The sequence below is a fragment of the Pecten maximus genome, chromosome 8 (genome assembly GCF_902652985.1).
Source record: "Pecten maximus chromosome 8, xPecMax1.1, whole genome shotgun sequence".
Lineage (NCBI taxonomy): Eukaryota > Metazoa > Mollusca > Bivalvia > Pectinida > Pectinidae > Pecten > Pecten maximus.
In genome coordinates, this window is record NC_047022.1 from 1,350,643 (window position 1) to 1,494,821 (window position 144,179).

Genomic DNA, 144,179 nt, shown 5'->3' on the forward strand with positions numbered 1-144,179 from the left:
GATAATTTACAGATAACAACACAACATGCAGTTAAAGCTAGTAAGTGAATACAGCATTTCCCATTGGTTAATTGCAATTTTACAGCTGTGCATGTACATTTTTTGTTTCAAATATCATTTCTTCAATACAGTGCATGGTACACGTATTCTTATTATCTATTGCGAAGACACAGTTTTAATGAGGGAAAATTGTTGTTTAATACCAGAAGCCATATTATTATCATCAGATTCATGAACTGGTCCAGGTTACATTTACATCGTGTTTATATAAACAGTAATTTTCTATCTGTATACACAATGAAAATGTTATGAAATTCAAAAGATGTCATTCAAATAGTATGTACATGTATTATATTTTTGTCTGCTAACTTCCTTTGGTTTTGCCTTTTAAGTCTTCAAATAGTTGATCCGGTTATTGATGGTCTGCACATCCTTAAAATGCAACATTTTACCTATATAATGTTATTTTTAGAATTTTTGTTAAATTGACATCTACATGTATTTTCACAGAAAAACATATTTTTTGAAGAGATAGTTCTTAGAGTGTAATGTATTTGTTGATTATTATGATAATCTGCCTCCAAGAAATTGAACATTTAAAGTTTCTGATACACTTACAATGTTTCAACAAATCAAAATCGTGTGAATGGCAGTGTATGATGATATGTTTCACCTTACTTTAAATATATATTTAATGGATATGTCCTTTATTAGGTTCTCCATATGTAAACATCAGTCATAGCCAGTTCACTGTTCCCGTCGGGAAAACGGCAATCATCCAAACGTACGTCATCAGCTCATCAGAAGTTACATCAATTCAGTGGTTTAAAAAAGAAGACGATGAAGACATTCCAATAGCATTTGACAACAAACAGTACTTTGGAGGCTCAATTCTTTCTCCAACATTAATTATCCGTAAAACAACCATCAGCGATCACGGACAGTACCTGTGTACAGCTACCAACTGTAACGGAACAGGTTTGAGTAACATGACGGTCCTGTCTCTACAATCAGGTAAATATTATCTTATTTCAAATGGTGAACAAAAATTCATCTCTTCATCATATGATCTGCCTTTTTATCTAAGGATTACCACAAATGTATTTAGAGACAAATATGCCCAGTGGGCACACAACGTCTGGAGAACGTTGCAGTTACGTCAGGATGCAACGTTGCATTTAGGTTATAGTAAGGTTGCAAATGAAAATTTGGGGAACGTTTTCAAACAACGTTCCCACAACGTTACTGTGTTACGATGTGGCAACGTTTTATTTACGTTGTATAGACGTTGTCACAACGTCGTATTATTTTATTTTCTACTATTGCTGCCTATGTACAACAAAAACTCAAGTTGTTTTATACAGTATTTTAATGTCTTTATTTCCATGTGTCCATGTGCTTGCACTCCTCCCATCACTCCTATCTGATGTCTCCGATTACCTCGGTGCATCCAGTTATCTCCATTAAATCTGTAAATAGAAAAACAACCAAAACAATAATTATTGATATACCGTAAACTTTTTGGCAATATATCATAACGTATGTGTTCGGTTAACAAATATGCGTGAAACTAAACTTATGCCCGGTGATACCAAAAACGTACATCCGTTGTACGTACGTACGTGAAGATAAATTATAACATGCCCGCGATCTATTTGTAAATAAACACAAGTCAAAATCAAACTCCGTATAATAGAAAATACGAATCATATAGAACTTACCTTGAATTACTTATCTGTATTCGGGAAGAAAGCTGATTCCATACGTTATTTTGAAAGCAAATACATAATCCAGTACAGCAAGTCAACAGTCCGATTGAAATGTGTGTGTGTTGGGCCCACGTGTGTTTGCAGAACAAAGAACCGGAAGTTAAAATTACCGCGCAAATATTAATACCCTTTTTTCTTCTCTCTGTCTATTTCTTTTCCCGAAAAAAAATCGCAACAGTTTCAACCAAAACATGATATTTTCATGCAGTTTAAACTGAAATTAAGTCGTTTAAAAAAATGTTTTTGAAACGAATGTGAATGTTTGTATTGCCCCCTGGCGGATATATATTGCAACATAAAGGGAGGTAACACCGATTTGTTATCGTAACCTCGGAAGTTCGAGTTTGATCACATTTATTGGTATAAAAGGAGGTCTAACAGCAAAATAGGACCAGGAAAGGATCAATGATCGATATATGTTATTAGGGCACATTATAAGCGACGTAGGTTGCTTTTAAAATAATCTAAACAGATTCATTATTGACAAATAAAATTTCGAGCCAATTAGATAATTAAATTTATCATGAAATTTTATGTTTTCGTTCGGTATGTCTTTGGCATTTGTGTAAACTTGCAACCCGTTTAAAATTAACAACACATATACAAAGTTTGCATTAAAACCTTGTGACAACGTTGTTACAACGTCACAAGCTAACGTTGTACTAACGTTTGACATGAAACGTTCTCACAACGTTGTAGGAAAGTCCCGGACGTTGTGACCTGAATAGGACGTTTTCCGGACGTTCTCCGAACGTTTTGTGTCCACTGGGTGAGTTATGTGAATACCATCAATATTTTATGCAGCATAATGAAATCACATGGATGGTGTTATGTTTTAAATTATTTGAGTTATAATTACGGTTTCGTTATCAGCGACAAGGGTTATGTATGGTGGCAGTTTATTGAGTTAGGTCAAGGGTCATAGGTCAAGGGGTCATGATCACGGTCATGACAGGTCAGGTCAAGATATGGCGGAAGCAGTTTGTGGTGGCGGGTCAGATATGCTGGCAGACAGTTTATGGTGGTGTTCAGAGTTTGGTGACAAGGCAGTTTGACAGTGATTATAGGTATTTATATCCCCCGTACAACAGTTTAAAAGGAATTATCAAGTGGGCAAAAACTTATTGTATTTAAACACTTATGAATAGCGTCACGTAATGTTTAGAAAGGTCCCTTCTTATCATGATCAACGGTAATCCAATCAGCCGAAAACAACAAGACAGACAAACGTTCATATATCCCTATATAATACGCTCTCCTCAAGAGCATCCAAGAGGATCAGATCAAAGGATCGAGTTCCCCTGTAAGGTAGGAAAAGGGGCTACCTTCTTTTACGTTTAGCTATAACATTCCCCTAGAATTGTACAGCTGATTCAATTACATCAGAACTATTATAGGCCAAATTTTTTTGTGCTAATGTTTCATTCATTCCAGGTTTATCATTTAACTGTAAACAAGAAAGATAAAAAGGAAATTTAAAAAATAAAACGACACAAAAGAAAATGGTTTATTAGTTGGTTCAGTTACCACAAAAAATGCTCTTGGTAAATCACTTTTTGCGGCACAGATGGAAGGATAAACATCGATCAAAATGAAACACAGATGAAATGTATGTATTAAATCATATTCTCGAGCTCATTTACTCCGGCATGAAAAAAGATAAACATTGGAACCATTTTGCCGGTGTGCTTCCGTTCAAACAGTCCACACCATGAGAACAAGTACCAAAATAAGTCGCTAGTGTTTCCGCATAAAGAGCAACAGGTATCTCAATGGAACATTTACGACAAACATTTCTGGACCGACTGTGGGAAAAAGTTTTTAGTCAAGATGCTCCTTCAACACTGCACAGAATTTACTTCCACCACAGTGAATCATATGGCTTTATAAAAGATGGCAGCCTCTGTGTGATATTATCAATACAACTGTTTCACCAGAAGTAGAGTTCATACAAGGAACTCATATATATATATATATAGCATTATATTTGTGTAACTGTTCCATGTTCTATGTCTATATGTGATCGTATGTAATTTACCTGTGTCTTGATAAAGGGGCAGATTGCCTCGAAAATTTGACAATTTACTTGTCTGTACTGTCGTTATTACTACTTGATATATATATATAAGGGTCAAAGAAGTAATATGAACAGTATAATCCAGATAACGCTGGATCCTCACATAAATGTATGGAAGATACGAATTCCTTGTAATGATTATATGGGGCAAAGAAGTAATTCAAACAGTGTAAACAATAAGGTTTGTTAAATTTTCGAGGCAATCCGCCCCTTTATCAAAACACAGAAAATTACAAATACAATCACATAATATATATAAGAAGTACTGGAAATACAATAAAATACAATAAGAATAATGTTTTAGTAATAAGAGAAACCACAATGAACCCTTCGGCAAACGTGGGCCGAAGGCGGATAGTTAGCGTGACTGCATCATGTTCATCACTAGAACGCTATGCGACCAACGGTAGAGATATTTTGAATTCCCCCGCACGTGAAAGTATATCGAAGAGATAACATGTGTTATCGTGTTGCTGGACGACAACACGATATGCCAGTGTTTCTGGAAGATTGTTGACAATGCGGGCATGCCCGGATGAAAGGTTACCACACAAGGTACTCTTCCAGTTTTCGGCCTGTCTTTGTATTCCAGTGTACTCGCCCTGTCCAAGTCTTTCACCCTATCAATTTCACGATCTATTAGGGCTGCGCCATATCCTCTATCCCATCTTCTCAATAGAGGATATAGCGCAGCCCTAATAGATCACGCCGTCAATAACCTTCTTATCCTTCATCAACTTCCTATCCACTGCTTTACATAGTGCTGCCTTCTTACTATCGTTACCATAACGTTTCTGTTTCCCACTATCTGCTGTATTGATCTTCCCATCTGATAGATGATCTCGTGCAATGTGGCCTTCTCCATTACAAATGAAGCATCGTCTGGTTTACTTAGCACTAGCCTTCATACTGTCATCAGCTGGTTTCTGATTGTCATAATAAGGAGTCCTGACATGGTTTGGTCTAGCCTTGTTGTCATGTGGGGTCTTTATATTCTTTGTAATACCTCCACCATGGGCTTCCATATACTGCTCGGCCAAGCGTGTCATTTCCTTAACATCCTTTGGAAGTCTTTCCCTCAGAAACACAGCCATCTCTGCTGAACATGTTTCAATAAACTGTTCTCTGACTAGTAAATCCTTCAACCCTTCATAGCTCTCCTCAATCTCTGCCATATCTGTCCATCTCTCCAAGTATCTGTTGAGTCGGGCTATAAACTGGAAAGCTGTTTCTCCTTTCTCTGGTTTACTTACTCTGAATTTCAGCCGAAATCCCTCCTCTGTGAGTTCGTAACGCCTAAGTAATACTTTCCTTAATTCACCATAGTTATCTATCAGTGGGGGTGGCATGCTCGAGTATACCTGTAGACCTTTTCCTGTGAGTAAAGGACTGAGACTTACTGCCCAATTTTCTTCTGGTCAACCTTGTGATGTAGCAAACTTTTCCAACCTTTTTACAAAAGCATCTATGTCATCTTTCTGCTCATCAAACTTTGGGAATCTAGGCTTTAGTGACTTAGACCTGGAGTCTTCAGTATTAGTTCTGGCTAATTCATTTCTGACTTGCTCTGCCTGAAGTTTGGCCATCTCCACCTCGGTCTGCATCTTAAGTTTCTCCATCTCAAACTGTCGTGCAGCCTCATCCCTCGCTTCAGATCTTTCACGAGCTCTCTCTTCTCTCGCTAGGTACTCTTGTTCCTTTGCCGCTACAAATTTTTGCAACTGCTCGTCTTTAAAGCCTAATCTTTCCCCATAATATAACCACTTTTCATAATCCATGATTATATTTCCAGTTGCTTATGTCGCATAAGAATGGACAAAAAAAAAATCAATGGTGCTATACTGTTAAGTAACCTAAAATATTACAATGTCTGTTTTACTTAAAAACACTAGTAGCTATATCTGGTGTACTTATCCAGTAGTAGCTATATCTGGTGTACTCTTCTAGTACAATTAAATAACAATGTGATCCCTGTCAAATAATCTTAACTACACACTGTTATTTCCTCGAATAGTCTCAAACTATTTCTCGATGTATAGTTAAAGAGACAAAATTCTAAAATAGTACCTTACTATTTTTTCTCAGAAAAAAAATAACACTTTGTGACTGCGGCCAACTCAACACACTCTGTTTTAACCAACAGTGGCACAAAAAATCACAAATCTATCTGATATCTCAAAATCCTCAAATATATTGTTCGACCTCTGCAATAGATCCTAGAACAATATGCGAATAGTATTTTCCTGACAGGATAATGTAGATATTGTTGAAACGACCAAACTAATGTATTGTGTAGAATAACAGTCTATATTTAACAATAGTGCCCGACCTATTCCTTCACAAATGTATGGAATAACAGCAACTATAAACATAAGACTCAACCTATTCTGATACACCTAGTATACCTGGGTTCTACTCTACAATATTTGTCTACACTATACTGACCACATATGTATTACGGTCACCCTGCATAATACCTTAGGAGTTTCTCTCAATAGCATGTGTTTTATGCACGTCTGCCCCTACGTGTACACACGGAACTACAAGCCTCTGCTACACACACGACTCGGCGTTTTACCCAGTCGAAATTTGTTCAAAACAATAAAATCATCCGGGACGAGCCCCCAAATTCTCAGACATTAGAAATGTGACAAATTATATTTATGTTTTACGGGATCTTTTCTGTGGTAGCTTTGCTTTCACCGAGTCGGGAACAACAGAGGCTTCAGTAGGTTTCAACAAATTTATACAAATAAAACATGTGTTACAACAATGGACATAATAGATGACATACAATCTGCTCAACAACAAAAGTTCACATAGATAAATCAAGTCAACATTACGTGTGTGGCACTCGTACCCAGTTCGTCACCACGTATCCTCCTGGCCGCGTCTCGCGATCGCGCACACGTACAATGTACCTTAAAGCAGCTTCCATAATAACATTGTCACTTTAAACAAGTCTTCGCCATTGTTTTCCACTATGGGACCCTTTCTCCACCGCCTCCATCGCGCGTGCTATCCAAGCCCAACTGTCTTATAGTTCAGTATTCATACACAACCAGAAACCATGCCGATACTGCCGATTTTCGCAAGATTTAAACAAAAATGCTGGACTTTAAATGTTGTCGTGTCTAGTATTTCTGACAATTCGACAACGAGCCCCTGTGTGACGACAGTGACAATTTGATTACTTCCTTTAGATTAGGTATAGAGCTTATAATAATTTTGTGTCGAGTCGGTCGACTTCATTTGTTCTATTATTAAATTTTACTCTCATAACTTGCGTTGCTTTTTTGTGGTGGTTTATGTAGATAAATGCTAGCATTCGAAATCTCTCCTGGCCGAATGTAACTGGGAATCATTGTTTTGACCAGCAACACCTGGGGCTGTATCCCTACTCTCACTGTAAATTGTAGTACATGTATACAGTCTCATGAATACAATTTGGTTTACTTACGACATATAGGCAAATGCAACACAGAATGTAAATATATTGAAATATACGCACTTCAACGCTTAGTAAGATAGCAGAGTACGTTTCGCTGGATTCTGAAAAATAAGTGGTAAATCTTACAGATGTATATATGATAGGGTAACTGTTACGATAGACTCAATGTACTCATTTATGTATATTCAGAAACAACATCAAAGTCGCGATTGTTAAAAAATGTTAAAAAAACATACAATGACATACAACATTGATGCAATACAATGACAAACAACATTGATAAAATGACATACAATATTGATACAATACAACGTCATACAATATTGATACAATGATAGACAACATTGATACAATACAATGACCTACAACATTGATACAATGACATACAACATTGATAAAATGACCTAAAACATTGATACAATGACATACAACATTGATACAATGACCTACAACATTGATACAATGACATACAACATTGATACAATGACATACAATATTGATACAATACAACGTCATACAATATTGATACAATGCCATACAACATTGATACAATACAATGACATACACCATTGATACAATACAATGACCGACAACATTGATACAATACAATGACATACAACAATGATACAATTACATGCAAGATTGATAAAAATGACCTAAAACATTGATATATGACCTACAACATTGATACAATACAATGACATACAACATTGATACAATGACATACAACATTGATACAATGACCTACAACATTGATACAATGACTTACAACATTGATACAATGACATACAACATTGATACAATACAATGACATACAACATTGATACAATGACATACAACATTGATACAATACAATGACATAAAACATTGGAAATATATTTTTCCTTGAGACAAGTTTTGCAAATTGTTTGACAGCGAAACAAGTAAATGAATGCATGAACTTTCACCACAATATTTACAAGACGCATAGGTTCCCTTTGCTGACTATTATGTTGACAAGTAATAATTTCTCCGACAAACTAGACTTTTAATCCCACAAATATACTGAACAAACAACGACTTTGGCATTTTCTTTATAACTAAGTTCTAAATGTCTGTTACATAGAGATAAAATCACTGATATTAATTCTGTTTCAATTGTCATAATTGTGGTTGAAAGAAGGGCAAATACTATTCTTACTCATCTTAAAAATAACTGTAGTGACTGAAAGTTTGACCATGATTACATAATTAATAAGCCATGGTGTACCTGTTTAGACTGATTGAGGACAGGAGAGATTGGAGATTTCCCAAGTTTGCAATGATTTGAAGAATAAGTTTTATCACTCTCTCAGAAAATATTCCTTTGACCGTAATAGCAGTATTGATAGTTTTACATGGTTGGCCCAAGACAGATGATTTATAATATTTATATTAGATATTTAAATATAAAGATAATTTTAAATTGATTTTTTGCAAGATCAAGAAAACCATTATATTCACAAAAATAGGATTTCTATTTTTTATGAAGATGTATGAATCCAATTGAACTTTTATTATTAAAACAGATATATCTTTACACTGTATATCGTTTTTCTAACACATCTTGAAAGGTGTACGTTCATGTATTTTTGATATTATATATAAAATGAAATAGTATATTAAATAACAATAGAAGATAATGAAATATACAATAAATCACTGTACACAGTTTGTATGTATGTGACCTGTGTAGTATTTTGTTAGTCCCGTTTCTTCGTAAAATTATCTTTGAGGGAAACGATAGGATCTGTTGGTGTAAATATTGTCGTATCAAAACAAATAAACTTCCCAACCAAGGTCCACCTATTGTTTATAATATAAAGCAATTTCCGAGACATCTTTGGACAGACTGTACATCATCTATTCCTCATTTTCATCGGCGTTTCCTTCCAGTCAGCTTTATTTTGATAACCTGGAATCGGACAGCCTATATCGCTGAATTTAATTGATATATATAACGGTAATGTATAGTGGTACTAGGACATTGGTCACAAATGTTATTTCACACGTCTTCATAACATGTCTGACGTCAGCGCGTAGTTATTTTCTAGTTCTTCTTCGTAAGGAATGACAACATTATTCTCCTCTTTTGTAACAACTTTTGATCATGTCTCCTCACGCCTGGCATTTAAGTTGCGTGTTAGTTCCTGAGATGAAAGTTCCCTCCTTAACGTTACCATAAACTTTCCCTGGCCGAGACATACCACAGTCCTAAAAATGGTACGTCCTATTATCTGCTTAGCAGTAGCCTCAAGGATACCCACGCATATAACACATGCGTTCGCTGGGTATATACAGGGGTCGCCCTTAGATGTAAATGACCATTGGTCGGACGTCTGAATAAAACCGAAACCCAAACTTGTTATCTGAAAGTTAATGTTTAATATCAATTAACCTCTTTTGCGTTTTATTGACAAGATATCAATATTCCACGTAGGATTGTGACTGTGTGTGTGATTTATGTATTGAAACAAAGAGAAACTCTAACCAAGTACATTGAATGAATATCATACATATCATAAGGCATATCATACCGTTGTTTAACATAACAGTCGACAGCTGATAGTGGCGATCCCGTTCTTCTTCAAATAAACGTATCTTTAGCTTTTAGCTTGGAATCCACCTTTGAAATGTTTGAATAAGTTTTCACCGAACCAGTCCATATGATCATATATCATCCTGGAGTGCTTATCAATGTGTTAGTGTGATTACATGACAACTCTTTATCAGTTTACTGGCACGAGACAAATGGATTTTCACTTTTTTGAGATTGGGATATAAATTTGCAAAACGGGTGTTAATTATATGCAGTTTAGTTTTGTTAACGACAGTAGTCGTACTGAGTGACACTTCCAAGGAAAGGGAGACTCTAGGCTTAGGCATATGTTAGATGTCACGACCATTTCATTCATATGACAACTATTAGGGAAAGTAACTCTACCATTGTGTCGTAGATCTGTGATTTCGTTTGATGATTCATGGCTTTCGGGGCCCAATACTTATTTAAGAATCAAGGACAGGGAGATGATCAGTTTTCGTTTGCGATGATCAATGCAATAACTTGCTTTCGTGCATATTTGACATTTGCTATCATCAAATTTTATTTATACAACTCAAACCCCTGATTATTCTATCTTTTCTTGAGGACACCCCTCTCACCCAGTTAGACCAATGTTGACCGTCGGAATTCCAGAAATCGTGTCCATGTTTATGGTTTTGAATGAATTGTAAAACGGATGTAGTTATGGGTAATTAGAAATATTTGATAATGCTACTGGTTTTGTTGTTGTTTTTTTGTGTGTGTGGAAACGACGCCTAAATAGTGAAAAAAAAAATTGTAAAATAAACAAAAACATAAGCACTTCTGTAATTTCTATTCTGTAAACAACAGACGCCGACATCACTGCTATCCGGGAGGGCAACCTGGTCAAAGTTAAAGAGCTGGCTGAATCTGGTTTTCCATTTGACAAACAAAATGAATTCGGGAAGACACCACTGATGGGCAGCATTGAGTACGGTCATCGAAATATAGCAGAGTATCTAACAGATAAGGTATCACGTCAATCCCTGTTGGTGATGAATCGTGAACAGCATTGGAATGCTTTGCATCTAATCGCAAACTATGGGCGTCACTGGCCTGACATATGGTCGAACATTGTGCAAAAAGCGCCGGTATGCTTAAATCATGTCGACTCAGAAGGCCGAACACCAGAGCAGCTACTTGAGCAATTGTCTACAAGCAGTGAGAGGCATGCGAAACTTGCTAAAATGTTGAAAGCAGGTATGTTTCTTATATAACTTTATTCGGTAAAAGCATTGCCGAAATAGTTTATTGGACAAAGAATCAATGCTTGAGAGTTTTGTGAACATACCAACTTCGCCTTTGGTATGCTTTATGTTTGTTTTAAGGCATGTGTTAAACACAATACATAGTCCACAGCGATGAACCCTTTGTCTTTCGGGCTTTTTGTATTTTTAATATTCGAAGACATTATTTAATCTAAGCCATAATTCTGTTAGATTATTTGTAAAAACAGTAGTCCTTTTTATTGATTATTGATTTGTACTGATCAAAATAATATAAAACCCTTCTTCCAAGTTTTGCCTTACGGGTTTTCAATACTTAATTTACAGAGCTTCCATCCTTCGTCAAGGAATTAGACGAGGAGTCCATATCAAATTATTTAACTGGATTAGACGAGCATGCAGAGGAAACACGAAACATCAAAATTATGCTCATTGGACATGAAATGGTCGGGAAAACTTGTCTGGTAAAGCAGCTGTTCGGGGAACATATTGATTTGCAGAGTCATCACTCAACCAATGTTGCGGAACTTCATCTCCGAAGACTTTTGTTGGACATGCGGACACTGGAGAGAATATCAGGCACTTCAGCGAAGGACATTGTACTTGAGCGACTTCGTATGGTTATCAGTGAAATCAAAGACGGTAACCCGAATGATTGAAACAGAATCAAACATGACCAGAAAAGGTGAACCGATACCTATAATACATATCACAGTATAATATCTGACACAACAGACGCATTTTGGTGTGAATTACAATATCCCTTATGACAATAAATGCTTACTTTTGTCTGATTATATAATGAATGATATGGTTTACACATACATATTTAGGTGCTATGTATTCAGTTCTTATTTATGTATTAATTATATGTCTCGTTACAATTCTGGTATTTATTTTGTTTCAGACGCTACGACAGAACACCTCCTATTGTCTGGACACTCCGAAGGTAATGTTCAGTATATTAAGCCCTCGTTGCAAACACAGTAACACAAAATTATGACTCGACAACAAGGATTTTATACGGGAAAAAGTATAAGATTGGTTACACAATATACAATAGTCTAAATCAGCCCGTGCTGACAATGCTATTAGGTCGGGTGGTTCGTAATCTCAGCTACTTAAGAACATAAAGTGATTAAACCAGTAGTTCAGAGAGATAAATAATGATTCTTTAACTGGAACGGCCATGCATATTATAAATATCTAATCAATCAATATTGATCACTCACAGGTACTAATGTTGAAGAATTTTCCATATTGACCGGGGGTACAGGAATTGAAAAAACAGGTAAGATTCTTATTTTCATAGTAGAATATTTATTACAAAATAAATCAATGTTAATTGGTATTTTTAAAAGATTAAGATGATTCCCCAATGCAATACATTATCTTTGTATCATATGATATTGTACAGTAGGGTACATACATTATTTATACTATGTACCATATGATATTGTACAGTAGGATACATACATTTTCATACTATGTACCATTTGAAATGATACAGTAGGGTACATACATTATTTATACTATGTACCATATGAAATGGTACAGTAGGGTACATACATTATATATACTATGTACCATATGATATTGTACAGTAGGATACATACATTTTCATACTATGTACCATATGATACTGTACAGTAGGGTACATACATTATATATACTATGTACCATATGATATTGTACAGTAGGATACATACATTTTCATACTATGTACCATATGATACTGTACAGTAGGGTACATACATTATATATACTATGTACCATATGATATTGTACAGTAGGGTTCATACATTATTTATACTATGTACAATAAGATATTGTACAGTAGGGTACATACATTATATATACTATGTACCATATGATATTGTACAGTAGGGTACATACATTATTTATACTATGTACCATATGATATTGTACAGTAGGGTACATACATTATATATACTATGTACAATAAGATATTGTACAGTAGGGTACATACATTTTCATACTATATACCATATGAAATGGTACAATAGGGTACATACATTATTTATACTATGTACCATATGAAATGGTACAGTAGGATACATACAATTTCATACTATGTACCATATGATACTGTACAGTAGGGTACATACATTATTTAAACTATGTACCATATGATACTGTACAGTAGGGAAAAAGTATAAGATTGGTTACACAACATACAATAGTCTAAATCAGCCCGTGCTGACAATGCTATTAGGTCGGGTGGTTCGTAATCTCAGCTACTTAAGAACATAAAGTGATTAAACCAGTAGTTCAGAGAGATAAATAATGATTCTTTAACTGAAACGGCCATGCATATTATAAATATCTAATCAATCAATATTGATCACTCACAGGTACTAATGTTGAAGAATTTTCCATATTGACCGGGGGTACAGGAATTGAAAAAACAGGTAAGATTCTTATTTTCATAGTAGAATATTTATTACAAAATAAATCAATGTTAATTGGTATTTTTAAAAGATTAAGATGATTCCCCAATGCAATACATTATCTTTGTATCATATGATATTGTACAGTAGGGTACATACATTATTTATACTATGTACCATATGATATTGTACAGTAGGGTACATATATTTTCATACTATGTACCATTTGAAATGGTACAGTAGGGTACATACATTATTTATACTATGTACCATATGAAATGGTACAGTAGGGTACATACATTATTTATACTATGTACCATATGATACTGTACAGTAGGGTACATACATTATATATACTATGTACCATATGATATTGTACAGTAGGATACATACATTATATATACTATGTACCATAGAATATTGTACAGTAGGGTACATACATTATTTATACTATGTACCATATGAAATGGTACAGTAGGGTACATACATTATTTATACTATGTACCATATGATATTGTACAGTAGGGTACATACATTATTTATACTATGTACCATAGGATATTGTACAGTAGGGTACATACATTATATATACTTTGTACCATATGATATTGTACAGCTGAGAATACGCATTTTACTTCAGTTTGATTTATGTCATTTCAAGGAGTTTAACTTACTTGTCCGTTCCTATAGATTTTTTTTTCACTTAAATAGACAGGTAAACGTTGTTTTGACGTAGTTTGCTTGCGCTTTCGTTATCATATTCAAACCCACACGATGTTTACGTTTAGACACCGATTTCGTTTATAACCGGGGAGATGACGTACAGAGATCTGATACTGCAAATCTCACCAAACAACAAAGAGAGTTTGTCGATCTGGTGCTGCGCAAGGATCCAAATTCTCTGTACGAGTCAAAGGCATTCGTCACAATGTATGACTTTGGAGGAGAAGAAGTCTTCTACAATACCCATCACTCTCTCATGACAAGTGATAGTATCTACCTGCTGGTGTTCGACGCTGCCATGTGTCTCAACGAAAAGAAAGAACAAGGAGGTCTAGGTATGTTACGTATATATTTTACGGGGGCGACCATTACAAAGAAATCCCATAAAATCTCGCCGACATCACTCATAAATTTAAGAACAGGACTTAAAGAAGCAGAAATATTGTGACAAAGCGTTTGAAGGATTACACTGAGCTTAATAAACGTTGTATTTACGAAAACACGTTCCGAACCGCTATAAGCAGAGTGCTTACTGAGCACGAAGCAGATTTCAAATTTTTTTTTTTTGAATTTTTTTATTTTTCAAGATTTTTTTCATAAATACAAAACATTTGAAACATATATGCACACACATTCTCACTCTTACACCCACAGTAACTATACTCATGATTCAATAACATCATCATAATCATCATCATTATCATCATAATCATCATCATCATCATCATCATATCAGCATCATCATCTTCATCATCATCTTACTCCTCCTCATCATCATCGGTTCATCATCACCACCATCATCACCATCATCATCATCATCATCATCATCATCCTCATCACCATCATCATCACCCTCATCACCATCCATTCATCATCATCATCATCATCATCATCATCATCATCATCAAAAGAATCACACTTAATCATCATCATCATCTATCATGATATCATTATCCATACAAAAATTATTATCATTTTTTTCATCACAATAAAACATCATCATCCTTATCATTACACAAAAAATCATCTTCATCACGATTATTTTAAGCTTGAACCACAAGCCTCACATCTACTTACATCATTTACATATTGATTAACATACATACATAACCTAACCTAAATTTATACAGAATGAGAAAGAAGCAGACAGACATACCAGCACACAGACAAGACAGACAGATAGACACAGACAGACGCATCATTACACAGACCTACACACACACACACACACACACACTTCGACACCGACAGACACACACATAGACGCACCATCACACAAGACAAAACAGACACACGCACAGACAGACGCATAACCGGACACACCATCACACATAGAACACACACACACAAAGACAGACAAAAATAAACATGACTGAAGCATGGGAGACAATTTCTTTAAATGGTAAAAATAAAAAGTAATGGAAAGGAGCTAGAAAAGGAGATGTCAGTCTTTGGGGACCTAAAGCTATATATGCAAAGAGGAACTATCTTTTTCAGATGACTATAAATCTAGAGCAGGTTTCCATTTCTTCCAATTGAGTTCAAATTGCCTTTTAATTTTCTCACTTTTACCGTAATTAATGTATTGTTGAATAGAAAAATGATCTTTGATGACATTAATAAGCGCATTAAGATTTAAAGAGTTGCTGAGACATCTAGTTTTATAAATATAATGCTTGATAAGAATTAAAATTTCGTTATCAACATTACTGCAGTACTGTGATACTATACCAAACAGGAAGGATTCTTTATTGTAAGCAAACGGAATTAAAAGTATATCAAGTAGTGCTTCAAATCTCTGTAATAGTGACTGAACCTCTTGGCATTCCCATAAGCAATGCACTATTGTTTCACGCTCCATACAACATAAGTTACATAAAATACTAGGACTTAAGTTTATTTTAAAAAGGAAAGTGTTTGTTACTAAAATATGGTGTATAATTCTCACTTGGAACCACTGTAATTTAGAACTTTTGGTAACTATAAAAGGAAGTTTGAATATTTTAGCCCATTTATTTTGATCAATAATGAATTCTTGGTTCCATTTTCTTGTTCCAGTAGGTATGGATATTGGCGTAATAAGGCATTTGTAAAAATCTTTTGAACCCTTTTCACTCTTAAAAATATGTCAAATAGAAAAGGTATAAAAGGCTGTTGAGGTCTTTGAATCAGGTAATCAATTTTTTTCAAAAAGCGCTTGATAGCTGAAACTAGTCCATGGTATTGGAGAAAATTTGTGTTTATAGTTCGAAAATTATGTCTGAACTCTTCAAAATAAGAAAAGCTAAATCATCTGAATCTTTAATTAAATCATTTATTGTTGATATGCCCACATCAAACCAGTTTTGATAAAAAGCATACTTGTTGTTTACCCTGATATCATTATTATACCAGATGGGTGATTTTAAAATTGAATCTGGTTTTGGAAGCCTAATAGAATCTGAATTATTAAGCCTATTTAATGATTTAAACACATCCCTCCAAAAAAAGTTTTTACAATTGGATCTACACAAATCAATATATTCCTTTCCACAGTTACATAGTTTTCTAAAATTAACATATATATTTAAAATTAATTTCCACTTACCAGATGAGTGAAATAATCTTCTTACCCAACCTAACTTTAGAGAGTCAATACAAGAATGAACCCCCATCAATATAGTCTTGAATAACAACATCTTTTTTTTATTTTATGACATTTACTATTCCATAAAAAAATCCAGAATCAGAGAATTTAACTGGGCAATCATCTTTTCTGAAGGGTTTGGCAAAGTAATGAACAAATAGTTAAGTTGTGAAATCAACAGAGATTTAATAATATTAATCTTACCTAATGGTGTCAAATTCCTTCTTTTCCATAAGTTAATAACAGATTTAAGTTTTACAATTTTTTTGTCAAAATTCATTTTAGGAATTTTATCCAGATCAACAGAAAATTCTATCCCTAAGAAAGTGAAATTGTGTTGTCCCCACAACAGATTTACTTCAGGCAAAAATGTTTCTTCACTATACTTCCTACTTCCTATCCATATCACCTGAGATTTATTAGAATTAATTCTTAGACCAGATATCTAGTTAGTTCAAAAATAGATTCTCTCAGCGACTCTTTAGATCCATCCAATATCAGACCTGTATCATCTGCATACTGTACATTTAGAATAGGAGAATTTTCAATATTAATTCCCTTATGAGATTATTATTTTTAATTTTTGCAGCTAAAACTTCGGCACAGAGAATAAAAATGTATGGTGCAATTGGATCGCCTTGTCGACATCCACGTTGAATCTTAATATGTTTTGATATGTTTCCACCTTGATTGATAGATGCACTTGCATTATTATGAAGAGTATTTATCCATTTCCTTATATCTTTCCCAAAGTTAAAATAGCCTAGAACCTTATCTATGAACGCCCATGAAACCGAATCGAAAGCTTTTTCGAAATCTACCATCAATAACATTCCTGGTATGTTGTGTTCCTCTGCATACTGCATTACATCATAGACCGTGCGAATATTTTCCCCTATATATCTACCTGATAAAAACCCTGTCTGATCCTCATTAATAATTTTACCCAAAACTGCTCTTATACGATGTGAGATTACCCCAGAAGCTATTTTATAAGTTATATTTAACAGTGTGATGGGTCTCCATTTTTTTAAAAAATGTCGAGGTTTATCTCCCTTGGGAATACAAGTAATTATACCCTGTCTTTGAGTTACTGAACATTGACTGACTGAAAACCCATAATTTAATGATCGAACAACAAAATGACCTAAATACTTCCAAAATACTTTAAACAACTCAGATGTGAAACCATCAGACCCTGGACTTTTATTATTTTTCATCTCTTTTAGTGTTTTCCCAGCTTCATCAAATGTTATAATACCCTCTAGACTGTCAGAATCATGATTACTTAACTTTGACATGTTACAATTTTGGAGATGTGCTTCTAAATCTATATTTCCACTTCCCTATATCTATATAAATTTTCATAAAATGACTGTACCTTTGATAAAATGTCTTCTTGTTTCGTTATAAAATGATCATGTTCTGTCTGTATTTTTGGAATAATTTTGGAAGTATAATTTCTGTTTTCAAGATTAAAAAAGTAAGAAGTAGGTTTTTCTCCCTCCTCTATCCATTTTGCCCTAGATCTAATGATACTACCTCTAACCTTTTTCAAACGAATAGACTCTAATTCTTTTCTTTTCTCATCTAATTGTGTATGATCAGGATTTGTTTCAGCCTCAGTAATTGCTATGAATTTCTTAATATTTTCCTCTCTGAGATTTAACAGCTTTTTCCTGTAAGAAGAATATGAAATAGATTTACCCATTATTTCCATTAATAAAGTTTCTAAAAAAAATTGATCATTTATGAGAAATTGAATATCACAATCAGGAATAAGATTTAGAGAATCAGGGTTATAAACAGGTAGACAATATTGTAATTTAATACTGTCAATACATTTTTTTACCAAATCAAGATAGTCTGATTCATATAATAAAGAGTTGTTAAATTTCCAAATCCCTTTCCCTTTCTTAAATTTGTTAAAAGTTATAGTTAATAGAGGGGTAGAGTGATCAGACCTATAACCTGGTTCTATTGATGACTTATTTACACTTGACAAGAGAGATTCGGAGACAAGAAAAAAATCTAGTCTGGCCTGCTTTAATGGATTAACACGCCTCCAAGTATAGCGCCTAGTATCAGGGTGGTGTTCCCTATAAATGTCAATTAGATTAGTATTTTCAATAATTTCCAATACCTTTTCCCTCGCAGTACTATTATTTACAAATCTATAATTATTATCATAATCTAATGATGGTTTTAAAACTAAGTTAAAATCCCCACATATAATAATGTTCTCATTTCCAAAACTATCCACTATTTCAGTTACTTGATTGTAAAAATCTGGGGTATCCTGATTTGCACCATATACGGAAATAAGAGTTGTCCTAGACCCATCAATATCAATATCAAGCGCGTGAAAATTACCCTGTAAATCGCACTTTTCTCTATGTACCTTGGCCTCGAAATTATTGTTTAAAAGGATTGCCACCCCACGTGAATTGGATTTAAAAGAACTAAAATAACATTGATATCCCCATTCATTTCTTATAATATTTTCCTGGTCAAACGAGAAATGGGTGTCTTGGAGACAGTAAATACTGTACCGTTTATCTCTTAAATTGGAGAATACGTCTTTTCTTTTAATTTTATCCCCCAAGCCCTGACAGTTCGCCGATAGCACAGTGATACTCATGTCATATCGAAAATAGAGGCCTCAAAAGTTAATTTTAAATCTCCCATGAAACAGTTGGAAAAAGAAAAGAGAGACAGAAACAGGAAAAGACATAAAAACATATTTCAAGATCATAAACAAAACATGACTACTGTCAAACACTTACATACACACACCCGCTGCACTATTCAGGACACTGGCAATACAAGACCGGAAACTCATGGTGAAATCTAAATGCGCGCACTTGCTTAAACGAAGGGATCATATATCTGGAAACATAAACTGTTATCGTTAACGTACGACTCAATACCATAAAACGAACTTGTATTGTTCAGGATTTTCCTAAGCACACTTCCGTTCTCTTACAGTATAGTAGGTCTATACCACAAACATTCAACATTTGGAGAGGGACCGTGGAACCTACGAAAACATACAGGTTGTGTCTACCGGAAGTAAATTGGTAATTCTAGAAACCAAACTCAATGAGCGACGGATTTCCGGAAAACGATATTAAGTTAATATTTTTTAAAAGCAAGCACAGCCAAACGACAAATTACAACTATATATGAATGCTTCTATTGAGAGGCACTGGTAAGATCTAAATAATAAACATATTTGATACAAATATTTAATAAAAGAAAGCGAGATCATTGAAGCATACATATATCACTATTTTTTTTTCAATATCGGCCTATATCAGTATATCAGTGTGCGCTAGTGTGGAACACTTACCTGTATGTTAGGATCCTTAGTCCAAATATACACTCCAATTGGAATCGACTTTCACAACACAAAAAGAAAACACACACTCAGTAGGAAACATACATGATTATAACTCATAAAAACGACACACACGTTACACAGTATTTTGAATTGATCGGTAAGTCAGTAACGATACTGACCAAATGTCACCACCGATCTTTACTTAATCCAGTCACTTCCTATAGCGAAAGTTGGTGTCATTCATGAGAAAGTTCTCTTCAAGTGGGGTTTCAAACGACAGTCTGCGCTTCTTTCCATTATTAAGCACCACGAACAACTTCCCGTCGATACTATAAGAGTTCTTGACACAATCAAGGTGATAAGCATCTCTAAGTCTCTGTTGGTTGTAACGGGTTAAGTCCTCAAAGATAACAAATCCCGTTCCCCTTAGGTTCCTACGCGCATGGATAATCTCTTGCTTCTTGCGTCTATGGGTGAACTTAACGATAATGTTCCTTGGTTTAGCACTATCAAAACGTCCCAGTCTGTGGGCGATATCGATGTCTTTACCATCAATCGGTACCTTCAAAGTGTCCCGTACAAATGTCACGATACCCTGAACACACTGCTCCACTGATTCTCTCTCGGTGTCCTTTAGTCCAGATATACGTAATGAATTCTTCCGGCCGTGTTGTTCGAGGTCGTTCTGTTTTCCCGCCATTTCCGATACCCGGCTATTCACATTTACAATTTGATCTTCTAATTTGGAGACTGTAAGTTTTAAGTCCTCATTCTCCTGCTCTAAATCACCAACTCGGTCCTCAAGAGCCTCAATACGCTCGGCGTGCTCTAGTTGAATGTCTATACGCAACTTTTCTAATTTCTTCTCCAATACCTCCTCTGTAACTAGGGACTTTAGAATGGTATAAATCTCGTCCAGTCTATCGTCAGTAGTTTTCGCACCAATACCACTTGTCCTGCTAGTGGTCACACTCTGTACCCGCTGAGGTTTATTGCTAGCTGGCATGATTCTCAAGTCTAGTCCGTATGTAGTGGCCAATATACCTATATAGTACGCAGGTATATGCAGGTAAATGCTGAACAGTAGTCACTCGCGACACTCAATCCATGTCTAGTCCAAAAGACACATTTACACTCAAAATGTCAGAAATGATTAGCCTCGTTCTGAATGTTGAGGTAGCAAACTAATCCATATCAAAAAATTAAGATTCAAAATCCCTTATAGATAAGGGAAAATAACGTTTTTGTAGGAGCCCGATGAAAGTGGACTGGCTACGGCCGCGCCTCGTTCTCGATTTCAAATTTATCTTTTTGCAATATAGAAACAAAAGGATGATGCAGAAATCTAAAGATATCTTTTGAATGTACATAGAATTGTAACTTTTTTGAAATTATTAAATTTTAATAGTTCCAATTAAAAGTTTGTTGGCGTAAAATATTAAATTGAGAAACGCCAATCGTATGAAAATAAAAATGTGGCTTAACTGTAAATAATGCAACACTTTACACTTTTATTATCAGACTAATAACCATTTTCTGCAAAATTGAATGGCAAATGTTTGTAAGTACTTGACTTATTTATTCCTGTGTTTAGTTCCGTGTTTAGTTCCGTGTCTTAGTATTTCCTTGTCACATGTCATTGCATATTACCCTGGATGTTGATATCACCTTGACACATGTCCTTACATATTACCCTGGATGTTGATATCACCTTGACACATGTCCTTACATATTACCCTGGATGTTGATATCACCTTGACACATGTCCTTACATATTACCCTGGATGTTGATATCACCTTGACACATGTCCTTACATATTACCCTGGATGTTGGGATCACCTTGACATGTCCTTACATATTACCCTGGATGTTGGTATCACCTTGACACATGTCATTATATTACCCTGGATGTTGGTATCACCTTGACACATGTCCTTACATATTACCCTGGATGTTGATATCACCTTGACACATGTCCTTACATATTACCCTGGATGTTGATATCACCCTGACACATGTCCTTACATATTACCATGGATGTTGGTATCACCTTGACACATGTCCTTACATATTACCCTGGATGTTGATATCACCTTGACACATGTCCTTACATATTACCCTGGATGTTGATATCACCTTGACACTTGTCCTTACATATTACCCTGGATGTTGGTATCACCATGACACATGTCCTTACATATTACCCTGGATGTTGATATCACCTTGACACATGTCCTTACATATTACCCTGGATGTTGGTATCACCCTGACACATGTCCTTACATATTACCCTGGATGTTGGTATCACCCTGACACATGTCCTTGCATATTACCCTGGATGTTGATATCACCCTGACACATGTCCTTACATATTATCCTGGATGTTGATATTACCTTGACACATGTCCTTACATATTACCCTGGATGTTGATATCACCCTGACACATGTCCTTACATATTACCCTGGATGTTGATATCACCTTGACACATGTCCTTACATATTACCCTGGATGTTGGTATCACCCCTGACACATGTCCTTACATATTACCCTGGATGTTGGTATCACCCTGACACATGTCCTTACATATTACCCTGGATGTTGGGATCACCTTGACACATGTCCTTACATATTACCCTGGATGTTGGTATCACCTTGACACATGTCCTTACATATTACCCTGGATGTTGATATCACCTTGACACATGTCCTTACATATTACCCTGGATGTTGGTATCACCCTGACACATGTCCTTACATATTACCCTGGATGTTGGTATCACCTTGACACATGTCCTTACATATTACCCTGGATGTTGATATCACCTTGACACATGTCCTTACATATTACCCTGGATGTTGGTATCACCTTGACACATGTCCTTACATATTACCCTGGATGTTGATATCACCCTGACACATGTCCTTACATATTACCCTGGATGTTGATATCACCTTGACACATGTCCTTACATATTACCCTGGATGTTGGTATCACCCTGACACATGTCCTTACATATTACCCTGGATGTTGGTATCACCCTGACACATGTCCTTACATATTACCCTGGATGTTGATATCACCCTGACACATGTCCTTACATATTACCCTGGATGTTGATATCACCTTGACACATTGTCCTTACATATTACCATGGATGTTGGTATCACCATGACACATGTCCTTACATATTACCCTGGATGTTGATATCACCTTGACACATGTCCTTACATATTACCCTGGATGTTGGTATCACCTTGACATGTCCTTACATATTACCCTGGATGTTGGTATCACCTTGACACATGTCCTTACATATTACCCTGGATGTTGGTATCACCTTGACACATGTCCTTACATATTACCCTGGATGTTGGTATCACCTTGACACATGTCCTTACATATACCCTGGATGTTGTATCACCTGACATGTCCTTACATATTACCCTGGATGTTGGTATCACCTTGACACATGTCCTTACATATTACCCTGGATGTTGGGATCACCTTGACACATGTCCTTACATATTACCCTGGATGTTGGTATCACCTTGACACATGTCCTTACATATTACCCTGGATGTTGGTATCACCCTGACACATGTCTTACATATTACCCTGGATGTTGGTATCACCTTGACACATGTCCTTACATATTACCCTGGATGTTGATATCACCTTGACACATGTCCTTACATATTACCCTGGATGTTGGTATCACCTTGACACATGTCCTTACATATTACCCTGGATGTTGGTATCACCTTGACACATGTCCTTACATATTACCCTGGATGTTGATATCACCTTGACACATGTCCTTACATATTACCCTGGATGTTGGTATCACCTTGACACATGTCCTTACATATTACCCTGGATGTTGGTATCACCCTGACACATGTCCTTACATATTACCCTGGATGTTGGATATCACCTTGACACATGTCCTTACATATTACCCTGGATGTTGATATCACCTTGACACAGTGTCTACATATTACCCTGGATGTTGGTATCACCTTGACACATGTCCTTACATATTACCCTGGATGTTGGTATCACCATGACACATGTCCTTACATATTACCCTGGATGTTGATATCACCTTGACACATGTCCTTACATATTACCCTGGATGTTGGTATCACCTTGACACATGTCCTTACATATTACCCTGGATGTTGGTATCACCTTGACACATGTCCTTACATATTACCCTGGATGTTGGTATCACCTTGACACATGTCCTTACATATTACCCTGGATGTTGGTATCACCTTGACACATGTCCTTACATATTACCCTGGATGTTGGTATCACCTTGACACATGTCCTTACATATTACCCTGGATGTTGGTATCACCTTGACACATGTCCTTACATATTACCCTGGATGTTGGTATCACCTTGACACATGTCCTTACATATTACCCTGGATGTTGGTATCACCTTGACACATGTCCTTACATATTACCCTGGATGTTGGTATCACCTTGACACATGTCCTTACATATTACCCTGGATGTTGGTATCACCTTGACACATGTCCTTACATATTACCCTGGATGTTGGTATCACCTTGACACATGTCCTTACATATTACCCTGGATGTTGGTATCACCTTGACACATGTCCTTACATATTACCCTGGATGTTGGTATCACCCTGACACATGTCCTTACATATTACCCTGGATGTTGGTATCACCTATGACACATGTCCTTAATATTACCCTGGATGTTGGTATCTCCGTGACATATGTCCTTACATATTACCCTGGATGTTGGTATCACCTTGACACATGTCCTTACATATTACCCTGGATGTTGGTATCACCTTGACACATGTCCTTACATATTACCCTGGATGTTGGTATCACCTTGACAGATGTCCTTACATATTACCCTGGATGTTGGTATCACCTTGACACATGTCCTTACATATTACCCTGGATGTTGATATCACATTGACACATGTCCTTACATATTACCCTGGATGTTGATATCACCTTGACACATGTCCTTACATATTACCCTGGATGTTGGTATCACCTTGACACATGTCCTTACATATTACCCTGGATGTTGATATCACCTTGACACATGTCCTTACATATTACCCTGGATGTTGATATCACCTTGACACATGTCCTTAAATATTACCCTGGATGTTGATATCACCTTGACACATGTCCTTACATATTACCCTGGATGTTGGTATCACCTTGACACATGTCCTTACATATTACCCTGGATGTTGATATCACCTTGACACATGTCCTTACATATTACCCTGGATGTTGGTATCACCTTGACATGTCCTTACATATTACCCTGGATGTTGGTATCACCTTGACATGTCCTTACATATTACCCTGGATGTTGGTATCACCCTGACACATGTCCTTACATATTACCCTGGATGTTGGTATCACCCTGACACATGTCCTTACATATTACCCTGGATGTTGGTATCACCCTGACACATGTCCTTACATATTACCCTGGATGTTGATATCACCTTGACACATGTCCTTACATATTACCCTGGATGTTGGTATCACCTTGACACATGTCCTTACATATTACCCTGGATGTTGATATCACCTTGACACATGTCCTTACATATTACCCTGGATGTTGGTATCACCTTGACACATGTCATTATGTATTACCCTTGATGTTGGTATCTCCGTGACATATGTCCTTACATATTACCCTGGATGTTGGTATCACCTTGACACATGTCCTTACATATTACCCTGGATGTTGATATCACCTTGACACATGTCCTTACATATTACCCTGGATGTTGGTATCTCCGTGACACATGTCATTATATTTACACTGGATGTTGGTATCTCCGTGACACATGTCCTTACATATTACCCTGGATGTTGGTATCTCCTTGACATATGTCCTTACATATTACCCTGGATGTTGGTATCTACCTTGACATATGTCCTTACATATTACCCTGGATGTTGGTATCTCCGTGACACATGTCATTATGTATTACCCTTGATATTGGTATCTCCGTGACATATGTCCTCATATTTGTTCCGAGGACGTGGGCCCCCTAGTTAGGTCGACTTCTTCTCAGAAATCCCTGAAACAGTTTTTATGATATCGATGGCAAAGGTTCAATTCAAACTATGTAATCATATGGTCCTTATCCCTTAGATGACTAAGTGAGGGTGAGGCCAATGGTGTCTATTTGATTGAAATTTCAATATGATTGACCGATATGTATAGCTATAGAAAATTATCATGTGTTGAATTTCCATTGGAATTTATTCCTACATGATAAGAGTTATACGTTAGGATGACAGTTTTATCCTGTGCACCTGTTGGCCCTGACTTACCTTCAGGGTTTGATGGGATGGACCTAAAAAGGTCAAATTGACAGAAATATTTCAGAACTAATGTGACCGTTAAGCCCATGGACCTCTTGTTTTGACAAGGTCTTACTATATCATGTCTGACATACTTTGTTTCTGTTCACAGAAAGTATAGTCAAGTGGTTACAGTCGGTAGCGACATACGCAGTGGATATCGAGGAGAGCCAGAAAGGAACACCGCCAGTGTTGTTGATTGGTTCCCATATGGATCTTGTAGACGGGACGGTAAGTTTACAATTGTTCTAAGTCATAATCCAAGGAATGTTATTTCAAATACAACAAGACCAATGACAATGTGTATTATAACATATGCTCTTCAACCATCATGTATCGTTAATACTTTAAAACATATATTTATTTCGAAAACACAGACAGTATTTTTTAAAATGATGATATATCAGTGAAAAACTAGATTAATATATCATTTAAAGAATTAGTAAACAATAGACCAGGGTTACTTTAATTTATAGTTTTTCAAAAGATTTGATTCGATGTCACAATTGTTTTGTCATGGATTAAAACATTGGGCAATGTCACACTACTATTGCTATTCTTTTACCATTAGTTAAGGAGACCCTTAATCACAATGTTTATTCCTTTTAGTTTCAGAAATATGTACTCACATACTCTCGTAGTTCACAAACTACACTTTATTCAATCTAGATAGATCTCTGAACTAATTTAATTAGGATCGGTAGTAAAAAATAGTCTATAATCATTATTGATGAAATTAAAAGTTACTTTTTGGGGAATAGACTTTTCAGTCAATCTTGATGGAATGATTTTGAATTATAATAAATCCACTTAATTTATTGACACTCTTTAATTACTCAGTGGTCAAAGCTAATTCTGACACTAATAAGTAAAAAAATGTTGTATTAATTCCTATCGTAGTTCAAGTTGCCCTGTGTCTGAGATTCGTCGTGTGTCCGAGGTAGATTTCCCTTGGTCCGTAGTTGTGCCCATTTTAATATCAGTCTGATCAGGCGGCCATGTTGAATTTTGACATGCAAAAAACATATATTTCTTGAAGTACTAAGCGATCTTTTGCAAACTTCACAATTAGGTTCCAATTGTCTCTAGTGTACCCATTCTATTCTAGGTCGTATCGAGAAATAAAATTGCCACATAACGAGGACTTGCTGACCTTTCAGTGATTTAGTTTTAGTTTGAGTCTGATCCCCCCCAAAAAAAACATGATGCATAGTTGAAGTTTAGTATTACGATATATAATCAACAAAATGTTCGTCTTAGACAAATCTTAGATTTTAAAAGAAGGCTCCCTGCATCTGCTGGCGTTGTAGGTCGATAGATTAGCCCGAGGCTAACAAAACGATAAACTGCTCAGTGACGCAAGCATTAAATGGTGGGTCTCGAAAACTTTATGGTGATTCCAAAACTGAACGATGTGCCGAAAACTGAACGATTGGACGCGAGAACTGAATGATTTCGTAAGACTGAACACTCCAATCCAAAATTTAGCGGTAGACCTGCAAACAGAACAGAATCCGCAAGGTATACACAGTTCCTTCACACGAGAACGCTGTCCGTGAAAAATAGATACTTTCTGAATACTGAACGGTACAACTCGAAGAATGATCGGTAGAATGTTAGCTGAACAGTGTACCGGGAGGGGTGATCACTTATTTGAAGAATTAACAGTAGATTGCTAGATTGAACGGCAGACGCATACTGTGAACGGTAAATTGTCGTAAATTAACGATTTTCTAAAACAGAATATTTTTTTAACGTAATTGAACGGCTTAGGGACCCTCAGTGCTGGTTATTAGATTATTGAAGTAGATAAAAGTTCACATATACAACAAAAAAGATATTCAATGGTGTTTGCCAAGATCCCTCTTGGAGGTCTTGTGGTTCGTTTTTATCCCTAACTAATGCTGATATAGAAAACACCATATGTTGGACAACAATTCTTTCATTTTGTCTGTCAGTCACCAATGGATAAATAGAGGTTGTCTGTCAGTCACCAATGGATGAATAGAGGTGACACAACGAGTGGTTGTTGTTTATGGTATTTCTTTCACTCGAGTTAATTATTTGCCAATTTGTACACAATAGCAATTTCAACATGCACCGGATTGTTGTTCACACGACTGGTTTGTAAATAGGTAAATACAGACATGACTAAACGCAAACGATAGTGATATTTGCACATATCACTGCATCTGTATGGATGAGTCCCTGCTTGAGTAAAACAAAACTCATGTATGCGTTCATTCATAACTAGTCAGACCACGATAAAAAAAAATACTTGATATCGCTTCGGCTTGACTTACTCATTTGCACATGTGCTTATGATGTGATTGCAGATTATTTCACATTTTAAAATTGCATAAAAAATATCAATAAAATTTCTGTTGACAGGAAGACCAAAAAAAAGAAAAACTAGACAAGGTCATGGTCAAGCTCAGATCTTATCCTGGCCTAGAGGAAATCATGAAAAGGCACGTGAAAAAAGTCTTGTCCATCGCTTGCCTAAACGACAGCAGCAAAAATAAAGATGTCTTCGCTGAGATGTGGAAAATGATTGCAGAGATTGCGCCACTGCAGTCACAATGGAAGAAACGAATTCCAGGCAAATGGATTGCCCTTGAGTTTGAATTACTGCAAAAGAAGGAGTCGGGCGAGAAAGTCATGACGATTGAAGAGCTGGAGGAATTGAACAACGCATTGAAGCTACCACTAGATGGCATCAGAAGTTTGAAGTTATTTTTGAGGTAAATATTTTTGTATTCCGTAGTTCTGTCCCACCGTTGATATTTTCAGTCTTCTTAAAAAGGGATTTTCATAACGCAAGTTACAAACGGACAATTACAGTGTTAAGTGTACAAATAGAGACAAAAGGTGACAAGCATATCTGAAAATACAACAAAGAATATCGACATGATAACGAAACCTTAAAACGAGGGAAAATATTGATAAAATATAGATTTTCATAAAGACAGATGAAAAAAAAGTACAGAGAATATAAGACCATGTATACCGTAAGAGTAAGCGTCTTTATCATCCGCCGCGAGAGTTGTGTGTTGATTCGTGGGTTCTGTGCGGTCTAACAGGACAGTTCAGTCAATGAATTCATAACCACATGTGGAGGTCAATCGTATTTATTACACGGATAATTATGGAATGGTGGGTTACAAAATATATTTTGATGTCGACCATAAAAGTTTTCATCAACCTGCATCTCTTGAAATATACTGTTGTTCATTTTCTCTTCAGTAGTCGAGGTTTTTCGTGGAAATCGTGATAATGTGAACAAGTCTTTGACTTTTGAATCAACTGCGACATGTAAACACCTTAGGTGGGGGAAAGACGGCGATTGATATTTAGAAAGGGCAAATTAACAATTGGAAATTATAAATCATCAAGGTTATACAATTCAATTCTAAGCTATAATAGGAAAAGACGATGTATGATATTAGGTGTACAAAGAAGACCCCTGTACGGTTACAAATATATATTTAATGTGCAAAAACAGGTAACAGGTTAATGTGTCAGGTGTACAAAGACCATAAACGTGGCAGACATGGCAATGTAAAATGCCAATTATACAGTGTACAACGAGGGATCAGAGATCGTGTTAGATTAGTTTCAATAACTCAACAAGAAACCGAATCTCGACCATCTGGCATTCTTGTCTTACGCTGACCCGATGGAGCTAAAAAGAATAGCCGAGAGGTATTTGCAACTAGTATTTTCCAGGAATATATTCTCCTCTCCAGGGAGGAACTCGTCTTTGAGTTTCATCGATGCTAATGAAAATAAATCTAAACTATAATTCTCGAGTCCCTACATACGAACCAGTGTAACAGAGGTCATTATGAATTATATTAACTTCAAGGATTGGAACCAGTGCAAATGCTGGTGCCTATTTCTTTAGTTCTTCTAGATGAACAGCAAAAGTATGTCAAGTATAAAATCTAATATCCTGATTTTAGCTCCAGAAGGCGTCTGGCGAACAACACTAGTTATACGACATTTCCTGCTAAATTATTAACTTAAACAATACCACGTCATTACTTCTTACCACACATGCATCTTTTTGTTTCATCAATACAGGTATCTCCATCTGACCGGATTCATGCTTTGCTTTGATCTAGAAAGTGACAATCCCATCATTGTTCTGAACCCTCAGTGGGTGATTGACGCCTTCAAATGCCTGATAACTACGATCAAATTTGTTAGCGGACTTACCGATACCGAGACAAAACTTTGGGAAGATTATGTTGAAACAGGTCGACTGCCAGTGGAGGTTTTGAAGATACTGTGGGGAAAACACCCTGACAACAAATTCCTGGATCATTTTCCTGTTCTAGTCGCAGCAATGGAGAGACTGGGACTTCTGGTGAAGCCGCTGCCGAGTGACAAGGATGACAAGGTGAATTACTACCTTGTCCCAAGCATGTTGAAGAAGGCTGGAGATATGGAAATAGACATGATGACACACATTTTGTTCGGACCTACAGCAGTCAAATCTTGCACACTTTGTGTTAAGTTTCAAAACCGGTTTATTCCTCAAGCCATATACGATAAATTCATCGCAGCTTGCATCCACAGATTCCAGCCTTTTGCAGTTCCTGGAAAACCACGTTTTGGTCACTGTCATAGAGGTCTCGTCGTCTTAGCCATTGATTTAGTTTGGAATGTACTGATACACTGCAGTGGCAATGTGATGAAGCTCACGCTATTCAAGTTGCAGAGTGATAGTGCAGTTAGCCCGGGAACAGGTTATGCCATCCGGCTCGTGTTAGCTGATGTCCTCCAACAAATACTGACCATGAACCAACAGGGACACTTGAAGTTTGACTACTACCTACATTGTCATCCGATAGTTAGGCCGACTGACGAGGCAGTAGAGGCGAAACGACTTCTTCAGACTTCACCACTGCCTTGTGTACATAAGGATGCCGGTGCCCAGAAGACGGAGCCCACATTTGTTTATATAGACAAGCGACACTATGATGTCTGGTTTCAGTCCCCTGCAGAGGTAAGTTTCCGGAACAGGGTATATATTGTAAACAATTATAGTTTATTATTGGCCTTCTCTAAAAAGTAATACTAAATATGATACGATACGTGTATAATAACACCATTTTAGGTCAAAGGTCGTTCATGACGTCACAATAAATGTATGACGTCACACGCTTGTCTCTGTAGAGAAAAAACATAATGTCAGAAGAGAGTCCAGCGTTACCTGTCTCACATCGAGATTAATTAAAATGTGTTTACTAACACTCATAAATATGAGCAATGTGATGAACAGAATTTTACTCACGCTCAATACAGAATTTAATCATCACATGCAATAGCTCGGCAGTACATTCGCCTAAGATATCGTGCCATTTCAAATTAGTGAAGTCGTTTATTAAATTACTTAATGGCAAAGTCAATCAAGTAACACATACGCACACATCTTTCGGCTTTCAATAACTTGGTTCTTCAGGTATTCCAACATTGGTGGTGTCACAATGTAGATATCTTCGCAAAGCAGCACACACAATATGGCCATTTTTTCTGCTTAACGCTTTTTCAGCGTTTTAACTCTTACCTGATTAGTATGTTGTCAAATGAGGTCTTTATAAAAACAAACTGCAAATAGTATTGCATCTGATTTTCTATTGATAGTGTTGTAACTGAACTTAAACTATCAAACTCTGTTATTTTTTTATATGTTTTCAGAATCCTGTCCGAGATATACAAGGTGAGTTGAACGTTGATTTTCCTATTTACGAAACATAGATAAAACATAATCAATTAGGAGAGTAAAGTCGCAACGCGCTTTTGTGATTTCTGAGAAACGACTAGCTTTTTAGCTGGTTAGCCAAGCCGCCTAGGGTATCATGTCTGGTGAAAGGCCTTGTGAGTAGGATGAATAAAAAATCAAAGGCTCTGTTTGTCTTCATCTTTTCTAAATCTTGTCGCGTATGGATAAGACAGATCTCTATTGTTCTTGAGTTTTGAGTGATAAATGGTTTATCTTTAAATGATTTATTTTCGATTTTGTCCTCATCACATAAGACCCATAATAATTTATCTATATCATAATGTGCCCTTTGACTAAATTCAACCGGTTGATCCTAATCACTTGCACCCCCCCCCCCCCCCCCCCCCCCCCCCCCCCCCCCCCCCCTGTCATGTTTAAGTAGATTATGAAAAGAATGGCGGCCGAGAAGGCAGTCTCCTGTGAATCGCAACTTTTCCTCGGATTATTTGGCAATATCTGTGAACGACTGTCACTTTAAGTCATTTTTTTGTTTGTTTATTTGTTTGTTTGTTCCTTTTTTAATTTATCACTCAAACCTCAAAAAGCAATAGCTACCTGTCTTTTTCATACACGTCAAGAATTGGAAAAGTTGGACCTAGATGATATAAGGAACTTTTTTTCATCTCGTCCATTCTTAAATATATTATAATCATGACATAAAAGCCCACCAGCGATGTGGCCATTGGTCTCTTGTTATGAATATGTGTACATTATCTGATTATATAAATAGGTGTCAATTTACAAAGATGTCCGACATACAGGGAACAAGGCCGTATCGCGAAGTCCCTCACTGATATTTATCACATGGTATTCACACAACTTGGACTTAAGGATAAAGACATCATACGGATCCGACAAACCTATGGCCATCTGTCCCTCCGGTCACAGATCACTAACCTCTTCCTCTTCTGGAGTAATCCCCGTCTGGATGCTAGTTTACAGCAGATTATTACGGCAATGGAAAAGCACGGACAGGATACAACTGATGTGATGACGGAACTTAAACACATCGATGACGAGGATGATGCTCTCATACAAGGTAGTTAATCATGTTTGCAACATTATCGAAGTTTCTTTGTAATCTGCTGAATTAAGGACATACTGTTATACTTACCCTTAATATTATAAACAGTGTTTAGTAATTGTACGAAATATGTGGTATCTATTGTTACTCAGAATTTGAAGTATTTCTTTTTCATATCAAATTCCAAACTCGATCTTTTATTCTAAAGATAAAGCAACAAAATACATGACGGGTAGCCGCACAAATATATCAGCATGTTGGCCATTAGATCGTTTAAAATAGTATAGGTCGATTTTTTTTTTATTTTTCCTCATATTTACATATAAATATTTAACTCTAGAGTAGTAAATGTGTCTATTTATGACTTAAGGATCAAGGATTCCCGAGAGTCATTTACGAAGAATACCAGAGGCAAAGGAAATCGAAACCATCGCAGTAAATGCGGATGCATCATATTTTGACTTATTTGTAGAACTTGGATTGAAGCCAAGTACAATTAACCAGCAGGAAATACGTCACAAGAATCATTTCTGCGTGAAAACCTTATCTTTCGATCTGCTGAATACCTGGATAAATGAATTCGGAGACAACGCAACACTATACAAAGTATTGGCAGCAATGAAAGAGTGTAATATGAGTATACGCCCATGTGATACAGGAACTGTCTGAAGGACAACCTTCAGAAGAAAACACGCACTTGTGATAGCTTTTCTGTATGACTATATACCCAGGCGGGACTTTTATATATCACATCTTCAAGTTTCGATTTTATGAAGACTCATATTCCGTCGATGGTTTATCTGCGATACTATCGCAAAATGATTCTGATCTATACCAGTTATACTGTTCACTAATTATAGCTGATCTCAACCATGATGCGTAGTCACGTTGTGGGTGCAAACGCAACCACACGGAATGGTCGAGATCAGCCACCATAGTTAAAACTGATGTTAGTTTACTGTTTAAGTTATGCCTGATGGTGACTAAATTTTGGCAGTTAATGGGATATGAAACTCTCATCAAATGCTATCTCGAGTGAAAAATATTTCCAATCGAACGTTAGACCTACGTTTCAGAGCAACGTGTTATTCTCTCTGTGAGCGCTGATAGATATCATATATAGACAGGAGATATGTTGCACTGCTGGACTTTGACACGAGGAAAATGACAGATAAAATATATATGGGACAAAGCTCCCTTTTGTATGATAATTTTATTATTATTATTATTTCGATTCCATGTTAAGGTCATGTTTTTTCTTTATTTTGCCATGGTCCAATCTTTTTCATAATCTATCATGACAAGAAATTGTATATGCTTTCTATGTTTTGGACGCGTAAAAATGCATCCGAAAGAAAAGTTTCTCAACCAAAGTAGGGTGCTCTCTGTAACCCCTTACAGAGCATTTTCGCATAGTTTTATTCTTATTTTGAAATAAGCGCTTTCAAAAAAATAAATGCATGCAGATATCTAAACCCATTGATTTTTAATGATAATAATGTTATTGTTTGTAGTGATTTTATTCCTGTCTTATAACCTGAGTTTTATAAAAGCTTTAATAACCCTGAGGCTAGAAACAAGGTTTGATAACTTTAAGTTGATACTTTTCAGATACCATCACGCGGAAACTTACACATAGATGAAAAGTAATCCCATTTGAAGCACTCGTCTTAATTTGCTTTATTTCAGAAATCTACTTTCTAGTGCCAGTTTTCAAGTGAAGACTCTGGTGTTCGATTAACCATATATTCCCTATGACATAAATTAATTTCAAAGAGGAATGAGTTTATGGAGAATAGTTGTTACACGATATAGCGTACTGAAATAATATTAATAATTGTATAAATGTTACAGGGGATTGTTTAAATAGCATCACACATGTCTTGTTGTCTTGAGTCGTTTCTATTGCCCCGAGTGTCACGTAGATGTAGCGATATTATGGTCGGGTCTTGGCGTAATGACAATAATTGTCACAGGAGCCAATCTTCACATACTGGTTTGTTAGAGTTGTAAAATCTAGACAAATTCCTTACAACAAACAAGGCAAGATGTCAACAAAAACCACGAGGCCGTGCAATTTCGTTGTTAACATAAGTGTCCTCTCTATTACATACCTATCCGATTTTCCCTCTAAAATTTGACACTTACCACGCAGAAAAAAAATAACCTATGTAAAGGATATGCGTTGAAATCGGCATTGTCGTGTGTATACATGTACCTGAGTATAAGAGAAATCTCAACATTTGGAACATCCCTGGTATCTTTTACTCATAGATGAGCTAATACCGTATCATATGTATTTGTCAGTTGAAGGTTTTAGCAGTTAATTATTTGGTTTCTGAACAACCATGTCAAGAGTCGAGTCAAGGGGAAATATCTATCCATCGTTTCGCGACAAACACTGATCATATCTGTATAAAGCACATTTTCATGCGAATTTACACTCTTGGTCACCCGCCAATGCATATTAAACCATCAATTTAAAGTCGGCTCTTTGGGTTCTGGGATATCACCGATGCACAATTAATTCAATTTTCATTCTGCTGAAAATAAATTACTTAGGATTTCCCCTGAAAACTGGGATTCATTTGTACGCATGAATATCGTAGATCGAGTGATTTAAATAACTACAGGTGTACAATAACCTACATATTTGTTTATTAATCACCGCATGTGTACAATAACCTACATATTTGTTTATTAATTACTACAGGTGATCAATTACCTACATATTTGTTTAATAATCACTACATCTGTACAATAACCTACGTTTTTAGGTCACCTGACACAAAGTCTCAAGTGACCTATTCTTATCCCCTTTTGTCCGCCGTCGTGCGTCGTGCGTCGTCCGTCGTCCGTCAGTAAACAATTTACATTTCCGACTTCTTCTCCAAAACCCCTAAACCAAATTCATTGAAATTTGGCTGGAAGCTGCTATGGCTAAAGGTCAACCAAAATTCTGAATTATATGGTCCCCAACCCCCATGGGCCTGAGGGGCGGGGCTAAAATGGGTCAAATTGACTAAAATTTCAAAAATCTTCTTCTCTACTCTCAGATATGGTGGAATCAAATACTCTTCATAGATGGAAGGGTCTTAAGGTGCTTTATCAAAATGGTGAATTTCATGGCCCAGGGGTCTCACGTTTGCCCCTGGGGAGGGGGTAAAATTTACTATAGTTTATATAGGGAAATCACATTTTTGACTATAATTTGTTTGATTTCGATTGGAATTTATTCTAACTTGGTTAACATTATCAGCATGGGATGACAGTTTGATGGCATGGACATATTGGCCCTGACTGACCCCAGGGGCTGATGGGCGGGGCTAAAATGGGTCAAATTGACTGAAATTTCAAAAATCTTCTTCTCTACTCTCAGATATGGTGGAATCAAATACTCTTCATAGATGGAAGGGTCTTAAGGTGCTTTACCAAAATTGTGAATTTCATGACTCAGGGGTCTCACGTTTGCCCCTGGGGAGGGGGGGGGTAAAATTTACTATAGTTTCTATAAGGAAATCACATTTTTGACTATAATTTGTTTGATTACAATTTGAATTCATTCTCACTTGGTTAACATTATCAGCATATTATGACAGTTTGATGGCATGCACATGTTGGCCCTGACTGACCCCAAGGGGCTAATGGGCAGGGCTAAAATGGGTCAAATTGACTGAAATTTCAAAAATCTTCTTCTCTACTCTCAGATATGGCGGAATCAAATACTCTTCATAAATAAAAAGGGTCTTAAGGTGATTTACCAAAATTGTGAATTTTATGACCCAGGGGTCTCACGTTTGCCCCTGGGGAGGGGGTAAACTTTACTATAGTTTATATAAGGAAATCACATTTTTGACTATAATTTGTTTGATTACAATTGGAATTCATTCTCACTTGGTTAACATTATCAGCATATGATGACAGTTTGATGGCATGCACATGTTGGCCCTGACTGACTCCAAGGGGCTGATGGGCAGGGCTAAAATGGGTCAAATTGATTAAAATTTCAAAAATCTTCTTCTCTACTCTCAGATATAATGGAATCAAAAATACTCTTCATAGATGGAAGGGTCTTAAGGTACGTTACCAAAATTGTGAATTTTATGAACCAGGGGTCTCACGTTCGCCCTGGGGAGGGGGTAAAATTTACTATACAAATGTAGTTTTTATAGGGAAATCACATTTTTGACTCTAATTTGTTTGATTTCGATTGGAATTCATTCTAACTTGGTTAACATTATCAGCATGGGATGACAGTTTGATGGCATGCACATGTTGGCCCTGACTGACCCCTAGGGGCTGATGGGAGGGGCCAAAAAGAGTAAATTAAATTAACTGAAATATTTCAAATCTCAGGTGACCGTTATGGCCCATGGGCCTCTTGTTGTTTATTAATTACTACAGGTGTACAATAACCTACGTATTTGTTTATTAACTACTACAGGTGTACAATAACCTACGTATTTGTTTATTAATTACTACATGTGTATAATAACCCATGTTTTTGTTTATTAACTACTACAGGTGTACAATAACCTACGTATTTGTTTATTAATTACTACATGTGTATCATAACCCATGTTTTTGTTTATTAGTTACTACAGGTGTACAATAACCTACGTATTTGTTGATTAATTACTACAGATGAACAAAAACCTACATATTTGTTGATTAATCACTACAGGTGTACAATACCCTACGAGTGTTTCAATTAATTACTAAAGGTTTACAATCACCTACGTATTTGTGTATTTATCACTACAGGTGTACAATACCCTACAAGTTTTTTTATTAATTACTTCAGGTGTACACAAACCTACCTATTTGTTTATATGTTTTGTTACTGCTCACATAATGTATACGATGCCAGGATGTGAAAGTCACATGACCTTTGAAAGGTAATAAGATATGTGTAGGAATGATGACATACATGTAAGATGACATGCGGTAATGAACGATTCTGGTGAGTTTGTTATATAACCTTGTATATTTGTATATGATAATAACTGTTAGGATGAGAAATCATATGGATGATGATGATGATGATGATGATGATCAGAAACTTATTCAAAACAAACATATGAATGTTGGTAATACCTATTTTTTTAATTTATATGTAAATGTACTTGCTTAAGCTTATTATTGTGGAAGAACGGTTATATAAGTAAAAGAGAGAGAAAAATATCAATGAAACAAAATGAATAGAAATGCTTGCATACATGTAGCATGTAGTTATGAAACTAGAAAATTGTCAGCAGATCTGGAAATCAAGAAGTCTTACATTTAAGGGTTAAGTGCTGATTATTAAATCACTCATTATATTTACAATTGGATATGAAATAGAAGCAAGAGGAATACCAGAAAAAATACCTGAAAGATATAAGTATATTCATTTGGGGTTTTATATGGGATGAGAAATCTCATCAAATAAACAGAAAATTATGTTGTTATAGAACAGAAAATGAGGCATTGGAATGGTTGATGTTGAGATTTTTGTTCAAAGTAAACAAATAAAAACCATTAATAAAATATTAAACTCTAAATCAGTAAACTGGATCCCAATAGGTAGATTTTTCCGCACTAAATTAAACAAGAAATATGCAGCTAAATGCAATTAAAATAGATTACTTCCTTAATTTTACTTAAACTATTTAAATTCATGGTCAAAGTTTCTAAGCCAGAAACATGTACAAAATAAAAAAAAAAAGAGAAATTGAAAATCGGAAATATCCGCATCCAATTTAAAAAACAAATCCCTATTTATACAATAATTCCTGAAAAGCGGCCTTATTAAAGTATGTTAAAGATATTTGGGGTGAAGAAAACGGAATTACAAAAGACATTTTAGAGGCGATGTAACTGCAACAAATAATAAAATAAAACAATTAAACTTGGAAATATGTACATAGAATAATATATACTGAGCACAGACTCAGTCTTATGAACAGATCAGATGGGAACTGTAATATGTGTATTAATAACCATAGATAAACTGAAAGACACATTTTACATATGCTAAGCAAATTATAGTTAGTGAGAAATGATATATCGACATAATTTCCAAAGAAAGATCTTGATGAAGAAAATATTGTATTAGGCCAAAGACTAAATCAGGATAATACTCCACTTACAAATACCATAATCTTTACGGTCGAATGGACCATATGGAAAATCAGAAATGTTGTAAAATACCAAGATAAAAGACCGACGCCGACCTCTACTATAATTATGTTTGAGAACATTTTAGTGTATAATATTCGGTTGTATCATAGGGTTACAACAACAAAAGATAAAAATTCGACTAGGATAAATAATTAAGGAAATTACGCTCTTTTATCAAATAATATAAACTGGAAAGTATAAATTATGTACTGTCGATGTTCTGGAACAAATAATTCACATTTTAGCCGATTAGAAAATGATCAGGCTAATAAAATATCTAACATACACGTAACATTAACCAATATAATTGTAGTCATCAAGTGAATTTACAATATTTACCATATTTTTAATACCACATAATCAATAAACAGGAAACGGACTATGCCATGTAATTATCAAGAAAGTGAGTCGAAAGTGGTGAAAAAAATCCGGAACTCTGTGATGAAATCTCTTGCATTTTTTATTTTTATTTTTTTATCGCACATACAAGAAAAATACAAAGAAAAAATACAATATATGAATGGAATGTTGTATGTTGAATACATTTCCTCCTGCGCAAGGACACCAATTTTACGTATTCCATTAACAAAAGTATTTTGAATCTGAAAAAATGACTAGACTTTATATTTTTGAAATAAACTGAAAAACCTCTTGTAAATTTCCTACAAAGGTAAATTAGCGAACGCAGCACTTGCAGTAAATAAGTATTATTTGGAATCTATTTTGAGTATACGTTTGTTGAGTCAAGTTACCATAACATAAGTTCAATGTGTATATTCGTTTATTAATATAATATCTTACTACATGTATTGCATTTTATCTTCATCATGCTGTACATCATTATTTTTGCAAATATACTTTTTCTGTTCTCATCGGTAATTGTAATTGATTTGGTTGATAATGGAAATTATTTCAATACTAGCCATATGAAACACAATCGATTGTTTGTTGTACAGTTCCCCTCATTTATTTTTATGTTTGAATGTAAATATTAACTCTTTTTAGCTCACCTGGTCCGAAGGACCAAGGTGAGCTTATGCCATACCGTTGCGTCCGTCGTCCGTCCGTCCGTCCGTCCGTCGTCTGTCGTCCGTCGTCCGTCGTCCGTCCGTCAACAATTGACTTCTTCTTTATAACCACTGATCAGAATTTGACGAAATTTTGTCAGAAGCATCCCTATGGGGTGTGGACTCCAAATTGTACAAATGGTGGGACTGACCCCCAGGGGTCTGAGGGGCGGGGCCAAAAGGGGTCAATTTGGCTATATTAATATAAATTACTTCTTCTCTTAAACCAAACAAAGGATATCGCTCCTATTTGCCTGGTAGCATCACTATGGAGTGAGGATTCAAAATTGTACAAATGGTGGGGCTGACCCCCTGGGGGCCTGAGGGCGGGGCCAAAATGGGTCAATATACCTATATTTATATCAACGACTTCTTCTCTGAAACCAAGCAATGGATATCAATCATATTTGCCTGGTACAACCCCCGGGGTAGGGATTCAAAACTGTATAAATGACAGAGCTGACCCCCAGGGAGCTAAGAGGCGGGGCCAAAAGGGGTCATTTTGGCAGAATTGATATAAACAACTTCTTCTCTGAAACTAAGCAATGGATATCACTCACATTTGTATGGTAGCATGGTCATGGGGTGGGGATTCAAAATTGTACAAATTTTGGGGTTGACCTCCCCAGGAGACTTAGGGGTGGGGCCAAAAAGGGTCAATTTGGCTAAATTGATATGAACAACTTCTTCTATGAAAAAGCTCATATTTGACTGGTAGCATCCTTTTGATTAGGGATTCAAAATTTTATAACGGAAGGAACTGACCCTGTGTGGTACCATCTGGGGTTGTGCCAAAAGTCAATTTCATTTCATGGATTAATGCATTTTTGGCATAAAAACCTCACGTACCCATATAAAATGCCTATGATATATTGACATAGCAATACCAGTGACAAATATACTTAATCATCATTCTTGTTTCATATCTCATGAAATCCAGGTGAGCGATACAGGCCCTCTGGGCCTCTTGTTTAAACTATCTTTATTCTAACATAGATTGGTAATTAATGAACCAGAACCAAGATTTTTTACTGAAGATGGTGGGCTATTCAAATTTCTTTTCCCCCGTGATCCGTCCGTACACAATATCGTTACTGCTATTTCTCAGAAAGAACATTTAGGATTTTCTCAAATTGTATATGCAGGTTCCCTTGGTCTCTGGTTGTGCATACTATTTGAGACTGATTAAAAAACAAAATTGCCGATTGGAAGCCATATTGAATTTTGACAGTTAAAAATTATTATCGTTAATTCTCATAAACTTCATCATGGATATTTCTCAATTTTCACATAAAGGTTCACTTTGATCCCAATTAGTGCACGTTTCATAGCTCGGCTGATCAGAAAAAAAGAGGGACGACAGGCCGCCATTTTGAATTTTGAAAGTTGAAGTTTGTTATCGCTATTTTTAAGAAAGTCCTTCATTGCTATATGTCTCGAATTTCATTTAGTCTTATTAGGTTTAGTTTGTGCTAGTTAAGTTTGTTAACATTATTTCTCAGTTATTGATGGATGTTTCTCAGATTTGATAATTAAGAGAAATACAGAAACAAAAGAAAAGAGATCAGATCAGTCTTACAGAGATCATATAAAGGTCATTCGTTGGCGGGCGTGACGATCCCTCTGTTACCAGATTTCGACTGAAGGAACACATTTATAAGGGAGTTATTAATAAAACACTTAATTACTACATGTATGTCAGTACTCCATTTATATAATTTTAGGGGTTAATTTGATTGTTGATCTGATCGCTTTGCATCACATTTTCTTTGAGATGTCCTATTGGTGTGAGTATGATATCTGATAATTTGATAGTTATGTATATTGCACATGATAATGAAAATAAAAAATACAAAAGAAAAATGTTTTGTTGGTCAATGGTTGTGAATGTAAGGTCAAATGTCACACGTATTTCAAATTTGCCCCCGTATGCTAACGCGCTTCAGACCCTTATACTTTATCAACTTTCCATTGAATTTGTCCAAGTATATCAGAAAACTTAAATTAATATCTAGGGATTTAAAGATAAAGTATTATTGTCCAGGCGTTGTGAAATAGCGTGAAGTGGGAAACATGTAGTTAAGATGTCTTGATGTCGTCCAATGTTATATAAAACATGTAGTTTGATATCATACATTTTTTATAAAGACAACTTTACCTTTCGACTGATTGTTTCTTCTTCGCTTTAAAATTAAAGAGTTGACAAGTATGTAACAGTAGAACAACGCTTTAGTAAGTGGTGTGTTAAAATTTAAATGTGATTGTTGGAGGTAACAAGAACACCGACATCGGATATGTTATATCCTCAATAATCATGATATAATCAGCAGGGTTTGGGGTAGAATGGCAGCATATTTGACATCCGGTCACTACAATCCCTGTGAGATCCCATAAATACTTCTTTATAATTATAAAGCTTATTTTAGAGGCCGAAGTGGCCGAGTGGTTAAGGTGTCCCGGCACTTTATCACTAGCCCACCACTTCTGGGATGAGAGTTCGAAACCTACGCGGGGCAGTTAACTGGTACTGACCGTAGGCCGGTTGTTTTTCTCCGGGTACTCAGGCTTTCCTCCACCTCCAAAACCTGGCGAATCCTTAAATGACCCTAGCTGTTAATAGGACGTTAAACAAATGAAAACAAAAGCTTATTGTTAACTACTTTGGTGATTTCAGACATCAAAAGTTGATCAAGTGTAATTTTGATATTTGTTTCAGTAATACGGGGAGTATTCGTCGTATGCTTTTGGTGTAAAATACTTGATGTTATGGATAAAACAATTAAGATATTAAAGGGGAACAGATCTTCTTTTAGTTTACAATTAATGATACAATATAAAGTGAAATGTTTGTAAATATTTATTCGAAGTTATTCGGAGTGTACATCGATGCATAACATCCACACACAACCAATACAAAACGTTTCGGGTTATACAGTACTTGCATCAATTATAACAATACAATGTTTGCAAGGACTTTTGTGTAAACTGAAATATTGTGTAATAGAATAGGAACATACACAATAAATTTGGGAAAAAATGAATGGATTAGCCATGACTAACATCTTTCAAAATCCAAGATCCCCGCCTATCAGCAACGTTCAGTCTCAAATTAAGCATACACAATAGGGTCCAAGGGGACCCTAAACCAGAAATGTCTTTATTGTACAAATGCTTAGAACCAATTTAATTATATTAATAAAACAATTACGATATCTGTTTTGGTACCCTTTCCGGGAACACACCCTTATTGTACAAATGATACCATCTAATGGAATTATTTTTACTGATAAATGTGGGGACTCCCGACGAAATAACTGATCGCTCACAGTCCAAGGGCGATAATCCTCTATCTACCTCTTTGAGGAAAATAAATTCTGAATGAAAGGAGAGAAAGGTTTGAAAAATAGCGGTTCCAAAGGGCTTCTTCTCTTCCGACCAAAGTTTCTTGCCATGTCCGATTGGGTTGATAACGTCCCGGTAGGATTGGGATAAAATCCCTTTATCGGATGGCCAAATAGACACATCGCTGGGGAGAGCTTGTGGTCACGGTCGGGCGTATTCCTGTACTGGAGGATTGCACGTTGAAACATATCAGTGTCCAGATCACCGTTGGGAGAACTGCTGTCAGCAATGAGGCGTTTCATTGTTTTTAACCCAACCGCAGGACGACAATTGCTGTGAGGAAAAGTGACGGAAGACAATCGATGATGGACACCCCGATCTTGTAAAAACCTTGTCCTTCCTTGACACGGTTGCTTTGAACTCTGGGCCTCCATCGGATGCGAGCCCGTCAGGTATGCCATATGTTGCAAACGTTCTTTGAAGGCATGTGAGCAGTCCAGCTGCACCTCAATAAGCCCTTTCTATTACCTTTCATGTGTGAAGTTGTCGGCGTTGATGCACTGAAAAGAGTAGTCTGGTGACATAGGGTATTTAGGGCCATTTTGATTCGATAGTGCAATAAGATGTAATGGTTACAGACCAGTCTTGTGAATTACGCGAGTAATGCCAGGCCTACAGACTGATCAGCTCTTGAAATCACCATAGAAACTCCTTGATGTGTGGAGTGAAGTATTGCAAGTAACTCGTCCCAGAGAGAAGGAGGAACTACGACGCGGTCCTTGTAAAGGACTAAACCATCAAGTAAGTGGACATCTGACTGAAACTGGTAAAAGGAACGCAAGTTTGGTGGAAGCGCGTGGCGTGATTCTGGGAGACTATCCCCAATCATATCCAGGAGCTGCGATATAGAGTAATCACTTGCTGTCGCGATCTGAACCCAATCCCACGTGACAGCCCGTGAGCGGAGTTGGGAGAAAGGGGACTCTGCTTCAGTTACTTAAGCATCATCTAAGTCGTTGGGAGCCTCAAACGTCCGTATCGCATTAAGATCTTCCGGAACAACAACTACGGCTCACCACAGGGTTGTCTAGATAGGCAATCTGACCCGCTGCGTTTTACACCAGGTATGTCAACTACACGGAACTAGTAACGCAGCGTTTTTTCCTTTCAGTTCCGCAGTTTGCAGTTTGGAATGTTCTCTAATGCTCTAATGATAGGTCACCTAGGATACGGAGAAGTGGTTTGTGGTCGACAAAAATAATGAGGTCTTCACAGCCTAGTATGAAATAGCGTGCCTTGTCCAGCCTTGTCCACTGCTTGTGCTCCTCTTTCAATGGGGACATAGCGAGATTCAGCGGAGTGTGTGAACCTGCTTCCGACTGATGTCACATTCCATCCGGATTTGCAGCAAAATGGGCTGGACTTTTGACAACTGCAATGCTTCTGAAACAACTAAAGGCACAAACCTGATTTGGACCAATTAGTAGCCAATCATTTCGGTTTCTTGCGGTCAAAGATCCTAACACCGTTTTTAATATACTGGATGATGTTAGTCTTTTAGGTTTGGAATAACCTATCCAGTTCATCAGTCCATTGGAAAGGTGTTCCCCGTTGAAGGAGTTTACGAAATGGGAGTATCTGCTCTGCCATACTAAATGCATATGATACTTGGTTCATACGGCCAAACCAGGATCTGATATCTGTGATGTTGGAGAGAGTAGAGAAATTCTGAATGGCTTCCAGATATTCCGAGCATGGACGGACACTGTTAGACGTGATTTCAATACCGGCGAACTTCCCACGCTGTCCTGACCAAAGACGAACATCTCTGGGTAAAGTGCAATGCAATTCTCTCCAAAAATACCTAGCCATTCCACTGTTTGAAAGAAGCTTGTCAGCCCAAAGAAGGCCGTCGCCAACGCATTTGGTCTTATTCTGGATGTCAGCATCAAATACATCAAAGCGTCTCGTGTGATATATCCCTATGGGACAGTCCTGTATCTATACCTGCCCAATGTGGTAAGGTGTCTGTCATCTGGGTGAATGGGTACGCTGTGGTAACCGTTCCACGCATCCATGACTGTCTTTGTTACCCCGTGTGGCACCAGCCTAGCCTGATGGAAAGGAGACAGTATTTGATGGGTCTTTCGTAGCATGAGCATTCAGAGCTTGAAAGTCTACAGTACGACGAGGGGTGTGTGGTGTGCAATAGGCTCAGCCGCTGGGTCCACTAGAAGTCTAAGTGGGGGTCTGACATCAGAGGGGGGCTGATGATAACAGACATTGAACGTACTTGTATTATAATAGCCAAGGAGAAAGTCTTTGTGCTTCAAGCAGCAGTCACCGTCCAATGGCACAGGTAATGTGGATGGTGATAGAGGTGGTAGCTCCCATTTTAGGCAGGAACATGCTGTAGGTTCTATTTCAAGCCTAGAACAAGTCTCTATGGTCTCGCCAAGGACATCTACATGTTGATCTTTATTGTGTTCACCTAATGAAGGAAATTTTGGGGAAATAATACCGAGGGATAAGTACAGACTTCCCTACATAAGAATAACTTGTCAGATGCATCTGTGATGTATGTCATCTGTCGTGTCTCAATGCATCTCCCCTGTGCGTTTGTTCCCGTAATCTGAATGATTGTAAGCTCCGAGGATATTAATTCCTTTGTTATTGGCTGCATGTGTCTTCATAGTGACTGGTATGAGATCTGATCTGGTGAGTCCAAGACGATGTATCAGCTTCATCCCATCTAGACGGCTTCGCCACCCTGTGTCAGCCATGGCAGCGATTATTGTAGCTCTCGAACATAGTCTTCTGCTAGCACCTTAATAGAAAGGTTAATATATCGTTGTGGTTTTGAACAACCTCGAACCCATCTATCAGAGAGGTGATTAGAAAGGTGATGATCAAGACCAATGCTTTTCTATCGGTTACCCTGAGATGACACATAGATTATGAAATAGTTGATCCGAGCAACAGGCACTGGCAGGACGTATTCGTTGTCACCTTCGAGCGACATACATACCAATAGTGGTGTTCCTTGTTACACTGAGCGCACCTGTGTCCGTAGGCAGTACAGAGCAATTGTCTTTTCTGATCGTGGAAGATGGATGTCTCGCTTGCTTATACGAAATTGAGGCGTCGACGGAATGCGTATTTAATAAATGTGACCCAGAGTGTTCACCAGACTCTTTGGTTTCAACATACTGAAAATCGTCCTCCAGTAAGTCAAGCTGAATATCTGGGTCACTGAGACCTCTGGACAAAATGTCGCGCACTATGGCATCCGTGTAGTGGACATCAATCTGACACGAGGTGCATTTAATAACAAAATTACAAACACCAGTTTGACCACGGAGTCGAGCACTGAAGTTCCGTATGGGTTCGTCTCGGTCCTGCCTCATATTGTGTAAAGCCACTCTGCCTACCATATTATTTTCCCGTCGTACAGCTAACTTCTTTATAGCCTCAAGGACCTCCACAGCTGGTTTGTCTGACAGCGTGTCTGACGTTGACCGGGTAAGGTCTTTTCTGATTACCTCGTCACAACATTCTAATAGCTGTATAGTTTTATCTCTGCCAGTTATTTTTGTCGCCGCCACATATTCTGCCCAGTGCGAAATGAAGTAAGCCCACTCCTCGTGTGTACCTGCTGCAGATATAGTTGACCTTTTCACTTTCTCAGTTTACATTGCTGGTCGTAGGGTACTCGTATGAACGGTGTTAAGTGCCGGAGGTAGAGCAGCTATGATGGCGGCATCCTAATCCTCAGTTTGGTATGAACAGAACTGTATGGGCCACTTGTAAGTTGGCATGATGCTGTAGATCCAGGAGACCTTTTCACGAAAGTTCGTAAGTTTTACACTTAGGGTTATTCTTACGAGTCTTCACTCCACTACTTCCGAAAATAAAACTCAAAAGCAAATATAAATTTGCCGTACTAGCGTGCCCGTGTAATAGCAGTCGGCGTTTAATCAAAATTATGCATGTTTAATGTATATACACCGAAATTTTTGTACAAATATTCAGTACTCAAACGATATCGCTCCTCTGAAACAACATGATACATATGTACATGAAACTTGGAAAACTGTTTGAATAGTAAAACACCATATCCCCGTCATCAGTATGCACCTGGCGCCCAGTAAAAACTGGAGATAGCCCCCGGAAACCTGTATCCGCGGTGGCGGGAAAACGATTATACTCTTACAGGTGTACCTAGGGGTAACGCTGGACCTGCGTTATCAAGGAAATATATACAATTGATATTTGCATTACATGTACACTACATATTTGCCAAAAAACAGAAAAATTTAAATGAAAAATTTAGCTGTGTCCGCCCTGCTGAGATGGCAGCTAGAAAGTGACCTCACGACCACGTGTACCCGGGTATGTACACGTATACCCGCTCCTGCGGAGCGTGCGCCTAGCACGAGTAATACGATGTCGTTAAAGACAAATTATTCCCGCTATACTGACGAAACGCGGGAATATCTAATTATCGTAAGTGAAATCTTAAGTGGTTTTCGCGAAAGCACTCGTAAGATTATTGCTACTCTTACGATAATTCTTAAGATTTACACTTACGAACTATCGTGAAAAGGTCTCCAGTTCTGTTTGTCTGACGTTTATGACTTTTTATTTCATTACCACGTGACAATGATATAACCAGAGTCATCTGTAAATAAACACAGGTACAGTTACTAAGGTCGACAATCAATAGACATTGATGTAGTTACCATTTAAAGTTCGATATGAACACATAATCCAACAACGTTGAGGTATTTATAACTTACTTACGAGTCTATCGGAACAAACCGGAAGTTATCTGACATCGCCTAGTCCTGGACACAACAGTAAATGAAATGCTGTCTCTATATATATTTATTTATTTATTATATAATTATTGCAATAGAATGCGATCGGTAATTTCTGAATTTTACCGATGATTATAACTTATTAGTAACAAATGTTCGTCGCAATAGTTCCAGTGGTCTGTTTGTATTTATGCTAATTATATATATTTAAATGAAATGCTCTCATATAGTTTTAACTTTGGATAAATTAGAATAGCCTTTATATGTTATCGGATCTATGAAATGTATTCGTGATGCTATTTTAAATTACGCGCTATTGTTGTACAGTTTGGACGTCGGTCTCGATACAATATTGAATGTAACTATTTATTTGTTTTATGGATTTCATATAGACCTTATCTTATTAAGCCGGTATGTGAAGAGTAAATCCTGTGTTCGTTATCATACGCCAACACCCACCCCTAATCCGACTAGGTTACATTAACATTACTGAAATCTTATTCTGCTTCATAAAAATAATACAATACCACCAGACATCTCTCAGGAATTTGTGGGGTGGCATCCATTTTAAAGGACAGGTTTCACGTTTATCTTCACCTGTTCTCGTTTTTTGCGTTTTGCATGATTTCTAAAATAAATCCCAATCAACTTCAGTTACCTTTCAACAGAGTATCTCCCTAACACATTGCGAAATGCTCGGTAGAACCACCCCTCATTCCAAACGGATTTTGGATTGTTTTTCCGAACACTTTCATGGAATATGGAGTTTCTTTTTCATCGTTAAATATTGGTGAAGCTCTATACGGCTTTGACTCCTTCCCTTGTGATTTTAAGTCACGCTTTAGAGCATTTCTAGTTTTGCTGACGTTCCGTGGCCCTTTTTTACGTAAAAGTTTGACGTAAATGTCCTTAAACAAATTTACATGTGAAGCAGTCTTCCTCAACATATTGTGGCGGGATTGAATTTTATTGATTGTTTGTGTTTAGTTGTGTACAGTTATATTAACGGTATGTCCAGTATAGAGGTCAAGTCTAAGAGTGTGACGTCAGTATATATGTGATATTTGTTTTATTATTATATCTGACTGTCAGTATCGTTTATGTTTACAGATCTCAATTCTAATATATAGAATTGTATGAGCTGGTCATTAAGTAAAGCCCTTCTGCCACACAGAGGTCATTATTATTTATATACATAGTTCGCCATGTCTATGTACATGCTGAATATCCTATTTTAATGTGTACGTGTGTGAATGGGTTTAACCATTCACACGTTTCAGTACGATAAAAGTAATGATATCCTTGTAAAGGTAATTTGTTATATATATTGTAATTGATAGATAAGGAAATACAGAATCTTTTATTTCCAATTAATCATTTGTTATTATATTATTCACGGTTAAATGTACGTATCTTATAGTTAAGTGTTAAGTGTCAGACTACAACCGCATCTTTAAATGTGTATCGATAATGTAATGTGTGAGAGTAGTAAGTCTTTGTTTTGTATCATTTCAGGGTAAAAAATTACTATGATAAATCACTGGTCCCGAAAAACTACCTCGAGCTGGGTTATAATTTCCACCCTCTATACATCCATTCGGTATGGCTACTAACATAAAAATAACCATCTGTACAGTTAATTAAAGGAAGGTAACTCTGACAGTGTTATATCCATCTGTACAGTTGATTAAAGGAAGGTAACTCTGACAGTGTTATATCCATCTGTACAGTTAATTAAAGGGAGGTAACTCTGACAGTGTTATATCCATCTGTACAGTTGATTGGAGGAAGGTAACTCTGACAGTGTTATAACCATCTGTACAGTTGATTAAAGGGAGGTAACTCTGACAGTGTTATATCCATCTGTACAGTTGATTAAAGGAAGGCATCTCTGACAGTGTTATATCCATCTGTACAGTTGATTAAAGGGAGGTAACTCTGACAGTGTTATATCCATCTGTACAGTTGATTAAAGGGAGGTAACTCTGACAGTGTTATATCCATCTGTACAGTTGATTAAGGGAGGTAACTCTGACAGTGTTATAGCCATCTGTTTGGCCTCAGACCACAATTAATTTCCCTCTTTGTTCTACCAAAGAAAAATCGAAATTAAAATATTTCAGAAGTTTGCAAAAAATCTGGCTTTCACATCACGCGTAGAACTATTCAAGCTGAACATACAGTGAGCTGGAAAGTACCCCATGACCGGCATTTAACAAAGTTATTAATATTTAAGTGTAACCACTAACCTACTAACCTACTACTCAAGCCTTATAACTCCCCGTGTCCTGCCTCACAAACAAACATGGAAATGGTGTCAAAACAAAATTCTGCCACTAGATTAAATATTGCACTATAAATCTATGCTAAAATTATGTCCATATCTGTAACAGCTAAGTCAGGAAAAAATATTTAGCAACAGTCCTGAAATTTCAATATGTACTACATTCGTGTACAACGACCCGGAAGTGATTAAAGGAAGGTAACTCTGACAGTGTTATATCCATCTGTACAGTTGATTGGAGGAAGGTAACTCTGACAGTGTTATAACCATCTGTACAGTTGATTAAAGGAAGGTAACTCTGACAGTGTTATAGCCAGTATGAAGGTCTCGTACTTAATTCAGACAATGAGGTGGTGTTTCACCTGAACCAAATTATCAGATTTTCATTAATACAATTATTTTGAACCTGAAAAGTGTATATGGTATTATACCAGATGTAACTGGAGACGTCCTCGATATCCTGGACGAGATTAAGATTCCCACTCCGATTCCAACTCCAATTTCCCCTCCGATTCCAATTTTGTTTTCCACTTCTATTCCCACACCAATCTCCTCATTTTTACCTATTTATTTTCGTTAGATTCTGATAAAAGGTCCTCACTTTGCTTTTATCTCTGTACTCTCTATCAGTTTCTGACAAACGCTGACTTGTTTCTATCAATTTAGCGGGAAAGATGGGAAAAACTGAACATTTTTCATACGAAGTTGAAGTATAATTGTAGTCCTTAAAATTATCATCTTTTAAAAAGTAAACCTTACTGAAAATTGTCAATGCATTTGTAGAAATGTCTTCCATCGATGAATTTTTAAATCCGAGTATTGCTGCCGACAAAGATTCTTTTATATGTGTGTATGTAGGTTTGGGGGTCGCGTTGGCAGAGCGGTCAAGACACTGTATCACTAGCCTTCCACCTCTGGGTTGCGAGTGCGAAACCTAAGTGGGGCAGTTGCCAGGTACTGGCCACAGGCCAGTGTTTTTTTCTCTGTGTACTCCGGCTTTCCTCCACCTCCAAACCCTGGCATGTCCTTAAATGACACTGGCTGTTAATAGGACGTTAAACAAAAACAAACATACAAAGTGTATGTATGAAAGGGGTGTTCCGCTCGAGGGTCACAAATGAAAGAGTCTTATATTCACTCAAATACTTAATAACTAATTTCTTTTTTTTTAGTTTATTTATTTCAATATTTTTATACAAAATGTCTGTCATACAGTGTTCTGTTAATTATTCAGACATTGAGAGAAAACTTCAGGCTATCAGGGACATGATTGTCGGTCATTTTTTGCACGAGAGATTTTCGGACACTTGTATTTTTTAAACGTTCACAACAATGAAGCAGGTTTGCTTGTTTCGTCATAAATCTCATCATGTTTAACTTTCCCCACAGGGGCGTGCAAATACCACCCATTACTAAACCAATGGATCATTGACATTAATAAAGTCATGTTTGCTTCATAGAAACAATACAATGTGATATTCTCTCAGGAGTTTGTGGGGTGGCATTCTTAAAGGACGGGTTTAACGTATATCATCACCCTGGTCTCGTTTTTACTGTGCTCATGATTTCCAAAATAAATCCCAATCAAAGTCAGTCACGTCCAACTTTTTAAAACTGGACTGTTTGCTGATAGTTGACATTACGATGACAATAGAAGTAGACGACTCTATATGAGTTACCTCCCCTTGACCACAGATTTACTCCGACCGTTCACACATTGGCAAACTATCTAACTTGGCGACATATCAGAGAAATACTACTCTTCAGACACGACAGACTGACGTAAGTATCAAACATTTGGATTATTACAAACATGCAGAAATAATTTCAATTTAGACCTCGGTAAACCAAAATTGCTTATACTTCCATTCGGGTGGCTACTTTGACAACTACCTGATAGAGTTTGGGGTGGAGAGGTAACTCTGGCAGGGATATAGCCAGTATGAATTAGTAATTCCCGAACTTTTTCATTTATACTCAAACAAGTAATAAACAAACAACTTATTAGTATACTTCAACATGTTTATTGAGAATAAAAACACACAAAAACAACATACGAGTAAACGTTTTACTCAAAAAAATCAATTAGATTCTTTTCAAGAAATGCAAATTATATCATGACACATTAAACAGTGCCCCGACATTAAGGATGAGCTATGGCTAAATGTCCAGCTGACATCAAGAATCAACCCCGACAATGTCTGACTGACGTCTAGTATCAACCCCGGGCAATGTCTGACTGACGTCTAGGATCAACCACCGAAAATGTCTGACTGAAGTCTAGGATCAACCCCGGACAATGTCTGACTGAAGTCTAGGATCAACCACCGAAAATGTCTGACTGACGTCTAGGATCAACCTCGGACAATGTCTGTCTGACGTCTAGTATCAACCCCGGACAATGTCTGACTGAAGTCTAGGATCAACCACCGAAAATGTCTGACTGACGTCTAGGATCAACCTCGGACAATGTCTGTCTGACGTCTAGAATCAACCTCGGACAATGTCTGACTGACGTCTAGGGTCAGACCCCGGACAATGTCTGTCTGACGTCTAGGATCAACCTCGGACAATGTCTGACTGACGTCTAGGATCAACCCCGACAATGTCTGTCTGACGTCTAGGATCAACCTCGGTCAATGTCTGACTGACGTCTAGGATCAGCCCCGGACAATGTCTGTCTGACGTCTAGGATCAGCCCCGGACAATGTCTGTCTGACGTCTAGGATCAACCACCGAAAATGTCTGTCTGACGTCTAGGATCAACCTCGGACAATGTCTGACTGACGTCTAGGATCAGCCCCGGACAATGTCTGTCTGACGTCTAGGGTCAGACCCCGGACAATGTCTAACTGACGTCTAGGATCAGACCCCGGACAATGTCCGACGGAAACAGAGAGGATAAACGTGTGAGTCAATTATTCAGAGAAAATAATTTTCGCACGTAAACATTTTCTTGGGATCTAAATCTTACGGGGATTTATAATCTTCTCAATACAAGGATTGTGTTATATTACATTATCAAATATCTCGCTTATTTCTATTCCGTCACGCTCCAATGCACGAGTAAATTACACAACAAAGACTGAAGTCTTGTAACAATGGAATGTTTGGTTTTGTTTGGTTTTAATTGTTTGTTTTATTAACAGCAATGTGCGAGCTGCGCGTGTGTAGTTCTTGTGTGTGGGTGGTAGGTGGTGGGTGTAGATGTGGTTTGTGTGGGTGTGGTTTGTGTATGCGTTGTTGGGGTATGTGTGGGTGTGTTTCTGTGTGTATTTGTGGGTGGTATGTGTGGGTGTGAATGTGAGGGTGTTGATGTGAGGGTGTGGGTGTGTTTCTGTGTGTATTTGTGGGTGGTATGTGTGGGTGTGAATGTGAGGGTGTTGATGTGAGGGTGTGGGTGTGTTTCTGTGTGTATTTGTGGGTGGTATGTGTGGGTGTGAATGTGAGGGTGTTGATGTGAGGGTTAGGGTGTGTTTTTGTTTGTATTTGCGGGTTGAAGATGTGAGCGTGTTGGTGTGTTTTTTGTGTGTATTTGTGGGTGGTATGTAAGGGTGAGAGGGTGTTGATATAAGAGTGTGTGTGTTTTTTGTGTGTATTTGTGGGTTTGTATGTGAGTGTGTGTATGAGAGGGTGTTTATGTGAGCGTGTGGGTGTGGTTTTTGTGTGTATTTGTAGGTGGGGTGTGAATGTGAGGGTATTATGTGAGGGTGTGTATGTGAGGTTGTGTATGAGAGGGTGTGTATGTGAGGGTGTGTTTGAGAGGGTGTGTATGTGAGGGTGTGTATGTGGGGGTGTGTATGTGAGGGTGTGTATGTGAGGGTGTGTATGAGAGGGTGTGTATGTGAGGGTGTGTATGTGAGGGTGTGTATGTGAGGGTGTGTATGTGAGGGTGTGTATGTGGGGGTGTGTATGTGGGTGTGTATGTGAGGGTGTGTATGTGAGGGGTGTGTATGTGAGGGTGTGTATGTGAGAGTGTGTATGAGAGGGTGTGTATGTGAGGGTGTGTATGAGAGGGTGTGTATGAGAGGGTGTGGGTGTATTTGCCTGCTAAGATTTCCCCGAGATAAATGGAATTTATACAATTCCTTCAAAGATTGTCAAGTGTACCATACTTGTCGCCATTATACCAAGCATTAGAGAGATAATGATCCACGTCAATGATTTTAAATATTTTACTAAAAATGTTACACACGTTTATTTTTAGTGACGTATATAATAAGCAGTTCAAATGTTAGCGTTTCAAAGCTAGCCGCTAAATCAGCCGAAATTACGCCTCGTTACAATGACCATTTCTACGGTATATATCAATATTCATATAATAGCTTTGATTGGTTAATTCGTAAATGTCTCTAATTTAGAATGAACCACATGTATGTATCTGTATAACAAAGATACAATCTTAAAACTAATCAGAACCAAATATTTGAATATGTGAAGAAATGTAAAACTTATTTCAGATAATGCATTTTATAATGTAAGGTTTCAAACAAACAAAAATGTTGATTAAAACCGATAGGATCGTCAATAAAATCGGTTAAGTAATACGGCTATGTCTTCTGTAGGGGAGACAAACCTCAGGAGTCGATATAAAGGTAAAACAATAGATTTGTACACGAGTGTTAGAAACGCTAAGTGAAAAATTACAATAACAATAGATATTTATCTAATCTTCACAGTAGTTTACATGTCCTGTTAGGCATGATGACGTCATATGAAATAAATACAAATGATACAGTTATCTCCCCTTACCAGTCTAAATTAACCGATAATTTCCATTATGTACATCTACGCACTCAGCCGCCTGAAAATTGGAAGGAGGTAATTACAGTCCGCCTTCCTCAAGACGAGACACCATGGCCGGGCGGCCGACTTAATATAACATCAAAATCACATAATGTGTAACAAAGAAATGACTGATATATAGTACAACTTTAAAATAATTTGAGACATCAAGAAACATAGATCTATATCACATCGTGTCCTGATACTAACATCACTAGAACAGTTTAGTATCACGCACCCTAGTAACAATATATGTTAAAGATGCTACAGCGCCGAAAAAAAATTATTATGATCGATTTAATGCCCGCATAAATTGTTACATATTTTTATATAAAACCCAATGTTGAATAATTTATGTATTACCACCACCCTCCATAAGTTTCAGCTTCTAATTGTATATTTAAAATTAAAATGGAAAAAAAATTAATTGCATCCATAACAAATTGTATTGTGCCACGCCTCTTCCAACTTGTCGGGGTAACCTTTTCGTGGAATACGTAAATCAAAATGGACTATCTCATTTATGTCATGGAGTAATTGGATATGATATTTCAAACAAGCGATTTGGGAAGACAACAGCGAACAATGACAGTCTTTAATATACAATGACTTTAAGCGTACTGAGCATAGTCCCTTTGTCACACTCGCGGAATGCTTATAAACAAATAGATCAATATAAAGTAAAATAAAGACAAAAAAAAAGAGAAAAAAGATGGAGTCGTTGAAATGTAAACAAGTATATACAATAATTTGAATATGTTGAATGATACTGATTAGTTCAGTTTTTAAAACGCTATTAAGTTTGAAAAATCTAATGCTGTTTGTCAATTGAACGTTGTCTGTGTCTGTCAATACTCGAGCAACTCACTTGGGCCGCAAGGATGACGGCGACAATGGAAAGTCAAATTTAAAACAGGAAAAAGAAAAAAGAAAAAATGAGAAAGGGAAACAAATAAAACAAATACACACACAAAACTTTACATATGTTAAAAAACACACCAACAACAAAAGAAAAAAAATAATGCTAGTTACACTTATATATGTACCAAGTTTTCACGAGAATTTGTCAATGTAAAAAGTATCGGACATCTATGCAATAACCTATTTTCACTTCATGAATTTCGGCTCATCTGCCAATTAAAGGTCAACATGACAGCTAACTCGGACTATACAGGTCATACAAACGATTATTTTTTCGGCATAGCCGTATAATATTCTTTTGGCCCCGGATATGACGCGACAGGTGGCGTTACTGGTCAAGATGAATGATGTGATTGGTCAATGTAGCGGTAAATGCAAAATGCAGATTTGCATTTAAAAACGAAACAAAGTTAAGGTTGAATGTAAGCTGAATAAGTGGATGTATCTTTTCAAATGACACATCAATGAAATTATATTCCTGACTCAAATGCAGTCTTATTATCACAAAAAAATGATTCAAACTGATATAATTTTGTTATCAGTGCTAAAACGCATTAGTTCGTTAATTAATTTACCGGTAGTTTGACATTATAACCACTAGCATTAAAACTATGCTATTTATTTTTTTTAAAGATATTTCTTGTTTCTTCTTAATTTGTTGGTGTCAATGAGATAGTTTGTATACCGTGGGTGTCATATGTTGTTGTTAATTAGTTAGTTTTTATACCGTGGATTTAATTTGTTTGTGTTAATTAGATAGGTATATACCACGGATGAAATATTAAGCATTCTTTGAATGCAAATTGTGTGAATTTAAAAGAATAAATAGTTTGGTTTTGGATTTAAAACTTTTTTTCTGTTTGGAAATTTAGATCTTTCTATAGAGCTAAACTCTCTTGTTTTTCGACATGTGCAAAACTACATCGAATCCAGCAATAGATTTTGATATGTTTTCTTGTAGTGTTTCTTGCAAACAGCTGTGTTTATGTAAAATAATATATATATCTGATTTATGTTCATGCCAATGATGCTATCTCAATGATTTCATTTAAGATTTTGTATGTTGGGAGAGGGCGTCCATAAGTTGAAAAAAAAACAACGTGTGACTAATCCTTGGTCACAATTAAATTGGCAATAAATATGTTTAAAGTCAAAGTCAAGCATCCTTGTGTTAGCTAATATGTCGGAACTGTAGCATCTTCAACCGAGTGCAATAATTAACAGACTATAAACACAAACCGGTCACCAGAAAATCCGGATTTGCAGTTGAATCTGTTTTGATGGGTTAACATAGGAATGAATACATTCTGAACACAATAGATTTTTACAACAATACATTCTTACCACATACAGTACACAGCAGATGTTAATATGAGTTGTTACACGGTTATATACTTTATATTTACAAGTGGGGAAAAAAGTTAAACAAATCAGAAAATTTAGCAAAATGAACACAAATACATCGTTCGTTTCTTAAGCAACTTGTTTTTGGCAACATGCTCTCACGCTGATGACAGTTAATAACACGACATTCGGTAATCCCGACTTGTACACGGGACCCCGCCCTAATCCAATGGAAAATATGAATAATAAATATGGTATCTATCTTATATAGTGACTAGTAATGTACATTGCGACTCTTTGAGCCATTGTCAACGAATATAACACAGTCTCTATAAACAGCACAGCATTTGAAGGTGAAAATTGGACCGTTTGTAAAATCAGCAGCAATCAGAGTAATGTCCCTTTGAACAGACCACGTCCGCGGAGTTGAAAACCACCTACACAACTTCCATAACAATTTTATCAAAATGTTCAAGAAAAAATATATGTTCTATTTATTTTTGACTACAAGGCTATACAATGGAAGTTCAGCTTTTCTCCGCGGCTTTCTTATTTTAAACATTTCTTTAGCGTTCCTCGCTATTTACGATTTTAAGAAAAGCATGACGTCATCATCGCGCGTTGTATCCATACACCCGACTAAATAACTGTGGGTGAGATTTTTTCTCTTACAAGTAGTCGGTGCGACACGGAGCCATGCGGCCTTCTGAAAGCACTTGCGGAAGTCTCGTGAGACTATGCGAGATTTGTCCCCGTCAGTAGCGACAGGATGATGAGAACTGTAAATAGTCCGCTAGCGTGAGGTGCCCTGGATGGGGCGGAGTTGGTGTTAGCATGTTGACTCTGTATGTTAGTTTGGTGTGGGGGAGTGTCGATGTAATACGGCCGGCGCGTGGACAGCTCGTCATATGTCACCGGTACTTCCTCTTTGTTTGTCAGACTGCTCTTAGGAATGTAGCGTTCCTCCACATCTGGAGGCGGACAAGTTCCGGGCGCCGAGTCCACCACATCAAATTTTCCTTCGGGCGTCAAAAGACCTTCTAGAACCTTTTCCACGGACAGCATGTTGCAGTCGGCTGCCTTGAGGACAATGATCTTACGTTTTGAGCCGTCTAAAGTGAATACCCAACAATAAAACTTGGTCATGCGGCCCTCGCGATCTGGTTTCGTCCCTGTCACCACACCTCTAGTGTTGGGGCCGAGTTCCAGTGTGGCCAGACACAAGTACTGGATGTGGCTGGCTGCTTCTTCACAGTTTATAGTTAGAATGTCAATCTTGTCTGGCCTGGTCGCCGGATCATATATCAGGCAACCGTTGCATCGATCGCCCTCCTTGAAGAACAGAGAGTTAGCGTTAAAGCCAAGATCAGGCAGCTTACAGCTTGTACTGTAGTGTACCTTGGTTTCCAGCAAGACTTGAGTAGGAATGCTCACTTTTACCTTCGAATCTCCCATTTCAATGAATGTTTTGAATTTGTTGTCTTTACAGGTGAATCGTTCCGCTTCATCTATCGGCCAGTAAGGCCAATTGACTCTGTTACTGAGGCGGAACTGCCGTACTGAAGTGGCAGGCTGGTACATTTCGAGACAGGCGAATCGCGGGAAGCAGCCGTTATCAAAGACGTGTAGCAGGGCAGTGCGACTGTCGTTTTCCGAAACATTTCTGGCTAAACAATGGAATCGTCCAAATTTAGGTACGAAAAGCTTGTACGATGATATATTCATAAATTGAGGCCCGTCCCTGGTATCCAGTAACCAGGATCCCCGGATACTCTCCTGGAACGTACACGGTTTGGTTTCCGGTTCACATCGGCTACACGACAAGTGACAAAACTCGACCACCTCGTTATCACAAAAACGGCGGTCATTACAGCCCTCGAACTCATTAGCACAGACAGACGGGATCGTGATTTTCTGAAGTGTAATGGACAAATAGTTATCCGTTTCCGTGATTTGTCCGTGGCCATTTCCTGTTCCGGGATCACATACGGGATCCATGAACAGGTGAATCTGTGTCACCTCACCAACGCTGTCCCGCGTGATCCGGAGACACCAAGCCTCAAATTCGTCCGTATCCGGACGCAGAATCACAAACGTGTATTTACCATACTCCCATGACGTCACACATTTCACGTTCTGTTGTATACGCATTTTTAAATTAGGATGTAAACATTCGGCATACCGGAAGTTGAATCGTATGCCGTCACCGTCCTCACACTCGCTTTCCATGCGGGGAAGTACTAGTTTTCCTGGACAGATGTCACCTTCCGGTCCGAGTATCCGCATATTATATCCACCCACTATGGGGCACGTGATAGGCGCACTCTTCATCATAGTTGGCGATAGTATAGGCCAATGGTCTAAATTTAAATTTTCCTCGGAACAAAAGTCTGGATTCTGATAATTAAGTTTTGCGGATGATTTAAACTGTACAATATAATCGGACCTCCTTACAAACTGCATACACATGAACTCAGGATGGGCGTTAAAGCTTTCTCGGCCCTTGGGCTGATGTTTGACCAAGTATTTCCCCGTCTCGACTTCCTGGATACAAATCCTCTCGTACTTGATGCACGGCTGATCGGGTGATGGACAATACATGGCGTCGATCATGTTTCTTTTAAAGTAGAGCGTGAGAAAGCCCTTATTTCTGTAGGTAGCTGTCCAAACTACGCCCGGGGGTAGGTAGGAGGGGAAATCACAGTTAGATAACACAGGGGCCGTGCACCAGGCCAGAATGAGGAGTATGCACCACATAGGCCAGGCCATATCACCCCTCCGGCTGAGAGCGGCCTCACACATCTGTAAAATGTAAATAAAAGATGTTCATTACCACTATTAAATTATACGGAGATTCAATCATACATTAAATATGTAAGTCAACGATCCGTCATTAAATAACAAAAACAAAAGTTATAGGAACACTTGGCTAGCGAAGATGTCTTCGGTTAAATGTCCATTGTCATTTCTGCATGTGTATACAAATAGTCTTTTTAGAAAATATATGTTTATATAAAATATAGATAACGTCCTTAAATGACCCTGGCTGTTAATAGGGCGTTAAACAAAACAAAATAAACCAAATAGACAAAGTCGGGTTTGATATAAAAATCAAGTCATTTCTATATATAGACCAAGTCATTTCTATATATAGACCAAGTCATTTCTATATATAGACCAAGTCATTTCTTTATTTAGACCAAGTCACTGTGTATAGACCTAAATAAACCAAGTCGTTTCTTTATATGGCCGAATTAATGATATAATGTAGAAGTTACAAATTATATATGGATTTATATACAAACCAAGTCATTTTCTATGTACAGATAAATTCATATGTATATAATTATTTAACTAATATATGGTAGATACATTTGTATACCTACTTACATGTATATAAACCAAGAGACATATAGTCTATGGCCCCTGATAAACCATATATCAATACAATATGTATTATAGTCTATACACATCCCTGATAAACCATATATCTATACAATATGTATTTACATATATAGTCTATATACGTCCCTGATAAACCATATATCTATACAATATGTATTTACATATATAGTCTATACACGTCCCTGATAAACCATATATCTATACAATATGTATTTACATATATAGTCTATATACGTCCCTGATAAACCATATATCTATACAATATGTATTTACATATATAGTCTATACACATCCCTGATAAACCATATATCTATACAATATGTATTTACATATATAGTCTATACACATCCCTGATAAACCATATATCTATACAATATGTATTTACATATATAGTCTATATACGTCCCTGATAAACCATATATCTATACAATATGTATTTACATTTATAGTCTATATACGTCCCTGAAAAACCATATATCTATACAATATGTATTTACATATATAGTCTGTATACGTCCCTGATAAACCATATATCTATACAATATGTATTTACATATATAGTCTATACACCAATACAATATGTATTTACATATATAGTCTATATACGTTCCTGATAATACATATACAGTTAGTGTATGTTGGAAGTCATCTTTATATAATTGTCCATCCGTCTAGAAGTTCGATGCCGTGTCAACCTTCTGCTGTTTTAACCATAACTTCGACACGGCGTTCACAGCCACACACGACAGTGGCGAGGTTAAATAAAGCTGATATTTATCCCGGAGGCGGCGAGAGCCTTGCACACATCAATGAGACAATTGACACTGATTACAGTCAATTTGTCACACTTTACCCACACAGCTCTGATATACGCGTCTCTCTGATAGTTCACTCTGTAACACTACAGATTATGGTTACTGACGTTTCTGCTGGAAAATGTTACATTCAAAATATGTGTTTAAATCTAGCTGTTTAAAAAACACACCATGGTCAATGGATGACATCACATTATAAAAGTGCCATGGTTTATGTCACCATAATGTCCACTTGATACATCATCTATACCAACGTGATATTCCACTAATACGCACGTGATATTCCACTAATACGCAAGTGATATTCCACTAATACACACGTGATATTCCACTAATACGCAAGTGATATTCCACTAATACACACGTGATATTCCACTAATACGCACGTGATATTCCACTAATACACACGTGATATTCCACTAATACGCACGTGATATTCCACTAATACACACGTGATATTCCACTAATACGCACGTGATATTCCACTAATACACACGTGATATTCCACTAATACGCAAGTGATATTCCACTAATACACACGTGATATTCCACTAATACGCAAGTGATATTCCACTAATACGCAAGTGATATTCCACTAATACCCACGTGATATTCCACTAATACGCAAGTGATATTCCACTAATACACACGTGATATTCCACTAATACACACGTGATATTCCACTAATACGCACGTGATATTCCATTAATACCCACATGATATTCCATTAATACCCACATCATATTCCACTAATACCCACGTGATATTCCATTAATACCCACATCATATTCCACTAATACCCACGTGATATTCCATTAATACCCACATCATATTCCACTAATACCCACGTGATATTCCATTAATACCCACATCATATTCCACTAATACCCACGTGATATTCCATTAATACCCACATCATATTCCACTAATACCCACGTGATATTCCATTAATACCCACATCATATTCCACTAATACGCACGTGATATTCCACTAATACCAACGTGATATTCCATTAATACCCACATCATATTCCACTAATACCCACGTGATATTCCATTAATACCCACGTGATATTCCACTAATACCCACGTGATATTCCACTAATACCCACGTGATATTCTACTGAAACCCACATGATATTCCACTTATATCCACGTTATATTCTACTAATACGCACGTGATATTCCACTAACACCCACGTGATATTCAACTAACACCCAGGTGATATTCCATTGATACCCACTTGATATTATACTAACACCCACTTGATATTCCACTAATACCCACGTGATATTCTACTAACACCCACTTGATATTCCACTTATACCCACGTGATATTCCACTAATACGCACGTGATATTCCACTAATACGCTTAGTCAATATTCGACGTGTATTTTTGTACAGCAGTGTTGAACAACTGTATTGTTCTGAGATCATTGTACGTGTCAGTGAATGAACTAGAGCATCATCAGAAGTATCAATAACCGGTCGGCTAGGGTTTATAAATGTAGCCAGATTATACCGCCTCACAACACTGCCGTCCGATCTCTATTAGTGTCACTTAGATTACAGTAGAAAGCCACCACTCCAGCAATCAGCGCGAGCGTCCTCCCCTCTCCTAGTCTGGAGAGACGGTATTATAACTGATGATGAACGCTTTACAGGGATTTCACGCTCCGACACTCATAGTGATTCCGTAAACGTTTTTTTTACATGACAATATACCGAAACATCTCTCGCAATTGATTTCTAATCATCCTGTCACTGCCGTAGTAATTATGGACCTCCTACATTTCACAGGGAGACAAACATCAGTCTTCAGAAACACGGGTCACATACACCCCACCACAGGGAGACACACACAAGCCTTCAGAGACACGGGTCAAATACACCCCACCACAGATGACACACACAAGTCTTCAGAGACACGGGTCAAATACACCCCACCACAGATGACACACACAAGTCTTCAGTGACACGGGTCAAATACACCCCACCACAGATGACACACACAAGCCTTCAGAGACACGGGTCAAATACACCCCACCACAGATGACACACACAAGTCTTCAGTGACACGGGTCAAATACACCCCACCACAGATGACACACACAAGCCTTCAGAGACACGGGTCAAATACACCCCACCACAGATGACACACACAAGCCTTCAGAGACACGGGTCAAATACACCCCACCACAGATGACACACACAAGCCTTCAGAGACACGGGTCAAATACACCCCACCACAGATGACACACACAAGCCTTCAGAGACACGGGTCAAATACACCCCACCACAGGAAGAGACACACACAAGCCTTCAGAGACACGGGTCAAATACACCCCACCACAGGGAGACATACACAAGCCTTCAGAGACACGGGTCAAATACACCCCACCACAGGGAGACACACACAAGCCTTCAGAGACACGGGTCAAATACACCCCACCACAGGGAGACACACACAAGCCTTCAGAGACACGGGCGAAATACACCCCACCACTATTTCTCAGGAAGACAAGCCTTCAAAGGCACGGTTCATGAAATGCAAAATTAATAGAAATATACTGCTAAGGCAAACTTTTCAAAAAACGTACTTTTATCATGAATCTTATATCCAAACTCTGTATATCACAAATTATTTTTTATGCTTTAAGCTTGCCATAAAAATTACATCAATGTACATGTAAACTTTATAACGTAAGCAAACATTATACGAAATATTGAATGTATATCTCAAAGAACAATTATACTGTTGTTGTTTTAAAAACGGAATTTAAATCAATAAATTCAGGTAGAGGCCAACGCTTCTGTTCCAGAAAACACAAAAACATTTTAGCTGTGTTGAGGAAAGCCATATGTGTATTAGATTTATTTCATTTTGAAATGATACATAATTATATTTTAGAAAACTAACAGTTTTAACCAAGACAGCATGGTTATCGGATCCTGGTCCCCCGTGAGTCACATATTAGAGTGATGTGTCAGAGAACCGGTTGAATTGTATCCAAGCCCATTTGACATGGATTGGTGTGATGCAGGGGTCGTTTCCGTGTGATAGGGGTGGGGAAATATGTCTCCGCCGAATCCCTCGTCTCAGAGACCGCCACATTTTCTGTCTTCACTCGGTACCCAAGGAGGAGATAAACAGACGATATTGTAAAACAATAATGGAGGCTATAACTGCCATATAACACCTTATAGCTCCATTCGTGATAAAATGCATCTGCCACAAAATATATAAAACGCTGCCATATTTAATTGACAGATGAATCTACGTGTATATTATGGCCTTAGAGCCGACCAAATCGCCAACGGAGCTCGTAAAAACAACGGAAGACGAGCAACTAAAGACAGCACATTTTGGAGAGTTTCAGGGAATTATCAACAATAGAGGGCGCTTTGGTAGCTGTTACCTGGCCCTGTTGTTCTCCCACTTTTGCACATTGAGCGAGACGGTCGCCGTGAGAGCCAAATGGATCAAAATCCATTCAGTTGTTCAAGACTAATAGCAAGTTATAGAATTTACCCATCAGGCCCCCAACTTCTCCGGTCCCAGGGAAGCCACACCCTCTAATACAACAGTGGATTCCCTTCACCCAAGGATTTTCTAGGCCAAATTTGATCAAAGTCTAGTCAGTTGTTCAGGACAAGTAGCGATTTTTAAAAAGCCGTGAACAAACGACAGACGTTGTGGCAGGACATTGGTTGACAGGTCGTTTCGACCAGGTAAACTAAACGTAAAATTTTAAAAATATATAATCTTATAACATATCAATTTTAAACAAATCTTAATCAACCGAGCTCATCGCTTATGTACAGAACCATACATTGCATTCACTGCCCATGCGTAAGTTGAAAGATTAGAATAATACTAATACCTGGTTAACAAGATTTCAATCCGTGTTTAAAACCCAGTCCGCATTTGGTAACGACTTCAATCTAAATCTTAAACCCAATCCACCATATTTTGTAACTATTTTAACCTGTATCTAAAACCCAACTTGCGTTTTGTGACGATTTCGATCCATATTTTAAACCCAGTTCGCGTCTTATAACGATTTCTTTCCGCATCTAAACAGCAATCCGCATTTTGTATATACGATAACCTTCCGTGGTTCATATGATGCTTAGTTACTCCCAAAACGATGTAGCACGGCTGTACCGAAAACGACTATATATATTCGATGTTATTTACCGAAAATAAGATGTCGAAAATCTGATTTCCTTAAACAATGTGCCGTAAATTTTACGGTAGTTACGATTAGAGATAAACCGAACAACACAATCAAAGTAATACGATTAGAGGTAAACCGAACAATACCGTCGAAGTAATACGATTAGAGGTAAACCGAATAATACCATAAACATTTCCTTCGTCAGCGAACACAAAGTCTCTATGTTTTGGTACTCTAATGATGTTTTGTCCCAAAGCCATCATCGTAAAAGCACATTGTTCTGGGTTGTGAAACAGATTGGAGCCCGAGACGTAGCGCTGCTCTATGTTTACATCCTTGCCTCAGCAACCAGCACGTGAGCACGTGACCGTCGACTGGGGCCTCCCAAAGGACCTGCTGGAGAATGCTCACACTCTCAGAGAAGGCGCTAGTATACAGGGATACGTGGACCAGATCGCTTGGTGATACGGTATGAAATGAACACCGCCAATAATAATAAATTGGTCTCGACGGAGCAATTTGGCTTCAATCTCTCAACTATTATTTAAATACAACATCAAAGAGTTTCTCAACGTAATTTACAAAACAATATGTGCTTCATGTGCCTCTATTGAATAAATCATACTCAACTTCCTTTGAAATAAAGGAAAATGTAATATTTGACAGCGGGTTTTACAAAGTCAACTTGCATTATTTCAGTTTGGAGTGTTGTGATTCAGGCCTAACCGATCTCACAAATATTGACTTTTTATTTCAAATAAATTATTAGTTGTGTGTAGACTACTGGCCGGGTTTACAACAGCGGTTTGGGTACGGAATGAACGTCTCCTCGTTAACTTTACATAAATGGCTAGTTTGGTTTATTTTGTTTAACGTCCTATTAACAGCCAGGGTCATTTAAGGACGTGCCAGGTTTGGAGGTGTAGGAAGCCGGAGTACCCGTAGAAAAACCACCGGCCTACGGTCAGTACCCGGTAACTGCCCTACGTAGGTTTCGAACGCGCAACCCAGAGGTGGAGGGCTAGCGTTAAAGTGTCGGTACACCTTAAACACTCGGCCACCGCGGCCCCAACATAGATGTACTCATCAACGAACGAGGTTTAAGTTGAGACCAAGTCACATCATCAGTTTGACTAACCTGTATTTTAGCGACTTCGGGCCGAAGACCAAACCATCAACATGGAAAAAATCCATGCCTGCAAATCCACATGTCAAAATATTAAGTAATTTGAAACGTAAGGCCTCAAGTTGTTTCAGTATCAAGTTGATTATCCATGAAAATGAGACTTCCTCCAGATTTAGGACAATACACGTGTACATACTTATACGATTGTGTCAGGCGACACTTTGGTGTACATCAGATTATATGGCAGTCTCTGGTAATCTTAACAAAGCATGTACTAGTATTGTGATCTTTAGTATTGTGATCTTTAGTATTGTAATCTTTAGTATTGTATTGTATGTAATCTTTAGTATTGTAATCTTTAGTATTGTAATCTTTAGTATTGTATTGTATGTAATCTTTAGTATTGTAATCTTTAGTATTGTGATCTTTAGTATTGTGATCTTTAGTATTGTAATCTTTATAGTATTGTGATCTTTAGTATTGTAATCTTTAGTATTGTGATCTTTAGTATTGTAATCTTTAGTATTGTAATCTTTAGTATTGTAATCTTTAGTATTGTGATCTTTAGTATTGTGATCTTTAGTATTGTGATCTTTAGTATTGTAATCTTTAGTATTGTAATCTTTAGTATTGTGATCTTTAGTATTGTGATCTTTAGTATTGTAATCTTTAGTATTGTAATCTTTAGTATTGTAATCTTTAGTATTGTGATCTTTAGTATTGTAATCTTTAGTATTGTAATCTTTAGTATTGTATTGTAATCTTTAGTATTGTAATCTTTAGTATTGTGATCTTTAGTATTGTAATCTTTAGTATTGTAATCTTTAGTATTGTAATCTTTAGTATTGTGATCTTTAGTATTGTGATCTTTAGTATTGTAATCTTTAGTATTGTAATCTTGAGAACATTACATTGGTTACACCACGTCTTATGATTTTAATATTTGATTTCATATTCCGTTAATCCGGACACCTGTTCGAACAGGTTTTTCCGGAAATAGAATATTGTCTGTGACCAGTATTACTATCAGGTAGGTAGCGTAAATACAATACTTGTACTCTCTTTCTGTGAATAAAGGACTAATTTACGATCGATATCACTATCATCTATGATCGAGTATTATATGTGTATACGTAACAGTTCGTGGTGCTAGTTATTTATCCGTTATGACTGAACACGGCTGTATATGACTGCATATGGCTGAATATGGCTGTAAACTGCTGTAAATGGCTGTTTATGACTGTATATGGCTGTTTATGACTGTATATGGCTGTTTATGACTATATGAATGTATATGGCTGTATATGGCTGTATATGACTATATATGACTTTATCCATGCAGCAACTGCCACCGCATTGTTGGAATACACCCACCATAATATATATTTTTTGCTGTATACGGCAGTGACGGAAAACAGCTGTATTTTGGAATATTAGCACGTGCGTCAATTCGACTGACCTACTTCCAATCGAAACAACGTTTAAAAGGGCGAACATATTTGGATCATTGTTGATACATGGTCAAGGCTCGCCACTTTTGTCTTTCTTTACCCTCGCCAAGATAAAGCTTATATTTTAAGACACTGACCATGTATTCTCTATTTATATGACTGTATATGACTGTATATGGCTGTATTGTACGATTCTCAATTTTTCTTATTTAAATACCACCCCCCCCCCCCCCCCCCCCCCTCCCTATTATAACGTTTGATGTTTGTCTATAGCTGTCAAAATTACGTTATTGAGTTACATCCTCATCTGTTTCCTTTTTTCTTCATATTGATTGTTAGAGTATTTCCGTTACCATTACTGTGACGTCGTTGTTTGCCTGTAGCTGTTATACAACCTGATTGGTTATATATTTTACCAGATTTAATTAACCTATTTGCGGCTTTTTTTTTTCAGAACCCATTTCCCGAAGGTACAAATGCCAATATATATATATTCTTAAATTCTGATATTCTGAATAACATCAAAAGACAATTATGTGAAAATTCTACCAATGATTTTCCGAGCACAAACACTCTCAAAGAAAATATGATGCGATCGGGTTGGGACACGGGAACCACCAGATTGTATTCCAATAGTAAATCTGAAGAAGGTCTGCCATTGTTTTCCTAGGCTTGCTAAGATATTTTCGACTTATCTAATTCGCTTCTGAATTCTAGAGATTCTTTAAGGTGAATCAGAACAAATTCAGTTCTAAAACACTAAACTATCAATGGCCAAAATGTCAGAGAAGAAGAAGAAGAAGAAGAAGAAGAAGAAGAAGAAGAAGAAGAAGAATTTCAATTTCAATATATTTTTAGTGACTTTTGTTATTTCAATATAGGATTGGACATCAGGCAGAGCCTAAAAAAGTCATCTCCTTACATAAAACAGGTAAACAAACTTAAACATATTTACATACAACCAATATGGATTATACAATACGAAGGGAGGTATCTTTATAGATTGTTCTGATTTTTGCATGATTAGAAGAAAATAACTTCTTAAAAGATGACGATAAAATAGGTATGCCTATTTGGTCAAGTGAGTTTATTCCCCCAACAGTTACAGGCAAATAAGAAGAAGAAGACCAACAAAGCCTCAAAGCTTTACATCGCACAAGGCAAACAGACAATTTCCCGATAAGATCACGAGGCTGGAAATAAACTGTCATATAGTCTTCATCAGCCTTGAGCTTTAGGAACCTCGGTTTTTTTTAGAAGTTATAATTACAGACCGAGATATGTAACTGTAGGTCTGAAGTGTCCCTGAATTTTAGACCTCTACAGTTTATACCATTGTGGTATTTAAATCCGTCTTGGTATCAAAAGAAACGCGTCACAGATTTACAGGTGTAAATGAGGACACGGTGAGTCGTGTTAAGGTAGAATCTGACCCTGATGGCACACAGTATCCTGTACTTTGTCTAGAGAGCCACAGCCACACCAGGAATCCTACCCAGGACACCCCATATCCTAACCGGAACCTCCCAATCTTACACAGAACCTCCAAATCTTACCTACGACCCCCAAATTCTACCCAGAATCTCCCAATCTTACCGGCGACCTCCAAATCCTACCCGGAACCTTCCCGATCATTCCCAGGTTTATCGAATCCTATCAGGGGCCTCCCAATCCTACCCAAACCTCCTAATCCTACCCGGAACCTCCCGATCCTACCCAGTACCTCCCGACTATACCCCAAACCTCCCGATCCTACCCAGTACCTCCCGACCCTATTTAGGGCCTCCAAATTCTATCCGGAACCTCACAATCCTACCCGGAGCCAAGGAATCCTACCCGGGACCTTCCAATTCCACACTTGCGTAATTAAGACAAGTCTAACTAGCAGAGCTGTCAAGTCACAGATATATTCCAGATCAACTCAAATATGTTGAATCGCAGAAGCCTGTGTGACCTTAGTTTTTATAGCATGCTACTAAATTTAGATAAATGTGTTATACATTCGAATCATGCCTATTGTTTTCCGGAATTATTTGGAATCAACGAGAGTTGACCTACATTCCAATCCACGACAATTGCTTTTGTGTTTTTTGTTTACGAACATTTGTTCTAAAAGATACATGTATCATTAAATAGTGGTGTAACTTCATCTGATAGTCCGAGCTTTTATTCACCAACAACTCGTACATTTTAAATACAAGGCTAAATATGGACGACTCGTAGTCAGACAAGCGCTTATAGGGGAGACATTTAAACCGGGAACAGTGCCAAGACGAACAAAATAATAAACATGTATAATTAGATTGGGGTGCACTTGTCTCCGGTAACTGCAGAAAGCCCCGGAGAATCCCGGTTTCTGGTCTATGAACGCTTTATTCACCGAACACACGTGGTTTCTATAGAAGTGATACTGTACAGTCCACACGTCAGTAAACACTAACAACACACGCCGATATCCGATTCCTGTTCGACCGTATCCACATTTTATTTTCCTCATTGATTTATCGTCATTCGTTACACATCTTTTCTGAATTTGGTAAAAATGTCTTCATTTTAAATTAATTTGTTCCACTGAAAGTTGAGAAGAGGAAGACTGCGGGGAATTTTAATGAATCCTTTTTCCAACATCTTGAGGAATAAAGCAGAAACAGTGTATGTTGTGTCACAGAATGGCATTATGTCACAGAATGGCGGTTGACTGAAACATTTGACGGATTTCTTTGTTTGTCGCCAGATTCCTTTAGTCGAGCGATGAACCTGTTAATGTGATTCGTCACTAAAACAAAGGGAATCACTTACGCCGTTTTATGAGTACTGCATCATGTAAAATCGAACATTTCTTAACTCTATGTTACTGTTTAACTCGGTATAACTGTATAACTAGGTATTACTGTATAACTCGGTATAACTCGGTATAACGGTATAACTCGGTATAACTCGGTATAACTGTATCACTCGGTATAACTCGGTATAACTGTATCACTCGGTATAACTGTATAACTCGGTATAACTCGGTGTAACTCGGTATAACACGGTATAACTCGGTATAACTCGGTATTACTGTATAACTCGGTATAACTGTATCACTCTGTATAACTGTATAACTCGGTATTACTGTATAACTCGGTATAACTGTATAACTCGGTATAACTCGGTATAACTCGTTATAACTGTATCACTCGGTATTACTGTATAACACGGTATAACTGTATAACTCGGTATAACTGTATCACTCGGTATAACTCGGTGTAACTCGGTATAACACGGTATAACTCGGTATAACTGTATAACTCGGGTATTACTGTATAACTCGGTATAACTGTATAACTCGGTATTACTGTATATAAAACTCGGTAAACTGTATAACTCGTATACTACTGTATAACTCGGTAGTATCGGTATAACTCGGTATAACTCGGTATAACTGATATACGTCGGTATAACTGTATAACTGTATTAACTCGTATAACTCGGTATAACTCGGCATAACTGTATAACTCGGTATAACTCGGTATAACTGTATAACTCGTATACTCAGTATTACTGTATAACTCGGTATTACTGTATAACTCGATATAACTGTATAACTCGGTATAACTGTATAACTGTATAACTCTGTATAACTGTATAACTCGGTATAACTGTATAACTCGGTATAACTGTATCACTCGGTATAACTATATAACTCGGTATAACTGTATAACTCGGTATAATTCGGTTTAACTGTATAACTCGGTATAACTGTATAACTCGGTATAACTGTATAACTCGGTATAATTTGGTTTAACTGTATAACTCGGTATAACTATATAACTCGGTATAACTGTATAACTCGGTATAATTCGGTTTAACTGTATAACTCGGTATAACTGTATAACTCTGTTTTACTGCATAAGTCGGTATTGCTCTGTTTGCTTGCGTTTAAGTCAATGCACTTATATATTTATTTATTTATTTATTTTATTTCCTTGTTTGTTTAAGATTTGCCTCAACCTGACCCATTACTCCTTGGCTAGCATATAGTAAGTCGGATATTAAAACTGAACCTATTAGCATCCGACATCGACGAGGGTTCGGCCTAAACTCTACCAAGGGGAATTCCCTCCTGTATCATATACAGTACAATCAATATCAAAACGATGGATGATTACAGTCCCCAGTCAGTGACGAGATTTTAATGCTCTGTTTATTTCTAGAGGTGTTACACATATGCGAATGACTTTGGATGGTCCCTGATCGACTAACTAAGTAACAGTAAGCGGGTAGGTCCTAAATCGGTGTGTATGGTTCCCTCCTCTAAGTACCATTTCTGTTTCGTGTTGGCTGAAGAGTTCCACAGGGGAGATAATAAAGTGTCAACTTCGCACATACTTTGTAAGTCGTTATCAGCTTAGACAGAAAACAACTCCCAGAAACGTTTAGATTGTCCCGATATGACATTTACAGTCGAAATGAATGCCACTGCTGGTACAGTTGGCATTTTTTACATTTACATTTTCGTCATTATTTACTTATGTACAGATTACGTACTACTTATATACTCGTCATGGACTTACTATATACTCGTCATGGACTTACTATATACTCGTCATGGACTTACTATATACTCGTCATGGACTTACTATATACTCGTCATGGACTTACTATATACTCGTCATGGACTTACTATATACTCGTCATGGACTTACTACATACTCGTCATGGACTTACTACATACTCGTCATGGACTTACTATATACTCGTCATGGACTTACTATATACTCGTCATGGACTTACTATATACTCGTCATGGACTTACTATATACTCGTCATGGACTTACTATATACTCGTCATGGACTTACTATATACTCGTCATGGACTTACTATATACTCGTCATGGACTTACTATATACTCGTCATGGACTTACTATATACTCGTCATGGACTTACATACTCGTCATGGACTTACTATATACTCGTCATGGACTTACTATATACTCGTCATGGACTTACTATATACTCGTCATGGACTTACTATATACTCGTCATGGACTTACTATATACTCGTCATGGACTTACTATATACTCGTCATGGACTTACTATATACTCGTCATGGACTTACTATATACTCGTCATGGACTTACTATATACTCGTCATGGACTTACTATATACTCGTCATGGACTTACTATATACTCGTCATGGACTTACTATATACTCGTCATGGACTTACTATATACTCGTCATGGACTTACTATATACTCGTCATGGACTTACTATATACTCGTCATGGACTTACTATATACTCGTCATGGACTTACTATATACTCGTCATGGACTTACTATATACTCGTCATGGACTTACTATATACTCGTCATGGACTTACTATATACTCGTCATGGACTTACTACATACTCGTCATGGACTTACTATATACTCGTCATGGACTTACTATATACTCGTCATGGACTTACTATATACTCGTCATGGACTTACTATATACTCGTCATGGACTTACTATATACTCGTCATGGACTTACTATATACTCGTCATGGACTTACTATATACTCGTCATGGACTTACTATATACTCGTCATGGACTTACATACTCGTCATGGACTTACTATATACTCGTCATGGACTTACTATATACTCGTCATGGACTTACTATATACTCGTCATGGACTTCCTATGTACTCGTTATAGACTTATATATGTACAGTACTCAGTATAAACTTACATATTCACCCATAAGCTACTTCTACAATAGGTACCACTCCCTCACCAGGATGCTTCGTTAAACAATTGATGGGTTGACACTCGTCAACATAAAAAAAATAATTTTGATGTTGGACGAGGATGTCAAATCTTATCAATGCCCCCTCGGGTTCCAGCTACAGCTGGACACATTTGTCATCAACTCCAAAAAGGGAGGACGCGAGCAGATGTCCAATATTATGGCAGTCCAAGAGATCATCCAAAAAACGACGAAATGCTTGACGTTAAGATTCATCATAGGTCATTATTTTTTACCTCAACGTACATCACTGTTATCTATATACACGTACATCACTGTTATCTACATACACGTACATCACTGTTATCTATATACATCACTGTTATCTATATACACGTACATCACTGTTATCTACATACACGTACATCACTGTTATCTATATACATCACTGTTATCTATATACATCACTGTTATCTATATACATCACTGTTATCTATATACACGTACATCACTGTTATCTACATACATCACTGTTATCTATATACACGTACATCACTGTTATCTACATACACGTACATCACTGTTATCTACATACACGTACATCACTGTTATCTATATACATCACTGTTATCTATATACACGTACATCACTGTTATCTATATACATCACTGTTATCTATATACACGTACATCACTGTTATCTATATACATCACTGTTATCTATATACACGTACATCACTGTTATCTATATACATCACTGTTATCTATATACACGTACATCACTGTTATCTATATACACGTACATCACTGTTATCTATATACATGTACATCACTGTTATCTATATACACGTACATCACTGTTATCTATATACATCACTGTTATCTATATACACGTACATCACTGTTATCTACATACATCACTGTTATCTATATACACGTACATCACTGTTATCTACATACATCACTGTTATCTATATACACGTACATCACTGTTACCTACATACACGTACATCACTGTTATCTATATACATCACTGTTATCTATATACACGTACATCACTGTTATCTATATACATCACTGTTATCTATATACACGTACATCACTGTTATCTACATACATCACTGTTATCTATATACACGTACATCACTGTTATCTACATACATCACTGTTATCTATATACACGTACATCACTGTTATCTACATACACGTACATCACTGTTATCTATATACATCACTGTTATCTATATACACGTACATCACTGTTATCTATATACATCACTGTTATCTATATACACGTACATCACTGTTATCTATATACACGTACATCACTGTTATCTATATACATCACTGTTATCTTTATACACGTACATCACTGTTATCTATATACATCACTGTTATCTATATACATCACTGTTATCTATATACACGTACATCACTGTTATCTATATACACATACATCACTGTTATCTATATACACGTACATCACTGTTATCTATATACATCACTGTTATCTATATACATCACTGTTATCTATATACATCACTGTTATCTATATACATCACTGTTATCTATATACATCACTGTTATCTATATACATCACTGTTATCTATATACACGTACATCACTGTTATCTATATACACGTACATCATTGTTATCTATATACATCACTGTTATCTATATACACGTACATCACTGTTATCTATATACACGTACATCACTGTTATCTATATACACGTACATCACTGTTATCTATATACATTACTGTTATCTATATACACGTACATCACTATTATCTATATACACGTACATCACTGTTATCTATATACACGTACATCACTGTTATCTATATACACGTACATCACTGTTATCTATATACATCACTGTTATCTATATACACGTACATCACTCTTATCTATATACACGTACATCACTGTTATCTATATACATCATTGTTATCTATATACATCACTGTTATCTATATACATCACTGTTATCTATATACATCACTGTTATCTACATACACGTACATCACTGTTATCTATATACACGTACATCACATACACGTACATCACTGTTATCTATATACACGTACATCACTGTTATCTATATACATCATTGTAATCTATATACACGTACATCACTGTTATCTATATACACGTACACCACTGTTATCTATATACATCACTGTTATCTATATACATCACTGTTATCTATATACACGTACATCACTGTTATCTATATACACGTACATCACTGTTATCTATATACATCACTGTTATCTATATACATCACTGTTATCTATATACATCACTGTTATCTATATACACTACATCACTGTTATCTATATACATGTACATCACTGTTATCTATATACACGTACATCACTGTTATCTATATACATCACTGTTATCTATATACACGTACATCACTGTTATCTATATACATCACTGTTATCTATATACATGTACATCACTGTTATCTATATACACGTACATCACTGTTATCTATATACACGTACATCACTGTTATCTATATACATCACTGTTATCTATATACACGTACATCACTGTTATCTATATACATCACTGTTATCTATATACACGTACATCACTGTTATCTATATACATCACTGTTATCTACATACATCACTGTTATCTATATACATCACTGTTATCTATATACATCACTGTTATCTATATACATCACTGTTATCTATATACACGTACATCACTGTTATCTATATACACGTACATCACTGTTATCTATATACATCACTGTTATCTATATACATCACTGTTATCTATATACACGTACATCACTGTTATCTATACATGTACATCACTGTTATCTATATACACGTACATCACTGTTATCTATATACATCACTGTTATCTATATACATCACTGTTATATATATACACGTACATCACTGTTATCTATATACATCACTGTTATCTATATACACGTACATCACTGTTATCTATATACACGTACATCACTGTTATCTATATACATCACTGTTATCTATATACATCACTGTTATCTATATACATCAATGTTATCTATATACACGTACATCACTGTTATCTATATACACGTACATCACTGTTATCTATATACATCACTGTTATCTATATACATCACTGTTATCTATATACACGTACATCACTGTTATCTATATACACGTACATCACTGTTATCTATATACATCACTGTTATCTATATACACGTACATCACTGTTATCTACATACACGTACATCACTGTTATCTATATACATCACTGTTATCTATATACACGTACATCACTGTTATCTATAAACACGTACATCACTGTTATCTATATACATCACTGTTATCTATATACATCACTGTTATCTATATACATCACTGTTATCTATATACACGTACATCACTGTTATCTATATACACGTACATCACTGTTATCTATATACATCACTGTTATCTATATACACGTACATCACTGTTATCTATATACACGTACATCACTGTTATCTATATACATCACTGTTATCTATATACACGTACATCACTGTTATCTATATACACGTACATCACTGTTATCTATATACACGTACATCACTGTTATCTATATACATCACTGTTATCTATATACATGTACATCACTGTTATCTATATACATCACTGTTATCTATATACACGTACATCACTGTTATCTATATACATCACTGTTATCTATATACATGTACATCACTGTTATCTATATACACGTACATCACTGTTATCTATATACACGTACATCACTGTTATCTATATACATCACTGTTATCTATATACACGTACATCACTGTTATCTATATACACGTACATCACTGTTATCTATATACATCACTGTTATCTATATACACGTACATCACTGTTATCTATATACACGTACATCACTGTTATCTATATACATCACTGTTATCTATATACATGTACATCACTGTTATCTATATACACGTACATCACTGTTATCTATATACATCACTGTTATCTATATACATGTACATCACTGTTATCTATATACATCACTGTTATCTATATACACGTACATCACTGTTATCTATATACATCACTGTTATCTATATACACCACTGTTATCTATATACACGTACATCACTGTTATCTATATACACGTACATCACTGTTATCTATATACACGTACATCACTGTTATCTATATACATCACTGTTATCTATATACATCACTGTTATCTATATACACGTACATCACTGTTATCTATATGCATGTACATCACTGTTATCTATATACACGTACATCACTGTTATCTATATACATCACTGTTATCTATATACATCACTGTTATATATATACACGTACATCACTGTTATCTATATACATCACTGTTATCTATATACACGTACATCACTGTTATCTATATACACGTACATCACTGTTATCTATATACATCACTGTTATCTATATACATCACTGTTATCTATATACATCAATGTTATCTATATACACGTACATCACTGTTATCTATATACACGTACATCACTGTTATCTATATACATCACTGTTATCTATATACATCACTGTTATCTATATACACGTACATCACTGTTATCTATATACACGTACATCACTGTTATCTATATACATCACTGTTATCTATATACACGTACATCACTGTTATCTACATACACGTACATCACTGTTATCTATATACATCACTGTTATCTATATACATCACTGTTATCTATATACATCACTGTTATCTATATACATCACTGTTATCTATATACACGTACATCACTGTTATCTACATACACGTACATCACTGTTATCTATATACATCACTGTTATCTATATACATCACTGTTATCTATATACATCACTGTTATCTATATACATCACTGTTATCTATATACACGTACATCACTGTTATCTATATACACGTACATCACTGTTATCTATAAACACGTACATCACTGTTATCTATATACATCACTGTTATCTATATACATCACTGTTATCTATATACATCACTGTTATCTATATACACGTACATCACTGTTATCTATATACACGTACATCACTGTTATCTATATACATCACTGTTATCTATATACATCACTGTTATCTATATACACGTACATCACTGTTATCTATATACACGTACATCACTGTTATCTATATACATCACTGTTATCTATATACACGTACATCACTGTTATCTATATACACGTACATCACTGTTATCTATATACATGTACATCACTGTTATCTATATACATCACTGTTATCTATATACATGTACATCACTGTTATCTATATACATCACTGTTATCTATATACACGTACATCACTGTTATCTATATACATCACTGTTATCTATATACATGTACATCACTGTTATCTATATACACGTACATCACTGTTATCTATATACACGTACATCACTGTTATCTATATACATCACTGTTATCTATATACACGTACATCACTGTTATCTATATACACGTACATCACTGTTATCTATATACATCACTGTTATCTATACACGTACATCACTGTTATCTATATACACGTACATCACTGTTATCTATATACATCACTGTTATCTATATACATGTACATCACTGTTATCTATATACACGTACATCACTGTTATCTATATACATCACTGTTATCTATATACATGTACATCACTGTTATCTATATACATCACTGTTATCTATATACACGTACATCACTGTTATCTATATACATCACTGTTATCTATATACATCACTGTTACCTATATACACGTACATCACTGTTATCTATATACACGTACATCACTAGTATCTTCATACACGTACCTCGCCCAGCCAGTTTTTTGTCACTGCTCTCTGCACATTCGTCCCTACGACCACTATGCCACACCTATACCATATAGATTATCATTATATATATAACACAGTAAGTAATGATGTTCATGGGGAACAAAGGGGCGTGTTGACTGGCGCCATGACATCAACGTCATCTGGATCATACAGATACATATCCCGTTTATTAAATGATACTGTCCTATAGTTCCAGGTATACAGACATGTACGTGGATATCTGTATTGTATGCATATTCAACACGACTTTCAAGTGAAATTTATTTCATAAAATATCTTGTAAAAAGATAAACTATCTTTAAAGGGAAATATTTAAAATGCGGTAAAATCTTAAATAAACTTTTGTCTTTCATTTAATGGTTCATTTATATGTTTAAATAATATTTATTTAAACTAAATATATGCAAATAAAAAATCTAAAAATGTATGATCGGAGAAAATATCTGTGATAATTTATCTGAGAGAAAGTCTGAATACATTGTGTAAATCCTGTAACAATGTTGTCAGCCTGTTAGGAACCGTTTAGTACTATACCGACTTCACACTGATCAATTATGTATTGTCGGGTGGATCGGACAAACAACAAGCCGCCCGTCGGTTCTTCCCTATACATTATATATAGGCAGTATTGTTACCGCGAGGGTAATTGATCCCGTGTTCAGTTATTTATGCATGACAAATACGTAGATCTAGTAGATTATGTTTGTTGAATTATTATTAACTAACAGTGAAGATTTGCAGCAGATGAAAACTGCCAGGGGGCCCGCGAAGCATGATAACATTTACATTGTTTGTACGATAACCATCTGTTTACGCATAGAGCATGAATCGCTATTAATTAGCAGTAAACAAATTAGCGACATCTTGTTTTTATGTGACGTGTTTTTAACGTGTTTGGTTGACAGGTGGTGTTTTACCGGTAACAGTCACGCCCGCCGGCATCATACAAAGGGCGCCCGTCTCGGGGTAGACGGGATTATGTCCAGTCGTGGGGACCTACCCCTACAAATGCCCAGGGGTAGGGCCAGTGTTGGACAGGTACACTACATTAGATATGTCTGTCTCTGAGCTGTATCCACGCCCGCCCGACAAATGTACTTATGTAATACATAATTCAGAGGCCAGACTGAAAATATTAGGACAGTGAAAGCAATTTTGCATATATCCGGCCATTAAGGTGCCAATTTCCCATATCAACGTTATTAGATATTGTATACCGGCTCTATACACTTTTCCATCAACGCTAAAACTATACAAATCGTCAAAAAACCATGAAACTTATTATAAACCTGTAAAATTGTCACAAGTAATAAACAACACTAATCAAAATCCAATTTAAAAAAAAAATACAAGTAAATATAACCAACCTGTTCAGCTTAAGATTCTGCCCATTGATTCTATAATTCCATGAGAATGTCGCCTGTTACGGCAAGTCGCTTGCGGAGTATCACAGAGGGCGTTCAACACACACACACGTCGATGTCGATACTACTGTATAGCTACGGATATATAGCTTCATATAAAATTCACTGTCCCCAGATATTTCTACATCTCTCTACAAAGCGATGAGAGTTGAAAATGACGGGATTTGACCACCATTATCGCGTCCCCTGATCTTTCATCACACAGCCACGTCGCCAATCGTCTTTCGGAATCGATATTAATTTGATAAAGCCGGGCTTCCAGCAACATTTATATAAAATAGATATAAAAACCAAAGGAATTCTTCCTCTTAGTTTAGTGTTGGATACGCATGCGTGGTCTTAAATCCTGACAGTACACACTTCTGTCAAATAATCCATCATAAAGTCGATAGCGTTTATAATGCTTAAACTATCATAGTAAAGCCGTGGTATATCTATCCGTGATTAATGTCCAGTCAGTAATTAAACAAAACTAACTAGTTAAATAAACATCCACACACACACACACGCATGGGCAATTAGAAACATCCGGAATTCACTTTTACAGGTAGTAAAACCGCCACGATGGAAATCATAATCATCCGTGATAATAGGATAAAGATTGCAATCCAGCTAAATTACTAATGGTCTTTGAAGGGTGTTCATCTGATCACTAACACACATATATGTGTCATTAATCGACTGAGAAAGCACAGAAAACAAGATCGGAGCAGCAAGGGGCTGGACATGCGCACGAGTTCGACAGCAGCCTCGTTATCAATGCGATCGACTCTTCGCTGTTGATACTAAGCGGTCTGCCGCGCCCTTGCAATCCCATGGGTACAGCACGCACAATATCATAGTTCTCTAATCTCAGTCATAACTAATATATCGCCTTTATACAAGTTTGAACTTCTACGCAATACACCCATTCATCTTTGTTAGAGGGTCTTAATTAAAGGATTAAAGAGCGCTCTTTTCATATAATGTCTACTTAATACGCAATGTATCTATTCATTTCTCAGTAATGCGATTTTCGTATGTGAAGGAATTTCCGAACACGAAATTCGTTTTTGACGTGTCGAATGTCACTGATTGCTACATGACGGGATTGTATAGGGGCTTGATGACGGCGCATGCGTGATGTCACACATCACAATTTAAGCATTGAACAGATATTAAAACCACGCACACACCGGCCCTTCCATTCGTACAAGTTCCATCAGTGAATGAATTCTATCCAATATTTTCTACAGGAATCTATCAGAGCATTCGATATACGCTTGATCAAGATAGATGATGTTCTTTCCCATTTATTACTGTATACATACATATGTACAGCAATATAATTGTTACCTGACTCTCAATACAAATGTAAATAACGTATTTTCAGCTGTTTCCCAGCAAAATTACTAGAAAATCGTAAAAAAATCTGTCGATAAACTAAGGTTAATATTTCTGACCGCTGACCGGCGAGGAACATCCATACGCGCCCAAACATTCAAATGATTACGATGAAGCGGTCTACCTGAAGACCTTTAATTTTGGATTTTAGCTGCATGAAGATCTATATTTTTAGCTACATAAAGATCTGTAATTTTAGCTACATGAAGATCTATAATCTTAGCCATGAAGATCTATATTTTTAGCTACATAAAAATCTATAATTTTAGCTACATAAAGATCTATAATTTTAGCTACATAAAGATCTATAATTTAAGCTACATAAAGATCTGTGATTTTAGCTACATGAAGATCTATAATCTTAGCCATGAAGATCTATAATTTTAGTTACATGAAGATCTATACGTTTAGCTACATGGAGATATATAATTTTAGCTGCATGAAGATCCATAATCTTGGCCATGAAAATCTATAATCTTAGCCATGAAGATTTATAATTTTAGCTACATAAAGATTTATAATTTTAGCTACATGAAGATTTATAATTTTAGCTTCATAAAGATTTATAATTTTAGCAACATGAAGATTTGTAATTTTAGCATGTGTATCTATATACACGTATTTTACGTTCATTATAAAAATCAGATATCGAAATGTATAAACTTGATTCAATTACCGTGTAAGATCCTCTATCTATATATTGTTTTAGGCCGATCTGGTTTGATTGATTTGCCCACCTCCGGCCCAGACCAGCACGTGCTTCCTAGAAGGACGAACCAGGTACACGATGAATTTAATTCATATTGAATGCACGAGTCTCTGAGGTTGGAGGATAACGATCTACGTCGATGGATATTGATTCCCAGACGGTTACCTCTGCTTTCCATCACTATTTGTTCATGAATAGTGGCACCGATTCAGAAAATCATACAGACAATTTCATATTTTTTATAAAATCGTCCTATACCCTAAAATTCATTTACACATAGATATAGGACAGATATCGTCTGGACGATGATGAAAAAATTAGATGCAGATTATCTGCATATCATATATATCTCAATCCCCGATTTCTAGACCAATAAAGGTAAAACCCTTGGATATAGAACGTACATACGGTAAACTTTCAAGGTACAAAGATCAAATAGTACTTAAACAAGGTAATACCCCCGATTTCAAACGCGATTTTGACAGAAAGCGAATCATCCAACATAGTTTAATTCCCTTTCTCAAAATATGACATTGAATACAAATTAATAATACCAAGAACATTTTCACGCGCTTGCGTTCCATTTCGAACAAAGGCTTGTACAAAAGACGCACGAGCGAACTAATGTTTTTATTTAGTAACAGATACTGCGCATGTCTGAACTCTACAGATGTGTCGTCATTAGAGCAGTCGTCACAAAGGTGTGAAAGTTAGAGATATTCAAATAAGTACAGACAAAAGGCTAAATGAGTACTGTTATAACAAGAAATACGAGTGTTCTTCTGGGCTACTGCCTCTATTCATCAAGAACTTTGGCGAGACGCATATGATAACGCTACCCTGCTGGTAGACTTTACGTCCCCGAGGTCTGACGTTACCCTGCTGGTGGACTGTACGTCCCCGAGGTTTGACGCTACCCTGCTGGTAGACTTTACGTCCCCGAGGTTTGACGTTACCCTGCTGGTGGACTGTACGTCCCCGAGGTTTGTCGTTACACCACTGGTGGACTGTACGTCCCCGAGGTTTGTCGTTACACTACTGGTGGACTGTACGTCCCCGAGGTTTGTCGTTACACTACTGGTGGACTGTACGTCCCCGAGGTTTGTCGTTACACTACCGGTGGAGTGTACGTCCCCGAGGTTTGACGTTACCCTGCTGGTGGACTGTACGTCCCCGAGGTTTGTCGTTACACCACTGGTGGACTGTACGTCCGCGAGGTTTGTCGTTACACTACTGGTGGACTGTACGTCCCCGAGGTTTGTCGTTACACTGCTGGTAGACTTTACGTCCCCGAGGTTTGACGTTACACCACTGGTGGACTGTACGTCCCCGAGGTTTGTCGTTACACTACTGGTGGACTGTACGTCCCCGAGGTTTGTCGTTACACTACTGTTGGACTGTACGTCCCCGAGGTTAGTCGTTACACTACTGGTGGACTGTACGTCCGCGAGGTTTGACGTTACACTACTGGTGGACTGTACGTCCCCGAGGTTTGACGTTACCCTGCTGGTGGACTGTACGTCCCCGAGGTTTGTCGTTACACCACTGGTGGACTGTACGTCCGCGAGGTTTGTCGTTACACTACTGGTGGACTGTACGTCCCCGAGGTTTGTCGTTACACTGCTGGTAGACTTTACGTCCCCGAGGTTTGACGTTACACCACTGGTGGACTGTACGTCCCCGAGGTTTGTCGTTACACTACTGGTGGACTGTACGTCCCCGAGGTTTGTCGTTACACTACTGTTGGACTGTACGTCCCCGAGGTTAGTCGTTACACTACTGGTGGACTGTACGTCCGCGAGGTTTGACGTTACACTACTGGTGGACTGTACGTCCCCGAGGTTTGACGTTACCCTGCTGGTAGACTGTACGTCCGCGAGGTTTGACGTTACACTACTGGTGGACTGTACGTCTCCCATGTTTGACGTTACCCTGCTGGTGGACTGTACGTCCCCGAGGTTTGACGTTACCCTGCTGGTGGACTGTACGTCCCCGAGGTTTGTCGTTACACTACTGGTGGACTGTACGTCCCCGAGGTTTGACGTTACACTACTGGTGGACTGTACGTCCCCGAGGTTTGTCGTTACCCTACTGGTGGACTGTACGTCCCCGAGGTTTGTCGTTACCCTACTGGTGGACTGTACGTCCCCGAGGTTTGTCGTTACACTACTGGTGGACTATACGTCCCCGAGGTTTGACGTTACCCTACTGGTGGACTGTACGTCCCCGAAGTTTGACGTTACCCTACTGGTGGACTGTACGTCCCCGAGGTTTGACGCTACCCTGCTGGTGGACTGTACGACCCCGAGGTTTGTCGTTGCCCTCCTGGTTGACTGTATGTCCCGGAGGTTTGTCGTTACACTACTGGTGGACTGTACGTCCCCGAGTTTGACGTTACCCTACTGGTGGACTGTACGTCCCCGAGGTTTGACGTTACACTACTGGTGGACTGTACGCCCCCGAGGTTTGTCGTTACACTACTGGTGGACTGTAAGTCCCCGAGGTTTGTCGTTACACTATTGGTGGACTGTACGTCCCCGATGTTTGTCGTTACACTACTGGTGGACTGTACGTCCCCGAGGTTTGACGTTACACTACTGGTGGACTGTACGTCCCTGAGGTTTGAGGCTACCCTGCTGGTGGACTGTATGTCCCCGAGGTTTGACGTTACACTACTGGTGGACTGTAAGTCCCCGAGGTCTGACGTTACCCTGCTGGTGGACTGTATGTTCCCGAGGTTTGACGTTACACTACTGGTGGACTGTAAGTCCCCGAGGTCTGACGTTACCCTGCTGGTGGACTGTATGTCCCCGAGGTTTGACGTTACACTACTGGTGGACTGTACGTCCCCGAGGTTTGACGTTACCCTACTGGTGGTCTGTACGTCCCTGAGGTTTGACGCTACCCGGCTGGTGGACTGTATGTCCCCGAGGTTTGTCGTTACACTACTGGTGGACTGTAAGTCCCCGAGGTTTGACGTTACCCTACTGATGGGCTGTACGTCCCTGAGGTTTGATGTTACCCTACTGGTGGACTGTAAGTCCCTGAGGTTTGATGTTACCCTACTGGTGGACTGTACGTCCCGGAGGTTTGTCGTTACCCTACAGGTGGACTGTACGTCCCCGAGGTTTGTCGTTACCCTGCTGGTGGACTGTAAGTCCCTGGGGTTTGTCGTTACACTACTGGTGGACTGTAAGTCCCTGGGGTTTGTCGTTACACTACTGGTGGACTGTATGTCCCCGAGGTTTGTCGTTACCCTACTGGTGGACTGCACGTCCCCGAGGTTTGACGTTACCCTGCTGGTGGACTGTAAGTCCCTGGGTTTTGTCGTTACCCTACTGGTGGACTGTACGTCCCCGAGGTTTGTCGTTACACTACTGGTGGACTGTACGTCCCCGAGGTTTGACGTTACACTACTGGTGGACTGTACGTCCCCGAGGTTTGACGTTACCCTACTGGTGGACTATACGTCCCCGAGGTTTGACGTTACACTAGTGGTGGACTGTACATCCCCGAGGTTTGTCGTTACACTACTGGTGGACTGTACGTCCCCGAGGTTTGTCGTTACACTACTGGTGGACTGTACGTCCCCGAGGTTTGTCGTTACACCACTGGTGGACTGTACGTCCCCGAGGTTTGTCGTTACACTACTGGTGGACTGTACGTCCCCGAGGATTGACGTTACACTACTGGTGGACTGTAGATCCCCGAGGTTTGACGTTACACTACTGGTGGACTGTACGTCCCCGAGGTTTGTCGTTACACTACTGGTGGACTGTACGTCCCCGAGGTTTGTCGTTACACTACTGGTGGACTGTACGTCCCCGAGGTTTGTCGTTACACTACTGGTGGACTGTACGTCCCCGAGGTTTGTCGTTACCCTACTGGTGGACTGCACGTCCCCGAGGTTTGTCGTTACACTACTGGTGGACTGTACGTCCCTGAGGTTTGTCGTTACCCTACTGGTGGACTGTACGTCCCCGAGGTTTGTCGTTACACTACTGGTGGACTGTACGTCCCCGAGGTTTGTCGTTACACTGCTGGTAGACTTTACGTCCCCGAGGTTTGACGTTACACTACTGGTGGACTGTACGTCCCCGAGGTTTGTCGTTACACTACTGGTGGACTGTACGTCCCCGAGGTTTGTCGTTACACTACTGGTGGACTGTACGTCCCCGAGGTTTGACGTTACACTACTGGTGGACTGTACGTCCCCGAGGTTTGTCGTTACACCACTGGTGGACTGTACGTCCCCGAGGTTTGTCGTTACACTACTGGTGGACTGTACGTCCCCGAGGTTTGACGTTACACTACTGGTGGACTGTAGATCCCCGAGGTTTGACGTTACACTACTGGTGGACTGTACGTCCCCGAGGTTTGTCGTTACACTACTGGTGGACTGTACGTCCCCGAGGTTTGACGTTACACTACTGGTGGACTGTACGTCCCCGAGTTTGACGTTACCCTACTGGTGGACTGTACGTCCCTGAGGTTTGTCGTTACACTACTGGTGGACTGTACGTCCCCGAGGTTTGTCGTTACACTACTGGTGGACTGTAAGTCTCCGAGGTTTGACGTTACCCTGCTGGTGGACTGTACGTCCCGAGGTTAGTCGTTACCCTGCTGGTGGACTGTACGTCCCCGAGGTTTGACGTTACACTGCTGGTGGACTGTACGTCCCCGAGGTTAGTCGTTACACTACTGGTGGACTGTACGTCCGCGAGGTTTGACGTTACACTACTGGTGGACTGTACGTCCCCGAGGTTTGACGTTACCCTGCTGGTAGACTGTACGTCCGCGAGGTTTGACGTTACACTACTGGTGGACTGTACGTCTCCGAGGTTTGACGTTACCTGCTGGTGGACTGTACGTCCCCGAGGTTTGACGCTACCCTGCTGGTGGACTGTACGACCCCGAGGTTTGTCGTTGCCCTGCTGGTTGACTGTATGTCCCGGAGGTTTGTCGTTACACTACTGGTGGACTGTACGTCCCCGAGGTTTGTCGTTACACTACTGGTGGACTGTACGTCCCCGAGGTTTGTCGTTACACTACTGGTGGACTGTACGTCCCCGAGGTTTGTCGTTACACTACTGGTGGACTGTACGTCCGCGAGGTTTGACGTTACACTACTGGTGGACTGTACGTCCCCGAGGTTTGTCGTTACACTACTGGTGGACTGTACGTCCCCGAGGTTTGTCGTTACTCTACTGGTGGACTGTACGTCCCCGAGGTTTGACGTTACCCTGCTGGTAGACTGTACGTCCCCGAGGTTTGACGCTACCCTGATTTTAATGAAAATACGTGTCTTTATTCCTCGAAGATCAGAAAAGTTATATTAATATAACAGGATATCGTAGCCGAGACGACCGGAGAGGAGCTCTTGTGATTCCAGTACTGTTCGTCGTTATCCATTATCTCATTACATCTATTTACCATTGTTTTAATTGTATTGTTAATTGATCAAGTGGAATTAAAATAATATTTACTTAACTTTAAATCATGTTTGACACATACTTGAGATTCTATAACGAATATGGTTTAACTATCCGCGTGCTGAAACGACACGAACTGGTTTTCAATATTCCATAACTATAATAAAGCATTATAGAATTTATCGAAATATCCTTATTTAGGATTCTTTCATAAAATCCAATGGGAAATTTTAAGATGGGAAATTTCGTTCAGTTAAAGAACATTGGTGAACTCAGGGTCACCAGTGATACCAATATCGTTAAATCGTCCTCAACAGAGCTTCAAGCAATCTCCAAGAATTGTACAAAAGCTAGGCTCACAATTACCAAGCACCTTAAAGTGTTTGATATAGCTACTGAATAAATCGAATTGCAACACAGAGCACAAGTCCCGTGTTCAATACTACACATATCACCTTAATTAACCATCGCTCCGCCCAAATACCACCCGTCATAATGGCATCGTAGGGACAATTTCGTCATACCAACAATATAACTCACCATAATATACCCGTTGATTGGTTTAAAGCTGAGATCTAACTCTGATCTCGTCCACGGGACTTGCCTACGAGAATCTCGCTCCAAGACTTCGTAAGAATGGCGGTCGACTACATCATACGTCTGACTTCATCATTCCCTATCCCTAACTGGCTAAAGCTAACTTATGAAATATAAAATCTGCCCATATTCTGGTGTAGATAGAAAAAGCTATTAAACATATTAGGCATTTCGCCACTCTTGTCTAAGCGCATCAGACATGATGGTAGAAAATTTGCATATTTTTACTGCGGGGCTATTCCTTAAGGTGTGGATTTACCGCGGAACTCTCCCATGTGGTCACGTGTAAGTTATCTCGCGTTCGTATGAGATTTCCCAGACTTTCCATGACAAATCATTATCCTAGGTTTCTATCAGAATGGCCATAACTGATTCTTCAAATCGATTTTTAGATATAAATTCTTGGAGAATAATTATAAATCTACCCTCCCGCGGGAGAGGAATCCCGGCGAATGGCGGTTTTTCGGGATATGTAAACACAAAGCGGTACAGGATTGGAGAAGGAGCGTAGCCAAGTGTTTCCTTCCTAATATCATTGTCGTTAACGGTTCTAACAGATCCGATAATGATCGAGATAGTATTACAATCGCCCAAAGAATACACAAGGCTATCTGTGTAAACAAAGTGTATTACGAGTGCTTACACAGAGAGGACGCATGCGCCAAAACTCCCGACTGGCCAAGGTACACAAGGGTTTGTATCAACGTCATATAAGAACGCACAACCAGTTAGCAAACATTGAAATAGCACGCTCTCGTTTTTCTGTAAAGTACAACAAATTGTCTCTTTAGTAGAAACATTTAAAGAGTGGTCTTAAATTGGACCTCCAATCTTTGAACAATGTGGCATTGTGACGTTTTATAGGACTTTTTGTTGGTGTAATAGTTTTCTTCACTGAAAACAGTCAAATGCATTTTCAAAGCTTCTAAGGGTTATAAAGTCTCTTGGGGTTCAGCTGAATGATGTAATTGAACGTTATAGTGTCTGAAATCACAGATCACAGTTCAAAGGTCACTAGGTCTTGTTAGAAACGTGGTCCAACTAAAATCTTATAGTTATTTTTTTCTTTAAAAAATCCTACAAATAGCAGTTCACTTCCATTGAAATGTTTTTCCTCTCATATAAAAGTCTGTTGTTTTCCCACAATAAACAAGCAAAAACATCATAGACATCCTTTAAAAGACTCCATTCAAACAAATGTCAAATTGAATGTTCTTTGTCAAATAAAATTAGGTTTACTTCAACATGTAGTCATGAAACGCTTGACACGCATCTCTCTGTCTGTCTGTCTGTCTGTCTGTCTGTCTCTCTCTCTGTCTGTCTGTCTGTCTGTCTGTCTGTCTGTCTCTCTCTCTCTCTCTCTCTCTCTCTCTCTCTCTCTCTCTCTCTCTCTCTCTCTCTCTCTCCTTACTGTGTAATCTGTAGCAATCACTAGGTGAAAACGAAATCACCACTGTTTCCTACACATGTGGAAGCTTGACAATTCCCTCTTATATTATCCAACTCAGGAATCTAATCGACATTTTTATGACAAATGAGCGCGCGAGGATGACTATAATGACGGAAGTCATTTATTATATTATCGAAAAATGAATACAGTGCACTGATCGATCCGTTTAAATAATCGATAAAGCGACACGTGTCGTGGTGACTGGGTCCACCATCATGTACCGCCCGTCCGACATTACCGGTAACGTGTAGCGGTGACTGGGCCACCATCATGTACCGCCCGTCCGACATTACCGGTAACGTGTAGCGGTGACTGGGCCACCATCATGTACCGCCCGTCCGACATTACCGGTAACGTGTAGCGGTGACTGAGCCACCATCATGTACCGCCCGTCCGACATTACCGGTAACGTGTAGCGGTGACTGGGCCATCATGTACCGCCAGTCCGACATTACCGGTAACGTGTAGTGGTGACTGGGCCACCATCATGTACCGCCCGTCCGACATTACCGGTAACGTGTAGTGGTGACTGGGCCACCATCATGTACCGCCCGTCCGACATTACCGGTAATGTGTAGTGGTGACTGGGCCCACCATCATGTACCGCCCGTCCGACATTACCGGTAACGTGTAGTGGTGACTGGGCCATCATGTACCGCCCGTCCGACATTACCGGTAACGTGTAGTGGTGACTGGGCCATCATGTACCTCCAGTCCGACATTACCGGTAACGTGTAGTGGTGACTGGGCCACCCTCATGTACCTCCAGTCCGACATTACCGGTAACGTGTAGTGGTGACTGGGCCCACCATCATGTACCGCCCGTCCGACATTACCGGTAACGTGTCGTGGTGACTGGGCCCATCATCATGTACCGCCCGTCCGACATTACCGGTAACGTGTAGCGGTGACTGGGCCCACCATCATGTACCTCCCGTCCGACATTACCGGTAACGTGTAGCGGTGACTGGGCCATCATGTACCGCCCGTCCGACATTACCGGTAATGTGTAGTGGTGACTGGGCCATCATGTACCGCCCGTCCGACATTACCGGTAACGTGTAGTGGTGACTGGGCCACCATCATGTACCGCCCGTCCGACATTACCGGTAACGTGTAGTGGTGACTGGGCCCATCATCATGTACCGCCCGTCCGACATTACCGGTAACGTGTAGCGGTGACTGGGCCATCATGTACCGCCCGTCCGACATTACCGGTAACGTGTAGCGGTGACTGGGCCACCATCATGTACGGCCCGTCCGACATTACAGGTAACGTGTAGTGGTGACTGGATCCACCATCATGTACCGCCCGTCCGACATTACCGGTAACGTGTAGCGGTGACTGGGCCCACCATCATGTACCGCCCGTCCGACATTACCGGTAACGTGTAGTGGTGACTGGGCCCACCATCATGTACCGCCCGTCCGACATTACCGGTAACGTGTAGTGGTGACTGGGCCACCATCATGTACCGCCCGTCCGACATTACCGGTAACGTGTAGTGGTGACTGGGCCACCATCATGTACCGCCCGTCCGACATTATCGGAAACGTTTAGCGGTGACTGGGCCCACCATCATGTACCACCCGTCCGACATTACCGGTAACGTGTAGTGGTGACTGGGCCCACCATCATGTACCGCCCGTCCGACATTACCGGTAACGTGTAGTGGTGACTGGGCCACCATCATGTACCGCCCGTCCGACATTACCGGTAACGTGTAGTGGTGACTGGGCCACCATCATGTACCGCCCGTCCGACATTACCGGAAACGTTTAGCGGTGACTGGGCCACCATCATGTACCGCCCGTCCGACATTACCGGTAACGTGTAGTGGTGACTGGGCCATCATGTACCGCCCGTCCGACATTACCGGTAACGTGTAGCGGTGACTGGGCCCACCATCATGTACCTCCAGTCCGACATTACCGGTAACGTGTAGCGGTGACTGGGCCATCATGTACCGCCCGTCCGACATTACCGGTAACGTGTAGCGGTGACTGGGCCATCATGTACCGCCCGTCCGACATTACCGGTAACGTGTAGCGGTGACTGGGCCATCATGTACCGCCCGTCCGACATTACCGGTAACGTGTAGCGGTGACTGGGTCATCATGTACCGCCCGTCCGACATTACCGGTAACGTGTAGCGGTGACTGGGCCCACCATCATGTACCTCCAGTCCGACATTACCGGTAACGTGTAGCGGTGACTGGGCCCACCATCATGTACCGCCCGTCCGACATTACCGGTAACGTGTAGCGGTGACTGGGCCCACCATCATGTACCTCCAGTCCGACATTACCGGTAACGTGTAGTGGTGACTGGGCCCACCATCATGTACCGCCCGTCCGACATTACCGGTAACGTGTCGTGGTGACTGGGCCCATCATCATGTACCGCCCGTCCGACATTACCGGTAACGTGTAGTGGTGACTGGGCCCATCATCATGTACCGCCCGTCCGACATTACCGGTAACGTGTAGCGGTGACTGGGCCATCATGTACCGCCCGTCCGACATTACCGGTAACGTGTAGCGGTGACTGGGCCACCATCATGTACCGCCCGTCCGACATTACAGGTAACGTGTAGTGGTGACTGGATCCACCATCATGTACCGCCCGTCCGACATTACCGGTAACGTGTAGCGGTGACTGGGCCCACCATCATGTACCGCCCGTCCGACATTACCGGTAACGTGTAGTGGTGACTGGGCCCACCATCATGTACCGCCCGTCCGACATTACCGGTAACGTGTAGTGGTGACTGGGCCACCATCATGTACCGGCCGTCCGACATTACCGGTAACGTGTAGTGGTGACTGGGCCACCATCATGTACCGCCCGTCCGACATTACCGGAACGTTTAGCGGTGACTGGGCCCACCATCATGTACCACCCGTCCGACATTACCGGTAACGTGTAGTGGTGACTGGGCCCACCATCATGTACCGCCCGTCCGACATTACCGGTAACGTGTAGTGGTGACTGGGCCACCATCATGTACCGCCCGTCCGACATTACCGGTAACGTGTAGTGGTGACTGGGCCACCATCATGTACCGCCCGTCCGACATTACCGGAAACGTTTAGCGGTGACTGGGCCACCATCATGTTCCGCCCGTCCGACATTACCGGTAACGTGTAGTGGTGACTGGGCCATCATGTACCGCCCGTCCGACATTACCGGTAACGTGTAGCGGTGACTGGGCCCACCATCATGTACCTCCAGTCCGACATTACCGGTAACGTGTAGCGGTGACTGGGCCATCATGTACCGCCCGTCCGACATTACCGGTAACGTGTAGCGGTGACTGGGCCATCATGTACCGCCCGTCCGACATTACCGGTAACGTGTAGCGGTGACTGGGCCATCATGTACCGCCCGTCCGACATTACCGGTAACGTGTAGCGGTGACTGGGTCATCATGTACCGCCCGTCCGACATTACCGGTAACGTGTAGCGGTGACTGGGCCCACCATCATGTACCTCCAGTCCGACATTACCGGTAACGTGTAGCGGTGACTGGGCCCACCATCATGTACCGCCCGTCCGACATTACCGGTAACGTGTAGCGGTGACTGGGCCCACCATCATGTACCTCCAGTCCGACATTACCGGTAACGTGTAGTGGTGACTGGGCCACCATCATGTACCGCCCGTCCGACATTACCGGTAACGTGTAGCGGTGACTGGGCCCACCATCATGTACCGCCCGTCCGACATTACCGGTAACGTGTAGCGGTGACTGGGCCCACCATCATGTACCGCCCGTCCGACATTACCGGTAACGTGTAGTGGTGACTGGGCCCACCATCATGTACCGCCCGTCCGACATTACCGGTAACGTGTAGTGGTGACTGGGCCCATCATCATGTACCGCCCGTCCGACATTACCGGTAACGTGTAGCGGTGACTGGGCCACCCTCATGTACCGCCCGTCCGACATTACCGGTAACGTGTAGCGGTGACTGGGCCCATCATCATGTTCCTCCAGTCCGACATTACCGGTAACGTGTAGTGGTGACTGGGCCACCCTCATGTACCTCCAGTCCGACATTACCGGTAACGTGTAGCGGTGACTGGGCCTACCATCATGTACCTCCCGTCCGAAATTACCGGTAACGTGTAGCGGTGACTGGGCCCATCATCATGTACCGCCCATCATCATGTACCGCTTGTCCGATAGGACATTACATGTTACCGAGTCCCGAGTTTACTTACACAATGTAAGAATGTTCTTACCTGTTTACGAGTCCCGATATCACTCGTAGTTTTCACTGCCTTCAACCTATCAACGAGATATCAAACGCTAATGTCAGCAATCAACAAATATAAACATTAACTCATTTTAATTTGGTGTTAGAAATGAAGAAAGTATTGTCAACATGTTTGGCCGTGAAAAGCTATTGTTATTCAGTCAGACTGTGTAAATCTATTGTTATTAACACAGACTGTGTAAATCTATTGTTATTAACACAGACTGTACAAATCTATTGTTATTAACACAGACTGTGTAAATCTATTGTTATTAACAGACTACCAATCTATTGTTATTATCACAGACTGTACAAATCTATTGTTATTATCACAGACTGTACAAATCTATTGTTATTATCACAGACTGTACAAATCTATTGTTATTATCACAGACTGTACAAATCTATTGTTATTATAACAGACTGTACAAATCTATTGTTATTATAACAGACTGTACAAATCTATTGTTATTATAACAGACTGTACAAATCTATTGTTATTATCACAGACTGTAAAAATCTATTGTTATTAACAGACTGTACAAATCTATTGTTATTAACAGACTGTACAAATCTATTGTTATTAACACAGACTGTACAAATCTATTGTTATTAACAGACTGTACAAATCTATTGTTATTAACAGACTGTACAAATCTATTGTTATTAACACAGACTACAAATCTATTGTTATTAACACAGATTGAACAAATCTATTGTTATTAACACAGACTGTACAAATCTATTGTTATTATCACAGACTGTACAAATCTATTGTTATTATAACAGACTGTACAAATCTATTGTTATTATCACAGACTGTACAAATCTATTGTTATTAACAGACTACAAATCTATTGTTATTAACACAGACTGTACAAATCTATTGTTAGTAACAGACTACAAATCTATTGTTATTATCACAGACTGTACAAATCTATTGTTATTAACAGACTGTACAAATCTATTGTTATTATAACAGACTGTACAAATCTATTGTTATTATCACATACTGTACAAATCTATTGTTATTAACACAGACTGTACAAATCTATTGTTATTATAACAGACTGTACAAATCTATTGTTATTAACAGACTGTACAAATCTATTGTTATTATCACATACTGTACAAATCTATTGTTATTAACACAGACTGTACAAATCTATTGTTATTAACACAGACTGTACAAATCTATTGTTATTAACAGACTGTACCAATCTATTGTTATTAACAGACTGTACAAATCTATTGTTATTAACAGACTGTACAAATCTATTGATATTAACAGACTGTACAAATCTATTGATATTAACATACTGTACAAATCTATTGTTATTAACACAGACTGTACAAATCTATTGTTATTAACACAGACTGTACAAATCTATTGTTATTAACAGACTGTACAAATCTATTGTTATTAACAGACTGTACCAATCTATTGTTATTAACAGACTGTACAAATCTATTGTTATTAACAGACTGTACAAATCTATTGTTAACACAGACTGTACAAATCTATTGATATTAACACAGACTACAAATCTATTGTTATTAACACAGACTGTATCAATCTATTGTTATTAACACAGACTGTACAAATCTATTGTTATTAACAGACTGTACAAATCTATTGATATTAACACAGACTACAAATCTATTGTTACTAACACAGACTGTATAAATCTATTGTTATTAACAGACTGTACAAATATATTGTTATTAACAGACTGTACAAATCTATTGTTATTAACAGACTGTACAAATCTATTGTTATTATCACAGACTGTACAAATCTATTGTTATTAACAGACTGTACAAATCTATTGTTATTAACATAGACTGTACACATCTATTGTTATTATCACAGACTGTACAAATCTATTTTTATGAACAGACTGTACAAATCTATTGTTATTAACACAGACTGTACAAATATATTGTTATAAACAGAGTGTACAAATCTATTGTTACTAACAGACTACAAATCTATTGTTATTAACACAGACTGCACAAATCTATTGTTATTAACAGACTGTACAAATCTATTGTTATTATCACATACTGTACAAATTTATTGTTATTAACACAGACTGTACAAATCTATTGTTATTATAACAGACTGTACATATCTATTGTTATTAACAGACTGTACAAATCTATTGTTATTAACAGACTGTACAAATCTATTGTTATTAACAGACTGTACAAATCTATTGTTATTAACACAGACTGTACAAATCTATTGTTATTAACACAGACTGTACAAATCTATTGTTATTATAACAGACTTTACAAATCTATTGTTACTAACAGACTGTACAAATCTATTGTTATTAACAGACTGTACAAATATATTGTTATTATCACAGACTGTACAAATCTATTGTTATTAACACAGACTGTACAAATCTATTGTTATTAACAGACTGTACAAATCTATTGTTATTAACACATACTGTACAAATCTATTGTTATTAACACAGACTGTACAAATCTATTGTTATTAACAGACTGTACAAATCTATTGTTATTAACACAGACTGTACAAATCTATTGTTATTAACAGACTGTACAAATCTATTGTTATTAACAGACTGTACAAATATATTGTTATTAACACAGACTGTACAAATCTATTGTTATTAACACAGACTGTACAAATATATTGTTATTAACAGACTGTACAAATCTATTGTTATTAACAGACTGTACAAATCTATTGTTATTATAACAGACTGTACAAATCTATTGTTATTATCACAGACTGTACAAATCTATTGTTATTAACAGACTGTACAAATCTATTGTTATTAACAGACTGTACAAATCTATTGTTATTATAACAGACTGTACAAATCTATTGTTATTATCACAGACTGTACAAATCTATTGTTATTATCACAGACTGTACAAATCTATTGTTATTATAACAGACTGTACAAATCTATTGTTATTAACAGACTGTACAAATCTATTGTTATTATAACAGACTGTACAAATCTATTGTTATTATCACAGACTGTACAAATCTATTGTTATTATCACAGACTGTACAAATCTATTGTTATTAACACAGACTGTACAAATCTATTGTTATTAACAGACTACAAATCTATTGTTATTAACACAGACTGTACAAATCTATTGTTATTATCACAGACTGTACAAATCTATTGTTATTAACAGACTGTACAAATCTATTGTTATTAACACAGACTGTACAAATCTATTGTTATTAACAGACTGTACAAATCTATTGTTATTATCACAGACTGTACAAATCTATTGTTATTAACAGACTGTACAAATCTATTGTTATTATCACATACTGTACAAATCTATTGTTATTAACACAGACTGTACAAATCTATTGTTATTAACACAGATTGTACAAATCTATTGTTATTAACACAGACTGTACAAATCTATTGTTATTAACAGACTGTACAAATCTATTGTTATTAACACAGACTGTACAAATCTATTGTTACTAACAGACTACAAATCTATTGTTATTATCACATACTGTACAAATCTATTGTTATTAACACAGACTGTACAAATCTATTGTTATTAACACAGACTGTACAAATCTATTGTTATTAACACAGACTGTACAAATCTATTGTTATTAACACAGACTGTACAAATCTATTGTTATTAACAGACTGTACAAATCTATTGTTATTAACACAGACTGTACAAATCTATTGTTATTAACACAGACTGAACAAATCTATTGTTATTAACACAGACTGAACAAATCTATTATTATGGACACATGACTTACAGAACCATTGTTAATCTAGCTATGCTAAAAATAGATTTACACGAAGCGTATCGAAAAGGTTAGAAGGATCGAACAGTCAGGATCAGATAAAAAGGGACATAACTCATGGAGGAATCTTTCCCGAGAGGTGTGGGTTTTTATATATACACATGGGTATATCACCTGTGTTAGATACATTAATACCTATATATAACCCTACATCATGATATCAACAGTAAAAAATCTACAACTTATCAACAAAGATTTCAATTGATATCTGTAACTTGTCAAATATCACCAGGATTAAACTTGATATTTGCAACTTGTCAATGATCACAAAGATTAAAAAATGATATCTGTAATTTATCAAATATTTCAAGGATTAAAATTGAAATATGTAACCTGTCAAATTTTACAACGATTAAAATTGATAACTTGTCAAATATCACAAGGATTTGAATTCATATCTTTAATTTTTCAATTGTATGAACTTTTTTAATCAATATATATAATAATCATATACATCATCAGTGTATAACTTGTTTGATAACTGTTTTAAGCGCACTGTATTTACACAAATTTCTCGGAGAAATGTTACTGGAATCAGGCATAAAATTCATAATTAAAAACGATCAACGAAAACTTTTTTTCTGAATAATAAAATATTTTCCGATTACTTTGATTAAAACCAATCAACGAATAAATTTGGTAAAACACTGGTGTGCAAGGAAAATATGGCGACACAATTTTATCTCGAGACACAAATTTTACATGCGAAAATCAATCAAGGATAACACAGCTATGCGGGTCCTCTATACCAAAACAAAAAACACAGATAGCTTTTATGACCCCGTACACAAAACTCAGATACACAGATTGTTATAAAATTTCGCAAAAACATACGGGAAACACACCAAACTATGTATAACGTTCTATATTGGCATTCCATCATTGGACCAAGATTTGTCACCAGTCTGAAGGGTTTTCAGTATCTGTCTGCTTTGATGTATAGAAAGAATCGTATCCGCTACTTATAGTTACTATTTAATAACGCCACCCTCTCACAGTACAACCACCCTCTCACAGTACAACCACCCCCTCACAGTACAACTACCCTCACACAGAACAACCACTCCCTCACAGTACAAACCACCCTCTCACAGTACAACCACCCTCTCACAGTACAACCACCCTCTCACAGTACAACCACTCCCTCACAGTACAAACCACCCTCTCACAGTACAACCACCCTCTCACAGTACAACCACCCCCTCACAGTACAACTACCCTCACACAGAACAACCACTCCCTCACAGTACAACCACCCTCTCACAGTATAACACCCTCTCACAGTATCACCACCCTCTCACAGTACAACCACCCTCACACAGTACAACCACCCTCTCACAGTACAACCACCCTCTCACAGTACAACCACTCTCTCACAGTATAACACCCTCTCACAGTACAACCACCCTCTCACAGTACAAACCACCCTCTCACAGTACAAACCACCCTCTCACAGTACAACCACCCTCTCACAGTACAACCACCCTCTCACAGTACAACCACCCTCTCACAGTACAACCATCCTCTCACCGTACAACCACCCTCTCACAGTACAACCACTCTCTCACAGTACAACCGCCCTCTCACAGTACAACCATCCTCTCACGGTACAACCACCCTCTCACAGTACAACCACTCTCTCACAGTACAAACCACCCTCTCACAGTACAACACCCTCTCACAGTACAACACCTCTCACAGTACAACCCCCTCTCACAGTACAACCACCCTCTCACACTACAACCACCCTCTCACAGTACAACCACCCTCTCACAGTACAACCACCCTCTCACAGTACAACCATCCTCTCACAGTACAAACCACCCTCTCACAGTACAACCATCCTCTCACAGTACAACCACCCTCTCACAGTACAACCACCCTCTCACAGTACAACCACCCTCTCACAGTACAACCACCCTCTCACAGTACAACCACCCTCTCACAGTACAACCACCCTCTCACAGTACAACCACCCTCTCACAGTACAACCATCCTCTCACAGTACAACCACCCTCTCACAGTACAACCACCCCCTCACAGTACAACTACCCTCACACAGTACAACCACCCTCTCACAGTACAACCACCCTCTCACAGTACAACCACTCTCTCACAGTATAACACCCTCTCACAGTACAACCACCCTCTCACAGTACAACCACCCTCTCACAGTACAAACCACCCTCTCACAGTACAACCACCCTCTCACAGTACAACCACCCTCTCACAGTACAAACCACCCTCTCACAGTACAACCACCCTCTCACAGTACAACCACCCTCTCACAGTACAACCACCCTCTCACAGTACAATCACCCTCTCACAGTACAACACCCTCTCACAGTACAACACCCTCTCACAGTATCATCACCCTCTCACAGTACAACCATCCTCTCACAGTACAACACCCTCTCACAGTACAACCTCCCTCTCACAGTACAACCATCCTCTCACAGTACAACCACCCTCTCACAGTACAAACCACTCCCTCACTGTACAACCATCCTCTCACAGTACAACCACCCTCTCACAGTACCGCCATCCTCTCATAGTACAAACCCCCTCTCACAGTACAACCACCCTCTCACAGTACAACCACCCTCTCACAGTACAACACCCTCTCACAGTATAACACCCTCTCACAGTACAACCACCCTCTCACGGTACAACCACCCTCTCACGGTACAACCATCCTCTCATAGTACAACCACTCCCTCTCACAGTACAACCACCCTCTCACAGTACAACCACCCTCTCACAGTACAACCACCCTATCACAGTACAACCACCCTATCACAGTTCCACAACATTTAAAGTACACAGCGATTTCTAGGTTTTGTTGTCCTGTCTATATCCTCGGATATTCATTTTCTGGGGTTTGTTGTCATTTAATTATCCCACACAATTTCTGCAAAAAGTTGGAAGCAATTATACTACTAAACTTGATTTCAATTTCTACTTAGTTGAAATCAATGAAGTATGTAGACTGCCCACTTCATCTTTCCATACATATGAATATATGACCAATTTCATCTTTAATGACGGAGTATGTTTTTGCATAGACTTGTCGAAGTCCTATCGTCTACTCATCAATGAACATCTTGTGAAAGCATGCTCTTGTTTAAAACTAGCTTGTTGGATTAAAATTCACTCAATTAATTTTCTTGTCGATGTTAAAATTCATCATACACTGTTTCACAGTTCATTGTATTTGTCGTAAGGTTATTATTTCAATTCTTCACTTACTGTGAAATCAACAAAACAAGAATAAATTATCATATGGTCTCTTTCTATGAAGATTTAGAAGTGGATGAGCAATAAGTGCCAATTTGAACATTTGTTGTTGTTGTTGTTGTTGTTGTTGTTGTTGTTGTTGTTGTTGTTGTTGTTGTTGACTGCCGTCGTAGTGTACCGGCTATTGTACATATGTTCGCCTTACTTTCGATTTCATGGCACCACATAACTGGTGCCAGTCTCTGCCAAACCACACCTACATAGGATTTGTGTTAGGGCTCTGTCCTACCACACCTACATAGGATTTGTGTTAGGGCTCTGTCCTACCACACCTACATAGGATTTGTGTTAGGGCTCTGTCCTACCACACCTACATAGGATTTGTGTTAGGGCTCTGTCCTACCACACCTACATAGGATTTGTGTTAGGGCTCTGTCCTACCACACCTACATAGGATTTGTGTTAGGGCTCTGTCCTACCACACCTACATAGGATTTGTGTTAGGGCTCTGTCCTACCACACCTACATAGGATTTGTGTTAGGACTCTGTACTATTGATAGTCCGGTCACTGACTGTCAACATGTGAAAAAGGTAAAGTGAACATAAATTGATGGGACATCATTTTGTCAGGTCCGATGTTTTTTGGTTTTTTTTTCGGAAATAGGTACAACAGTGTGTCATCAAAGAAACCGTTATCATTGACTGAAGTCACTGTGCCAATCTATTTCCAATCTTTGAAAGGCATGGCAAACAAATCTCGCCCACCCACACCAACTCGAGTGTACTAGAAATGACAGGTATAATGCAATCATGACATCGTGTCTATTTATACCTTTAAGTCCTCGTTGATAGATCTATCGTCCGTAAAACAAGAGGCCCAGAGGGCCTGTATCGCTCACCTGGATTTCATGAGATATGAAACAAGAATGATGATTAAGTATATTTGTCACTGGTATTGCTTTGTCAATATATCATAGGCATTTTATATGGCTACGTGAGGATTTGATGTCAAAAAATGAATTAATCCATGAAATAAAATTAACTTTTAGGACAACCCCATAGGGATGCTACCACATAAATGTGAGTGATATCCATTGCTTAGTTTCAGAAAAGAAGTTGTTTAAACCAATTGAGCCATTTTGACCCCGCCTTCTGCACCCCGGGGGGAGTGGGGGTCAGTTCCTTCCTTTATAAAATTTTGAATCCCTACCCAAAAGGATGCTACCAGGCAAATATGAGCGATATCCATCGCTTCGTTTCAGAGAAGAAGTCGCTTATATTGAGAGAGGCAAATTGACCCCTTTTGGCCCTGCCCCTCAGACCCCTTGGGGGTCAGCCCCACCATTTGTACAATTTTGAATCCCCACTCCATAGGGATGCTACCAGGTAAATATGAGTGATATCCATTGCTTAGTTTCAGAGCAGAAGTCGTTTATATCAATTCTGTAATACTGACCCCTTTTGGCCCCGCCCCTCAGAGCCCAGGGGGTCAGCCCCGTCATTTGTACAATTTCAAATTCCTACCCCAAGGTGATGCTACCAGTAAAATATGACAGATATCCATTGTTTAGTTCCAGAGAAGAAGTCAATTATATGAATATAACCAGATTGACCACATTTGGCCCCACCCCTCAGGCCCCTGGGGGGTCAGTCCCATCATTTGTACAATTTTAAATCCCAACCCCATAGTGATACTACCAGGCAAATATGAGTGACAGGCATTGCTCGGTTTCAGAGAAGAAGTCGTTTATATCAATATAGCCAAATTGACCACATTCGGCCCCACCCCTCAGGCCCCTGGGGGGTCAGCCCCATCATTTGTACAATTTTGAATCCCCACCCCATAATGATGCTACCAGGCAAATATGAGCGATAGCCATTGCTTGGTTTCAGAGAAGAAGTCGTTTATATCAATAGCTTAAAAATGACCCCTTTTGGCCCCGCCCCAGGGGCCCCCAGGGGGTCAGCCCCATCATTTGTACAATTATGAGTCCCCTACTCATAGGGATGCTTCTGACCAAATTTGGTCAAATTATGATGTGTGGTTATGAAGAAGAAGTCAATTGTTGACGGACGGACGGACGACGGACGTCCATACCATAGCGTGTTCTCTGATGTCATTGCACATTGTTTTGTCACCGTTGAACAGCGAACTAAGATTCTGATCTCTCAGCAGTCTACATCCGGTAAAAACGTCATTTCCGTTTTTATCTTCGTTGATCAAAAGAGATACACCCGTCATCTCAATGACACGTAACGATATCATTTCCCTATACAAACTTTACATGAACATATAAAGATGTCATTTCTCTCACTTCATACCGGAAAAGGTCCGCACTTTATACTGGAGTAGATCCTGGCTTTATTCCGTGGGAGATCCCGACTTTATTCCGTGGGAGATCCTGACTTTATTCCGTGGGAGATCCCGACTTTATTCCGTGGGAGATCCCGACTTTATTCCGTGGGAGATCCTGACTTTATTAAATGGGAGATCCCGACTTTATTCCGTGGGAGATCCCGACTTTATTTCGTGGGATATCCTGACTTTATTCCGTGGGAGATCCTGACTTTATTCCGTGGGAGATCCTGACTTTATTCCGTGGGAGATCCCGACTTTATTCCGTGGGAGATCCCGACTTTATTCCGTGGGAGATCCCGACTTTATTCCGTGGGAGATCCCGACTTTATTCCGTGGGAGATCCCGACTTTATTCCGTGGGAGATCCTGACTTTATTCCGTGGGAGATCCTGACTTTATTCCGTGGGATATCCTGACTTTATTCCGTGGGATATCCTGACTTTATTCCGTGGGAGATCCCGACTTGATTCCGTGGGAGATCTCGGCTTTATTCCGTGGGAGATACTGACTTCATTCAGTGGGATATCCTGTCTTTAATCCGTGGGAGGTCCCGACTTTATTCCGTGGGGGATCCTGACTTTATTCCGTGGGAGATCCTGACTTTATTCCGTGGGAGATCCCAACTTTATTCTGTGGGAGATCCCGACTTTATTCCGTGGGAGATCCTGACTTTATTCCGCTTTATTCCGTGGGAGATCCTGACTTTATTCCGTGGGAGATCCCGACTTTATTCCGTGGGAGATCCTGACTTTATTCCGTGGGAGATCCTGACTTTATTCCGTGGGAGATCCCGACTTTATTCCGTGGGAGATCCCGACTTTATTCCGTGGGAGATCCCGACTTTATTCCGTGGGAGATCCTGACTTTATTCCGTGGGAGATCGTGACTTTATTCCGTGGGAGATCCTGACTTTATTCCGTAGGAGATCCTGACTTTATTCCGTGAGAGATCCCGACTTTATTCCGTGGGAGATCCTGACTTTATTCCGTGGGATATCCTGACTTTATTCCGTGGGATATCCTGACTTTATCCCGTGGGAGATCCTGACTTTATTCCGTGGGAGATCGTGACTTTATTCCGTGGGAGATCCCGACTTTAATCCGTGGGAGATCCCGACGTTATTCCGTGGGAGATCCCGACTTTATTTCGTGGGAGATCCTGACTTTATTTCGTGGGAGATCCTGACTTTATTCCGTGGGAGATCCTGACTTTATTTCGTGGGGGATCCTGACTTTATTCAGTGGGAGATCCCGACTTTTTATACCGGAGGGGGTCTTGAATATGTGCAAGATATTCCAAATTCGTTTAAACAGTACTAGTATTGGTTTCTGAAAGTTTTACAATCAGCACGTTTTAAGCAGTTTACTTTATATTTTTAAGATTGGACACCGCCATACAACATATACCTACTGCTGGATCTTTGGGCATTCTAACACCCTCAGAACCTATAACATCAAACCACGAATAGTGCGCATGCCTCGTAAAGTACGTCACAGTAGGGTAAAGTCCTGGTACGACAAAGTGTGTCATTAGTCTCCTTACGAAAATTTACCAGACGAACGTTCGTTATAAGACCTCTTACGACAATTTACCACACGAACGTTCGTTATTAGACCTCTTACGACAATTTACCAGACGAACGTTCGTTATTAGACTCCTTACGACAATTTACCAGACGAACGTTCGTTATTAGACTCCTTACGACAATTTACCAGACGAACATTCGTTATTAGACCTCCTTACGACAATTTACCAGACGAACGTTCGTTATTAGACCTCCTTACGACAATTTACCAGACGAACGCTCGTTATTAGACTCCTTACGACAATTTACCAGACGAACGTTCGTTATTAGACTCCTTACGACAATTTACCACACGAACGTTCGTTATTAGACTCCATACGACAATTTACCAGACGAACGTTCGTTATTAGACTCCTTACGACAATTTACCAGACGAACGTTCGTTATAAGACTCCTTACGACAATTTACCAGACCTGTTAGACATGGCGTTCCCTGTTAGACATTCCGTTCCCTGTTATACATTCCGTTGCCTGTTAGACATTCCGTTCCCTGTTAGAGATGACGTTCCTTGTGAGACATGGCGTTCGTTTGAATACCTAGCAGGAGCTTAATTGAAATAAAATCAGTTGTTGCGACCTACCGCTTTGGCCCACAGAACGCTACATTGCAAGGTGTCCACAGCGTAATTCCATCAACATCTTCTTTGTGTAAGACGCCATTGATGTCTTCTGTTTTGTGTTAGACGGTATTGATGGCTTCTGTTTTGTGTTAGACGGTATTGATGGCTTCTGTTTTGTGTTAGACGGTATTGATGGCTTCTGTTTTGTGTTAGACAGTATTGATGTCTTCCGTTTTGTGTAAGACGGTATTGATGTCTTCTGTTTTGTGTAAGACGCCATTGATATCGTCTGTTTTGTGTAAGACGGTATTGATGTCTTCTTCTTTGTGTAAGACGCCATTGATATCGTCTGTTTTGTGTAAGACGGTATTGATGTCTTCTTCTTTGTGTAAGACGCCATTGATATCGTCTGTTTTGTGTAAGACGGTATTGGTGTCTTCTGTTTTGTGTAAGACGCCATTGATATCGTCTGTTTTGTGTAAGACGGTATTGATGTCTTCTGTTTTGTGTTAGACGGTATTGATGGCTTCTGTTTTGTGTTAGACGGTATTGGTGTCTTCTGTTTTGTGTAAGACGGTATTGATGTCTTCTGTTTTGTGTAAGACGGTATTGATGTCTTCTGTTTTGTGTAAGACGGTATTGATGTCTTCTGTTTTGTGTAAGACGCCATTGGTGTCTTCTGTTTTGTGTAAGACGGTATTGGTGTCTTCTTCTTTGTGTAAGACGCCATTGATATCGTCTGTTTTGTGTAAGACGGTTTTGATGTCTTCTGTTTTGTGTTAGACGGTATTGATGGCTTCTGTTTTGTGTTAGACGGTATTGGTGTCTTCTGTTTTGTGTAAGACGGTATTGATGTCTTCTGTTTTGTGTAAGACGGTATTGATGTCTTCTGTTTTGTGTAAGACGCCATTGGTGTCTTCTGTTTTGTGTAAGACGGTATTGGTGTCTTCTTCTTTGTGTAAGACGCCATTGATACCGTCTGTTTTGTGTAAGACGGTATGGATGTCTTCTTCTTTCTGTAAGACGCCATTGATGGCTTCTGTTTTGTGTAAGACGCCATTGATGTCTTCTGTTTTGTGTAAGACGGTATTGATGTCTTCCGTTTTGTGTAAGACGGTATTGATGTCTTCCGTTTTGTGTAAGACGGTATTGATGTCGTCTGTTTTGTGAAAGACGCCATTGATGTCTTCTGTTTTGTGTAAGACGGTATTGATGTCTTCCGTTTTGTGTAAGACGGTATTGATGTCTTCCGTTTTGTGTAAGACGGTATTGATGTCGTCTGTTTTGTGTAAGACGCCTTTGATATCGTCTGTTTTGTGTAAGACGGTATTGGTGTCTTCTGTTTTGTGTAAGACGGTATTGATGTCTTCTGTTTTGTGTTAGACGCCATTGATGTCTTCTGTTTTGCGTAAGACGGTATTGATGTCTTCTGTTTTGTGTAAGACGGTATTGGTGTCTTCTGTTTTGTGTAAGACGGTATTGATGTCTTCTGTTTTGTGTTAGACGGTATTGATGGCTTCTGTTTTGTGTTAGACGGTATTGATGGCTTCTGTTTTGTGTTAGACGGTATTGATGGCTTCTGTTTTGTGTTAGACGGTATTGATGGCTTCTGTTTTGTGTTAGACGGTATTGATGTCTTCCGTTTTGTGTAAGACGGTATTGGTGTCTTCTTCTTTGTGTAAGACGCCATTGATACCGTCTGTTTTGTGTAAGACGGTATGGATGTCTTCTTCTTTCTGTAAGACGCCATTGATGGCTTCTGTTTTGTGTAAGACGCCATTGATGTCTTCTGTTTTGTGTAAGACGCCATTGATGTCTTCCGTTTTGTGTAAGACGGTATTGATGTCGTCTGTTTTGTGTAAGACGGTATTGGTGTCTTCTTCTTTGTGTAAGACGGTATTGATGTCTTCCGTTTTGTGTAAGACGGTATTGATGTCGTCTGTTTTGTGTAAGACGCCATTGATATCGTCTGTTTTGTGTAAGACGGTATTGGTGTCTTCTGTTTTGTGTAAGACGGTATTGATGTCTTCTGTTTTGTGTTAGACGCCATTGATGTCTTCTGTTTTGCGTAAGACGGTATTGATGTCTTCTGTTTTGTGTAAGACGGTATTGGTGTCTTCTGTTTTGTGTAAGACGGTATTGATGTCTTCTGTTTTGTGTAAGACGGTATTGATGTCTTCTGTTTTGTGTAAGACGGTATTAATGTCTTCTGTTTTGTGTTAGACGGTATTGATGTCTTCTGTTTTGTGTAAGACGCCATTGATATCGTCTGTTTTGTGTAAGACGGTATTGATGTCTTCTGTTTTGTGTAAGACGGTATTGATATCTTCTGTTTTGTGTAAGACGCCATTGATGTCTTCTGTTTTGTGTAAGACGATATTGATGTCTTCTGTTTTGTGTAAGACGCCATTGATATCGTCTGTTTTGTGTAAGACGGTATTGGTGTCTTCTGTTTTGTGTAAGACGGTATTGGTGTCTTCTTCTTTGTGTAAGACGCCATTGATATCGTCTGTTTTGTGTAAGACGGTATTGGTGTCTTCTGTTTTGTGTAAGACGGCTTTGATGTCTTCTGTTTTGTGTAAGACGCCATTGATGTCTTCTGTTTTGTGTAAGACGCCATTGATATCGTCCGTTTTGTGTAAGACGCCATTGATATCGTCCGTTTTGTGTAAGACGGTATTCATGTCTTCTGTTTTGTTTAAGACGCCATTGATATCGTCTGTTTTGTGTAAGACGCCATTGATATCCTCTGTTTTGTGTAAGACGCCATTGATGTCTTTTAGTCTGAAGTATTATTACAGGCGAATCTCCGGTGTATTTTTCCAGCTTTGACTATTTGTATGTACCTGTCATCGTAAACTATCAGATAAAAAAGTTATGTCTCGAGATTCGAGGATTTTTATTTGAATATTTGCCGAAACATAAACGTTATATCTGTAGATATACAAGTATCCTACTCCTTCACTATCGTGGATATTTTCTCCTTGACTTGGCAACACCTGTTTATATTCCCCCAGGAAATGTACTTACATGCATGGATTTTTTTTTTATCTGAAATTTGTTTTGATCAAATTGTGACTAGATCGTGTTATAGAATATATGAGACAATGGCCGAATATGCGGTGAATCTCTGAGGTAAGGACAAGTTAGTGTGCTAAACTTTTTGTGATGCCTGCTGAAATAGATTCGGTACTATTTACGTCAAGTTTAAGCTTCCATGGTGACGTTTACTGGTAAACAATGACGCTGTAGAGTCGTTTTCTACAACACCATATCGTCGTTTATGAACATACGCTTTAGAAACGGAATGATCTTCTCCACATCGGTTAGAGGTTATAAAAAACCTTATATATAAATGTACGAGTTTTATTAGCGATCAGCCTTCGACGGAAAAAGTTTTACGATCTCGGCTTGACAACTTGAGCTGGAATTGGAATACAATATCTCAAGTAAACTAGAGCGAAATTCAGACTTGTACAGTTTTGTACAATTCAGTTTTGTTAACTTTTTTTTATTCATCTTATCAAAAAGATGATGATGATGAGGATGATGATGATGATGATGATGATGATGATGATGATCAACCATTCAACTAATATCATCCAATCAAAGCTTTCACGTACATAAAATATCAAACAATCAAATTTTCCCGAACGTAAAATACCGAACCATTCAACTTTTCGAACATCAGATATTAACCAATCAAATTTAGATATAGTAAAGTGTCATCCGTGACAAATTTTACTGCCGGTTTAACCGACCGGAAATGACCTTTGACATTGTTGTGCAGTCATCGCAGGCGATATGATGGTGAAGATATATGGTACCGCGTTGTACAGTCGGTATGTATACGCCATGAAACCATGTGCTGATGATTTGCGCTGATAGCCTGAAAAGTCGATATATTTAACTCTTGTTTTGTAATACTATCAGAGGCGGACAGTGGCATTAGGGAAATGAGGCTAGAGTTTTTACCCGCCATGTTTTTTTCTGTTGTCAGATTAAACACGGTGATGTCAGTGCGGCGTTAGTGGGTCGATTAGTTAATTGTACCCGGATGGTATTCCACTTATGAAACTGAATCTGCATTTCCACAACGGAAGCACGTGCTGACCTTTCTTACATCACGAGAACATGGAATGTGATAAAGGTATTCGGTAATTGTTTTAAAATTTTCAAAACCAGGATCAACAGTATATTTAAGGATTGAATCTTGTTCTCGTCGATTTCATGGGATGATGGATTGAGTTGCTCTTGAGACAAATTCAACATGAACTGCTGCTTCGCAGTTCATTGAATTTGTCTCAAGAGCAACTCAATTCATCACCCCATGAAACCGACCAGAACAAGATTCAATCCTTATATTTCAATTGTGGTTTTTTTTGTGAATGTGTTTTTTTATTTAAAAAATTACCGTGCCCACTGAAATTCGAACTCGTGCAAGTCTAATGCTTCGTTACAAAATAGTCCGTTATTAAAAGGGTGATCAAACAGTTTTTATTTAGATAAAAAAGTCATTATACCAAACATTCTTTATCTAATAAATAAAGAAAAAAAACATTGTTAAGTTTTAAATATAACATTTATCTAATGTTCATGAAGTTAGTAATTATTACGTTAGAAACGTCCCGACAGCCGCGCGGAAGGTTACCGTTACCGTCTAGACTGCGTAATACGTAATAATCAATTAAATTCCGGATCATGACCTAAGAGGTACAGCAATTGGCTAAATAAAGGTCAAGTTCAAGGTCATCGTAATGTTCTCCACGACATTATTTTTTCTCCAGCTTTATTAATAATAAACAATAAAATTTCACTAATCACTCAAATACATCATCATTTCCATGATTCAATTCCATAGTAAAGCATGGCTCGGTCAACTACTGTAAACGTACATATTTTAGCGGTAATTTTATTTTAGCGCTTTTCGCGCTGGAAGCCTTGCGCTAAATTATGATTGCGCTAATTACTTTTTGTACGTTCTATTTCTATAGAAAGTTCTGTGGATGCGCTGATTCATCATTGCGCTAACTGGCTAAAATCTGCAAATGCGCTAAAATTTGATTGCGCTAAAATAAGTACGTTTACAGTATATCAATTTAAAATCAAGAAATTAAGGGTAGATAAATATCAATATTCAAGCAAAAGATCATTTAATTATCAGCGTAGTTGAGTATTTTTACATGCCGACTACAACAGTCTATCTATTACAGACACACTACAACCTTCTATCTATCACAGACGTGTAACAGTGACCCACTATAACCTTCTGTCTATCACAGACGTGTAACAGTGTAACAGTGACTCACTACAACCTTCTGTCTATCACAGACGTGTTAAAGTGACGCTACAACCTTCTATCTATTACAGACGTGTAACAGTGACCCACTACAACCTTCTATCTATCACAGACGTGTAACAGTGGCCCACTACAACCTTCTGTCTATCACAGACGTGTAACAGTGACCCACTACAACCTTCTGTCTATCACAGACGTGTAACAGTGTAACAGTGACTCACTACAACCTTCTGTCTATCACAGACGTGTTAAAGTGACGCTACAACCTTCTATCTATTACAGACGTGTAACAGTGACCCACTACAACCTTCTATCTATCACAGACGTGTAACAGTGGCCCACTACAACCTTCTGTCTATCACAGACGTGTAACAGTGACCCACTACAACCTTCTGTCTATCACAGACGTGTAACAGTGACCTACTACAACCTTCTGTCTATCACAGACGTGTAACAGTGTAACAGTGACCTACTACAACCTTCTGTCTATCACAGACGTGGAACAGTGTAACAGTGACCCACTAAAACCTTCTGTCTATCACAGATGTGTAACAATGACCGTTCTGTCTATCACAGACGTGTAACAGTGACCCACTACATCCTTCTGTCTATCACAGACGTGTAACAGTGACCCACTACAACCTTCTGTCTATCACAGACGTGTAACAGTGACCCACTACAACCTGTCTATCACAGACGTGTAACAGTGACACACTACATCCTTCTGTCTATCATAGACGTGTAACAGTGTAACAGTGACCCACTACAACCTGTCTATCACAGACGTGTAACAGTGACCCACTACAACCTTCTGTCTATCACAGACTTGTAACAGTGACACACTACAACCTTCTGTCTATCACAGACGTGTAACAGTGACCCACTACAACCTTCTGTCTATCACAGACATGTAACAGTGACCCACTTCAACCTTGTGTCTATCACAGACGTGTAACGGTGTAACAGTGACCCACTACAACCTTCTGTCTATCACTGACGTGTAAAAGTGACCCAGTACAACCTTCTGTCTATCATAGACGTGTAACAGTGACCCACTACAACCTTCTGTCTATCACAGACGTGTAACAGTGACCCACTACAACCTGTCTATCACAGACGTGTAACAGTGACACACTACATCCTTCTGTCTATCATAGACGTGTAACAGTGTAACAGTGACCCACTACAACCTGTCTATCACAGACGTGTAACAGTGACCCACTACAACCTTCTGTCTATCACAGACTTGTAACAGTGACACACTACAACCTTCTGTCTATCACAGACGTGTAACAGTGACCCACTACAACCTTCTGTCTATCACAGACATGTAACAGTGACCCACTACAACCTTCTGTCTATCACAGACGTGTAAAAGTGACACTACAACCTTCTATCTATCACAGACGTGTAACAGTGACCCACTACAACCTTCTATCTATCACAGACGTGTAACAGTGGCCCAATACAACTCATTCTGTCTACACAACGTGTAACAGTGTTACAAGTGACCATTAAAACCTGTCATGTCTATCACAGACGTTACATGACCCTACAACCTCTGTCTAACAACGTGTACAGTGCTCATACAACCTTCTGTTATCACAACGTGTAAGTGCACTACAACCTTCTATCTATCACAGACGTGTAACAGTGTACCCACTACAACCTTGTCTATCACAGACGTGTACAGTGCTCTACAACCTTCTGTCTTCACAACGTGTAACGTGACTCTACAACCTCTGTCTATCAAGAGTGTACGTCAGTGACTCTACACCTTCTGTCTATCACAGACTGAACATGTGACGTGACCCATACAACCTTCTGTCTATCAAATGTGTACAATGACCGTTCTGTATACACGTACAGTGACCTACAACTTCTGTCTATCACAGACGTGTAACAGTGACCCTACAACCTTTGTCTATCAAGACGTGTCTCTATCTTTACAAGTTTCAATGTGTTACAACCTGTTACAAAGTGTCAATGTGTTACATCGTGTCAATTTGTTACAACGTGTTACAAAGTGCCAATGTGTTACAACGTGTCAATATGTTACAACGTGTTTCAAAGTGTCAATGTGTTACAACGTGTTACAAAGTGTCAATGGGTTACATCGTGTCTATTTGTTACAACGTGTTACAACGTGTCAATGTGTTACAAACGTGTGAATTTGCTACAACGTGTCAATGTGTTACAACGTGTTACAAAGTGTCAATGTGTTACAACGTGTCAATGTGTTACAATGTGTTACAACGTGTTAAAAAGTGTCAATGTGTTACAACGTGTCAATGTGTTACAACGTGTTACAACGTGTCAATGTGTTACAACGTTTCAATGCGTTACAACGTGTTAAAAAGTGTCAATGTGTTACATCGTGTTAATTTGTTACGTGTCAATGTGTTACAATGTGTCAATGTGTTACAATGTGTTACAACGTGTTACAACGTGTTACAAAGTGTCAATGTGTTACAACGTGTCAATGTGTTACAACGTGTCAATGTGTTACAACGTGTCAATTTGTTACAATGTGTTACAACGTGTTACAACGTGTCAACGTGTTACAACGTGTCAATGTGTTACAAAGTGTTACAGCGTGTTACAAAGTGTTACAACGTGTTACAAAGTGTCAATACGTTACAACGTATCAATGTATTACAACGTGTCAATTTGTAACAACGTGTCAATTTATTACATCGTGTCAATGTGTTACAATTATTTTTGTAACATGATGACACGAAATATTATGAAGTACTTAAAAAGTCATGATTTATTACAAAACTAGTTTTTACAAATCGGTATGTTGTAACATCCTTCAGTCCTGTATGATGAGCTGCCGTGTATACATGTACTTACTGGATTACTTACATTAAGTGTTCAATAAGTCTATAGTCTATATTCACTAGTCAATATTCATTGTGTTATTCAATGAGTTTATGATTGGTTGGCTGTGACCTATACAATGTCATTGATTGGTTGTCTAAAGACTGATTGACAGCCGTGCTACAATACTTAAACATCATAACAACTAAGCCATTATGTTGAGTTAATAGGCAAACCTTTCGAATGCTAAAACCAAAAACACGTTTTATTTTAAACGTCGCCATTGGAATATCCTAGATCAGTCGGGCTTTGTGTAAGTATAATTGCCAACAGATCCAGTCTGCGCGTGCACAAAGACGCAGGTCACAGGAAGTCACACAACAGTACCAGGCATTTGGTAATATGCAAATTGCGAATTGTGACAAAAAAGTGGAATAAGCTGTTGAAGTATACAAATTAAAAGGCGATAATAGAAATCGATAAAACATCGGGTGTCTCCGGCATATCAACACATCATAGTTCAATAGCACCCCCATATAAAGAATAATGAATGTCTCTTTCTATTCAGTGTGAAATCACTTAGCGTTTACCGTCGGACTCTCTCGGGTTTTATAGATTTTCCATAATAAAAGGATGTATCATTTTATTCGTACTCGAATTTCGTAATTCTTCGTTCTTTGTCGTGTACATATTTCATGTATACCCAGGTTATAATTAGACGATCTCGAGTTTCATTCCGGGAGAAGTTGGAAATTAGTGAGAACTTAGGCGACATTGCACGAGGACGGGTATGGTATCAGACAGGGGTATGGTACCAGAGAGGGGTATGGTACCAGAGAGGGGTATGGTACCAGAGAGGGGTATGGTACCAGGGAGGGGTATGGTACCAGAGAGGGGTATGGTACCAGAGAGGGGTATGATACCAGAGAGGGGTATGGTACCAGAGAGGGGTATGATACCAGGGAGGGGTATGATACCAGAGAGGGGTATGGTACCAGAGAGGGGTATGGTACCAGAGAGGGGTATGGTACCAGAGAGGGGTATGGTACCAGAGAGGGGTATGGTACCAGAGAGAGGAATGGTACCAGAGAGGGGTATGGTACCAGAGAGGGGTATGGTACCAGAGAGGGGTATGGTACCAGAGAGGGGTATGGTACCAGAGAGAGGTATGGTACCAGAGAGGGGTATGGTACCAGAGAGGGGTATGGTACCAGAGAGGGGTATGGTACCAGAGAGAGGTATGGTACCAGAGAGGGGTATGGTACCAGGAAGGGGTATGGTACCAGGAAGGGGTATGGTACCAGAGAGGGGTATGGTACCAGGGAGGGGTATGATACCAGAGATGGGTATGGTACCAGAGAGGGGTATGGTACCAGGGAGGGGTATGGTACCAGAGAGAGGTATGGTACCAGGAAGGGGTATGGTACCAGAGAGGGGTATGGTACCAGGAAGGGGTATCGTACCAGGAAGGGGTATGGTACCAGAGAGGGGTATGGTACCAGGGAGGGGTATGGTACCAGAGAGAGGTATGGTACCAGAGAGGGGTATGGTACCAGAGAGGGGTATGGTACCAGGAAGGGGTATGGTACCAGAGAGGGGTATGGTACCAGAGAGGGGTATGATACCAGAGAGGGGTATGGTACCAGAGAGGGGTATGGTACCAGAGAGACGGGTATGGTACCATAGAGAGAGGTATGGTACCAGAGAGGGGTATGGTACCAGAGAGGGGTATGGTACCAGAGAGGGGTATGGTACCAGGGAGGGGTATGGTACCAGAGAGGGGTATGATACCAGAGAGAGGTATGGTACCAGAGAGGGGTATGGTACCAGAGAGGGATATGGTACCATATGGTACCGGAGAGGGGTATGGTACCAGGAAGGGGTATTGTACCAGAGAGGGGTATGATACCAGAGAGAGGGGTATGGTACCAGAGAGGGGTATGATACCAGAGAGGGGTATGATACCAGGGAGGGGTATTGTACCAGAGAGGGGTATGGTACCAGGGAGGGGTATGATACCAGGGAGGGGTATGGTACCAGAGAGAGGTATGGTACCAGGGAGGGGTATGATACCAGAGAGGGGTATGATACCAGGGAGGGGTATGATACTAGGGAGGGGTATGGTACCAGAGAGAGGGGTATCGTACCAGGGAGGGGTATCGTACCAGGGAGGGGTATGATACCAGAGAGAGGTATGGTACCAGAGAGGGGTATGGTACCAGGAAGGGGTATGGTACCAGAGAGGGGTATGGTACCAGGAAGGGGTATGGTACCAGAGAGGGGTATGGTACCAGAGAGAGAGGTATGGTACCAGAGAGAGGTATGATACCAGAGAGGGGTATGGTACCAGGGAGGGGTATTGTACCAGAGAGGGGTATGGTACCAGAGAGGGGTATGGTACCAGAGAGAGAGGTATGATACCAGAGAGGGGTATGGTACCAGAGAGGGGTATGGTACCAGAGAGAGAGGTATGATACCAGAGAGGGGTATGGTACCAGAGAGGGGTATGGTACCAGAGATGGGTATGGTACCAGAGAGGGGTATGATACCAGAGAGGGGTATGGTACCAGAGAGGGGTATGATACCAGAGAGAGAGGTATGGTACCAGAGAGGGGTATGGTACCAGAGAGGGGTATGGTACCAGGGAGGGGTATGGTACCAGAGAGGGGTATGATACCAGAGAGGGGTATGGTACCAGAGAGGGATATGGTACCATATGGTACCGGAGAGGGGTATGGTACCAGGAAGGGGTATTGTACCAGAGAGGGGTATGATACCAGAGAGAGGGGTATGGTACCAGAGAGGGGTATGATACCAGGGAGGGGTATGATACCAGGGAGGGGTATGGTACCAGAGAGGGGTATGATACCACAGAGGGGTATGGTACCAGAGAGGGGTATGGTACCAGAGAGGGGTATGGTACCAGAGAGGGGTATGGTACCAGGAAGGGGTATGGTATCAGAGAGGGGTATGATACCAGGGAGGGGTATGGTACCAGAGAGAGGGGTATCGTACCAGGGAGGGGTATCGTACCAGGGAGGGGTATGATACCAGAGAGAGGTATGGTACCAGGGAGGGGTATGATACCAGAGAGAGTTATGGTACCAGGGAGGGGTATGATACCAGAGAGGGGTATGGTACCAGAGAGGGGTATGGTACCAGAGAGGGGTATATATGGTACCAGAGAGAGGTATGGTACCAGAGAGAGGTATGGTACCAGAGAGGGGTATGGTACCAGAGAGGGGTATGGTACCAGAGAGGGGTATGGTACCAGAGAGGGGTATGGTACCAGAGAGAGGTATGGTACCAGAGAGGGGTATGGTACCAGAGAGGGGTATGGTACCAGAGAGGGGTATGGTACCAGAGAGAGGGGTATGGTACCAGAGAGAGGGGTATGGTACCAGAGAGGGGTATGGTACCAGAGAGGGGTATGATACCAGAGAGAGGTATGATACCAGGGAAGGGGTATGGTACCAGATAGGGGTATGGTACCAGAGAGAGGTTTGTTACCAGAGAGGGGTATGGTACCAGAGAGAGGGGTATGGTACCAGAGAGGGGTATGGTACCAGGAAGGGGTATGGTACCAGGGAGAGGTATGATACCAGAGAGGGATATGGTACCAGATAGGGGTATGGTACCAGAGAGAGGTTTGTTACCAGAGAGGGGTATGGTACCAGAGAGAGGGGTATGGTACCAGAGAGGGGTATGATACCAGAGAGGGGTATGATACCAGGGAGGGGTATGATACCAGGGAGGGGTATGGTACCAGAGAGGGGTATGATACCACAGAGGGGTATGGTACCAGAGAGGGGTATGGTACCAGAGAGGGGTATGGTACCAGAGAGGGGTATGGTACCAGGAAGGGGTATGGTATCAGAGAGGGGTATGATACCAGGGAGGGGTATGGTACCAGAGAGAGGGGTATCGTACCAGGGAGGGGTATCGTACCAGGGAGGGGTATGATACCAGAGAGAGGTATGGTACCAGGGAGGGGTATGATACCAGAGAGAGTTATGGTACCAGGGAGGGGTATGATACCAGAGAGGGGTATGGTACCAGAGAGGGGTATATATGGTACCAGAGAGAGGTATGGTACCAGAGAGAGGTATGGTACCAGAGAGGGGTATGGTACCAAAGAGAGGGGTATGGTACCAGAGAGGGGTATGGTACCAGAGAGGGGTATGGTACCAGAGAGGGGTATGGTACCAGAGAGAGGTATGGTACCAGAGAGGGGTATGGTACCAGAGAGGGGTATGGTACCAGAGAGGGGTATGGTACCAGAGAGGGGTATGGTACCAGAGAGAGGGGTATGGTACCAGAGAGAGGGGTATGGTACCAGAGAGGGGTATGGTACCAGAGAGGGGTATGGTACCAGAGAGGGGTATGGTACCAGAGAGAGGGGTATGGTACCAGAGAGGGGTATGGTACCAGGAAGGGGTATGGTACCAGGGAGAGGTATGATACCAGAGAGGGATATGGTACCAGATAGGGGTATGGTACCAGAGAGAGGTTTGTTACCAGAGAGGGGTATGGTACCAGAGAGGGGTATGGTACCAGAGAGGGGTATGGTACCAGAGATGGGTATGGTACCAGAGAGGGGTATGATACCAGAGAGGGGTATGGTACCAGAGAGGGGTATGATACCAGAGAGAGAGGTATGGTACCAGAGAGGGGTATGGTACCAGAGAGGGTATGGTACCAGGGAGGGGTATGGTACCAGAGAGGGGTATGATACCAGAGAGGGGTATGGTACCAGAGAGGGATATGGTACCATATGGTACCGGAGAGGGGTATGGTACCAGGAAGGGGTATTGTACCAGAGAGGGGTATGATACCAGAGAGAGGGGTATGGTACCAGAGAGGGGTATGATACCAGAGAGGGGTATGATACCAGGGAGGGGTATGGTACCAGGGAGGGGTATGGTACCCCAGAGGGGTATGGTACCAGAGAGGGGTATGGTACCAGAGAGGGGTATGGTACCAGGAAGGGGTATGGTATCAGAGAGGGGTATGATACCAGGGAGGGGTATGGTACCAGAGAGAGGGGTATCGTACCAGGGAGGGGTATCGTACCAGGGAGGGGTATGATACCAGAGAGAGGTATGGTACCAGGGAGGGGTATGATACCAGAGAGAGTTATGGTACCAGGGAGGGGTATGATACCAGAGAGGGGTATGGTACCAGAGAGGGGTATGGTACCAGAGAGGGGTATATATGGTACCAGAGAGAGGTATGGTACCAGAGAGAGGTATGGTACCAGAGAGGGGTATGGTACCAAAGAGAGGGGTATGGTACCAAAGAGGGGTATGGTACCAGAGAGGGGTATGGTACCAGAGAGGGGTATGGTACCAGAGAGAGGTATGGTACCAGAGAGGGGTATGGTACCAGAGAGGGGTATGGTACCAGAGAGAGGGGTATGGTACCAGAGAGAGGGGTATGGTACCAGAGAGGGGTATGGTACCAGAGAGGGGTATGGTACCAGAGAGAGGGGTATGGTACCAGAGAGGGGTATGGTACCAGGAAGGGGTATGGTACCAGGGAGAGGTATGATACCAGAGAGGGATATGGTACCAGATAGGGGTATGGTACCAGAGAGAGGTTTGTTACCAGAGAGGGGTATGGTACCAGAGAGAGGTTTGTTACCAGAGAGGGGTATCGTACCAGAGAGAGGTTTGTTACCAGAGAGAGGTATTGTACCAGAGAGGGGTATTGTACCAGAGAGGGGTATGGTACCAGAGAGGGGTATGGTACCAGGAAGGGGTATGGTACAATAGAGGGGTATGATACCAGAGAGGGGTATGGTACCAGAGAGGGGTATGGTACCAGAGAGGGGTATGGTACCAGAGAGGGGTATGATACCAGAGAGGGGTATGGTGCCAGAGAGGGGTATGGTACCAGAGAGAGGGGTATGGTACAAGAGAGGGGTATGGTACCAGGGAGGGGTATGGTACCAGAGAGGGGTATGGTACCAGGGTGGGGTATGGTACCAGGGAGGGGTATGGTACCAGAGAGGGGAATTGTACCCGGTAAATCTCTATATAGTCCCGTTTACACCCGGTAAATCCTCTAACCAGGTATATAGTCCCGTTTACACCCGACGAATCCTCTAACCAGGTATATAGTCCCGTTTACACCCGGTAAATCCTCTAACCAGGTATATATTCATGCAATTTGCCCGTTATTTGATAGTTGTCCTACTTGTTTAGTCACGTGATGTAATAACTTTCCTAATTGGTTACGACTCAGTCACATGACAGTTACTAGTGACTTCGCCCATCAGCATGGTGTAATCCTCATCAATATTTAATTACAAATAGCATTAACACCAGGCACAGCACGTTTTCTTTCCTCAACTTTGTAGCTCATACCAACCGTCCCGTGTGTGTGCTTGTCGGTAGCGGACATTGTGCGGTCGGTCTGTATGAGAGAGAGCTGTAATGATCGATATCGCCTCGGCCTCTAGACTAACTCCGTATAGCAGAATGTCTTGGTTTTAGTCAATTTCATCAAGTTCACCGAGTGCACTGTCAGACGAGTTGTCAATCAGAGTAACAAAAGCGACAACGAGTTAAGTAATGACGGAAGTAGCACGTGTCTCCGGCGGCATCCTACAGTAACATCACCCGAACAACACGATGTTACTATATATAGCAGTGTAATGTTTATACGCCCTAGTACATTATCATCGTAATTAGGTTACTTAAAGAAAACCTTGGTTTTTCCAGGCATTTATATGTAAAGTTAAAATGTCTGAGTTCAAAGACCCCAATACTGAAAAACAACCTTTCAAGAATAGCCGATAATAAACAAACCAAACTTTCCCGGCGTCAACATCTTGGTCATGCCTCTGGTCGGTAGGGTTTATAAATAAATGTCACAATGATTACATATCCTTAAATTCAAGGGACGGCGATTGCTCAGTCGGTTAGAGATCCGACTACGTACATTTTAACCTTGGGTCAAGGTCAGAGGTGCGTAGTTCGATGACACCTATACCCGTGTCAGTCAGTGCTTCTCGAGAAGGGGCCACGGTGGCCGAGTGGTTAAGGTGTACCGACACTTTAACACTAGCCCTCCACCACTGGGTTTCGAGTTCGAAACCTACGTGGGGCAGTTGCCAGGTACTGACCGTAGGCCGGTGGTTTTTTCCCGGGTACTCCGGCTTTCCTCCACTTCCAAAACCTGGCTACATCCTTAAATGACCCTGGCTGTTAACAGGACGTTAAACAAAAACAAACAAACAAACCAAAAGTGTTTCTCGAGAAGCTGAGAAAACTGGCCCCTCTGTGCTGTCATGGCAGTGTCATTGGGCAAGACACTTTACCTTGAATGCTCTGGAATGCATGAAACAGACTTCCCGTTTGTTGTTCAGTGAGGTAGCCACCATCTACTACAAGGAGACTCCGTCTCAAAATGACCCTGCTGTTTACGGGGCGATAAACCCAGCAAAGAAACAAACATAATTTAACCATTTTTCTTCGAATTGGTGTAATGGGTTCAGCTACAAACATATATTAACACCATGTAATGGAGAATTGGATACGATAGAGTTTGATAATTAATTAGAATACATGTTACAACTGTTTTATCCCACTAGGTCTCGTCAGCACTGACCGGGACCGAAAGTGCTCATCATAGCAGGCGGTGAAGAAAAAACTGGAAACATATCGAAAGAAATGTCAAAATCTGGGAAAGGAAGTACAGCAACCCATAATGTAAAAACATTTCAAAAGAACGTCAAGCACTTGATTAAATAATGCAAAAGCGAATGCAGCGTGCAGGTTACGATAAACAGCAGACACGAGTAATGCCAACCACTTGCAATCTCATAGAATTGTACAAAACCTCGAAGATATGTCCAGCTTTTACAAATTGAGAGCTGTGCAATAAATCCTGAAACTTCCAACGTCCTGAAAATTAGTTTATAAGTGAGATGTTACCCGTGAATGACTCGATATCGGTAACACTACTCGGACATCATTTCATACTCAGTAAATCTCGAACATAATTTTATACTCGGTAACACTCGGACATCATTTCATACTCAGTAAATCTCGAACATAATTTTATACTCGGTAACACTCGGACATCATTTCATACTCGGTAACCCTCGGACATCATTGCATACTCGGTAATACACGGTCATCATTTCGAACTCGGTATCACTCGATCGGTAGCACTCGTTACCACTCGGCAACACTCGGCATTTAGTTTATACTCGGTATCCCTCGGACATCATTTTACACTCGGTAACACTCGGCAATAATTTCATACTCGGTAACATTCGGACATCATTGCATACTCGGTAATACACGGTCATTATTTCGAACTCGGTAACACTCGGCAACACTCGGCAATTATTTTATACTCGGTCTCATCGGACTTTTATTCTCAGTAATATACTGTTGCCGCGCCTCACAGTGCTACGCTGTCGTGTTGACGATGAGATAAATGACGTCTTACCTCACCAAGTAGTAAGTCTGAACGTACACAACGTTGTTCCTACCAATTGTAACCCAATAGCCTGTCTTCTCTTTTCTCTACAGCCTACAGTAATGGTCCACATAATTCAATTCTATCGCGCAAAATTCATATTATAGCACATATTCCGGTGAAAATTTGATATGTGATGTCAGGCTGTGCTGGTGTCGTAAACAGTTTCGGCTCTGTCTTGTTTACAGGGACATAGTCTGTCGCACACACTATACTCGATAATTCATTAGCTTGGCGAAAATTGTCTGAACATGGGAGGAGAGATGTCTCTGATTTTATAAAGATGAGACACCTCACACAGTTATTGGGTAAATTGAAATTGCGTGTGGCGTCATACAGGTAATATGTATATATTATATAGGTACTGGGTATATACTGATGTTATATAGGTACATACTGATGTTATATAGGTACTGGGTATATACTGATGTTATATAGGTATATACTGGTGTTATATATGTATATACTGTTGTTATATAGGTATATACTGATGTTATATAGGTATATACTGATGTTATATAGGTACTGGGTATATACTGATGTTATATAGGTATATACTGATGTTATATATGTATATACTGTTGTTATATAGGTATATACTGATGTTATATAGGTATATACTGATGTTATATAGGTACTGGGTAAATACTGATGTTATATATGTATATACTGTTGTTATATAGGTATATACTGATGTTATATAGGTATATACTGATGTTATATAGGTATATACTGATGTTATATAGGTATATACCGATGTACTGGGTAAATACTGATGTTATATAGGTACATACTGATGTTATTTAGGTATATACTGATGTTATATAGGTACATACTGATGTTATATAGGTATATACTGATGTTATATAGGTATATACTGATGTTATATAGGTATATACTGATGTTATATAGGTATATACTGATGTTATATAGGTACATACTGATGTTATATAGGTATATACTGATGTTATATAGGTACATACTGATGTTATATAGTTACATACTGATGTTATATAGGTACTGGGTATATACTGATGTTATATAGGTACATACTGATGTTATATAGGTATATACTGATGTTATATAGGTATATACTGATGTTATATAGGTAAATACTGATGTTATATAGGTACATACTGATGTTATTTAGGTATATACTGATGTTATATAGGCACATACTGATGTTATATAGGTATATACTGATGTTATATAGGTATATACCGATGTTATATAGGTATATACTGATGTTATATAGGTACTGGGTAAATACTGATGTTATATAGGTACATACTGATGTTATATAGGTACTGGGTAAATACTGATGTTATATAGGTATATACTGATGTTATATAGGTACTGGGTATATACCGATGTTATATAGGTATATACTGATGTTATATAGGTACTGGGTAAATACTGATGTTATATAGGTACATACTGATGTTATATAGGTATATACTGATGTTATATAGGTACTGGGTATATACTGATGTTATATAGGTATATACTGATGTTATATAGGTATATACTGATGTTATATAGGTATATACTGATGTTATATAGTTACATACTAATGTTATATAGTTACATACTGATGTTATATAGGTACTGGGTATATACTGATGTTATATAGGTATATACTTATGTTATATAGGTATATACTGATGTTATATAGGTACTGGGTATATACTGATGTTATATAGGTATATACTGATGTTATATAGGTATATACTGATGTTATATAGGTATATACTGATGTTATATAGGTACATACTGATGTTATATAGGTACATACTGATGTTATATAGGTATATACTGATGTTATATAGGTATATACTGATGTTATATAGGTATATACTGATGTTATATAGGTATACACTGATGTTATATAGTTACATACTGATGTTATATAGGTATATACTTATGTTATATAGGTATATACTGATGTTATATAGGTATATACTGATGTTATATAGGTATATACTGATGTTATATAGGTATATACTGGTGTTATATAGGTACTGGGTATATACTGATGTTATATAGGTATATACTGATGTTATATAGGTATATACTGATGTTATATAGGTACATACTGATGTTATATAGGTATATACTGATGTTATATAGGTATATACTGATGTTATATAGGTATATACTGATGTTATATAGGTATATACTGATGTTATATAGGTATATACTGATGTTATATAGGTACATACTGATGTTATATAGGTATATACTGATGTTATATAGGTACATACTGATGTTATATAGGTATATACTGATGTTATATAGGTACATACTGATGTTATATAGGTACATACTGATGTTATATAGGTACATACTGATGTTATATAGGTACATACTGATGTTATATAGGTATATACTGATGTTATATAGGTACATACTGATGTTATATAGGTATATACTGATGTTATATAGGTAATACTGATGTATATAGGTATATACTGATGTTATATAGGTACATACTGATGTTATATAGGTACATACTGATGTTATATAGGTATATACTGATGTTATATAGGTATATACTGATGTTATATAGGTATATACTGATGTTATATAGGTACATACTGATGTTATATAGGTATATACTGATGTTATATAGGTATATACTGATGTTATATAGGTATATACTGATGTTATATAGGTATATACTGATGTTATATAGGCACATACTGATGTTATATAGGTACATACTGATGTTATATAGGTACATACTGATGGTATATAGGTATATACTGATGTTATATAGGTACATACTGGTGTTATATAGGTACATACTGATGTTATATAGGTACTGGGTATATACTGATGTTATATAGGTACTGGGTATATACTGATGTTATATAGGTATATACTTATGTTATATAGGTATATACTGATGTTATATAGGTATATACTGATGTTATATAGGTATATACTGATGTTATATAGGTACATACTGATGTTATATAGGTATATACTGATGTTATATAGGTATATACTGATGTTATATAGTTACATACTAATGTTATATAGTTACATACTGATGTTATATAGGTACTGATGTTATATAGGTATATACTGATGTTATATAGGTATATACTGATGTTATATAGGTATATACTGATGTATATAGGTATATATGATGTTAGGTATATACTGATGTTATATAGGTACTGGGTAAATACTGATGTTATATAGGTACATACTGATGTTATATAGGTATATACTGATGTTATATAGGTATATACTGATGTTATAGGTATATACTGATGTTATATAGGTACATACTGATGTTATATAGGTACTGGGTATATACTGATGTTATATAGGTATATACTGATGTTATATAGGTATATACTGATGTTATATAGGTACATACTGATGTTATATAGGCACATACTGATGGTTCTATAGGTACATAATGCTGTTATATAGTACATACTGATGGTTATATAGGTATATACTGATGTTATATAGGTAACATACTGATGTATATAGGACATACTGATGTATATACTGGGTATATACTGAGTTATATAGGATATACTGATGTTATATAGGTAATACTGATGTTATATAGGTATATACTGATGTTATCATAGGTACATACTGATGTTATATAGGTACATACTGATGTTTATATACGAGTTATATACTGATGTTATATAGGTACATACTGGTGTTATATAGGTACATACTGATGTTATATAGGTACATACTGATGTTATATAGGTATATACTGATGTTATATAGGTACATACTGATGTTATATAGGTACATACTGATGTTATATAGGTACATACTGATGTTATATAGGTACATACTGATGTTATATAGGTACATACTGATGTTATATAGGTATATACTGATGTTATATAGGTATATACTGATGTTATATAGGTACATACTGATGTTATATAGGTATATACTGATGTTATATAGGTATATACTGATGTTATATAGGTATATACTGATGTTATAAGTATACGGTTATATAACTGATGTTATATAGGTACATACTGATGTTATATAGGTATATACTGATGTTATATAGGTACATACTGATGTTATATAGGTATATACCGATGTTATATAGGTACATAATGATGTTATATAGGTATATACTGATGTTATATAGGTATATATTGATGTTATATAGGTACATACTGATGTTATATAGGTATATACTGATGTTATATAGGTACATACTGATGTTATATAGGTATATACTGATGTTATATAGGTATATACTGATGTTATATAGGTACATACTGATGTTATATAGGTATATACTGATGTTATATAGGTATATATTGATGTTATATAGGTATATACTGATGTTATATAGGTACATACTGATGTTATATAGGTACATACTGATGTTATATAGGTATATACTGATGTTATATAGGTATATACTGATGTTATATAGGTACATACTGATGTTATATAGGTACATACTGATGTTATATAGGTATATTCTGATGTTATATAGGTACATAATGATGTTACATTATGTATGTACGTGTACAGAGAGAATTGTCGTACTTAAGTAACGATTTAGATGTTTCCTGAGGTGGCGACGAAATTAATTTTCAGTTAGAAGTCCCGTGACGTCAGTGAATTTGCTAATTAAGGTCGAATTAACCGTGTACAATGACGACAATTATACTGAGTCTGTGATTGGCCATCATTGTGGGCTGGCGACAGGGTGGAATCTGTTCCGGGGAATAATTACATGCATTGAAGGCAATGAATTCATCATTATTGATCTCTCTAGCGTCATTAGTTGGCAAATATTTTGTTCCAATTATTTTCATCCTTAAAGTTTTTTTTCATTCTTCAAATATCACATTGATAATAGAATTCTTCTTGTTCGGCGGCCGGCATACGCGTGACGGCAAATAACGATGCTTAATTTCCCCCTTGGTGCCTCTTTGAGCGTGAAATTCCTATATAAGATTTGAGAACCTTCTTGAACATATCAGACGTTCTGTTTACGTCACAGGGGTCCCAGGGGGGCCAGGCACATTATAAGGGCCGTAAAAAGGTGTTGGTAGGGAGCGATTCGCCTTTTACAGTCGCTGATAATGACCAAAGATAAGATGTCGATTTCTCGTGCTCCGACATATTAATTCCATTGTAGAGAATGATTCATGGTGGAAATCAAAATAAAAAAATATTTTGAACCATTGTAATGTTTCTTTCTATAAAACTACAGCATGCTACATACACTTGATCACGATTGATTAAACAGAGACCGTCTGCGTGACGGTTTGATCTGCATGTCGACCGTGACAACAGGACATTGCTAACTCTGGTGCAGGTCTCGCACGGTCTCGTACAGGTCACGTGTGCCAGAGAAGACGAGGTTAAGAGGCCATAAGTATTGTGTGTCGTAAAAAGGCGTCCGTGTGTCGTAAAGAGAGACCCTTCCATATGTCGTAAAAATGTTTTGCTGGCGTAAGTTGTAAAAAGGAACCGTAGGTTACAGTGTTTTAAAGGGTTATGTACATGTATATTGTAACAGGGAATAATGTCATTTGGTTTCGGATGTTATTAAAATGAAACTTTGCTGCGTATTCCATTAAAAAGAAAGTTTGCTACGAATGTCTTGAAAGATGACGTTTTTGATATGTGTCGTTAGGGAAAATTTTGACGACGTATGTCGTAAAGCAGAACTTTAAAGACGTACAAATGTATGTCGTAAAGGAGAACTTTGAGGACGTATGTCGTAAAGGAGAACTTTAGTGACGTATGTCGTAAAGGACAACATTGGTTAAATATATGTATGTCATAAAGGAGAACGTTGGTGACACATGCCGTAAATGAGAACCTTGGTGGTGTATTTTGTAAAAGAGAGCTTTGGCAATGTATGTACATATGCTAGATTTTGTAAAAGATATTTTTGTGATGTATGTCATAAAGAAAAAAACTTTTGTGAAATATGTTGTAAAGGAGAATTTTGGTGACGCATGTTTGTGAGAGAGAACTTTGGTGACGTATGTCGTAAAGGACAACATTGGTTATGTATGTCGTAAAGGAGGTATGTACATGTGCTAGAAATGACCAACACGGCCCAGCTCTGACCACTTCCGGTCATTAGGTAAAGTATATAGATTCCTTTTTGGTACATCATGGAGAAATACCAGCCGTACAATGTAACACTTTATTTCTCTAACATTGGTGTACACGTCATGTTTGAAATATAGCCAGAAAACTTCATCGTCGACCAAAGCCATGCTATGCCAATAATCGCCCTCATTCATTGAAGTGTCAATGCTAATCAACAATTCCTAAACAACTCCTAAAAGACTTCTTATATAACAGTGTAAAGTTTTACCATAGACGGAAGCACACCACTTCCGTACACCGAGAAGAAAGTTTTAGAAGAGTGATCGTTTGCAGATCATGCTTGATTACACAGAGTTTCGACTTGCGCATTGGTGAAGCAGCCACAAATGTGAACTGGGCTTAGGCTGTTTTTCCTTTTGGTGGACATCTTCAAATGGTCTAAAGATGACCGCGACTACATAGGTTTTTCTGCGTTGTAGCATCAAGAAATATTAAACATTTGAAGCTTGCCAGAGTAGAACATGAAGCATAAACTTAACAAGTTATGTTATAATGGGGGATTTTTTAAAGATGCCTAAACATAATATGTCCGTTATGGCCATTTATTGAAGAGAATTCAAAGATGGCGACAACAACAATAACAACAACAAAGAGAAAATCACATTTATATTAAAGAACTTACCTAAACGTCTAGTCCGGTTAGAAATAAGTTGTCGTGTCTTTAGAAGCATTTGAAGCATTTACCTGTAAAACAGGAAATAGAGGTTAATATCAAACAGTAACCTGCCTCGACAAACAAGGATGAAGATTTCAAATAACTTTATTATCATCCTTAGTGGCAGTGAGAAATTCCAAGTAATGTCTACATATTATTAACATAATCACACATCAAATTCAAACAGTACCGTAGGCCATTGACTCGGCGGTAAACCCGAGAACACATAGACGAATTTAACAACCATATACACTATTTATAGAAGTAAAGAGAAGCGCCTCCAAGCAGAGAATTTTCGGGTCATGCGAGGTCATTTAGGGGTCACACCAGGTCATTGACGGGTCATACCAGGACATTTAAGGGTCATACCGGGTCATTAAGTTGCCTAGGGGTCATACTACCAGGTCATTCAGAGGTCATACCAGGTCATTTAGGGGCCATATCAGGTCATTTAGGGGCCATATAAGGTCATTTAAAGGTCATACCAGGTCATTAAGTGGTCTAGGGGTCATACTACCAGGTCATTCAGAGGTCATACTAGGTCATTTAGGGGCCATACCAGGTCATTTAGAGGTCATACAGGTCATTGAGGGGCAATACCAGGTCATTTAGGTCTAGGGGTCATACCAGGTCATTTAGAGGTCACACGAAGTCACTTAGGTCTAGGGGTCATGCTAGGTCATTGAAGGGTCATACCAGGTCACTTGGTTACGTTTTGAAGGTCGCAGTGATATTCACTTCTGTGATGTAGCCAATCGATCCAAAATTAGCAAAGCACGTTCAAATCATGAGCGTTTCATTTCTACCAAATATTGTTAGAAGCCGGTATTAAAGGACTCTTCCAGTGAAAGCCTCGATATGGAATCGAATCGACTAAAACTGGAAAGCTATGTGAAATGAACTAAATTGATATTCACAAATATTAGTCTACCGATACCGATATGTTTTAAAACAATTTTTATAACATGCCATGTTTATCATTAAGTAGAAATTTCGGTTTTTTGGGGTTTTATTTTTGGAAGCAATTAATTTAAAACAATTTACTGAAGCTGGTAGAATATGCTATCTAACTGGGTATTTCAAAAAATAGATTAAATATAAATTGCATCGCCTTGGTACTGAGACACAGTGTTAAAATGTCTTGTACGCTTTTGAAACATGACGAGTAACAGCTTTGATTGTTAGAATAATAATTTATCGTAAGTACTTGTGTACCGAATGCATTTTAATGCACTGGGTTACTTTTGATCGTTTGGTGTTTAAAAGATATTATTAAATATTTACAGTTGCTTCACAAATTAGTCTTTTATCATTTCATGTACAAGTGTAACTTGCATTCAATGCTAGATTAATAAAAATCCAAAACATTCAGTTTCTCTTAAATCTATCAGTGTCTTTGATATCGGTCAATATATGATTTTATTAACCTAAAAAAATATCGACTTCGGTTTGGTTTGGTTTGGTTTGTTTTGTTTAACGTCCTATTAACAGCCAGGTCATTTAAGGACGTGCCTGGTTTTGGTGGTGAAGGAAAGCCTGGAGTACCCGGGGAAACACCACCGGCCTACAGTCAGTACCTGGCAACTGCCCCACGTAGGTTTCGAACTCGCAACCCAGAGGTGGAGGACTAGTGATAAAGTGTTCAGACACCTTAACCACTTCGTCCTCGGTTGATATTTTTATATTAATGATACAACGTGTCGACCTTATAAAAAGGCTATAATTATAAAGTATTTTGTTTGTTAAGTTTTCATGGATAATCCGATAACCTTTCCTTGATGTTAAACATTTAATTCTTATCTTAAATACAGTGTATGATATCGTGTTGGCGACCATCTTTGATATCCCACTTTACGGCATTATAAACCCGACACGAACCATCCTTCCGCTTGTTGTCTATTCCAGGAATCGACGAGTCATATATCATGATTTTGGATTTTCTTTTTGTGATAAGAATTAAATCGTTTGAATGTTTAAACAAATTGGATTCCTGTGACCTTGGGTATGGGTTAAGGACATTTTTATACTTTATGGCTCTCTTTCCCAAGGAACCAAATGTCTTGATTCAAGGACTTCTAGAAGCTGCTTGAATGTTTTAACAAATTTGACCCCTGTGTCTTTGAATAAGGGTCAAGGTCAATTTTTTTCGCAAATTTTGCAGTGCTCTATGACACGGACCTACCAGATAAACATCATAATCATAGGCCTTTTGCTTTGTGAAAAGAAGTCGTTTTAAATGTTTTAACCAATTCGACCTCTTTGACCTTGAATATTGGTCAAGGTATTTTTTTCGCAAATTTTGCGCGGCTATTTAAGCATTGAACGGCTTTCAGTTGGCATTCATAGTCAATATGAATGCCAACTGGACAGAGGCAAATTCCATGAAGCGCGCTAGCGCTTCATGTTGAATTTGCCTCTGTCCAGTTGGAATTCATATTGACTATGAATGCCAACTGAAAGCCGTTCAATTCTTATATTTACCATCTGCGATTTTTAATTTGTCATGCGATTTTTTTTTTTGAAATTTTCAAATTCAAATTTCCCGCGCTTACCAGTAGCAGAGATCACTTCCTGTTGGCAGTTCATAAGCAACTGAATTGGTAGGGTTATATAGTGGTAGTACCATACAATGGTAAATATATGGCTGTAAGATACTACATCGTCTGGTTCATCAGAAGAAGTCGTTTAAAGGCTTAACAACTTTGACCTCTGCTCGACCTTAAATATAGTTAGAGGTCTTTTCTTTTTGCAGTCTTTGTTGGACTCCATACCAGGAACCTGTAAGCCAATAAAATAACTCTGAGAGTCATGGTCAATCGGAAGGTGTTTAAATGGAAAAGTTGAAGCCATGTGAGCTAAAAACATCGAGATATTGAAGTATACGAGGTAACAGTTATATATAATTGCTACCGTTGGAACTTAATTTTTACTGCGAGAAAAGCAGAGTCTTGGAGTAATGAAAGGTCGAGATAAAGAAGTTTGACTGTAGTTATCACAATAAGCATGTATATATAGGGACCACAGAACCAAATCAAAAATAGATTGTGGGTTTTTCCCGTTTAAAAGATTTAATAGGAAGGTGAATGCATTGGGGCCTACTGATTGGATATTTAGGTGAGAGAAGTTTCAAAGATGTAAAATATATAGAAAAAAGTTTTTTTTTTTCTAGCCTGTTTTTGTCAGGGGGAGTTAATTAAGTGTGTATTTTGTTGTAAATTTAGGTGAATTTTTGGTACTGAATTCAATACAAGATGGTGGCCCCCATATAAAAAAAAGTTCAAATTGGTAGAATTTTTAATCATTCTATTTACAGGTTTCCGAGATGACATTCTTCAACATTATAGCTAGTGGACCAGTGTTGAAAACTCCATTTAAGCAGGACAGTGGTAAACGTTAACATTATCGTCTATGGGAAATCATTTGGTTCCGTGGTTTCTATAGGAGATTCAATGAGATCCGTTATAGTTCTGTGTTTAAATGTTAGTCGTTTTAACGGATGTAGGTGGTATACACGATACCCATAGTAAACTGTCTATATAGACATGCCCATGATCTATTTTACAATCAAATCAAATGTGGATTGGCATTTTGACAACAAGTATTATGTTGTTTTCCCAGACAAATGGCAAAGGTACGGCCGTGATAGGTAGATCTAAAACAAGCTTACATGATCGTTAAAACCTGCATCATACAGGATATAATTAAACGTAATGAGAATAACAGGAGAAGGCCAAGCCACGAGGAACTGAAAGGTCAAGAGGTCATCGGTTATATAAATAGTTATTAAAAAATATTTATAGGGTTAGCGTCGTCATATTACGAAAGCCGGTTGGGACAACTTTCGTAGAAGATTTTTCGCGTAATAATGCAGGAATTTTTTTTTTCTTCTACGAAAATGGTCCCAACCGGCTTTCGTATCATAGCATGGCAACAGATACTGTACATCATAAAAAATCAACTTTTTCCTGTGATTTTTTTTTTATATTAGTTGGCACTTTAAGCACTCCAAATTTGATCATGCTATATTTTTCGTGTAACAAAACACACTTGACATACAAGTTGGCCGAGTTGCATTTTATTCTATTTTCCTGGTGAGATTTTATGTCGTTCGTATGGTGTCTGTATAAATATGTGAGTCTCATTCTCTCTGTCGGGGTCAGTCTTGCCCCCAGCCACTATATATGATATAATTTATACAGTTGCATAGTTGTATTACTTAATACATAATCCGGGCCTAGCCTGTCCATGTGTGCATGTTAGTGTCACCTGATTGAGAGAGTGGAATGTATGAGTATCTCGAGAATACTCAAAGGCGCATGCGCAGCCACATGCCCTCTCACACACCTCAATCCCTTGCACTCTCACTTGTAGCTATGACAAGGAACAGGACGGTTGGCCAGTGATCCCTGGAACCTGGCTTCTATTCCATGATAATAAACACCTAGAGTTGTACCCTGGCATTGAAGATATTTATTAGGTCCAATATGGCTACAAAGGTTGGAACCGACAACCATTTTACGTTTTCGTGATAATATGTAACACTTTCATTGGGATGACTTCCCTGTCACTCGATTAAATCTTGACTTAAAGTATATCATATATTCTCCTTCACTTGAGTTATACTGTCACATTTTTTGTTGATTTTGTTTAAATTCTTAGATTGAAAGGCCCGTCACTCTAAAAAATGTATTGATTTTAACAAAATTAGACCCGCTCGCTACCATTCTACATATTTATTACATTTTTACCAGATAAATACAGAATTATGAAAAAAAATCTCTTCTTCTTCTTCTTCTTCTTCTTCTTTAAGCCATTTCTAAATCGAGACGAGAGGGCCCACAGACTTAAGTACATCTGTGATATGGTACAATCGTAGCCGAATCGGGTTGTTAATTCTCAGTTTGTTTGTAATTCTGTGAATTTCTAACATCTATGTTTGCTAACGACCTTTTAATCTGTGTGGAGAGGAATTAATGTGTGTTTTAGTCATTGGAGAACACGATTTTATGATACTCGTGGAGAGAAATCAGAACCGTTCCAATAACCCGGGCAGTTGTTGGAGACATGCCCTTTGAGCAACCAAATGTCGAACTCAAAAGCTTATCAAGTAAGATTAGCTATCTGTTTCTTTGGCGATACATTGACTTTTACGCCAATTTGGTACAACAGTATATCACGCGGTCATCGAGGCAACAATGGCGCTGATTACCGGAGATAAGCAGACTAGTCGGGGAAAGTGGGTGTCGAGATGACATCTCGCAAAGGTATCCGACAGTCTCTAGATAATTATCCACAGAGAAAGCGAAACCCTTTGATTTTAAAGATAACCATCTCGCATGAAAAATACATTCTAGGAAAGAAAACATGCTGAACGATATTGTTTGAACAGTAAAAAAAGACAATATATCTTCCTTCATATTGGAAGTAAAACATCACAGTTAAATTCATGATAAACGTTAAATCGTGGATCTATGTCCACAGCATGGCGCCTGAATAGTCATATAACCGGAACATTTCCTACTGTTTGGTTATAATAGGCAATATTCGTACACATTTTTCGGCATAGCCGTATAATATTCTTTTTGTCCCGAAAATGACGCGACAGGTGGCGTTACTGGTCAAGATGAAGTATGTGATTGGTCAATGTATAAATGTAAAATGCAGATATGCAGTTAAAAACGAAACAAAGTTAAGATTGAATGCAAGCTGAACAAGTGGATGTATTTTTTCAAATGACACATTAATAAAATTATATACCTGATTCTTTATATTTTTTTTATCTGTACTGAAACACATTAGTTCGTTAATTTATTTCACCAGCAGTTTTACATTATAACCACCAGCATTAAAACTATGCCGTTTATCTTTTATATTTCTTGTTTATTTGTAAATCTCTTTATTTCCAGGTTTGTTATAATCTTTTGTCGCATTACGACCTATAAAATACCAAAGGACCAGTACGAGGGAGTTACTACGATATATACACATATATTTACATTTGCTCCGCATTTCCCCATTGACACAATGCTAAGAGGCAGTTGCCATCATACGCCTATAACACCCAGTGCCTCAGACTATAACACCCAGTGGGTCATGTGACATTAAAAAAGGCGGGATTTTTTTTTTTTTGGTTCAGTTTTTTTCAAAGTTGACGGAAATGGTAAAACAATGTAAATATAAGTATTGAACAGTGGTTTTAATGTTGTTATAGTCGATATGGCAGCAAGATGTATGGTGGGCAAATGTAGCATTGGAACCCGTATAACCCGTTAGGGTTCCCATGCTACATTTGCCCACCATACATCTTGCTGCCATATCGACAATAACAACATTAAAACCGCTGTTCATTGCTTAAATATTCGGCAGGTAGCGAAGCTGGAATGGTTAGAGCGTATATCGAGATTTCGGAGGTCCGAGGTTCGAGTCCTGGTTTGTTAGTTACAATTTCCCTATTCTTCTATATTTTGCGCCCAGCTAAATACCCGTGAAATGTGGTAAAGGGCCTCGTGTGTGTGTTTGGGAGAGACTACTTTGTTAATGGAGGGTGTGATGTATCGGAACTGAACGCTAGTGGCCAGGTAGCCGAAATGGTAGTTTCCAGGTAGCCGAAATGGTAGTGGCCAGGTAGCCGAAATGGTAGTGGCCAGGTAGCCGAAATGGTAGTGGCCAGGTAGCCGAAATGGTAGTGGCCAGATAGCCGAAATGGTTGTGGCCTGGTAGCCGAAATGGTAGTGGCCAGGTAGCCGAAATGGTTGTGGCCTGGTAGCCGAAATGGCAGTGGCCTGGTAGCCGAAATGGTAGTGGCCTGGTAGCCGAAATGCTAGTGGCCAGGTAGCCGAAATGGTAGTGGCCAGGTAGCCGAAATGCTAGTGGCCAGGTAGCCGAAATGGTAGTGGCCTGGTAGCCGAAATGGTAGTGGCCTGGTAGCCGAAATGGTAGTGGCCTGGTAGCCGAAATGCTAGTGGCCAGGTAGCCGAAATGGTAGTGGCCAGATAGCCGAAATGGTTGTGGCCAGATAGCCGAAATGGTTGTGGCCTGGTAGCCGAAATGGTTGTGGCCTGGTAGCCGAAATGCTAGTGGCCAGGTAGCCGAAATGGTTGTGGCCTGGTAGCCGAAATGCTAGTGGCCAGGTAGCCGAAATGGTTGTGGCCTGGTAGCCGAAATGGTAGTGTCCAGTTATCCGAAATGGTAGTGGCCAGATAGCCGAAATGCTAGTGGCCAGGTAGCCGAAATGGTAGTGGCCAGGTAGCCGAAATCGTAGTGGCCTGGTAGCCGAAATGGTAGTGGCCAGGTAGCCGAAATGCTAGTGGCCAGGTAGCCGAAATGGTAGTGTCAAGTTATCCGAAATGCTAGTGGCCAGGTAGCCGAAATGGTTGTGGCCTGGTAGCCGAAATGCTAGAGGCCAGGTAGCCGAAATAGTAGTGGCCAGGTAGCCGAAATGGTAGTGGCCAGGTAGCCGAAATGGTTGTGGCCTGGTAGCCGAAATGGTAGTGGCCAGGTAGCCGAAATGGTTGTGGCCTGGTAGCCGAAATGGCAGTGGCCAGGTAGCCGAAATGGCAGTGGCCAGGTAGCCGAAATGGCAGTGGCCTGGTAGCCGAAATGGCAGTGGCCAGGTAGCCGAAATGGTAGTGGCCAGGTAGCCGAAATGGTTGTGGCCTGGTAGCCGAAATAACAGTGGCCATGTAGCCGAAATGGTTGTGGCCTGGTAGCCGAAATGGCAGTGGCCAGGTAGCCGAAATGGTAGTGGCCAGGTAGCCGAAATGGTAGTGGCCAGATAGCCGAAATGGTTGTGGCCTGGTAGCCGAAATAACAGTGGCCAGGTAGCCGAAATGGTAGTGGCCAGGTAGCCGAAATGGCAGTGGCCAGGTAGCCGAAAGGGTAGTGGCCAGGTAGCCGAAAGGGTAGTGGCCAGGTAGCCGAAAGGGTAGTGGCCAGGTAGCCAATATGGTAGCCGGCTAGGGTTTGGGGGTCCCAGGTTTGAGTCTCGCTGTATGTATTCTCTCCAGTTTCATCTACATTGCCGCAGTAGAGGAAAATTACAATCAAAGTTTTACACTACCCGGGGCATACATCTAAGACATTATAACAAGCAATGTATTATTCTTATTTCGCTAAGTTATCAGGTATAAATGCCCTTGTGGCAATTTGCTTGTTTCTGTTTCGTACAAAGTTCAAAATAATGAAAGCTCCAAAGCTCCCTTTAATCACGTTATAAATAATGAATTCTCCCTTTAATCACGTTATAATCAATGTATGCTCCCTGCCATATTGGCTTCATTTGTGTCATATGTGACAGACTTTGTAGGCATGTCATAATCATTACGAATTATAGTATAATGTACGTCTGTTATTTTGAAACGTTTCAGTCTCTTTCTACATTCAAAAAATTAAAATCGAAATTCAATCCTACCCTTAAACAAACTATCAACAGTACAAACAGCGAGTTCAGAGAACCATGACAGTACCACAGGGACTTGAGAATTAGTTACAGTCTACATGTATTTGGACCTCCCCTGGTGTGTAACACACATTTTTTTTGGGGGGGGGGGGGGGGGGAGGGCTAGATTAAAATTTGGCAAAAATGACATCCCCGGTGGTCATATACCATGAGGCCAGTCTCATCTTCTAATGACCTTGACTGTTGCAAAAAGGGCTGACCCTGTACAAACTTTACAAAACCTTATTTACATATATGTTAATTCTAACAAGAAATATCTTTAAAAATGATAAACGGCATAGTTTTAATGCTGGTGGTTATAATATAAAACTGCTGGTAAAATAAATGAACGAACTAATGTGTTTCAGCACAGAAAACAAAATAATATCAGTTTGAATCATTTTTGGTGATAATAAGACTGCATTTGAATCAGAAATATAATTTTCTTAACTTATTCAGCTTGCATTCAATCTTAACTTTGTTTCGTTTTGAACTGCATATCTGCATTTTGCATTGACCGCTAGATTGACCAATCACATACTTCATCTTGATCAGTAACGCCACCTGTCGCGTCATATCCGGGCCAAAACAATATTATACGGCTATGCCGAAAAAGTTTACAATGGCTGTCGGAAATATCAGAAACATTTACAGGGCATTGGCATGTTATTAAAATTTGTCGGCGCCATCTATCTTATATATTATACTGTATCGTTGGTAATTTTCACGAGGGATTTAATTTCGCTACTTTTACAAGTCGGTGTTGCGCGAAATTTAATACCCACTAAGTAGTTCCGGCTGGTACTACCGCGATATATTGAGTGAACAACTGCACAATAAAACAGGGTATGTATTGTATGTACTAGTCAGTGTTGTGATGACAATGACAGAGTTTCCCTAACACAACCTTCACGTGGGAGTGTTCATGCCTCTATTCCCGCCATGTGGCCTACGTTCACCAGCCAATAAATCCCCTATAGCTTATACCGGTATTATGACAAACAGTGTTGAACCGAAGCGTGCGATCCGTTAACCCGACCAGTTAAATGTTTAAATAAATGCCTATTGATGATGTCAAATACAATAATTAAAACACAACAAAGGACTTGATACAAATTAGGGCGTATAAGCGCTTGTGTGATGCTGAAGAGATAAACAGACAATTACGTATCGACCGTTTTCTAATGTTGTTACTATAGATTTATCGCTGTTCGAGTCGTGTGTATGTTCATGTGTAGATCTAGGGGTGCGCCTACCACTGGGACCAAACCGCTACCATCAATTAGATCAACGTTCTCGGTGTAAGAGAAATTTGGGCATCTAAATAAGGATGCTGATAACTCACACATATCACGCTTACCAAACAAATATCGTTTTTAGAAAAGGCGTACTTCTCTGCCCACATCATTGAAATATCTCACGGGGATTACGAAATAGTCTGTGATAGGGTTCGTTAAAGATGCCTTTGACGAATATACCAGATACACAGAATAATTTTATATTGGAGAAAAAATCAAAAATTATCGTGCAACCAGACCGGGTACAAGACCGGGGACGAGAGTACTGTACAACGAGATCGGGGACGAGAGTACCGTACAACGAGACCGGGAACGAGAGTATCGTACAGTCAGACCTGGGACGAGATTACCGTACAGTCAGACTGGGGACGAGAGAGTCGTACAACCAGACCGGGGACGAGAGAGTCGTACAACCAGACCGGGGACGAGAGTGTCGTACAACCAGACCGGGGACGAGAGTGTCGTACAACCAGACCGGGGACGAGAGTGTCGTACAACCAGACCGGGGACGAAGGTATCGTACAACCAGACCGGGGACGAGAGTGTCGTACAACGAGACCGGGGACGAGAGTGTCGTACAACCAGACCGGGGACGAAGGTATCGTACAACGAGACCGGGGACAAGAGTATCGTACAACGAGACCGGGGACGAGAGTGTCGTACAACCAGACCGGGGACGAGAGTGTCGTTCAACCAGACCGGGGACGAAGGTATCGTACAACCAGATCGGGGACGAGAGTATCGTACAACCAGACCGGGGACGAGAGTGTCGTACAACGAGACCGGGGACGAGAGCGTCTTACAACCAGACCGGGGACGAGAGTGTCGTACAACCAGACCGGGGACGAGAGTATCGTACAACCAGACCGGGGACAAGAGTACAACCAGACCGGGGACGAGAGTACAACGAGACCGGGGACGAGAGTATCGTACAACCAGACCGGGGACGAGAGTACAACGAGACCGGGGACGAGAGTATCGTACAACCAGACCGGGGACGAGAGTGTCGTACAACTAGACCGGGGACGAGAGTATCGTACAACCAGACCGGGGACAAGAGTACAACCAGACCGGGGACGAGAGTATCGTACAACCAGACCGGGGACGAGAGTATCGTACAACCAGACCGAGGACGAGAGTATCGTACAACCAGACCGAGGACGAGAGTATCGTACAACCAGACCGGGGACGAGAGTGTCGTACAACCAGACCGGGGACGAGAGTATCGTACAACCAGAACGGGGACGAGAGTATCGTACAACGAGACCGGGGACGAGAGTATCGTACAACCAGACCGGGGACGAGAGTATCGTACAACGAGACCGGGGACGAGAGCGTCTTACAACCATGTAAGCATAGAAACCATTTTTCGATCGTGTACACTTTAGGACAAACAGCACTATGCTGATAACTGTCTTTTGCTTATAAACGTATAATAGAATAATCATATAAACGTTGATGATATGATATATACTGTTTAAAAGGGGAACATGGATTAATATTTGCTCAAATTTGTGTTTACAAACGTATATTTTTTTGTTATTTTAATTTTTTTTTTTTTTATGAACAAATACACCAAGAAGAGTCACAAAACACTATTTATTCTAAAATAAGGCAAAAATGTAAATGGAACACCAAACTGTTATCAGATGGAGCAAATTTTTACTTGCAGTAATTACGAATAGAACAAGAAAATAAAGTGAGCTGACAACACCGGGTCTCGAACCCAGGACCTTTACAATCCAGCAAGAATCCTCGTTATCGGTACCTTTACAACCCATCAACCCTCGTTACCGGGACCTTTACAACCCATCAACCCTCGTTACCGGGACCTTTACAACCCATCAACCCTCGTTACCGGGACCTTTACAACCCATCAACCCTCGTTACTGGGACCTTTACAACCCATCAACCCTCGTTACCGGGACCTTTACAACCCATCAACCCTCGTTACTGGGACCTTTACAACCCATCAACCCTCGTTACCGGGACCTTTACAACCCATCAACCCTCGTTACCGGGACCTTTACAACCTAGGGACCGCAGTGGCCGAGTTGTTAAGGTGTCCCGACACTTTAACACTAGCCCTCCACCTCTGGGTTGCGAGTTCGAAACCTACGTGGGGCAGTTGCCAGGTACTGACCGTAGGCCGGTGGTTTTTCTCCGGGTACTCCGGCTTTCCTCCACCCCCAAAACCTGGCACGTCTTTAAATGACCCTGGCTGTTAATAGGACGTTAAACAAAAACAAACCAAACCACACCTTTACAACCCATCAACCCTCGTTACCGGGACCTTTACAACCCATCAACCCTCGTTACTGGGACCTTTACAACCCATCAACCCTCGTTACCGGGACCTTTACAACCCATCAACCCTCGTTACTGGGACCTTTACAACCCATCAACCCTCGTTACCAGGACCTTTACAACCCATCAACCCTCGTTACCGGGACCTTTACAACCTAGGGACCGCGGTGGCCGAGTTGTTAAGGTGTCCCGACACTTTAACACTAGCCCTCCACCTCTGGGTTGCGAGTTCGAAACCTACGTGGGGCAGTTGCCAGGTACTGACCGTAGGCCGGTGGTTATTCTCCGGGTACTCCGGCTTTCCTCCACCCCCAAAACCTGGCACGTCTTTAAATGACCCTGGCTGTTAATAGGACGTTAAACAAAAACAAACCAAACCACACCTTTACAAACCATCAACCCTCGCTACCGGGACCTTTACAACCCATCACCCTCGTTACCGGGACCTTTACAACCCATCAACCCTCGTTACTGGGACCTTTACAACCCATCAACCCTCGTTACCGGGACCTTTACAACCAATCAACCCTTGTTACCGGGACCTTTACAACCTAGGGACCGCGGTGGCTGAGTTGTTAAGGTGTCCCGACACTTTAACACTAGCCCTCCACCTCTGGGTTGCGAGTTCGAAACCTACGTGGGGCAGTTGCCAGGTACTGACCGTAGGCCGGTGGTTTTTCTCCGGGTACTCCGGCTTTCCTCCACCCCCAAAACCTGGCACGTCTTTAAATGACCCTGGCTGTTAATAGGACGTTAAACAAAAACAAACCAAACCACACCTTTACAACCCATCAACCCTCGCTACCGGGACCTTTACAACCCATCAATCCTCGTTACCGGGACCTTTACAAACCATCAACCCTCGTTACCGGGACCTTTACAACCCATTAATCCTCGTTACCGGGACCTTTACAACCCATCCACCCTCGTTACCGGGACCTTTACAACCCATCAATCCTCGTTACCGGGACCTTTACAATCCATCAACCCTCGTTACCGGGACCTTTACAACCCATCAACCCTAGTTACCGGGACCTTTACAACCATCAACCCTAGTTACCGGGACCTTTACAGCCCATCAACCCTCGTTACCGGGACCTTTACAACCCATCCACCCTCGTTACCGGGACCTTTACAT

General features: G+C 39.1%; 6 protein-coding genes across 6 annotated transcripts in view; 4 read left to right on the forward strand and 2 right to left on the reverse strand.

Moving 5' to 3' along the window:
• The window catches only part of LOC117332837, a 7,596-nt gene extending 5,108 nt beyond the window's left edge, over window positions 1-2,488 (forward strand). Inside the window, exons 8-9 of the mRNA XM_033891888.1 lie at window positions 715-1,014; window positions 2,469-2,488. Coding sequence (XP_033747779.1) covers window positions 715-1,014; window positions 2,469-2,488 — 320 coding nt within the window. The remainder of the gene's footprint in view (window positions 1-714; window positions 1,015-2,468) is intronic.
• An 8,074-nt stretch (window positions 2,489-10,562) lies between these two features.
• On the forward strand, window positions 10,563-11,804 carry LOC117332838. The gene is made up of 3 exons (XM_033891889.1): window positions 10,563-10,566; window positions 10,710-11,099; window positions 11,453-11,804. The coding sequence occupies exons 1-3, from the start codon at window positions 10,563-10,565 to the stop codon at window positions 11,782-11,784; spliced, it is 726 nt and encodes a 241-aa protein (XP_033747780.1). The 3' UTR covers window positions 11,785-11,804.
• A 1,710-nt stretch (window positions 11,805-13,514) lies between these two features.
• LOC117332690 lies at window positions 13,515-36,288 on the forward strand. Its single transcript, XM_033891688.1, has 8 exons — window positions 13,515-13,557; window positions 14,325-14,594; window positions 26,739-26,857; window positions 29,018-29,370; window positions 30,713-31,658; window positions 32,333-32,354; window positions 33,148-33,456; window positions 33,812-36,288. Exons 2-8 carry the CDS (start codon window positions 14,465-14,467, stop codon window positions 34,108-34,110), a joined length of 2,178 nt encoding a protein of 725 aa, XP_033747579.1. The 5' UTR covers window positions 13,515-13,557; window positions 14,325-14,464; the 3' UTR covers window positions 34,111-36,288.
• Window positions 36,289-57,289: 21,001 nt separating this feature from the next.
• LOC117333482 lies at window positions 57,290-82,392 on the reverse strand. The gene is made up of 2 exons (XM_033892793.1): window positions 82,107-82,392; window positions 57,290-60,968 (listed from the first exon to the last, which is right to left on the reverse strand). Exon 2 carries the CDS (start codon window positions 60,966-60,968, stop codon window positions 58,902-58,904), a length of 2,067 nt encoding a protein of 688 aa, XP_033748684.1. The 5' UTR covers window positions 82,107-82,392; the 3' UTR covers window positions 57,290-58,901.
• On the forward strand, window positions 65,679-102,476 carry LOC117332839 (mucin-6-like). The gene is made up of 2 exons (XM_033891891.1): window positions 65,679-65,796; window positions 101,239-102,476. The coding sequence occupies exons 1-2, from the start codon at window positions 65,679-65,681 to the stop codon at window positions 102,474-102,476; spliced, it is 1,356 nt and encodes a 451-aa protein (XP_033747782.1).
• Window positions 102,477-107,622: 5,146 nt separating this feature from the next.
• LOC117332840 (adhesive plaque matrix protein-like) lies at window positions 107,623-110,202 on the reverse strand. Its single transcript, XM_033891892.1, has one exon. It carries the CDS (start codon window positions 110,200-110,202, stop codon window positions 107,623-107,625), a length of 2,580 nt encoding a protein of 859 aa, XP_033747783.1.
• Window positions 110,203-144,179: the final 33,977 nt, after the last annotated feature.

Bases quoted from the DNA above. Each gene is read 5' to 3' on its own strand.
- LOC117332838 (XM_033891889.1), top strand. The intron at 11,100-11,452 runs GTATGTTTCTTA...CTTAATTTACAG, and splicing joins TGCTAAAATGTTGAAAGCAG to AGCTTCCATCCTTCGTCAAG.
- LOC117332690 (XM_033891688.1), top strand. From the start codon at position 14,465: ATGTATGACTTTGGAGGAGAAGAAGTCTTCTACAATACCCATCACTCT. The intron at 29,371-30,712 runs GTAAATATTTTT...TCATCAATACAG, and splicing joins AGTTTGAAGTTATTTTTGAG to GTATCTCCATCTGACCGGAT. The intron at 31,659-32,332 runs GTATATATTGTA...ATATGTTTTCAG, and splicing joins AGGTAAGTTTCCGGAACAGG to AATCCTGTCCGAGATATACA.
- LOC117333482 (XM_033892793.1), bottom strand. From the start codon at position 60,968: ATGTGTGAGGCCGCTCTCAGCCGGAGGGGTGATATGGCCTGGCCTATG.
- LOC117332839 (XM_033891891.1), top strand. From the start codon at position 65,679: ATGGCCTTAGAGCCGACCAAATCGCCAACGGAGCTCGTAAAAACAACG. The intron at 65,797-101,238 runs GTAGCTGTTACC...ACCCTCTCACAG, and splicing joins CAACAATAGAGGGCGCTTTG to TACAACCACCCTCTCACAGT.
- LOC117332840 (XM_033891892.1), bottom strand. From the start codon at position 110,202: ATGGCGTCTTACACAAAACAGAAGACATCAATGGCGTCTTACACAAAA.